The following is a 144,179-nucleotide window of genomic DNA, read 5'->3' on the forward strand; positions in this document are numbered from 1 at the left end:
AGCCCCCAACTCCAAAAAGAAAAGGAAACACTGAGAAAGTCGGGGAGGGCAGGGGGAAAGAAATTGCCTAAGTAAGGCTGTATCCTTTGAACTGGCAACTCCCTGCATCACAGACTACACCAGTTGTCCTCCAACAAAAGACAGCATCAAACTGACTCCAAAAAAGCCCAAGACACCCAACAATATTAAAAGCAGATGTGATATTCAGAGCCTCTGGACCATGTGAGGTGCCTTTTAAGTTCTGTTAAATCAAGGGTTTATAAAATTACAGAAACAAACATATTTTTTTTTCCTTTTGCAGAGGGTGTTTCTTAGAATCTTCATTCCTGGGATTTTCAGCCTCAGCTTCTCAAGCTGTGGAGAAACGAGTGGGAAGAGGACTCAGCTACCCAGCTCAAATCCAGATAGACTTGCCCCTCAGAGCCTGTCTTCATTCTGTGTCTTGTGTTCATAATCCAAAGCCCAAATGATTCAAATACTGAGATGAAGCCAGGAAAGGTCAAAATGCTGCCAGAAGGTCCAGGTGAAGTTCCTACGAGTTAGTGTAAAAATGGGAAATTAAAATTCAAAGGATTCAAATAAAGTGGGAGAGCCGCCTCGGGTCTCATGCAGGGAGGTGGGTTTGCCCGTTCCATTTCTTGGCCTCAGCGTCAGAGGCACACATTAATTAAATTACCAGCCTCCAGTCTGAAGTGGATCGTCTGCAGCTCAGAAATCCTGGGGTCCTTTCTGCACGTGATGGCCACAAACACCATATCTGACATCTTTCTAGTTCCCCGAGCGCAGCTGCTGTGCTAGTCCATTACAGACATCCAAATGTAATCTACCATAGGACTTTTGCATAGACTCATAGTTCATTTCAGATGTTTGCACGGGGAATTTTTATAAGTGGACTTAAAAAATATTCTAAGAGCATAAATTGTGAAAGGCCTGGGTCAGGAACCCAAGTCATAAAGGGCCCCTGGGCAGTCACTTCCCAGCAGTCGGCCATCATGGCCAAGGGGGCAGCTGATCTCCGTTTCTGAGAGCTCCATTATGAGTATTTACAAAATAAACAATGCAAGCAAGTTCATGATTGTCATCCTTAATAATATGCATTACAGCAAGCCTTTAAATAAATATACAAGCCATAGATGTTCACCAGGCCTATCGCGCCTTTTCTCCTACATCGGATCCAAGGCATTGTCTTTGTTGTGTTTGGGGAAAAAAAAAAAAACCTGACTCTTCATAGAACAGAAACAATAACAAAAAGCAATCATTATTTTAAATAACTCACCAATGTTCAGAAGCTCTGCTCGGGTTTCCAAGCAGGAAAGTCAGCAAGTTCACAGCTGGGGTGAGAACTTGGTCTCATTAGTCTCAGGTTTTCGAGGCACATTCGCAAAGCAGGAATACAAAATGTTCTCTCTCTCGGTGCTTCAGTAATTAACTGTCTTTGAGAAGGAAAGACAAACAAATAAATAAATAATATGATCGTTCAGAGTTCAAACCGATCGGGTTGCACAGTCTAAAATGCCTCTGCGTAACACTCCCGTCAGAGTTTATTTTGTGAGCACCCACACTCACAAAACAAAACAAAAAAAATTTTGAACCGCTCACTAATCTTTCACAGCAACATGTGTCAAAAACTGTGAGCAACTTTGAAGGATTTTAACTTGATAGGTCCAGACATCTGGGCACTACTGGACCGAGGTCTCACTAAGAATGTCTTCTGGAACCAAGTCTCCATTTTTTAAACCTTTATTTTTAGATATTTTATATAATTGCTTATTTTTCATATGTTCTCTATTATTGTAGCCTATTCTCATCAGGTAATAACTAATTAAAAATAGGAAGCAAGTAAAAGCATTATTCAAACTGGTAGAAATTTACATGCTATAAAACTTAAAGTTTGTCAGGAAAGAACTTCAACTCTTGATTTTTGTTTTGCTTTGCTTAAACTCTTAGCATATGCATACACTGCAGTGAGAAATGTGCAGTGTCATTTTATATCTACATGCCGTGGGAACCCATGGGTATATAGAAAACATCATTATTTGCTAACAGAGAGAAGGGTAAATAAAAGGCTTCCTAGGGAAAATGCATGAACAGCGACTAGCTGTGATTATTTTGCTAGCCAAAACCCCAAATGCTTGAAAGATTCTGAGCACCAGTGTGTTACTTTCACTTTGCATCAAGTCTTTTGTTAAGAGTCATAGCAGGGATTTTCAGGGAGATATTTGCTAACTTCTTTTTTTTTTTTAACTTTTGTCAGAAGGAAGGCTAAGACATAGACAGCAAATGAGACTCAGAAAGTGCAGATATTGACCAAGGCACCACACAGCTTCTAGCTTCCCTTAGAGAGAGAGAGAGAGAGAGAGAGAGAGAGAGAGAGAGAGAGAGAGAGAGAGAGAGTCTATCTGACTAGGACTCTGTCAGAGGTCTCTCCATACTTTGAAATTTGCTCTTTCACAATTCTAGAGAGCTCCAAAATGTTAGCAAATTTAACAATTTGTCTCCCTGGAAGCCTAGACACATTTCAGAGCTTAGAATAGAAAAGAGGTAAAGGGAGCCTGGTTGAGCTCTTTTGACTTAACTGTTCCCTTGCTCTCTGCATGCAACATTTAGGTAGAGAGGGGCCTAAATGTGCATGCTAGAAGCTGGAGTCACACCCCTGCCAGAGGCTTAGGGGAGAGAGGTGAGGGGTACTATCCTTGCCCATGTTGACCCCCAATGGCAGGACTGTCTTAGGATGCTTTTGAACAGCAAGAAGAGAGGACAGCAGCCCATACTATTCTTCTCCTGTTCCCAAATGCAATATTAACCGGCTGTGTTTTCCCCGTGGTTTGACATATACATCTCTCTGAAGAACATTTATTTAGGTTTTGCATTGCAAACTGCAGGTCTCTCTCTGTGGCCAAGCTCAGGGACCCGAAGGAGGGGCAACTGGACTCACTGACATCTCCCAGGGTGAGATGTCACTCCTAAAGGAATCTAACTGAAAAAAAGATGGAAGAAAGGAAGAATGAAAAAGAAAGACAATAAAGAAGCAGGTTCAACTCAGCACATTTACAGCGAGTGTGGACTTTGGTTTGAATTCACAAAATCTATGTGCAAATCCTGGGTGGCATAAGGAAGAAAGCATTTTTCAACAAATGGTTTCATAGAAGTATTTCCTGCTCAATTCAATAATATACTTTTTAAGTTTTACACAAATTAACATTCATTCAAATTTGGAATTATTTAAAAACACACCAGACCCTTCGTTTGCTTATACATACACACACACACATGCACACACACAAAGGCACACACATAGGCATACACACACACACACACACTGGCACACACACATACACACACACACACACACTGTACACCCTACTGCAAATTTTTAGAATTGGGACAAAATAAAAGTCTTTGATAATCACTTTGTCTATTTAATTAGGAAGTATTATTTCCTGTTTTTCAATTCAGCAATTTCTCTCTGAACAATAGATTAGGACCCACCTTCAAATAATAATTACAAGAAAAAAAAATCTAGCATTTTTTAGCAGTGAAAGCTCAGAAGCTCCTGCCAAAATCTGCGGTATCTTACTGCCATCTACTGGCTTAGGCTGTAACATTATAATTTAAAGGTACAGGGTTGCATTGCCAGAACTAAAACATTTGGAACCAAACACACTCTGGAGGATCTGCTCAAGGACATCGTTATTTTGTGTGTGGTCCTAAGTGTTTAAAAATATTTTTTAAATGTTACAGGAATTTCTGGGTCTGGCTTAGGCCTGAGTAGCTGAAAAGATAATGTCACTCCACTCTCTCAAACTTCAGAACTCCAAAGGCAATAGCCATAGTTCCTGTCTCTCATATGCAACACAATCCAACACTTACACATATGCACACACACACACACACACACACACACACACATAGAGACACACACACATGCGCAGACACACACACACTCACACACACAGAGACACAGACACAGACACACACACACACAGACACATGCGCATGCACCCCACATGGTCATTCTATAAGCAATACTGCCAGCCTTCGTTCCATGACCTGTTCACTTTGACTTGCTTTCATGGTGGCTGTTTCCTGTCACATTAAATGTCAAATGAGACAGAGAACAGTTCTCAGGATGAACTGCTCATGTCCCGTACCTGCCTGAATCACTTCTACTGGCGCAACCGACAGTCGGGTAACTTGGCAGCCCGAAACACCACACACTCATTTGCCCTCAAGCAGTTTCTCCATCATTCCTCTCTAATTTTGCAGGTGTTCCTTTTTTTAGTTGGTTTTTGGTTTTTCTTTATATCAATTCTTTTGAGCCCTTAGCGCCAGCCAGCATAAACATTTTTTTGTTTCAGAATGCTACTTTCTTTTCCGATTCGTTAATGACGATGCATTTGTCATTCATCAATATTATTATTTATTTATCATAACGCTCTCTAGTTAGATTGGGTACATTGTGGGCAGATATTATGGGCAGATTCTAGGATATCATTTAAGAGCTTCCCATACTGCCTAGCACATCATAAAACGCCAAGCAATGGCAGCTAAATCTTTTGATTTTCACAAGTTCATACAAATATGACTTGAATCTCTGACACAAGTTGCTGCACTATTAGTGTGGCTTCTAAAGACAGTTGACTAGAAGCCATCTTCTGCCTTATGTACTTGTCACAGTTGCTCACACATGGACAAAGAAGCTGCTTGCCCTCTGCATCTGATGTCCCAGCTGCCAGGGGAACGCCCTACTTTATTTATTAACCAAGAGTCCGTGCACTTTGGGCTTTTAAGCTTCTTGAAGCAGAACCTCTTCAGATACATTTTTCTTGCTGAAACAAGAGCAACCTTTCAAACCAATAAGAAGACAGAAGCAGGAGAGACAGGAATTAAGAAGCCTCCCCGATTCTGTTTTCTCTGTGAAGTGGCCTACAGCACACAGAGGCTCTGCCTGCTAGAGTTATCAACTCTGACACCAAGCTGCCTAGATCAGCCTTGCAAGGAAAGGATATCAAGTCTACCAGGACAGGCACAGACAGACATCCCAGGACTGGGATTTAAAGAGACCTCTCTGCTCTTTGGAATGATCTTTGCACTCTCTGTTCCTCTCTGTTCTAAAAAAAAAACAAAAAACAAAACAAAAAAAAAAAAAACGAAAAAACAAAAAACAAATGAATGTGTTTAAGCTGTCATTTGGTGTGGGAATGGAAGGTGCTATCTAATACATGCTTAGCAATGTTCTGCCATGGAGATCCAGGCTAATTTGCTTTTAATGGCAGCCTGTATGCAGGAGGGTCTGATAACTCTCATTTTATCTCTTGAATATTGGATTAAAATTCATAAAGTTCACTTAATACACAGAATTTCCTAAAGGATTTGTTGACAGAAAGCTTGGCATCACTCCTATCAGGAACACAGATCAGGAACACAGACAAAACAAAACATTCAGCAAACACTCAGTTCTGTCCATGAACAATAAATAAAGTCAGGTTTAAGTTTATCTCAGGGTGGTACTGTGGGATGAACCCAGAACTAGTCGAGTACTTCCTTGAGAGCTACCCTCTCAGCTCATTTTTTATTTTTCATTGTGAGCCTAGTCTTTATCAGCTGAGCCATCTCTCCACACACCCCACACCCTGCTTGTTTTTAAATACTAAAGAGAGGTCACTTTTTCTAAACATTCATTTATTTAAGAAAGCCTGGGAGATTATGTAACAAACAAAACTGGCCTTCCAGATAAATGCAGTGGGAAGCAGAGGTAACACTCAACTTCCTGTTACAGGTTCTATTCTGGATTTCTGAGGTTTTTAATGACAAGGTCCTGAAATATGGAAGAATCAATGTAAGCTAAGGGGCTCCATGCAGGCTAGCAAGAAGGTGGGCTCTGAGAAGGTGAGTGGAGGGCAAGCTGCTGACCAGCATGCTAGCTGGTCCTCAGACTTCCCGGAATTTCTTCAGGCCTTTAACCTTTACACCAGGGGTTAAAGGTTAAACTCCACTGTTGACCGACCCATCCTGACAGGCCCTCAGCAGAAGCTTAGAGACACACAAGAAACTAAGCAGGAGGAATCTGGGAGATGCCATGGAAGTGGCCCAGAAGGGAAGCACCACTTCATCTTATGGCCATCTTCCTTGTTCTGTTGTTAAACCGAAAGGCTCCTCATTGGCTTCTTTGCCATTCTACTTCCTCCTGGTCTAAGCTCCCACTGTAAGAACTAATTCTCCATCCTCAGACATGCCTTCCCTATCCCTCTCATCTCCCTCTCCCCCAGGATACTGTCGTTGACAGCATGGAGCTGTATTTTTGTCCCTTCATAAAGAATAGAGCTTATTTCACCAATGAGGTCTTTTTGGTCCTCTGCTGAGAGGGAAGTGCTCAGTGGGACCTAGTGGTATAGACCTATAATTCCAGCCAGTAGGAAGCATTAGGCTAGAAGATGGCATAGTCAAGGTCAAAATGGGTTACAGAGTGAGCTCAAAGCCATCTTGCCTAATTTACTGAGTCCTTGTCTCAAACAAACAAGCCAACGACCAACACCAAATTTTTAAAAAAATTACAAAAAACTGAAATAACAGTCATAGAGCTTTCAAGGGGCCATGCTAGGTGCTGTGCATACATGTTATGGGTGTGTACGTTGGTGTTCTTGTGGGACCCCTAAAACAGTGGGGGTGTGGGGTGTCTCTGACTCTTTCATCTGTTCTTAGGAGAGCCTTTTCCCCCCTACTAGGTTGCCTCACCCAGTCCTTGTATATGGGTTTGTGCCTAGTCTCATTGTAACTTGGTATGCTGTGTGATATCCCTGAGAGATCTGCTCTTTTCTGCAGGGAAAAGGAGGAGTATTAAATCTGGGATAGAGGGGAGAGGGGTTGGAAAAGTAGAGAGAAGTAAAGTGTAATGTATTTAAAACATAATTACATTAAGTGAGAATGCTTGCCTAGCAAGCACGAAGCCCTAGGTTCAATTTGCCCCATGCACAGGGAAAACATAAAGGAGAACACACTTGCTGTTGGGTGGTGTGTGTGTGTGTGTGTGTGTGTGTGTGTGTGTGTGTGTGTGTGTTTAGGAGGGTACTGTGAGCACCAGTTTTCACTTGTGTCTTTGGTAAGTACACAACACTACTAAACTTTGACTTATAAACATTTTTCAAAGTTATAAGCATGTATATGTATATATATATATATATATTTCATATATATACACATGCATATGTCTGTTTTTTGTTTTGTTTTGGTTGCCAACAAGTATTTTCCTAGGAAAAAAGATCAATGAAAGGAAAGTGAGCATGTTTTACAAAATGGTTATATGATAAGAATAAGTAAGTACTCATGCACAGTAAAGTCCACCATGAAATAAACGCCCCTGTGGTGGGGCCACCAAAGCCCCCATTGAGTCTGTATGCCTTATGTATGGAGGTTGAGAGCTATTCACTGAAGCATGATTACTGTAACAAAGACCAAGTCCCAGAAGGAAACTGATGGCCCTTCCCTCAGACATCATCAACTGCCAACGTAGCTCCTCAGCTGGGTGGGAGCAGGAAGAGGGTCTGTGCTTATCCACACTGGTATTTTGACTGGCTTGATCTTATGCCAGTCTTGTGTAGGCAACACCACTGCTTTGAGATCATGTGCAATGGTCATGTGGTATCCAGAAAACACTGTTGCATAGAAGTCTGCCCCAAACTCTGGCTCTTACAATCTTCCCACTCCCTCTTCCAAAGATGCTATCTGAGACTTGAAGGGAAATGTTATGGTGTGAATGCCCCATATAGAATTGAGCACTCAACAGTCATTTATGTGTCTCAGTTATAAATCTCTTTATTACCCACTCCCCATTGAAAAAGAAGCCTCTCTGGTGAGAGCTGAGAGCTCTAGTGTTCTTCCCTCACATCCACATAGGCCATTGTTCTGAAGGTTTAGTAAGAAAATGATCAGATTTGTACCCACTGATGGTTACTATGGAATTATTTACAGTGATTGAAAAAATGAAGTACAACATACACATCCAACAATAGAGGTACAGCACTCTTTTGATGAAACATTTCACAGTTAACAGTGACATTCTATCCTTTAATCATTATATGTTGTGGGCATATGTTGAATTATCCCACTACGTGCAACTCAAGAGCAATAACTGTAAGTGGCATTGTCAAGCTTTTCAGAGAAGTGCTAGGTCATTGTTAAGAGGGAAAGGGGATGTACAAAATAGTGTATCCCACAATGCAGTGGGAACATGATGCTGCAATTTGTCTCCTTGAACAATCTTCCCTATAGCATTTCTGCATAAGACAATGCTTTGTATGGTAGATTCAAAGGAAATTCTTGCATTTGTATAGGTTTGGGAACTTTTGCCGATGGAACTATATAAATTTTAATCTGAAGATTAAAATAGATACATGCAAAACAGGCTAATGAGGTCAAATGAAAGCTATTGTGAATGATGTGGGGGAAAGCCAGCACCATGGGAGAGCAGGGAGGAAGCTTCTTGAGATTTTTGGAACTCGAGTGTATGTATCTTGCATAGGTTTTCAATCCTGACACTCAGAAGCCCAAGGCAGGTATGATAGTTTGTATATTCTTGGACCAGGGAGTGGCACCATTTGGAGGTATGGCCTTGTTGGAATAGGTGTGACCTGGTTGGAGTAGGTGAGTCACTGTGGGTGTGGGCTTAATACTAGGTGCCTGGAAGTCAGTCTTCCACTAGCAGCCTTTGGATGAAGATGTAGAACTCTCAGCTATGCCTGCCTGGATGTTGCCATGCTCCCACCTTGATGATAATAGACTGAACTTCTGAACCTGTAACCCAGCCCCAATTAAATGTTGTTTCTTATAAATTTTGCCTTGGTCATGGTGTCTGTTCACAGTAGTAAAACCCTGACTAATACAGTAGAATAACTTTGAGTTTGAATACAGTCAGGATTGTACTATAAGACTTTGTCATTGCTGGAGAGTTGGCTCAGCAGGTCAGAGCGCTGGTTGCTCTTCTGAAGGTCCTGAGTTCAAATCCCAGCAACCACATGGTGACTCACAACCATCCATAATTGGATCTGATGCCCTCTTCTGGTGTCAAAAGTCAGCAACAGTATACTTCATATAATAATGAATAAATCTTTATATAAAAAAGACTTTGTCTAAAAACTTAATAAAAACAATATAGACCTTCAGTATCAAAAATGGCCAAGGTTTAAGAGTCTCCCATTCCCTACCACTTCTTTCCTTTGTAGATGTCCTCAGGTGCCCTATAAGCAATTAACCCATGACCTATAAACAGCTCTTGCATTTTGATAAATATATCATGACAAAAGGTAGGCAGAGAAATGAAATGTATGATGTCCTCTCCAAACATGCTGCATTGTTTCCCTATAACTAGGAATTGCTGATTTTCGGCTAATTCTGTGGAACAAGAACATTTATATCATGTCATATGTCATCCACTTGAAAGACAAACTCTGTGTATGTGTGTATGTGAGAGATAGACAGAGAGAGACAAAGAGAGACAGAGAGACAGAGAGACAGAGAGAGATATGACAACAAAATGCTATAATACATGTAGAAATCTCAGCTTCAATGTACTGTGAATTACATGCCTTGCTCTACAGTACTGGGCTAGAGCAGCTGACCCGAAACATTGAGGAAAACAGTGGTTTCTGGTAGTCTGAGACTGCCACATGTCCAGACAAAATCTCAAATTTAGCTTAAGCATTGCTTGTGAAACATCCATCTCTGTGTGTAACACCATGCCTAAGTGTGATGCCACAGCTAGGCATAAACTGACCAAATATACCCTAAATATATCGGTGCCAGGAAGCTAGTAACAGTGGGATGCAAAGGATAGTGTGCATAAAGCAAAGGAAGAAGGAAGGAAGGAAGGAAGGAAGGAAGGAAGGAAGGAAGGAAGGAAAGAAGGGAGGGAGGGAGAGAGGGAGGGAGAGAGGGAGGGAGGGAGGGAGGGAGGGAGGGAGGGAGAGAGGGAGGAAGAGAGGGAGGGAAAGAAGATGGAGAGAGAAGAGGAGGAGGGGGAGGGGAGGAGAAAAAAGAGGAGGAGGGGAAGAGGAGGAAGAGGAGGAGGAGGAGGAGGAGGAGGAGGAAGAAGAAGAAGAAGAAGAAGAAGAAGAAGAAGAAGAAGAAGAAGAAGAAGAAGAAGAAGAAGAAGAAGAAGAAGAAGAAGAAGAAGAAGAAGAAGAAGAAGAAGAAAAAAGGGAAAATGATTCTTAAGTGCACTTACTTGTCCAGTGTGGCACCAAAATGATGGGGATCACTTCCAAAGTGTTAACTCTTGGGTGCTTAATTTGCAGACAGGTACCCAAAACATTGGTCACAATACTATGTAGTACTTTTCCTTGAATGAGGACAAAAGGACTTGGAATGCTCAAGTCTTTGACCATCACAGGATGCCAGGTAGAGCCCAGAATGCCTAATTAACTTTGGATTTTGAGTAAATATCATCTTCTTTTAGTATCAGTTTGTCTTAAAGATGACGTGGGACATGTTAGCACCAACTTGTCCTCTTGTTTATCTAAAACTCAAAGTTGATTCACATCATCCTCCCCAACCCCAAATCCATCCTTCATTATCATTACCTGGGGAAGGGACTTCAACAATGCAACGCATACAGCTTAAATGTGTGTCTGGAGAGTTTAACTGTGAAGCCATATTTGGGGGGCACCAAACCTAGACTTATGGATGGTTGCTGATGCTACATTGATCTCAGATTTATGTGACTAACAGTTTCCAGGAGAATAAAACACTTGAAAAAAATAGTGGCTAGGATTGTAAAAGGTGAACCTGTGGCCTTCTTAGACAGGGAGATCTTTGCTCCAAGTATGAGATGCTGGTTGCTGATGCTACATTGATCTCAGATTTATGTGACTAACAGTTTCCAGGAGAATAAAACACTTGAAAAAAATAGTGGCTAGGATTGTAAAAGGTGAACCTGTGGCCTTCTTAGACAGGGAGATCTTTGCTCCAAGTATGAGATGCTGAGAAATCTGTTGGGAGAGGGAAGAAGACAAGAAGAGACAGGAAAAAAAAACCCAACAAAACAAACAAACAAAAACCAGTGAGTTTAAGTCCAAGCTAAAGTCAGAGAGTTCTGAGTGAGCTGAGCACAACAGCAGTCCTGTACAGAAGATTCTGTTCCTGGAGCAGCTTAAACTCTCACTGAGTTTCAGCTCTTGACAAGAAAGTGTGGCTGCATAGTAGGGGATAAACAAAGCCCGGGCCTCCTAATTATCTGACAGGAAGCCATCTTAAATTGGGACAGCTTAGAGAGGACAACAATTTTGAAGAGAGAACTTTTCTTAATGTGTGTGGGACTGCACATTCAAATTCTCAAGTAATGGTTACATTTTTGCCTTGAGTTCTGTGGCCAGGCAACCATGAATGCTCCCAGTCTCCTGTGGTCTCAAAGGTAAAGAGAAGACACAAAACCAAAGGTGCCTTAGAACAGCATCCTTGCTGAAAGTAGTGACCTTTGTTTGAGGTACCATGGATCACAAGTCTGATTATTTAATGTCTATAATGTCTATCTTTTATGTTTATGTATGTGTGTTGAGTGTGTGTGTGTGTGTGTGTGTGTGTGTGTGTGTGTGTGTGTATATGTGTATGTGTATATGTGTTGACAAGCAAGCCCAAAGCCTCATGTATAGTGAATATGCTCTCCATCACTGCCATATTATCTCATGTCTGTTGCATGGGTGTTTTCTTGTTGCTGTTGTTGTCTTTGTTGTTGTCTTTGTTGTTGTTGTTGTTGTCTTTGTTGTTATTTTGATGTCTGAGGCAGAGTCTTGGTGCATAGTTCTAGCTGGTGTGGTACGTTCTACATTGATGAAGTTGACCTCTATCTAACAAAGATTCACCTACTTCTGCCTGCTGAGTGCTAGGATTAAGGACTATGTCAGTCTTACTTTAAAGTTCTAAGGTTGCCAGTCATTTCCTTTAAATTCCATGGATTTAAATGACACAGGTAACATACAATGGTTCTGTTTGCACACATTTGATGACTGTTTTGCAGGATAAAATCCACTTTAATTTATAAAGGCATCCACATAAACCTACTCCTGTGTGGCTAAGGGAGAAAGAACCAACTATTCTTTGTCCCCACCTCACATATACTTTATCTCAATTTAACCTACTACAGCCCATTCAGGTTGCAGTTGTTTTCAATGCAAGGGTGTGGAGTTAAGGCTTAGGTCAGCTTATGTGGCTAGACTCCAGGCCAGATGTGACCTTGATGAGTTCTGTCCCCACATCCTGCCAGTCATCATCTTTGGTAAGATGGAATTCTGTGGGAACAAACATGGCAGGCTCATCAGCATAAGTCAGTCTTTCTACACAGCTCTCAACTGTGGTCAGAGATGCCAAATGCCACAGATGCTATTATCTTCCATGAAGTCTGCACAGAATACCGAGTCTGTCTAGCCTGAGCTCCAGAGCCTGAATCTTTGAAAAGCAAAATGGAGCCAAGGACTACCAATCTCCAGCTTCCCTACTACACGCCCCACCCCCACCCCACCCCACCCCCCAAAAACAATTTAGTTATGGCCAAGGTCCAAATGAATGTGAGTCCTTTTTCCTGTGAAGTGTTTATGCTCTGCACCCTCCAAGCCTTCTCATTACACAGCCTCCCCCCAAGCCCCAGCACCCCTGCTCAGGGAACTATAAAGGTAAACTGAGATCTCAACGGAAAGAGCCCAAATCCAACATCTAAGCCTAGTCATTTTTCTGACAGAGGCCAGGCCAAGAGCCAGAAGATAGTGATAGATCTACTCCTTAACACTTCCAACAGATCAGGGGAGAGCTAAGACATAAGTCATTTTAGGTTTATAATTCATTTAACTGAAGAAAACCAAAATAAGATAGTACACAGTATAGTGTACTATACTATAAAATGTATTCAATCTTTTACACCTTTAAGTAAAATAACAAGTGTTGTTTTCTATAATCCCTACCCAAATTCCTGTCACTAAAGGCACCATTTACTTACAAATGACCCATAATTCTCTTGGCACTTAAGTCTTTTCCTAATATGCACCAAAAGCCTAAATATTAGAATGTCTTTTCTAAGAATCTGCCTAAGTAATTTTCTAAGAATTACTTGCGGGTACTAATACTGCCATACTTTCATCAAGTTGTCTGTATAGCCAGCAAACAGTCTGGCCATCCATAGACCATTCCAAAGAGGTACACTAGGGTGGCTCTGCCTTGCTGCTAGTGCTGATAGCTTCTTGCTTCAATTCATTTACAATGATCTTGCCCTCCAAGTCCCAGATCTTGATACTGGGACCAGTGGCAGCACAGAGCCAATAGCAGTTGGGGCTGAAGCACAAGGCATTGATGATGTCCATACCATTCAAAGTGTAAAGGCCATCCTTGCCTCCAGAAGCACAGAGGGATCCATCTGGAGAGACAGTCACTGTGTTCAGATAACAGTGTGGCCAATGTTGGTCTTTAGCTTGCAGTTAGCCAGATTCCACACCTAGACCAGCTTGTCCCAGGAGACAATGATAGTGTTGCTGCTGTTTGGGAAGAAGGGGGTACAAGACACCCATTCTGAATGACTCTCATCCTGGACAGTGTATTGCAGACATCTAGAGTATACCATAACTTTATGGTCTTGTCTCGGGACCCAAAGATAATTTGCCAGTTGTCAGAGGAGAAGGCCATGCTCAGCACATTCTTGGTATGGCTGACAAATTGTCTCATGATAGTGCCCGTTGTGAGACCCCAGAGGAACAGTTCCATCCCAGGATCCTGAGAGGGCAAACTGACCTTCAGAGGAGATAACAACATCATTAAAAAAACTGGAGTGACCTCACAGAGCACTCTTAGAAGAGCACTTTTTAGAAGGGGGATCAAAATACTACCTATGGGAGGAGACACAAAGTGTGGAACAGAAACTGAAGGAAAGGCCATCCAGTGACTGTCCCATCCGGGGATCCAACCCATATACAGTGACCAAACCCAGACACTATTATGGATGCCAACAGCTGCTTGCTAACATGAGTATGATATAGCTGTCTCCTGAGAGGCTCTGCCAGAGTCTGACAAATACAGAAGTGATGCTCACAGCCATCCATTAGACTGAGCACAGGGTCACCAATGGAGATGCTAGAGAAAGGCCTCAAGGAGCTGAAGGGGTTTGCAGCCCCATAGGAAGAACAACAATATGAACCAACCAGTACCCCCAGAGCTCCAAGGAACTAAACCACCAACCAAGGAGTAGATGTGGAGGGACTCAAGGCTCCAGCCACATATGAAGCAGAGGATGGCCTTGTGGGACATCAATGAAAGAAGAGTCCCTTCATCTTGTGAAGGCTTGAAGCCCCAGTGTAGAGGAATGCCAGGACAGGTAAGCAGGAGTGGGTGAGTTAGTGAGCATGGGGAGGGGCAATGGGATTGGGGATTTTTTGGAGGGGAAACAAGAGAAGAGGAAAAATTGAAATGTAAATAAAGAAAATACCTAATAAAAAAGAAAATTTTTTCACTTTCCAATATGTTAGTAGCTATTGAAAACTTTCTCAATATCTCAATTGTTATATTCTGGAGTTAAAACACCTATATTGTCAATGAATTCATTTTCTTCTCTCCTTGTACAGGATCTATAACTGTTGATGAGCCACCAAAGATGCAGCTTTGATTTCCAGTCTCTGGAACTATTTAATAAGGGCAAATGTTCCTCTATACAGTATAAAATAAAAATGACTGGTCAGAATCCATCCATGATGGTCAAACCTGAGGTCTCTAGTAAACAAAATTTGTAATTCACAGGGAGAGATGCTTAGGGGAGCACCACTGCAGGCTAGGTGTGGTGCTGCTGACTAACACATGGACTCTGGAGTCAGAGAGACACATGCTCATTTCTCCCTATGAGTATGTGTTCATACTCCCAATCCAGTAATGATACCCTGTTAACCAGAGTCATCAATGGGAATAAAGCTAATCTAGCTTGGTGCCGGCTGCACTGAAAGTATCACAAACATTACTCACTATGCTTTTGCTATTAGCACTATTACCCATGTAAACAGTAGTATTCTTAACAATAAGCGATGAGAAAATAGGAGAAAAGTGAGTGTGTTCTCCATTAGTCTATGTCCAAGGGTTTGCACAAGACTCACAAGCGTAGTCATCAGGGATTGAAGAAACTGAGCACGTTTTTAGGAGGGGTGATAAGGTTGAGAGGAAGAACGTAAATTACACAAACAGAAGAGAAACTGAGTATAGAAAACCTAGGAGATGGATGGCATGAGAGGATGCCTGAAGGCAGGAGGGAGCCAGGATGTCCAGGGAGGCAGCATCATGAGAAATAGGTGCATAAGCCACTTCTCCTCAGTACCCACTCAGAATCATACACATGGTAAGAATTCAGGAAGGATCCCTAACTGGCCAGGACAGACTGGTACTAAGTCATTTATTGGTTCATTAAGTTCATAGGGTTTCCAGAATGTGGTAGGCATAGAAAGAAAGGCTCCTATATTTGGGCTTAAATCAAAAGTATCCACCTCATTCCTAGAATCTTGTTTTTTAGCTTCTCCAGTGTCACAATGATCCAAAGCCCTTTGGCACTGTGCTTGAGAATCTCCTCCACTTTCTAGCAGTGGTGTAGGTTGAGCAGTGTCCCCTCCAAACCTATGCTACACTCAACTCCAGTATGTCAGACCCAGATCATATGTCAAAAGAGACTAGGCAGAGGTCCCTAAGCAAAACTGAGGTTATTAGCCTGACCTCCATTCACTTTGGCTGTGTCGCTTGACATTAAGTTTAGACACACAGGCACATAAATAAGGAGAAGAACCCAAGGACATGGGGAAGAAGACAGAGTCCAAGGCAAGGGGAGAAGTCACAATCATATCCTCCCTTTGCCAGTTCTCATACTTGTAGCCTTCATGCCTCTAAAACCAGGAGACCCATTTACATTGTGAACATCACTGAGTGTGTGCTAGTTAGGAGTGGTCATTGTAGAAAATCAGTTCACACAGAGTTTCCAACCAACAGTGACCACTCCTAAGTTAGTTCTCCAGAGGTGCCATAGTCTCTTAAAGAACTACTACTGAAATGATTGAACATTCATTTGCTTTTCATTATTTGTTCTGGGGACTCAACTTAGGTCCTTTCATAACCTGGGTAAATGCTCTCTATCTCTGAGCTATATATCCCCAGTTGGATATCCATTCAGGAAATAATCACTTTGTTCTATACTGTGTACCACACACAATTACACTGGCATGGATTAAAAATGAACTTAACTATCTAATGTTGAGAGGAAGAGAACCATATGTGTGTCTTTAGGTCAAACAAAATTTGACAGTAAAAGGCTGATCCAAACTTTTGGTAATTTTAATTTCAAAATTAATATCCCATTCTCTTTCAAGGATTTTATTTCTAGAATGTACCTCATTATAAGTACACAGAGACACCTTAGAGCCTGTGCCCAGGCTGGGAGCAGGAGACCATCTCAGAGCACTAAGTGCTACACTGTCTATACCTAACCTAGATCAGAGATGAGTTCTGGATGTTCCTGCTCTAAGCACCATACAGCATCTTGGCCCAGATGATGTGACTTTCAAGGGTTTCATGAGCTCCATGTTCTGCAGCTACCTAGGGCAAGCTGATCCTGCAGGCTATATTGATCCCAATTTCTGTCATCAATGTCCCTGGGATTCATTGGGATTCTCCTTGGCTTCTGCTTGCAACACCTTCACCCTCCAAACAAATTGGAGGGAATGTTACAGGAAGATGCATGCTGTCATTCTGTGCCTCTGCTATTTTCCTAACTTATCCCTTACTGGCAATACACAAAACATTCCGCTTCTCTCTAGGCAGGGACTATCCCTCTTCAAGATCCTCCGACCTGAGTCACGAACTTCTTTCCAGCTCTTCCTTGAATCCTTTCTTTATGTAGCATGAACTAACTATCTGATCAACCAGAAAACCTCAGTGAAGATTCTGTGGTCAGGGATCATTGTTTATGCAGCCATTAAGCTCTGCATTTTCTAGTCATTATTGCCTATCTAAATAGGAAGGAGGCCATCAATGGGTTCAGACATTTACATTGACACAAGCCAATATAAAAATCAGTATAACCAAGAATAGGAATTCTATGTCTTGGGATCCACTCTACACTTGATGATGAGGATGATGAAGAAGATGATTATGAGGATGGTGGTGGTGGTGATGATGATGATGATGATAGTAAATATTAACAAATAATGAAGGAATGTAAATGAGAAATCTTTGAGAGTGTTAAGGTAGCTGAGTCAGGGCAGACTAGTGGGCACACAAAGAACAACATTTGCTTGTCCAAAAGACAGCATTATTTTACTCAAGAAACAGCTCTAGCTACAGAGAGGGCTTCTATTGCTAGGGTAGTCTCAGTCATGGTGATATTTTGGTAAAAGAAAAAATTAGAAACAAAAAATCTGAACGTTACAAGAGAACATAATATAATCTAGATGATCATTAAGTAATACTTTGAAAACTTGTACCCATAAACTAGAAAATCTAGAACAAATGACTGAATTCCTAGACACGTGTGATTTACAAAATTGAAATTAATAGGATATGAACAACATAAGCATAATAGACAGTAAGATAGAATTGGTAATAAAACATCTCTCAATAAAGAAAAGCCCAGGATTAAGTTCCACCAAACTTTGTTATAAGAGTTAACACAAGTGCTCCTCAAAGTTTTCCATAAACTATAAAAGGAAGGAAGGAAGGAAGGAAGGAAGGAAGGAAGGAAGGAAGGAAGGAAGGGAGGGAGGGAGGGAGGGAGGGAGGGAGGGAGGGAGGGAGGGAGGGAGGGAGGGAGGGAAGAAGGAAGCAGGCTACCAAACACATTCTGCAAAGCCAGCACTACCCTGATGTAAATGGAAAAATCTCAATAAAATTTTTGAATCCAAGAGGACATAAAGAAAACTATACCAAGTTAGTTTAATTCCAAAAATGTAAAAAAGTTTAACACAGACAAATAAATGAATATTCTATGGCTTATACATTGACTTAAAGATAAAAATCACAGGGTTATTTCTATATTTGAAGAAAGTGGCTTTAAAAAACTTCAAAATATCTTCATAATAAAATCTGTGATGTAGCCAGGACTATTCCACAATAAAGATCATACACCACAAACCAAAATTAAATAACAAGACAAACTTGCTCACTCCACCTGCTTTCATTTGACAATGATGAAATTCATAAATACATTCATGGGTCAAGAGGGGGGAAAAGAGATATAAATAGGAAAGGAAGAAGTCAAATTATCCCTACTTGACAACAAGTACATGGTTCTCTACTTGAAATCCTTTAAAGGCTCCACCAGAAAACAGAAAACTTAAAGTAGGAAGATGAAAAATCAAGATATAAAAAACAGAAGCTTAAAAAATTAACTTTCCTATATGTCAATAATATACTGTGCAAAAGGAAACTGGAAAAAAAATTCTCATTCACAATTGGTTGAAAAATCATGAATTCCCAGGAATAAATTTAACCAAAGAGTTGAAAAACCTCTACAAAGAAAGACACAAAATTGAAGAAAACCCTAGAAGTTTTTTTTTTTTTAAGACTTCTTATATTCACGGGGTTGGTAACTATCAGTGAGGAAAACATTACACTATCAAAATCAATTTATATATTAAACAGAATCCTAACAACACTCCAAACACATTCCTGACAGGTATAGAAAGATATATTTTAAAAAATATTGAAACACACAAATTCTTGAAAATCAAAGCAGAAAACAACATTAGAGTATCCACAGCCATATTTGGAGACTGGCTCAAAACAAATATATAAACTCATAAGAGAGATGGTGACTCAGTCACCTATTCTTTATCAGAATTATAAAAAGTGTATACTATAAAACAGACATGGTCTCCAACAAACGGGCCTGCAGAACCTAGATATAATTTGACAAGTAGGAGAATGGCACTAAATCAATATCTTTTACCCTGGACAACATCAATACAAAAGTAACTGAAGACCTATGTGAGGTCCAAAACTCTGAAGCCTCTAGAGTTTAAAAAAAAAACAATTCAAAATAAAGATTATTATTGCATAAGAAACAATTCCCAAGATAGACAAATAGGATCACATAAACTTAAAAGCTTTCGTTCAGCAAGGGAAACAATCAACACAACCAAGACATAAGCTACTGAACAAGAGAAGATAGTTGATAGTTAAAAGTCAGAAAGATTAATATCTAGAATCTATGAAGAGTTACAGAAATTGAACACAAATAGAAAAAACAAATACCCTATAAAATAAAGCACTTAGAAACAAATTAACAAATCTGAAAGAAAATACAAATGGCCAGTAAATATTTGAAAGTATATTGAGCTTCCTCAGCCAACAGAGAAATGCAAATTATAATTCTCTGAAACTCCTTCGTATCACAATCAAATTGACAATTATCAAAACCACCAAGGATATCAACTGCTGTCAAGGATGGAGGGAAAGGAGAGCCCTATATAGTGCTGTTGGGAGTGGAAACTGGTACAGTCACTATGGAAATTAGTGTGAAGGTTTCTCAAAAACATAATAGCCACATAATTCAGCAATACCCAAATATTCCAAATCAGAATAGTACAGAGACTTGCGCGTTCATGTTGAGACTTGTGCTATTCACACTAGCCAAGATATAGAACCAGTCTGGATGCCCATCAACAGAGAAATGAATAAAGAAAATGTTCATACATACAATAGAATTTTATTCGGTTATAAAGAATAATTTAAACTATGATATTTGCAGGAAAATGACGGAACTGGATACATTGTGTTAAGAGAAGTAAAACGGGTTCGGAAATCCTAATGCTGTGTTGTAGCTCACATGAAGAATCTACGTTTAGAATGTGTATGTTTATATAAGAAAGTATAAAGGATGAGGTCACACAACAGGGGACGAGGTCAAAGAGCAGGGGATAATGGATGTATGTGGCCTCAAAGCAAAATAATGACTATTTGGGAGGAAGGAGGGAACCAGCAAGAGATTCAAAAGGGGTATGAGGTTGACTGTGGAAAGGCAAAATCAATTATGCATAATAAATTATGTCATAATATTCATGACAGTGACACAATATATGTATCACTCCCTCCAAGGCTTTAAGTTTCATGAAAGAAGGGTAAGAAAAATAGAAGAATCAGAAGAAGGTGTGAGAGGAGGTGCAGATTGCAGCTTCAGAGCATGCCAATACCCTGGCATTCTTGATATCACAGTATTCATATTTATGGGTACATGACTGGTCCTGTCAACATCATAGACTGGGTCTTGGAGGGTCCTGGAATGAGCTATAGACAGATAATGGTAGTTAGCACAAAACCATAATGCTCCCTGGTGGCTGCAGTAAAGACAAACCTGTTCCTGAGTAGTATAGTCACTGAGAGTAAGCCCATACTCCTGTAAATAATCCCTCTCCCAAGTTCCTATAAAAACCCCTAATAAAATGCAATACGTCATCACGAAAGGAAGGCAAACATAAAATAACTAGTGGGGAAGAGTGTGGCAATCAGCAGGAATGGGAGCAGAACAAGAAAGGGTAGCAGGGGGTAAATATGAAAAAAACATATTGTGAAAATGTCAATTAAATCAACAATTATTCATAATTAATATTTGAAAATACATAGTAATATAGTAAAATATCATAATGAAACAAAATATGTTTATGCTAACTGAAAGTTTAATCCATTGGAAAGAAAGCATCCATGTCATCACACTCCTTCCTATTCTACAGCTCTTCCATTCTTTCTCCCCTCTCCTCCATGATGTTTCTGGAGTCTTGAAGGGATGACAGAGATGCTGCCACTTATGCCTGAGGGCTCAACAGTCAAAGGGTTATTCTAAACCCTTTGACCAGATACAGTCTTGTCATTAACTATCACCCTCAGCAAAAAGGAGTTTTGCTACCTCAGGTTAAGAGCAACACTAGTCTATGCCATGTATTCTCTGCTCTTTCCTCTAGCAGGTGGAGCAGACAGTCTCACTGAGAGAAGCGCCTGTCCATTTCTAAGACCTCATAAGAACCAAAGTGTGTCTCTTGTTGGTAATAATCTGTCTTTTTCTTCCATTTCTTTGTAGCCTGAAGCAAAATGATATTAATAAAACCATTTGCAATTGAGTTGTTATTACATAAACAATAAGCAAGCAAACAAACAAATAGATTGTTTCCAAAATATTAAAAAGCAGCTGGTATCCCAGGCATGGGCAAACTAAGCTAACTCACGGTTAGCTGGTATTTCTGGTAATGAGTTGTCATTAGCAGCAATAGCTAATATTTATTGGGAGTTGGCATAACCCTAAATGCTTTTTCAGCTTTTCATTTCATCAGGCACTCTGATGACATGGAAATTGTGTCTTCTACCCTATCCTCCCAATGGAGAAATGACAGCAGGAAGACATTTATCTCCCCCTATGACGATGTAGGAGGCAAAACAGGAACACCCTGAAGTTTACCACCATCCACACTTCCTATTCTTTTTTTTTAATTTATTTTTTAATTAGGTATTTTCTTCATTTACATTTCAAATGCTATCCCAAAATTCCCCCAGCAACCCCCCCCGACTCCCCTACACACCCACTCCCACTTCTTGGCCCTGGCGTTCCGCTGTACTGAGGCATATAAAGTTTGCAAGACCAAGGGGCCTCTCTTTCCACTGATGGCTGACTAGGCCATCTTTTGATACATATGCAGCTAGAGACACGAGCTCTGGGGTACTGGTTAGTTCATACTTTTGTTCCACCTAGAGGGTTGCAGACCCCTTTAGCTCCTTGGGCACTTTCTCTAGCTCCTCCATTGGGGGCCCTGTGCTCCATCCAATAGCTGACTGTGAGCATCCACTTCTGTGTTTGTCAGGCCCCGGCATAGCCTCACAAGAGACAGCTATATCAGGGTCCTTTCAGCAAAATCTTGCTGGTGTATGCAATGGTGTCAGTGTTTGGAGGCTGATTATGGGATGGACCCCCGGGTATGGCAGTCTCTAGATGGTCCATCCTTTCGTCTTAGCTCCAAACTTTGTCTCTGTAACTCCTTCCATGGGTGTTTTGTTCACACTTCCTATTCTTAATACAGCCTTCTGCCTGAGAGATAATTGTTTTGGACAATTCCTTGAAAATTGTGGAAGGAAGAGAGAAATGATGTTCCCTGACTCACAATGAGGTTACTTACTACTTAACGAACTCATTGGAGGTTGAGAACACTATGGGGCAGTGGATCATGCCACCAGACAGAAAACCTGGTCCAATAGATTCAGGGACCCCAGAGATTCCCATAAATGAGAATTTCAGGCATTTAGATCTATTCCCGACCAGGTTCCTCTCCTGGGGTACATGACCATGACACCCTATTGAGAGGACTGTGACAATCAGTCAAGTGGGGACAACACCTGAAATTCTTTCACATGCAGATGAGGGATTCCTTCTATCTCAGACCAAAGCATCTGCTTTCTATAGAAAGATCCCAACCCACCCCCAAATGTTTATAAGTCCTATCCACAAGGAATAAAGTACAGGAGTTATTTCACCAAAGATCGTCTGACAGTTTCTGTCTTACTGAGCTGTAGCACTCCAGGGAAGAATTTTCTCTTCCCAAGCTTTTGTAGACAGACCTTAGACCCAGCCACTTCCTGCTTAGTGGCCTCTACCTTGGCCCTTAGCTGCCCTCTGCATCTCAATGCCTGCCACCTACTCCTAGGCAGCATTGTCCCAGGAAGAGGCTAGGTAGGCATCCTGCCTTAGAGAGCTTCCACTCGGAGAACTGTAATTCTGGCTGCTCTGGCTGGCCAGAGCCCCATGGATCCCCACCGACAGTGGTCCAGCACAAAGACCAGCAAACACCATTAAGATGGCAATGGGTTTAATGCACCTGGCCTATGAAACCTAACAGCTTAGTGACTCCCCTTATGATTTTAGATAACTGGAATCTATAGATCCCTACTACTACATACCATCAAGAAAGAATGGTATTGTGTCTTATTGGCCTAGAAACAGATCCAAATTCCAAGTTCCTATTTGATGTCCTTTCAAAGTGTTTTCTTTCACAATACAGTGAGGCGAGGCCATCCTATCTCCAATTGGGGGAAAGTTCTGGAATCCTGGTACTTTTAGGACTAGAAGCAAACAGCTGGTAGGGTCCTCAATTGTCCCTTGATTCTCAAGTGATTCAGCTGTGCCTGCAGACTTTAATTACTGAAAATTTACAGGTGTGTTTGGCTTCCTGGTGGGGAAATGAGTAAGAAAACTAATTTTCTGGCCAGAGACGATGTCTGAGAAATGACTGTGGAATGACTCACCTGCTACTGTTTCAGCCAAAGATCTCATGTCATCACAGCCTGCAACTGTAGTTGCAATATTCCCCACACTTTCTGCTTTGCTGTTATTTTTATATACACTGCCTCCCAGAATTATCTGGAACTTGGTATGTAGACAGGACTACCCTCCAACTCATCCACTTCTGCCTCTAGGGTGCTAGAATTACCAACATGGACCAATATGCCTAACCTTCAACTCATAGTTTTTAATACCCAAACCCATTCTTTAGGATACTTACTATACTAATTGCTTAAGATACACATGTATAATGACTTAAAGGCAAATAAGACAATGAAAATACAGCAACAAATAGAAAGAGATTGCTTACTTATAAATCCTACACACTAACTGATAGTCCCTCCTGGAATTCCTGGAGAGGAAGTATTTACAAATCTCATCTGGTAATCAGCTTTCACCTTTCATACAAACACCTTTCAGAACATGATAATATAAGAAAAGATTTTTGGTATGCATAATAGTTGGTGTGTGTGCCTGTGTGTGTGTGTGTGTGTGTGTGTGTGTGTGTGTGTGTGATACATGCACGTTTGTAGTATTGGGGATCAAAGTCACAATCTTAGGGATCCCAACAAATAATCTGTACTACTGAGATACCTCCACAAATGCAGATATTTGAAAAAAATATTTCACCAAAAGTCTAATAAATGACGATTAAGATGAGAAAAGTTGTCTGACTTTAATAGTCATCAAAGATGTGCATCTTTATATTACACCTAAAAGGTATCCATGCATCTTGTCCACTGGATATGTTTAAAGGCTGACTACTCCAAGTACAGGCCCAACTGTGGGTCTTCCATACCTCTGATGGGAAGGTGAGAGGGTAGAAATACTTTGAAGAAGAAATGATTTGTCAATCAGTATGTTGAAAAGGAAAACATCAAACCATAGTATGATCTAGTAATTCTACTCTTTGGTGATTCCTTAAGATAGATGACAAAAATATCCATTCATAGACCTAAGTGAAGTGTAAGGTTGGAAACAACTCAAATACTTTCAGATAAAGGGAATACTACACAGCAATGCAAAAGAATACTGCCTTGTAGTACAAAGTAATTCTACCCAGTATTACAAAGGAATACTACCTTGTAGTACAAAGGAATTCTACCCAGTAGTACAAAGGAATAACGGTTATATGATGCTGATTAAAGAAAAATTATTATGCTGAGCAAATTAAACATAAAAGAGTTCTTAATGTAGGATTCAATTTACATAATATTCTAGAAAATATAAAATAATATGTAATAATAGAAAATGAGTTACATAAGGAATAGAGGTGTGGGAAGGCAGCAAAAGAGAAATCTGAAAGGCATGAGCAATCTTTTCATAGCACAATGTGTTCATTGTCTTAATTTTACAGATGGCTTTATTTATTGTACATAAATTATTCATCCACAAACTGCATAAATATCTTAAGAATTGGAAATCAATGTACAAAAACATTCCTCCTTTAAAAATGGTTGTTATTTTATAAGGTGACCAACTACGTAAATATTATGAATATAGGCTAAAAGCCAAATCAAGTATGGATTCAATAACAAATTTGGTTTGGGATAAATAATTTTACTGTTCTAAATATTTAGAACAATATCAATTACTTGATGAGTTTAAAAAACAATAAAAGCCAAAATATATGCTAATCATATTGTGGGTATTATACTCAAGGGGTATACCATTCTTTTGTTGTGTTATAGAGCTTGAGATGGAACCCAGAGCCTTGTGTATTATAAGTGAACTCAGGAACCACTCCACCAATCCGACCCAGCCCAGCCCAAGAATTTCATTTTTAATGATTCAATCTCTTCTGTGCTGAAGAACCTTCCCCCAGAATTGAAGTTTAGTTTTAAAATATGTATAATGTGCTTAATACCCATAATTAAGAGATATTTTGGTACACTGTGCCTAATTGCTTGGACTTGAAGCATTTGCCCTAATCTTGACCCTACCAAATCTGTCTTATTTGCATATTTAGAGAGAGAACCAACTTAACTTGACCCAATGAGTCATCTGGAGCTATTTTTTAAATCCTTCTTTCCCCAAATTATACATGACGGTAGTGTAAGCGGAAAACTGATGTGGATGGGCACAAAGGACAGCTCTCTTCCCCTCTAACCCTATGATGTACTGCAAGACACATCTTAGACACACACTTGGGGGTAAAATCTAGCTTACAAGGTAACTATGACTAGTTGGTCACAGGACCCTGGGGACATTGGGTCACATTGCCTATATGACAGAAAGAGACACCAGCTACTTTGTTGTAAGATCAAATTATATAATGTCCTAGAGTTGCCACAGGGAGGTCCAGTTCAAAGCTAGTTCATCACACTGCCAATGGACCCAACAGTCACAAGCTGAGCTTTCCCTCCATGAAGTAGAGTTCAGATAGACCCAGAACTCAAGCCCAGAGTTATAGTCTGCTTTCAGCCCCCCCCCCCCGACCCCCACGCCTCAGTATCCCTGAAGTTCTTCCTGTCTGTCCACTCCTCTAAACCCACAAACATGAGTTTGGTATGTTTTCTTCATGTTGCAATGATTCCAGTCACTTCTAGAATAGAATTCCAGCTCTGTGTTTCTATTGCCCACAGAAGCTCTGATTTCCTTCAACCTCCTCTTAGAGTAAATAGTGGGATATTAGCACAGGGAACAATGTTATGCACAGTGAGTACCCTCAGAAGTAAGAACGTTTCCCTCCAGTGTTTAAATCCTATTCTTTCCCTTTGCTCTTGGTGTACTATAAGTAAAGAGATTACAGTGAGTAAGTGGCCTGCACCTTACAAAACCTTCTACTGCCAATATGTGGATGGTAGGTTTATACAACCATCAGAATTTCTCCATCGAGTTTAATCAACCCATCACAGAGATAGCCATGGGACTGAACAGAAAATCAATTGCTCTATTTAAAAACAAAATTTTCTCCTCATTTTTTTAGAGTGAGAGTCACCTATTTCCACACCACCAAAGCCTTGCACCTCTCTTTCCCAAAGCTTGTCACTTAGCCATAAAACTTAATATATACCATAGAGGAGCCCCTCATGTGGGAAGGAAATGGACATGGAATGGGCTTACTTTTGCAACTTCAGATATACCATCTTTACTTAAATCAACCCTACCAAGGAAGCAAAACTACCCTTGCTCAGAATATTCTCTTTCCCTCTTTCTCAATCACTATTCACAGAAAAATTTGCATTGAGCTATTTGTTTGGAGGTATTTATAAACATCAAAACAACTTCTAAATAGGAAGACAAACCAAAAATAATAGCATCAGACTTTCACACATGTGCTTTTTTTTCTTTCTTCCGTGAACATAAAATCTGCCACATGTAGCACCAAAAACTGATAATATATTTTGAGCATATGCTGCACATAAAAAAAACTATGTCCTAAATTTCTCATGTTTCCTTCTGGGCTTCTGGTGATGTTTCCAAGTGAAATATGCATATAGACTGAGGATGGGCAGTAATAGCATCATCCGGCTATGCTTTAATCCCTAATGAGTGTTCAAGGGGCCCTTTGCTCCAGACCTATACTAAGACCACCACCATCAGGAGAAAAGAATCCACCTCAGCATGCAACTACCAAGGTTTCTGAAAGCTTATTCTCGTTGGCCTGGACATGACAAGTGTATACCAAGGCTACTCACAACCCCCAAGATTCACGGTTTCTTATTGTCATCTCTATGGAAGAAACTTTTAGGGCAAAAACAGAGAAAAAGGGATCTCTGATTTAACAGATATATAAATAAATCAATGCCGTTTTAATTGGCATCATTTAGAGTCTTAGCTCAGAGAAAACATACGGCTTTCTGGGACACTGCTATAGTTAACTTTCCTATTGAATAGACTGACTCTTGAAAACTATAGAAAAAGCCAAGGTCCCCCTACATAAACAAAGTCACCCCTAATCCAGAGATCCTTGGGTAAAGGTATTAGCTGTCCACTCAGTACTAAGCCTTCAATATAAAATCATGTCATTTTGGATGTACTAGTTAAGAACTAAGGTAATTCAAAGCTAAACAAAGTATAACTCTACAGTATGAATCACAATTATATTGAAATGAAGTGCATCTCAGGGAGTCATGTGGAAGAGTGGGGGATACAAATGATGGAGCTGAAGGGGTCAAGGAAACTTACAGAGTCAACTAACCTGGGCCCATGGGAACTCACAGAGACTGAACCAGCAACCAAAGAGCATGCAAGGGCTGAACTTAGACCCCTACTTGTTTGTAGCAGATGTGCAGCTTGGTCTTTGTGTGTTTTCCCTAACAACTAGAGCAGGGGTTGTCTCTGACTCTGTTGCCTGCCACTGGAGTCCCTTCTTGTACTGGACAGTCTGGATGGGCTCAGTGGGAAAGGAAGGGCTTCATCCTACTGGGACTAGATGTCCCAGGGTGGGCCTGCACCCAAGGGGTCTTCCCCTTCTCTGAAGAGAAAAGGAAGGTGTAAGGTGGTAGGGATTCATAAGAGTGAAACCAGGAGGTGAGGAGGGAGGGGGGACTTCAATTGGGATGTAAAGTGAATAAAAAAATTAGATCATTTAAAGAATTTTCAAGATAAAATAAAATAGGCAAACGGATGTAATTTTTAAAAGTCCACCAAGGCAAATACTGGGTGCAAGTTTCTATTCCTATAAATTCCTAAGGAACATTGAGCACAGGTCATGCTATTCTGAAAGAAATAGCCCTACTCTATTCATTCCACTTTGAAACGTCTAGAAGAAGACAGGAGTGATGATTTGTTGTTGGTAAACCCAGGGATCTGCAGGAAATAAGTCCCTTTCAACTTAATCCTGGTATTACTTCTGTTCTTCTGTCTTAGTTTACACTGGTTTTTGTCCATTTAGGCCACTATAACAGGATACTCTAAGTTGAGTGGTATATAAAGAACCAAAATTTATACTCCTACTTCTGCAGACTTGAAAGGGAAAAGTGAAGTTACAAGCAGATTTGGAAATTGGCATCTGATATAAAGCCTTCTTGCATGGTCTCTTCTTTCTTCACATAGTTAACAGAGCCATGTAACTCCCTAGAATTTTACTCTATTTTATTATTTTTAATTTGCAGAATTTTAAATTAATTATTGTATTCCAGAAGTTGTCCCTCTCCCAGTCTCTCACCCTGAGAGTTTTCCACCTCATCATGCCTCCCCTGTGCCTCTGAGAGGGTGCTCCTCTCCACTTCCACCTTTTTCCCCTACACCAATCCCCAAATATCCCTCTTCCCTGGGGCATCAGGTCTCTACAGAATTAGGTGCATTCTCTCCCACTAAGGTCAGACAAGGAGTCCTCTGCTACATAGGCGCTGTGGTCCTTAGACCAGCCTGTGTATGCTCTTTGGTTGGTAGCTTAGTCTCTAGAGCTTCCAGGTGTCTGGATTATTTGACAATGCTGGTCTTCCTATGGGATTGCCATCCCCTTCAGCTCCATCAGTCCTTCTCCTAACTCTTCCAAAGAGGTCCCTGGCCTCAGTCTAATGGTTGGCTATAAGTATCTGCATATGACTCAGTCAACTGCTGGTAGAGCCTCTCTGAGGACATCCATGCTAGACTCCTGTCTGCAAGAATAACATAGTATCAGTAATAGTATCAGAGTTTTTTTTTTGCCTGCTCATGGGATTTTTTTTAGGAGACTTACCCATTCATGAGAGTCCAATTCCCCTGGCCTATCCATCTCTTAAAGGGGTCCTCTCATATAACACCAGTGATTAGACTTTTAGGGTACAGATTTTAAGGGAACACAAACTTTAGGACCATAGCAGTGAAAGTCTGAACACATAAGGTAACATCCGGTGAGATGCAAGAACAAGAAAGTCTTTATTCCTGCCAGAAGGCAAGCAGAAGAGGCTAGAAAATCAACCTCTCCATGTATCATAATCCTTACAAAAATGGACAGTGTGGTTTTATGGACCTGATTCTTGAGATTCTGTGCGTTGCTTTCATGACAAAAAAAAAAAAAAAAAAAAAAAAGGGAAAAGATAAGTAGTTAAAAGACAATATTTGGGAAAACATATAGTACAGATCATAAAGCCTGCCAAGTTAGGCAATGTTTTATAACAACCATTCATACTATGCTCTCCCCACTCATCATGGAGCTATAACATTTCTGCTTCAGAGAGATTAGACTTTCACTGAAAAGGGAGGAAGGATTCTCCAGTGCAAGTTCATGGGAGAAAAGTTAAAAGCCTGTGGCTTCTATTCAAGCCAAGAAGAACACACCCATTGGCCTTTTTCATTGCAATTTATTTTGCCCCAAATTGTGTGTGTGTATGCTTTCTGTTAGTATAACAAAAAAAATACTCAAAAAGAGCAAAACTCAGATATTTCCATTCATAGTCATGTGGCCTTGTTACTTTAGGACTGTGGCAGTACAAACATGATGGTGCGGGTGGGTGGCAAAGGGTCTCCTCAGTACATGGTAGCCAGGAAGGAGAGAGATCGGAAACAGCTGGGCTCCAATATCTGCTTCAAGTCCACACCAAGCTTTCTTACCATCAGAATGGTAGAAGCCATTCTTTATTATAGTTGGAAATCAGGTGGTTTTTGTTTCCCAGAAGACTGGTTAGTTATGGATGATAAAAGAGAAATCTGGGGCTTTATAATGAAGGGGACATTTTCTGCATTTTTTAAAGTATGTGAGACTGTAAGGAGACAAAGAGGAAAGCATATACTTTTGATTTCAGGTATTGCTACAATAGAGAATATTATTGGGATTTTTTTCAAAGTCCTGGAATTTGAGGACCTTTTATTATTTTCATTATGGAGATCATGTAAAATCTGTGATTGATTGAAGACAGGTAAAGTGAATGTTCTGTTTTGAAGAGAACATGGGGCAAAGTGCCATGTCCTTTTTAACCTGAGTGCAGCCAAGAGGAAGCAGGATCTTAGAACCTGGAGAGTGTCAAGGACAAGACAGGCAAGAATGATGCATTACTTACCTCTCTTACTATGTGTGCCAAAAACTTGTTTAAAAAAACCAGCTTGAAATTGGAAGAGTTTGTTCTGGCTCTTGGTATGAGAAGGCAGTCCGTTATGGAGGAAAGGCACAGCAGACATGTCACCATGAGGAAACAGAGACAAAAAAGTGCTCAGATCACTTTTTCTCTTTTTATTCAATCTGAAGCCCCAGCCCATGTGATGGTACCACTCACATTTAAGGTGAGTCTTTCTCCTTCATTTAAAATCTCTGAAAATACCAACATATATATATATATATATATATATATATATATATATATATATATGTTGGATATATATATATATATCCAAACGGGTATCTCCTCACCAAGCTGACAGTGAAGACCAGTCATCACACATGATTGTGGCTTTGATGCTGTCACCTAGGACTAAATGGATTTGTGAAAAGCAGGAAATTATTTTCATCCTTCTACCCTAAGAAAGCAATTAAGTCATCCTCAGGAATAGTCACATGGGGTATAAGTCAACACCAGCTTCATTATTAACAGATTTGTCTGAAATAAAAAATATCAAGGGTGATTTTGCAGTGTTCCCAGTGAGTATATCTGCCTACAATATGAGAAATGAAATTCTGGATAAGTTTCTCTACTCTTCACAAGCATCTTCACTGTAGTACACAGCCATCTCCAAGATCTAAGTCAAGGAGTTCTTCATCAAAACTTTGCTATTGTCAACACTCTTAAAACAAGACCTATTATTTGGGGAAAACAGATGCCCTTAATTGTCTTAGCAACTAGGTTAATACCATAAGCTTCCCTCTCTCCAGCCAATAGCAATCCATCATGGAGCTTTGGAGACCAGAAGGGAAACAAGCAGAAAAACAATTTGCTAGGATGATTTAAGACTTGGCATTTAGAAGCTCCTAACGCAATCGCTCTTTTGATGTGGCTCTTGGTCCTTCCTCTTCTTGAAGAGAGGTCTTATATATTCACTGCACAACTGCCTTTGTTGGTGGGGATGTGCAAAATCAAAGGAAAGGGCCATTCTGCTCAAGGTGGTAATTGCTTAAGTATGTCCGACCAGACGTACACCGTGGTCCTGGCAAAGATGACACTGAGTGGCCAAATTATGCTATCTCATCCATCTGAGCCTTTCTCCTGCCTTGATGATACTAAGTGTTTAAACAGGAAGAATAAATACTACACATCCAGACATCTAGACCACAGGCTGACTAAGCAGCTTGTAAAACCGATATTTTACTTCTTAGTTTAATCTCAAGTGCATATATAAAATCCAATCTTAAAATTGAGGCTGATGGGCAAAATGCTAATTTTACAGAAGACATATTAGGAGAGAAAAGTCAATGCACATGAGCAGACCTGGTGCCTTACCTAGGAGAATAACCACAGAGAAGAAACTGCTAGGGTTACACATCCCAGAAGGACAAAAGGAGAGAAATCTTTCACTCTGACAGAACCTAAGACATTGCTCATAGTTATCTAAACTGATCTATGCTTTTATTCTTTGACTTAATCCTTGAAGGATAAGCAATTAGTTAAGACTAGAATCCATGTGTGGATGTTATGGGGATTAAACTGCATAACCATTATGGATATCTTATTGCAAACCCTGGCATAAAACAGTGACTATTAATAGACAAGAATGTTGGAGACATTCATGAAAAGGAGCAGAAATATTGCTAGAACTTAAAATGATCACAGGTTCCTTCCCCTCCCTGACATCTAATTGTAAGTAAGGAGTGGCATCCTAGTGACTCTTAGTATCTGTGAAATATCCTTGCTCTCTACTTCTTGGGGCCCCTAGGATATTGTATTATTCAGGATTCTTCACATGGAGGTCCAGGGGAGAGAATTCTTATGTTACAGAGCAAGCATCTCAGTTTGGGTCTTACCATGAGTTGTAGGAAAGGCCCCAGCAACCATGGTGCCCCAGGTAGAGCTCTGAGATGAGGCTTGAGTGGGATAGAGGATGTGCAGGCTCTGGAGCTCAGAGTGCTTTAAACTCCCTGCAGTATCCCTGCTATGTAGGGGACGAAACACTAGGCTGGATTCTGAGGCCTCAGCCCTAGTGATGTACTTGTGATTGTCACAGTCTATCCTGGGTTGATGCACCTTCACAATTAAAGGAAAAACAGAGTAAAAATAAAGTTAAATTAAAAACCAAAACGAAAGAAGGACAAGGCGTCATTGCTTCCCATATTCCTAGGCTGTTAGTAGCTCCCACATTACCTGGACTCCGTGTTAGTAGAGTGGGAAGCGGCAGTAATTCTATTCCTTATACTTGGCCAGTGTGATTTGTATTCCACAGTGTAAGCCCTTCACGAAAAGGGCTGATGTCTGTTTGGACTGCAATAACCAGGTGATTTTATATTTTGTAAAGAGCAAATTAATGATGAAGGCTCACTAGTGGTATTTTCTTTCTCTTCATTTCAAAGAAAATTGGATTCTTCATGTGTGTCAGAGTTGGTAGCTGCTCCCTGCCATTAAAACGAAAGAAGTTATGTGGAAGTCTAGAGAAGGAGATGTGTGATGTGCTGGGAAATTTTTAGTAAAAATGAGAAGAGCAGTGACAAAGCTTACTGAATCCACCAACTTGGTACCTGTGGCGTTCTCCAAAGGGGGCCTCCCAATGTGAAAAGTGGATGTTCAAGGTCACATAATAAGAAGTAGTCCTTCCCCTTTTAAAAGCACTCAGTGAGCTTTTTGCTAGTGACCCACTGAGCCGTCAAGAAGAGGCAGAGTCAAAAACACCACTTTTGGGTGAAGTGACAACGTGTTGTATTGTTTAACTTCAATCTGTGTTGTAACAAGATAGGAGAAGAAGAAGAAGAAGAAGAAGAAGAAGAAGAAGAAGAAGAAGAAGAAGAAGAAGAAGAAGAAGAAGAAGAAGAAGAAGAAGAAGAAGAAGAAGAAGAAGAAAAAGAAGAAGAAGAAGAAGACCACCACAGGAGGCCCTGTGTTTGAGAGATCTCAGGGGTCCAGATTAATTGAGACTGCTGGTCCTCCTACAGGGTTGCCCTGCTCCTCAGCTTCTTTCAGCCTTCCCTGATTCAACAAGAGAGATCAGCAGCTTCCATCCATTGGCTGGATGCAAATATCTGCATCTGACTCTTTCAGCTGCTTGTTGGGTCTTTCAGAGGGCAGTCATGATAGATCCCTTTTTGTGAGCTCTCCATAGCCTCAGTAATAGTGTCAGGCCTTGGGACCTCCCCTTGAACTGGACCCCACTTTGGGCCTATTGCTAGACCTTTTCCACAGGCTCCTCTCCTTTTCCATCCCTGTAATTCTTTCAGACAGGAACAATTATGGGTCAGAGTTATGGCTGTGGGATGGTCCCCCTCTTCCTCATTTGATGCACTGTCTTCCTGCTGGAGGTGGGCTCTATAAGTTCCCTCTCCTTACTGTTGGGCATTTCATCTAAGGTACTTCCCTTTGAGTCCTGAGAGTCTCTCACCTCCAAGGTCTCTGGTGCATTCTAGAGGGTACCCCCAACCTCCTATCTCCTGAGGGTTCCTGTTTCCATTCTTTCTGCTTGCTCTCAGGGCTTCAGTCCTTTTCTCTCACCCAATACTAGATCAGGTTCCCCTCTGCCCCTCTCTCTTTTGCAGACCCCTCTCTCCCTCCCCACTTGTGATTGCTTTCTTCTCCCTCCCAAGTGGAGCCACCAAACAAGCAGCATATACCAGCTGACATGAGGTCCCCAACACACATACAGTAGAAGACATCCAGGTCTGTGTTCATTCAGAGATGATGCACCTAACCCTCAAGAGACTGAGGCCCCAAGAAGTTTAGAAGTCAGGTGGGGTGGGGGTGGGGACATCCACTTGGAGACAGGGGTGGGGGTAGTGAGGAGGTATGGGATGTGGAACAGTTGGAGGGTGGACTGGATCGGGGATAAATACAGAATCTAAAATGATTAATTATTTAATTAATTATTGTTAATTAAAAAGAAGTAGACCACAAGAGACAACAAGCTCACTAGGAAACACTGTGTTCTCAACACAGAGTCCACACTATAATACCACAACAATGGGATAAACTATAACATAATACATTGCTTCTATTAGGGAAAAGTGGCTCTCCTTAGCCAAGTGAATGCAACTCCCACTCATGCTGGGAATACACTCATGGAATGGACTGAGACACACTGAGTTAGTGACATAGTCACACTGCATGGACCGATGCTTACCAAGCTGGGAAGGTGGGAGAGGGGGCTGCTGGTGCTGGTGCTGCTAGGGATGCTGCTGCTTGCTGGTGCTGCTGCTGCTGCTGCTGCTGGTGCTGCTGCTGCTGGTGGTGGTGGTGGTAGTGGTGCTGCTGCTGCTGGCACTGCGGCTGCTGGTGCTGGTGCTGGTGCTGCTGCTGCTGCTGGTACTCGTGGTGGTGGTGGTGCTGGTACTGGTGGTGGTGGTGGTGCTGGTACTGGTGGTGGTGGTGGTGGTGGTGGTGGTGGTGGTGGTGGTGGTAAGGAGTTAAGTATCCAAAACCCACAACTAAGACCACAGGAAACTAACCATTCCCTGAAGGAACAATCCATCACACAACTCCCCAGGAAACATTTCCTGGGAAGGAAAAGAGGACTCTACACAACCTCAGTCATTTGATCCTATATTCATTGCTTTTATCTGCCGGTCTCACTGCATACTGAGACACACGGCCACATAAATGTCTGAATTAGTCTGTCTGTCTGTCTATTTGTCAATTCTTGATGCATAAGCACCAACATGTAATCATGCCTGTCTTGAATAGTGAACTCGTGCATCCCTTTCTCCTTTAGTGAGCTAATGGCTCTGTCCTCTCAGTTTTAGAGAAACAGAAATAAGCCAAAGGAACAACTTTCTGGTCTCTAGGCAGCTTTCATACAAGCAAATTTTAAAATGAGTTTATTTCTCGTCCAAGCTTCTAAATTTTGTATAATGAAATGCACTGTCTTATGATCAATCAAATATTTTTCTCAAGAGTTAAATCAAGAAGACTAACTGCAAGATATCTCTACTTGTAATTATTATGTTTTTCTTGTCTTTGTGACCCAAAATTTATTTATTTTTCTATCTTTCATTCCCCAAAATAGTAGCAAAATTTAAGTTAAACTTATCTAAAGTCCACTTCCTACCTTGCCTCTGTGCAGGCTACTTCATCCTTAAACCTAGGTGAGAAATTAGATTCCTCAGAAGACTAGGATGTAGTGTGATCACTCCTTAGGGGACATGAAGGGACAGGAACATATAAACAATGCTCATGATTACTGTGCCTGTGCCTCTAAAGCACCATGGTTTTCTGGAGAACAGATCTATCTTTTCAAGAGAGCAGGGCCACATGTGGAAATCATGAGCCTTTGAAATTAAGGTCTTGATTTCTATCCTAACTCTTTCATCTTGGAGTCCAAGAGTCTTCAACAAGTCCCTGGCTCCCCTGAGTCATTTATAAAGAGGTGGGAGAATGGCTTCCAGGGAAATGGTAAAGAAGATCACATAACACGACAAAAGGGTGTCAAGCACATAGCCAATCAAGCCTGTCCCACACCACAGAAGAGTTCCAACCACAGTATCCCAAAAGGAAAAGACAAGAGGGGCTTGTGTTAGCAGAATCCTCTTGCCTTGCCCATACCCTGAGAAAAATTGATTTTTTTTCCTTGATGTTTGAGCCTTCAGACACTGGTTCTCCTACTGATGTGGGCTAGATAAGGATAAAATATGTTCATTGCAAAATATGAAGCTAGGACTAACATGCCCATGTGTCTATCTCTTTAGTAGAAAAGTCACTATCCATGTGATGATTTTTTTTTTCCATCACACCAATGCTTACATGTTCTGTCTCACCAATTGGCTACATTCATGATTTAAAATTGCCTCAGTCATAGTCTTTGAGTACCCAAGGAGCTGAAGGGGTCTGAGGCCCCATAGGAAGAACATGAATATGAACTAACCAGTTCCCCCAGAGTTCCTTGGAACTAAACCACCAATCAAAGAAAACACATGGTGGGACATATGGCTCTTGATGTATATGTAGCTGAGGATGGCCTAGTAAGTCATCAATGGAAGGAGAAGCCCAAGGTCTTGTGAAGGTTCTATGCCCCAGTATAGGGGAATGACAGGATTGGGAATAGGAGTGGGTGGGTTGGGGAGCAGGGGAAGGGGAGAGGGGATAGGGGTTTTTTGGAGGGGAAACTAGGAAAGGGGATAACATTTGAAATGTAAATAAAGAAACTATCTAATAATAATAAAAAAAGAATCTCTACTCAAGTCACCCATCAGGTCCACACCTCCTAGCTTCAAGATCTGAAAGCATCTTTTCCCAGCCCCCTGCCACAGCAGCAGGACAGAATATCTTCTATCTTTCCTGGATGAGCACAGCACCCTAACTATCCCACCAGTTCCAACAGAAATCTATCCAATGCATTTAGAACAGCAGTTCTCAATCTATAGAGCATGACCCATCCGAGGTCAAATGTCACTCTCACAAGAGTTGTATATTCTGCATATCAAATATTTACTTTATGGTACATAACAGTAGCAAAATTAAAGTTATGAAGTGGCAATGTAAATAGTTTTCTGGTTGAGGGTCACCACAACCCGAGGAACTCTATGAAAGGGTCACAATATTAGGAAGGTTGAGAACCACTGCTTTAGAAAGCCATCTCTTATCATTGTTTATCAATTCCCAAATGCGTTTTCTCCCCATCCCACTTGTGCATGTGTTGGAGTGTGGGTGAGGAGAGAGAGTCTCCCTTGGCATTTCATGGCTGCTGTTACTACTTTCCGAAGATCTATTTGCTGAGTACTGACTTTCCCAAAATTGTTTAATGGTCTCTGCCTCTAGCTAGCCCTTGAATGTGCTTGCCACCTAATCCTAATTTTTACTCTTGTTGAAATCATTATTGTCACATTGTGACATTCTTTCCTCTGCCTTCTGGCACATCACAGTCCTGAAAGCCACCACCATGCTTGCCCCATTAAGAAGCTGACATTTTCTAAGTGTCTGTTGAATAAAGGACTGCCTGTAGTCAAGAATCTGTGCCATGAACGATTGGCACCTCTTTGTTTCTCTTCCAATTTTATGGCTCAGGAAGCTTGTTTTCAGAATGGAGTCTCCTGTCTATGGCCAGTAAGCTGCCAGGCCTTTCAGGGCTGTTTCAGGGATGACATTTAGCCTCCGATGGGAAAAAGGTGAAGAAATAACAGCAGTTTCAATCCTGGAAAGCATCAGTGACAACTCGTGTTCAAAGTTTATAACTGTGCTGAGGTGCTGTTCGGTTGCCAAGACTTGGAAAAGAAATGAGAAAACAAAGGCACCAAATGAGGTGTGGTGTGAAGAGACACATGTCATTCCCCAGAAGCAACCCCAGAGACTGCCAAGAAGGAGAATGAGAAACTCAGCTCCTCCCAGAGGGAGGCCCTTCTGACCTGGGAGCAACAGCTTGGCCCTAAATCAAAAAAGACATCCACAGGAGGTGGGGTGAGGTCAGCAGATGGGGCACGGCTATTAGGGGGTAAAAAAAAGAAGCATCTAGACCAAGGGAGATGGAGAGTGTCTGAAAGATAGAACACAGCAGCATAGAGGTCTGGGAAAAGGGACTTGTGAGCACTTGGAAAGGCAGACAGGACAGAACAGTGACTCCAGGGAAGCCCTGTAGAACACACATGTCATAAGCATGTAAGTCTCATATGTAAGTAAAGCTTAACCTACCGTAAGAAGCTCAGTACAGAGATCTGAAGCACTTATTTCTCCCTCGACATACTGTGGGGGAAATAGTAACTAAGGTCACGTGACATTTGCCTTTCTGATATCACTTGACAGTCATGGCTGGCTGTTGCACCAGGCCCACCACGTACTAGCTATGAATCCTGGGTAAATTGTTCAATAATGCTGGTCTCAATTTTCTCATCTATAAAATGATACATCCTGTCCACTTCTCAGGATCCCAGAAACATGTAAATACTCTTTCTAGACTGGACCTAATGTGTATGGATGTTGTTGTTAAAGTTGTGCTGAAAAGACAAATGTATGCTTATAATTTGGGTAAAAAAATCTCCAAGTAATCTGAAAGTAACACTTATTTAAATGCATAAGAGAGAAAGAATGAGAGAAATATTACAGTAGAGCACAGCTGAATGATGGGACAGGGAACTCTGGGACCTAGGAAGGGGAAATAAAGAGTAAGTCTAAATGTTTTTGATGCAGGCTCACTACAGCCACCAGGTCCTGAGGCCATGACTGTTGGAAATCATGGCAGACCCCAGGTTCATGCCAACCCAACATGGTAGTATTATCTGCCAGTACTATTAAACAGAGATCTCCTATCTCAACAGCAACACTGAAGACCAGCTTCAGAATGGTTGCTATTTGGAGTAAATCAAAAAGGCCTTCCAGGGCCCTGAGTGCTGGTGCATATCCTTCTAAGCAAATGTCAAGGTAATGCCTGATGGAAAGTTGGAAATCCTAAGCCTGCTCTCAGTCTCTTCTCCCTTGTGAAGCTAGGTTCTAACCCAGAGGGTCATTAACAGCCAGCCCCTTGGCAAGTCTTATAAGAGTAAAGACATTAACCCAAGCTCTTGGCTTTGCTTCAGCTCAGATAATTGTACTCTGCTTCCCAAAGTTGGTAGGAAGAGGTAATCATTACAACTCGGATACTTCCTCCCACCAATTCCTTTCTCCTGATAGGGTGAAAAAAAAAAACCCATTCCCTCTAGGATCTTAGCTAGATGGAAGTTGTGGTCAATCTGATTCTACCTGTCAAGACAAAATCTTTTCCATAAACTTGGGCAGGAATGCCACTTCATGTTGACCGTGTCAATGGTCCAAATCTCATTGCACTGGTGTTTTTAGCAAGACCTCTGTTAACATTCAGGGTGTGAGTGATGACTGGGAAGCTCCATTCTGTTTCTTTGCTACAACTGACCCACTCGGCATGGCTATGGGTAAAGTTCACTCTTATTTCCTGTTAGAACATGAGCTTTGCACTTCCCATTCTAATATGAGCTTTGTGTCCAAAGCCAAACTGACCCTAGGTATCCTGTAAGGTACCACATATTACTCCTGAGATGCCGTGGAATCACTCTCTCGGCTGCCAGGAAAGAATAGACCTCCATTTCCTATTCAGAGTTATGATTTATGAAACAGTATAAATTATTGCTGATTCAACCAAGTACAGTTGTGTGACAAGTGCCTTAAATTCAGGTGCTCAATATAGAAAATATGAAAAACATATGATCAACCTTTTTTTTTTTTTTGATGTGTTAGGCCAATGCTTCTAAGCCATTGTCACACGTAGGCAGTTGTGTGCCTGCTCAGAGAACCAAGAATGTCTAAGCCACAGGGAAAAAATAAAACATGTGCCAGCAGCTGCTCAAATCAAAGTACTAGACCTCAGGATGGGTTCCCCATGTCGATCTCTAAAGCTAGCCATGATGACCCAGGAGATATGTGAGTAAACAATGCAGGGACACTCGTCCACTAAAAAGCCCAACCTAAAGTGACTCTCCAAACATACAGGGTCACATCCTATGCCCAGTGTACTGCATAATTTATTTCTGCTAAAATACATATGTTAATGACTACACACCAGTGGACAGGTTTTATTTTCTTATTTACACTACTTAGACTTGTCCACATCCTCTATAATGAATCCATATATTACCATGGATAATTGGGAAAACTTGATACAATTTTTAGTTCTCCCCTTTTCATGTCTTCTTAGACATTTTGGAAAAAATTGAAAAACTAAGAGAACTCTCATTATCAAGAAGCCCTTTAGATAATGTTTCTTTAGAAGTTTCCAGGTCCAGAGAAAATTGTTAGAGTAAGGCAGTCTGGCAAGCTTCCCCATAAAGATGCTCTGTCTTTCAGTTTTATTTAAGCACCATGTCTCCTTTCCCTGCCCCAGATAATAAAAGTCTTTGCACTGAGAAAGGAACAAGAAATTAAGGGGTGAAAATCAGATTTAAATACCAAATCCTGCCATGCTCCACAAGGATGAACTTGGCCTCTGGAACAGTGGATGTAAGGGCTTCGGTAACTTAGTGGCATTTTAATGGCGTGAGATAATTTCCGATCTAAACAGTAAGAAATATGGACTTGAGATCAATACAGACTGAATTAATAGTCTACAGCAATCAAGTCTGACAGAGAAAATATGATTCATTTCTTAGAAGGGTTAAGATATCAAGCCATTTACTGAGGTACTTTTGAGGGTAGGGAACCCTAGCAAGAGGAATGCTTAATTTAATCCACAAGTGGATTGGTGGCAGAAGCACAGACCCTCCAACACTACTGAGACATTTTGTTTCCTCTTTGCCAGTGGCTGCAATCATCTTAGGGCTAAGGATCTTCCTACAGCTGCTTCCAAGGCCCCAAGATCAGCCCCTAGCAAGCAGAGGAACTGACCTCACCCCTAAGTGTGCAAAAATAAAGTTTTCAGCTCAGCTTACCAGACAGTAATTAATCTAATTAACAATTACTGAGTGGAGAAGAAGTTAAGAATGTCACATCTCATGGTGTTCTTTTAATTTCAGAGGAGCTTTTGAATGTGTAATTTTCTGACATTTCACTGGCTTGCCAAATGTCTCTCCTCTTACAGGAAAATAGAACTTACTAATCAAGGATGCAGCTTCATTTTCACTGGTTGCAGTGGATATGCACAGATATGGATTGCCTTAATATAAGAAATGCTGGCCCTTGACACCAGCCTGAGTATGATTATCCAAAGAAATGGAGAGGTTGCCTTCCTTAGTGTAATTTATTGTTAAGTCTAAAAGGCCTGAGAATTAAAGCCTCAATGATGCTACACAGCGTTTACAAAAAGAAGTACTCCCTTTAAAATAGTTGAAACTATCTTTCGCAAAGAAATCTCCCACTTAATTTGCATTCCTGTGTACACACAGAAGTCACATTTCAAATCAGAATTGCGAAATCTCAATTTTCGATTTGTCGCCATTTTGGCAATGACAAATGGGTGATGTCACTGCGAGAGGCTTCCATGGAGGCTTTTACAAAGTCCATAAAGGAACAAGATAACCTATGTGACACTCTGACCCTAGTGGAATATTTAATCTAGTGTCTTTTACATCAGTGCCTGGTAGGGATGACTAAGTCTAAGACTGAATATCAGCTCCTTTACACACAGCATCTTCTGGTCTCCACCAAACCATATGCTTCTTGGAGATAGTGTGTTGCCTTCGAAAGGAAGAAACAGGTCTTGGAGTCTGGGTAAAGAATTCTGAGCTCACTTGGGGAACACAAGGAGAAGAATAACTGATCCCATATTAGTTAGAGAAGAGCTTCTAAAATCTCTGCTACATAATCCAGAGAGGCTCCAACCTGTCATTTTAAGAGAGCCCATCTTTTTATCCAGTCCAAACCTTAGTTCTTTCTGAGTCTACAAAAAGACTATGTAGTCACAGGTAATTCCTGTGTTAGCATTTGACTCTGTATGAAAGTATCAGAAAGCCAGGAGATTCATCCATTCTCCACAATTCCCTTGAACTAACAATGTTCTTTGTATACACATGCAGACTGTGTCGTGCACAAAGCTTGGGGCATGTACACATGCTAATTGTATGAAAGAATCATTTCCCTCTTGTAGCAATAGCCACTTAGTATTAACATGTTTCATGGCACAATTGAAAGCAAAGAAAGAATTGGCATTCAGCAGAGCCTGACAGACACATAGGCTCTTTCTACTTGACCAAGATGTGTGTAGTCAGCACAATCTGCCATCAGCAATACCCTGGACGTTCTTGGTTTGAGATGTTACTCAGTTATCCAAAATACATAGGAAATTAAGAATTCCAGTAAGTTGAAATTCTGCCTTAGCTAATGGAGTCTAATGGAAAAACTAGGTTTCCTACATTGATTCAGTCTGCAGCAAGAGAAGGCTTGACTCTTGCTAGGAAGCATATCCCTCCCAGATTAAAACATCCCGTCCTACAGGGAAGCTCCTGAAACCAGAAAGTCAACAACTCAAAACAGAAGGAAGTTGCTGAAACTAACCAGACTCATCAGGACCTTCCCTCTGTAAGAGTGGACAGTAAAGAGGGCTCAGAGTCACTCTCAGACAAGCCCAGCTATCTGAAGGAAGCAGAGAGGAACCAAGCAGCAAAGAAGACGTTTATATAAACCCTGCCTCCTAAGCAGACCACTCAAGTAGCCTGGAGGGAGCAAAAATCAGCCCAGCTTCTTGGAAAAGGTTCAAACTAACTGAGTCAGCTAGAAAAGACACTTGCTACCTGTTGAGCTGCCTGAATGTTGTGCAGTTTGCTCCATGGTCCCATCTTTTGTGAGCTGTCAATCATGCTAGGGTGATGCAACTGTCTTTGAGTCATCTCTGTTCCTATAAGTAACTCCTTCACACATATCCCTGTAAGAAACCCTAATCAAACTCACTGTTCACAAAGCTGGATTTTGATAGTGTCTTTCCTTTGGCCTGTCATTGGTTCCATATCTGGGGTAAGTAGATGTGGCTTCTAATCTCCCCAGGAAAAAAAATGTTGCACAACGACTCTTGTACCATTGTTTGACTTAGGTCCAACATGTATCCCTGTTGACCAGAGAAAGTCAACACAGTTTACTGTTACTATTGACATGTCTTTCCTCACTTCTATAAGTGGAGTCAGATGACAGGCTATTTCTTGTTACATGCAATCCCCAATGCATGGCCTAAATAAAGTAAGTCTATGTCTATGTTAGCATACAGTCACATTCATAATATATATGAATCATATGTAACATAGTATGATTAGAAAATTAGATGGTCACTATATTGTACAGAGTTCTTCCTTGAGTTACAATGGTACTTGTCACAAGAAATCCAACATAAGTTGGATAATAATCTAAAAGGTATTTAACACATCTAGCCTACCAAACATCTTAACTTATCCTACTCTCTTTTAAACATGATCAAAGTACATTTACACTAACAAAAAAAATTGGGCAAAAGCATCTAATACTAATCTTGTTTTGTAATAAAATTGTTGAATAGCTCATGTAATTTAATGACTACCCAATCATAAAGGCCTTGGCAACACTCTCTACTGCAGGGTGTCAGCTGTTTCACTTTGGAATAGCTTGGCTGAGTGAGTGGTGATAAATGCTGCTGTGCAGCATCCCAAGAGAGGATCAAACCAAATTCTGCTACCCCAGGCAAAGGTTAAATCCCCAAATCCTAAGTACAGTTTCTGCTTTTGTACTATCATAAGGTTGAAAATCATATATTGAACTATCATCTGTTAGGACTTGTCTATAATATGTATTCTATATTGTATACAATATAATTCAAAATGGCTAATAAAAACTTTTAGTTGGTCATCCAATTTACTAGATTACATGTTTTATACTCTAGAGATATAACACACACACAGCATGACAGGATGGATGAATGATAGCACAGTCTGAGGTGGAAGTAATAAGGTGCATGACTGTAAATGAGCACAGATGTGGGCATATTTGCAAACATACCTGGCATGTAGAGTTTGACTTTATCAACAACCAACTACATACTTGTAAGCATTCTCAGTCTCTGGGCCCTAGTATGAACAGTGATTCTGTTCTGAGTTAGCATCTCTTGTCAGTTTCTGTAGACCCAACACACTGCCAAGCATTCTTAACATCCAAAATCAATTAACCTTCCAATAGTCTATCAGCCAGGTATTAATATTGGTCTCAATTATAATTTAAGAAACTGAGGCATGGAAAGGTATATTTGCTCAATGTCACACAGCTAGCCTGCAGCAAGAACTCTTCGTCCAGGGCCTGTGAGTTTAATTTCTTGACACAGCAAAATAAGGTAAGGGTTTTCCATGAAGCTCTACAAAGTCCAGTACATCATGAGTGATCTTTGAATACTGTCCCCATGGCCACTGCCTCCCTTCTAAATGAGAACATTCTCCAGCTAACCATGTGGGCTATTAAAACTTGACAATACAATTTCCTTATAAAGAATGGAAGAAGAAGTCAGTTTGCATAGATTTTATTTCCAAACGATCTATAAATAATAAGTTAAGGGGACTCGCCTTTCTTATTTAAAGATCTAATTTAGATTCTTTATCAAAATGATTTAACATGCCTTTCACTAGGAAACCATATTTCAAAGGGTTTATTTATTAGACTTCTTGAAAGTGTGTTTTTAATGCACATTCTGACTTTTTGCCAAACCTCTTCTCTGAAACAGTAAAATTAGAGCAGTCCCCTCTTTAAAGATGGATATTTATTAGATTTTTACATGTTGATACAGTACACTGTATCAAAATAAATCTTGCTGAGAATTGTCACATAAATCTTCTCATATTCTCACATCCATTGTCTCTACTGTAACTCCCTCCAAAAAGCATGCAGGGAAGTCTCATGATGAAGAACTTTTTTTTTTAAAGGATCAAAGTTGTATCTCTGAGTCTAACTTTTCATGGCCAACTTCTCTTTTCCCATCACTATGGCTCTACTTGGGCCAACATGGCTGTGTGTGTTTTATCTGACACTGATAATGAAATGTAATTACATCTTAAGTCCAAACAGCTGTGAACTCTGCAAAAAATGTGAGGGCCTCTCATGCCAAGTTAAAAAAAAAAAAAGGTGCTTAAACCTCCAGGGAACATGCCAGGACAGTGTCACTATTTTGTGTCTCTTTCCATGTGGTAACCATTAAAAAGATTCTTCTTTTTATGTAGATTAAGAAGCTTGCTTCTAAAAAACCCTAGTGGTCAGATTATGAATGGGTTCAAATAAAACAATGTGTTTTGAATGTGAGCCTGTCATTGACTTTTGCTTTTCTCAAATACCCTTGTAGATATGGGGTGTACCCATGTAGATGTGGGGTGTCAAACCAATGCCGATATTTAGAGGTGTTCAAGGTTTTGGGTTACGTGTTTGACATTGTAGAGGTAAGAACTTCTAGGATAAATTAAGAATGCATGCATGTTCCCAGGGTTATACTTTTAATCATTATAATATTCAAAACCTTGGAGATTCTCTGTATATACATCTCATTTCTTCTTTTCACAAATTCATTAAATACTCTATGTAGTGCTGTGCACCAGACACAGAATATGCAAAGAATACAAGTAAAGACTCAAAGACTCACCTGATCATTTTGGTGTCCCCTTTAGAGCCGCCATATCAGAAGATGAAGACAGAGAATAGATCAATAATTGTGGGACCTTCGGGAACAAAGCTCCTTGACAGATGAAAAGTGATGTAGATGTCTATGTGTTTCTCTCTCTCTCTCTCTCTCTCTCTCTCTCTCTCTCTCTCTCTCTCTCCCTCGTGTGTGTGTGTGTGTGTGTGTGTGTGTGTAGGGATGAGGCTACTGAGGAGCTGGCTCAAAAGTTAAGACCTGGGTCCTATTTTCAGCATCTACATGGCAGCTCATAACCATCTGGTAACTCTAGTTCCAGGGGATCAGATGCCCTCTTTGTGGCCCCGTCGGCACCAGGCACACCCGTGACACACAGCCATACCCAAACAAATAAAAATAAAACACAATTGCAAAGAATACAAGTGAAGACTCGAAGACTCACTTGATCGTTTTGGTATCTGTCCCCTTTAGAGCCACCATATCAAAAGATGAATATAGAGCATAAGTCAATAATTGTAGGACCTTTGGGAACAAAGCTTCTTGACAGATGAAAAGTGAAAACAGAGAAGCCACAGCACCCTTGCTTTGCTGAGTGCTCAGTGCCTCTGGGTTTTTTCCTTTTTTTTATTAGATATTTTCTTTATTTACATTTCAAATATTATCCCCTTCCTGGTTTCCTCTTTGGAGTCCCCCATCCACATCCCCCCTCTTCCTGCTTCTATGAGGGTGTTTCCTCCACCCACTTACCCATTACCACTTCCCTATCCTGGCATTTCCCTACATTGGGGCATCAAGACTTCACAGGACTAAGGACCTCCCCTTTCATTGATGCCAGACAAGGCCATCCTCTGCTACATATGTGACTGGGGCCATGGGTCATTCTATGTGTATTCTTTGGTTGGTGGTTTAGTCCCTGGGAGCTCTGGGGGGTAGGTATCTGGTTGGTTGATATTGTTGTTCCTTCTTTGGGGTTGCAAACCACTTCAGCTCTTTCAGCTCTTTCTCTAACCTGTCCATTGGGGACCCCCTGCTCAGTCCAATGGTTCTACTCTCACAACAGAATCAGCCTACCCACTAAGCTTTCCAACCTAGTGTTCAGTAAAATTAAAATTCCCCTAAACAGCCTCCCAAACTCATTCTCTTTCTGTCAGTCTCTCTTTCATCTCTTGAAGATTATGCAGTTGGACCATCATATGAACATCTATGCCTACAACTGACCTCTGAGTAGCAGTATTAGTGCCAAAATAACTGCACCTATACTTAAGAAACCTGAGCTGTTTTTCTCATTATTGTTATTTCTGAAACAGCACATTAACAATATAACAATGCTTTATGATCATCTACATCCTATAAGGCAATTAGGGCACAAACATATGAAGAAATATATAGGAAGATGTGCATAGTTCCTATGAAAATGCTATGCCACTTTATAGATGAAATCTTGGATGTTCATAGGGACGTGCTGGAAGCAAATTTCCCATAGGTACTAAGAAAAGACTGTATCTCCAATGAAGAACTATATTGGGTAAAACCCGTCCATTTCTCCTTCTTAAATAGAAACTATCTTGTTTTTCTACTACTACTAAAGGCACACATACAAACGTGCATGCATGCACACAGAGACACACACTAATGTTTTCTCAATCAGTGTTTATGAATGCAGGCTTTGTTAAGCCTAGACCAAATATGCCATGCCCCTCAGGCTACAGAACTAGTGAATGCCATCAAATCCCCTGAGCACATGTTCAGTTTAGGGGAAACTTTGGAAACATCTAAGGACCAATAAAAAGACACGTTGATAATTTAGGACCAATAAAAAGACACGTTGATAATTTAGGACCAATAAAAAGACACGTTGATAATTTGATCACTCCTACTCAATGAAAGGAAATTTCTTTTGGAGGATGAGGAACATACTGTGTTTACCCTGATTTGATGAAGTCACAGACAAAGCCCTTGATGCTTTGAATAAAGCAAAGAAACTTTGAAGGACAAAAGCTAATCCTGAACAAACTGCCCCTAATTTTCCTAGGCTAGAGTCTCCCTGAACTTTCTGCTCTGTTACCTAGGAAATTACCTATGAGCCCAAGCAGAATTGAATTGAATTGAATTAGTTGTGATTATCAACAAGAGCCTTGATGAACATTGCATTCGATGCACCAAGTGACTTGGAACTATCTCCCACACATCTAGCTTTGTGTGTCTGTTAATATCAGCAAAGGCATACAGATGGGTAGCCTTCTCATGGTGGAGAAAACAGGAAAAAAGCCATACAGGTGAGTGAGAATTTCACAAATGGAGATAGTGGAGCAGTGCCAGTGGCAGGGGACACTATATGTGTGGTCATTACTCTTGAGCAATGTACAAAGTATAAACTTTGTGATGGCTATTCTTGGTTATCAACTTGATTACATCTGGAATTAACTAAAATCCAAGAGGCTGTGTAAGCCCTGTGATGGATTTTCTTAATTCAATCATATGAATGCAAGACTAGCCTTTAATCTGGTTGTTTGAGGTGGGAAGGTCCACCTTTAATCTGGGCCACACCTTCTGGTTTTGCCTTGTGTAAAGGACATTGAAACAAAAGAAAGCTTTTGCTCTTTGTCTGCTTGCTATCACTAGCAAGTCCATTCCTTCACTGGCATTAGCACCTACTTATTTGAGATTCCAGCATATAGTGAAGACCAGATGATACATCCAGCTTCATGGACTGAACATCTACTGGATTCTGGAATGTTTCATTGGCAGTTCATTGTTGGACTAGGTGAACCATAGCCTGCAAGTCATTTTAATAAATTCCCTCTCTAGATAGATGATAGATAGATAGATAGATAGATAGATAGATAGATAGATAGATAGATAGATAGATATTTGTTATATCAGTTCTATTTCTCTAGAAAATGCTGACTAACATAAAACCCAAGTGGGCATGAGTGTAGCTTTCCTACTACAAATACTAAGCTGTTGTTAATTCCTTATTCAGTTATAGCTCAATCTTATTTTTTTCTCCATAAGTAATTTCTTAAGGCTCCATAGACTCAAACACCATCAGTGTGACTGATGCCACTGAGGCCTATGTCCAGACATATGCTCCCAAGACTTTGTTTCTCTGGGCCCTGGGTCCTTTTTCAGTCCAGCAAGCTCTAGATCACTTCCCTCTTTTCCAATGAATGAGCTAACCTACTGAAACTATAGCCACATGACCTTTCTCCAAGAAATTTTTCTCAACTTCATCAGGGTTCTATGCCAAACATGGCTCTAGGGTAATATCCAAAATCAAAGCCATATTCAAAGCAATTGGCCTCCTTAATATAAGAAGAAATATTTCCTATTGGTCAATTCTTATGACTTTCTATCATAGACACAATATTATTGATGAGGTAATTAGGAATTACTTCAGGAAAAAAAAGCATCTCTTCTATTTATTTTATTTTAAGTTTTTGAGACGGAGAACTCCTATGTAGGCTACACTATCCTGAAGCTCACCATGTAGCCCAGGCTTGCCTTGAGTTTGTGATCCCCCTGCCTCTGCTTTATGAGAACTACAGAGTGTGTACTACTCCTAGCTAGTGTGTTTTACATTCATATAACCAAAGTCAGAAAACTCCATTCATTTCTGTTACTCATGCCACAGAGGGACTGAAAACATTCAAATTTCTGGTAGAGTAATGGAGAAATAGAGACTGAAGTAAACGATTGTAGGCTTATACATGGATGGTATCTTATTCCGCAAAGGACTTCTCAACTGAGCACTTGTTTCTCAGAGGTTTTCTATAACGCTCTTTGGTCCTGTCAGTAAACGCCAGATTTAGGGGAAAGCCTGGCTGCCATTAGGGAAAAAAAAAAAAAAGGATAAGTCAAATACATGAGCAGTAGACCCTAGAGCCAAGCCAGAGTTCTCAGCCACAGTGTGAGCAACAATGCTGCTGTCCAAGCCACAGCCACTTCCATCACCTCAGTGTTCTATATGCTAGATAAGACAATCCATGATGACCAGTCTATAAAGTATTATATCAAAAGGACTTAAAGAAAACCAAAAATAATACATGGAACAGAAAATTTGGTACATTTACACAATGGAGTACGATTCAGCTATTAAAAACTATGGATTTATGAAATTCTTGGACAAATGGATGTATCTGGAGGATATCATCCTTAGTGAAGTAACCCAGACACAAAAGAAGTCATTAGATATGCACTCACTGATAAGTGGATATTAGCCCAGAAACATAGAACACCCAAGATACAATTTGTAAAACAAGAAAATCAAGAAGAGGGAAGACCAATGGGTGGATACTTCATTTCTCCTTTGAATAGGGAACAAAATACCCATGGAAGGAGGTGTGGAGCTAAGACAAAAGGATGGACTGTCCAGAGACTACCCCACCGGGGGATCCATCCCATAATCAGCCACCAAACCCAGACACTATTGCATATGCCAGCAAGATTTTGCTGAAGGGACCCTGTTATAGCTGTCTCATATGAGGCTATGCCAGTGCCTGGCAAATACAGAAGTGGATGCTCACAGTCATCTATAAGATGGAACACAGGGCTCACAATGGAGAAGCTTGAGAAAGCACCCAAGGACCTGAAGGGGTCTGCAACTTGTATGTGGAACAACAAGATGAACTAACCAGTAACCCCAGAGCTCGCATCTCTAGCTGCATTGGTAGCAGAAGATGGCCTAGTCCGCCATCACTAGGAAGAGAAGCCCTTTGGTACTGCAAGCTTTATATGCCCCAATACTGGGGAATGCCAGAGCCAAGAAGTGGGAGTGGGTGGGGAGGAGAGCATGGCGGAGGGGGGGTATAGGGAACTTTTGGGATTGCATTTGAAATGTATATAAAGAAAATATCTAATAAAAAATAAATAAATATTAAAAAAGAAGAAAAAAATAGTACAACAACATAGTGTCTGGTTTACAATAACTTCAAAGCCAAGAAGCTGTCAATAAAAACATAGAGAAACAGGATCACCGGAAACTCTACTTCCATATTTTTTCTGAGACAAGCTTTTGTGAGGTAGCCAGGCTGGTCTCAAACTCAAGATCCTCCTGCCTCAGCATTCCCAATGCAGGCTGATATCCCTGCCCTAGCTGGACCCAGCTCCACTTCCATGTTCTTTTCTACTCTAGCTACTAAAACACTAACTTTTTTAAAATGTTCACCATTAGGTTTTTTGACCAATCCATCCATTTGCTCATTCTGCAAAATTGACAGAGTAATAAAAAATTTCGAAGAGAAGATAAACACATGCAAGTCATGTTCTCTTGTATCTAAGGACAAATAAAGAGGAGCAGAAGCCTGAAAGCATCACTACCCTACAGTTAAGTACTCTGAGCTGACGCTTACCTTCTGAAACACAGCTCCCAAACCTGACTGTACTATAGCTTCAACAAGGCCCCTGTAGATTAAGCACAAAGGCATAGGAGATTTATGGTAGGCAGAAAACAGTGAGGGTCTACAGGCATTTCTTCATTAGGAGAGCTATATGCCAAGATGTTCCATGAAATCTCTGGTTTTCTGAGCAGAAAATGATGCCCACACAAATGTCAACAGCTTAGCACTGTTAACAGTGATGTTCTTGGCACATAGGGCAAAAGGAGACTCTCATGGGAAAGAAGAGAAACTCGGACTCAGAGGACAGAACCATCTATCAAGGTAGCAAGGCATCTATCAAGTTTGTGAGGATCTGGAAAGCTGGTGAGCTGGGACTTGCATACAATGTACTTAGTCCAGTGGCTGCTTTGAAATCCTGAACTGAATTTGTATGTATGTCTGCATACACAGGCCACTATCCTTTAAGTCAACATATTTCTCCTGTCTTGTAAGAAAATGGGGGGAGACAAGATTATTTAAGGAATAAGGTACTGGCCACCAAGTTTGATGACCTAAATTATTGATCTCAATGAGGACATATCTGGGAAAATAAGACACTTGGCTCTTGCAAGTTGTCCTCTGACCTTATCACAGGCCATGGCATACATGTGTTTTTGCATATTCTCATTCTCTCTCTCTCTCTCTCTCTCTCTCTCTCTCTCACACACACACACACACACACACAAACATACACACACACACACACACACACACACACACTAATTATTTTATTGTGTACAGAACTTACACAACGTTAGATGTCTGTTTGTGTTTCCATGATTGTCACTTAGTCATGCACATGTAATTTTGTGTGCGCACATTTGTGCAAGTGTGTGTGGAAGCAAGAGGACTTGGATGTGGTTCCTTAGGAGGTAACTGTAGCCCTTTCATCTACTAATTTAATTATACTATAGCAATTCCAATTGCCTTGAAACTTGTTATGTAGGTTATCCTGACTGGACCAGTGAGCCAAGAGAACAGCAATATCCTTCTCCCAACACTGGAAATATAAGTGCATACTATCATACTTGATTTTTGTTGTAGTGCTTGTTTTGTTTTGTTCTGACTTGTTTTTTGTTTTTTTGTTTTTTTAATGTGGGCTCTGCGCATTGAACACCAGTCATTATGCCAGCAAGGCAAACACTCTACAAACTAAGCTATCTTTCCCAGCCTTCTACTAGGTCTTTTCTTATAGACTTTGCTACAGTGGCTAATGTGTTTCCTAATATGGCTAGCTAGGTAGATGCCTTAGAGACTAGAAATGAAGAAACTATAAGAAGGAAGTGGGAATGTCGAGAGAGATGGATTCCTATGATGTTGACTTCTCTACATGCCCATCCCTCCCATAAACTCTTCTAGTCCATTATTCCTTGGGACTTAGGACTATGAATGAAAGATGTCATGAGAGTCATGTGGGATAAGAACACTACTAAGAGATTGCCATCCCAAGTATAACGAGAAAGAAAAGAAAATGTATTAGGAATGTATTATGTGTCTGGAAGCATGCTGAGCTTTTCAATGGAGTCATTGCCACTAGCCATGAAGAATTTCTAAAAGTATCTCTGTACAAGTGAGAAAGAAAGGAGACCCATAAACATTAAACATCTTGTCCACAGAGGAATTCAGACCAGAATCTGGGTCATCTTTCATTTAACCATTTAACCACGCAGTTAGTTAGTTGTGGTTTGAGTAGTTACTCTTATAAATACACTTCCAACCACTGTTTTCCAGTAGTCTGAGAGCAAGGAGCATACCTGCAAAAGAAAAAAAAATATATTGTAAGTCGTATTCTCTAAAGAAGTCTACACTGCCCGAGAGGCAAACATTTGTTGAGCGTTTAAAAAAAAAAAAAAAAAGTGCCAAGGGCTGCCTGGCTACTTTCCTGTGTTTGTACTATTATACCCTACAGAATCCTGGGGGATCATGATTGCCAGAATCACTTGCATTGTGTAGAAGGGAATTTAATTAGCATGCGCCTGTTTATTCAGCTGGTATGAAGGGGAAGGCTTCTACACAGGCCATCCAAGGCTAAATAACATGCTCTCCACCACACATCAGCACCTTATTAAAGCACTGACATGATGTTAAAGTGCTTGTGTCACAGATATGTCTCCTTGTAATTTCTATTCTTTCACTGAAATGGTAAATCGTTCAGCACTCATGTTTTGAGAACTCATGGGTCAGTGAACTAACATAAATTTTATATCAACAAGACATGCCACCTGTCCTCAAGGAGCTTCGTGACTGTGGAGTCCTGCAATGGTGCAAATCTGGAAGGAGTGCCATCACATGACCTTGCCATGGCAACTGGGCTAAACGCAACCCTGATGAAAGGCCTGGGGGAGCGGTGGCTCCACAGAGCATCACACACCTGCTGCACACACTCATTCGTTGATCAGCAACATACTGAGAGGTTCCTATTAAACGCAGTGGCAGGCTTGCTCACAACACCAGGTAGCAGAAGATAAAGAGATAGAAAATTAGACAGACATGAACTCTAGCAGTCCAAATAGCATTCTCAAAGTAAGGTCTAGAAAGCAGAGACCCTTAAGGAATCCCTCTCAGTAGTAGGGAAGAGAGCAAGGGGGGACACAATTCAACAGAGAGTGCTCAATTACTTGGCAAGGTGCTGCCAGGAGATGTATAGCACAATATGAATGGCAGGCCTCACGGGAAGAAAACCAACCCTGGCTCCATACCCACCTCCATATGGTAGCTATAAAATCCTTTTGTTGTTTTTAAGGGCTGGTTACAGCAGAGCTCTAGTATCTCAATCAGATACACATTTATTGTTTTTTCTCTCTCTCCCTCCCTCCTTCCCTCTCTGCCTCCTCTCCCTCTTTCTTTCCCCCTCTCTCTACTTTCTCTTCCCCCTCCCCACCTCTCACTCTTACATGTACACACACACACACACAGTACTGCAAATAAGAAAACTATAAGTGTTCCACATTTATCACTTGGAAAGTCTACATCTATGACTGCCATTGAAGCAGCTTTTCTCTCTGTGGTCAGCTTCATCACAATAATCTGATCCTTCTGAAAGGGTTGAGAATCCTACCCTAACGGAAAATGTGGCAGGTGAGCATGGAGAATAGTTTAGCAAGCTGGCATCCCAGTTGCTGTGAGCTATGTTCACATACATCTTCCAATCATACACTTGGCAGTGCAGGGCCCTTACACTCAATTCCTATGTACACACCCTCTCTGACCAGTTAACCTAGGATCTCCACCTGCGTGAAACTATATGCGCACCCCAAATGTAAACAATACAGTAAGTTTCTCCTCTCTTTGATTTAGCTTCTAGTCGGTCACACCCTGCTTACGTCTGAGAATAACAAGGCTGACCTCACCTAACTAGTTGTAGGTACATTAAGGCAAAACAGTGCCCTCACGGTACATTTTTAGGGAAAAGTCTTCTGTCTTCTGTTCATGCAAAATTGGATGCACATATGATAAACCTTTGGCATATTGTGGTAAGGTGATTTGGGTGCTTTTCTATAGCTATGGAGAGATATCATAACCAAAACAACTTATAAAACAGAGAATTGGAGTCCATGATCGTGAACATAGCAGCAGGGGGCAGGGCATGGCCATAGAGCAGTAGCTGTGATCTTTCATCCTGACCCAAAAGCAGGAGGCAAAGTTGGGGAGCTAAGTAAAAATGGTGTGGGCTTTTAAAGCTTCCCTTCCCAGCCCCAAGAAGACACTTCCTACAACAAAAGCATACTTCCCAAACAGGACCTCCAACTAGGGACCAGGTCTACTAGAAGAAGGTCTACACAATAACTTTGGCTCTTGAGGACTCTCATGAGACCTGCTGTCAATCTTGACAGTATATTCCTGGCTCATCTGTATTACTGTTTTGCTTTGAGCAGAGTTTCCCTGGAGTTTTACACTCTCTGTGTGCCATTAATTAACTCTTAAATAATACCTGAGAACCTGGAAAGAGCCAGTCCCAACCATTGGTAACCAACCATAGGTAACATAAGGTACATTGCAGAACACGTGCTCTATGATGATTGTAGAATAAACATGAAGAGTCTAAATTCTACATCTGCTGCAGTGTTAAGAGATTCTAGCATGATTTGGAAAGGAACAGAGGAGTTTGCTTCCCAGAGTGCCACGTATACCACCAAGGAATTCACTTTAGCAAGAGACTTCTTCTTATAAAAGGTCAAATCTATAGAGCAATCACAAACCCTTATCCTAAAACTGAGTCTGAACACTAAAATGATCACCATCCTGGAAGCTTAATGTAATCCTTGATGGTCTCCTGTGATACGCACCTCTGTAAACATGTTCTATGAGTGGGAGGCGGACCTGGTGACTGACATCCAATGAACACAAGACAAAGATATCAGGGTCACACAAAGTTACAGCTCTTGTGGAGCTATGAAGGGAAACCGTTAGTATCTTGATGGCTGGAAACTTCTATTTGTATTCCCGCTGACTGATCCCACTTCCCAGATTGACTGGTCCCAAATCACTTTTGACTAAAGACCAAGGAGGAAGGGCTCTATGTTTTTAAAAAGGGTTTAAAGTATTTATTTCTTTTTCTTTTCTATGTATGAGAGTTTCAAGTGTACTTAAGTGCTGAGCAGCCCCATTTTAGCCCTTGTATAAGCTAACATTGCAAGAAACGGGCCAGAAAGAATAAACTGTTTCCACAAGGGCAGAAATAAAAAGAGTTCCTCTTTATGGAACACATTTCAAAGAATTTTTAGACTGCTTTTGAAAATGACATTCCTTCCCCATCATCTGACTGCCTTATCAGAGAGCGCCAGCATTATTTGGCTTATAATTTCTCTTAGAGATCCATGCATCCAAATGTCCACTGAACTCAGTCTATTTCATAGAAAAAAAAGAAAAAAAAGAAAAAGGTGTTTATTCTTTGAAACTATCTGTCTACAAGGTTCCTTGCAACCAAGTTTCGCCTTTCTTGTTGTGCCATGAAATGGGTACCAAGATAAGATTCCATTCTGCCCAGTTAAACTGCTTCATTCATCTCTGAACTCTGTCTTCCTTGGTGGGTGAAATGCTAAAGACTGCCGACAACTTTAGATGGATCTCCCCAAGTTACCACCTGCCTAGTGAGCTACCCTTTTACTTTACAGGGAATGGATGGCCATAGCTTTGTCAATACACTCTGTCTCTACACAACGGGACCACATACTGCCTAACTACCTGGGTGAAAGGAAGGTGAGTAAAAGAAACACTAGTGGATATCTCAAACCTTCTTCTGTGTTACTATGTCACTAAAATTTTTCAAGTACCATGAAGACCAGTAATATGGATGAAAATGTTTTGAAAGTTTTTACTTTCCTTTCACACTGTGGGGGCTATAGAAACATGCTTAGCATTACAGCTTTTTGGCATTTATGAAGCCAAAGTGAAGTTCATTGAAGCAGAAGTTATATTCAAATTTTACCAAGTCTCCCATTAATAATTAGGTCCTTGATGAAGATTTTATACCCTGGGTATGTGTTCTTTATTTCTTGATCTCCCCTGTTCAAAGATGCTATTGCCTCAATTCTACTGCACGTTGGTCCATAAAGTAGCCATTTGGATTGTTTTGCTTTGAAGTAAAAAGCCTATAAGACATACAGAGAGACAAGAGACATCAAAAGTTACCCAAGCACAACAATCACACATTATTGTCCCCTTGACTCAGAGACGTGAAGAGACCAAGCTATCTCTGAAACTATCTGTCGACAGATGTGTTCTATTGGAACCTTTCTCTGTTGTAAACGTAATCCACCTATTTATATATTAAGGATTTTTAGAGATGAGTGTTTGGGAGGTAATTGGGATTGGAAGAGGTTATGAGGGTGACATCGTCTTGATGGCATTTGGAATGAAAAGGAAGAGAGGCCTAGCCTAGTGCTTTTGCTCTGCTTCCTTATGTGAAGCTCCGTACAAGCAGCAAAAGGCCCTTGGCAATGAAACCAAATGCCAGGACCACATGCTTGGATGTACCAGACCCACCCATGAACAAAATGAATTTCTGGTTTGCATAAGTTACACAGTTTGGGGGTATCTTGATACAGCAACAGAAAACATTAACATCTTCCTTTCCCCTCAAGATTCTTTAACAAAACCAAAACTCACAAGACTATACTATTCCTGTTTCTATTTCTGTTTGTACTTCTTTAAGCTTCCCTGAAAAAAAAGATAAATTGTGTACACTCTTTCATCTGAAGTCTAAAGGCAACTCACCCAGTTATTGAAAGGCAGATTCTCTTCTGTACAAATACTAGTTTGTGTAAAATTTCTTCTGACAAAAGAAATAGAAAGATTTCTCCCCATCAACCTCAACCTTTTGAAATCATTGTTAAAATTAAAGTTAGATGTGTGGTTTCTGACTCAAATGTCACTAGCACTGGATTCTGTTGGTCCACGTGAGTGGAATGAACTTGTGGATGCTTGGGAGCATTTCATTTACTCAGACACAAACAAATCCAAGCCTCAGATACAGATGTTATAGTTAACTCCTCATACACTGCTTATAAATTAACCAAGAAAGCAAACTGAATTCAGAAACACAGGGTACACACTCTAAGCAGGACCTGGGGGCATGGGGGGTTGACTGTAAATTACATTGTTGCAAAGGACCACAAGTGGACTTGACATTTAACAGGCACAAAATTGTGCCAATTTCAATTATAAAAAAAGAGGCACTTTGGGTCACCATAATATCAATATAGTGCCCTAGCATCATCACCTGTCTCAAGCAACTGTGCACCCTGACACAGTGCATGCTTTCATCCTTGTTTTATTTTATTTTAGTAACTTGCAACTTACTTTGAGCTGGCTAAAAGGAGTTCAAAAATTCTATTATAAACAACCAGAGAAAATGTATTCGGGCTACCTAAAGCATACGAGGATAATACATTCCTAAGTACTTTGAAGAAAAACTGAAGCAAATGTACTAGACTTCCTACTTTGTCATAATGGAATGAACTAAATTACCCATTGTATGGGAACCACACATAAAAGCCTTTCTCTCCATAAGTGATAGATCAAAGGGAGGGAAGATGAGTGGTCCACGGGCACAGACCACGCCTCTGGAATTCAGAGACCACGGATCAGCAGTCTGCATTTTAACTACATCTCCTTGACATGAAACACTATTCATGTGTCTCCCACTGAGGAAAGTCAGGTAGGCTCAGCTACAAAGATTTTCTTCAGCTCGTCCCCCCCCTCCCTTCTCTTTTCCATTCCATCAGAAGGATGGCAGGTCCCTGACTGGGCTCAGGTGACTCTAATTTAAAATCTGGATTCCATGAGTCCTCCCATCTGAGCTTGCCAGGAGGGCATCTGTCAGCATCACAGTGTGGGTCCCTGGCATATTTACGGTTTCAGTGATGGCTCGCTCGTTCCCACAACAGCTGTACTGGCTCCCTCACCCCACTTTCCATCTGCATGGAAACCCAACAAGAGATTCAGAGTGCCTCTGACAGAAGAAAACATGGCACATCCTTGTGTTATCCCATGGCCCTTGTCCCTCTTCCAAAACAATGAGGGAGCATCGCATGTCTTTCAAATAATCATGTTGCTGCTGTGCTACGCATTTGTCAATATTCTAAAGAGGCCACACATTCACTCACCTCTCATTTAACAGATATTTTTCAAGGATCTCCTATGGGTCAGTCACTGACACACAACCATAAACACACCAGCCCAGTGTCGGACCCTCTGGAGCTCTCTTCTCTCTCACTTTCCTGGGTACCGGCTCCTGACTTATTACCAATCTTGTGTTTCTCTGATTTCCTAAAAGTGGAAGAGGAAATGACAGCCAAGTCTCAGCTGGGAATTTCTATACTGAGATATCTTGAAATAAAAACAGAATTAAAAATTTAAAACAAGCCAGGCATGGTGGCGAACGCCTTTAATCTCAGCACTCGGGAGGGAGGAAGAGGCAGGAAGATTTCTGAGTTTGAGGCCAGCCTGATCTACAAAGTGAGTTTCAGGACAGCCAAGGCTATACAGAGAAACACTGTCTCAAAAAAAAAAATTAAAACAATTAAAGAAAGAACAACTATCCAAGGGTTACATCGTCCCTGAATTGGAAAGAGGTAACTGAGGCAGCCAGGCCACTGGATTGCACATTACTGAAGCATTCCAGAGCACTGATCATCACCAATAGTGCCCACAGTTCTGGGCATATTGACCACCGAGACTCCTTCAGTTCTCTGGATGTTGAAAGAATGAGGCTAACAGACCAGAGAGTGGGTGACACCAACTCTATAAAAGAGGTCTCTGCAGTTGACCATGTTAGGATTAGGAGGGGAGGGGAGGGACTACAGGATTGGGGAACAGGCTTTAAACCTGTTCAACCCCTTGTTTGACCTCAGCATCCTCATCCATGAATGAGGCTCTAGATCAGTTTTATGGTCTTTTCACTTGCCCAGAAATCTTCCATCTTCTCCCGAAATGGACTTGCTCACTGTACCTGTGTTGTTGTTGTTGTTGTTGTTGTTGTTTGTTGTTATTTAGGATATTCTAGACACACCCAAGTGTCTGAGCACTCATGCCACTTGATGTGTGTGTGTGAGACCATTCATCTTTAGAGCGTGCCTTAATGACCACAAAGGGTTTCACAAGTCCTGTTTCCTTAAAAAACAAAAAAAAAAAAAAACAAAAAAAAAAAACACTATCATCTTTACGTGTGCATGGATCAAAGCAGGTTATACTCCTTCCATCTGACTTAAGAAAACACTGGAAGCTAAGGGAAGAGAAGGGACTGATGATCTAAGAGGAGATGGATATATTAGCTGAGTTTAAACCCAACACTCTTCTTATCTCTACTATAACACCCACACAAATGTGTCCAGAAAAGTAATTAAGGGAAACAAGGGGAAGAAAACCTGTGTGTTTGACCAATGGGAAGGCAATAAGCACAGTCAGCCCAACTCAAATCACAGCCAGAATAGCAACATCTAGGGCCAGGAGCTGTTTTCTGGCCTAGCATCCTATAGGAAGGCTAAGGCCACTCTGGCCCTGTCATCAGCATGTGGTCCCTTAGGCTTTATCAATTCCACAATCTGTGCGATCCTACAGATTATGTCTGTGGACCCACTAAGGACCCCAGCAGAAGGGCTTGTTTAGAGACTCCATTCCCTAACAAGTTTAGGGAATTTCTTGAGAGAACCTCATGAGACAGAAGTGAAATTAGATATGAAACTGAACCATTCTGGCCAGCTGCTTCTACTGTCACCAGAGACCCACCCCCAGGGACCACGTCCCCCTGCATCAAGCTATGTACAAGCACATATGTGTGTAGTGCCAAGAGCAGAACGTCTGTAGCTTGTCTGGATTCAACCTCCTTACGATCTTCCCTCCCTCACAGAATAACCCCATAGTCCACATGAGAATGTGAACCCAGGCCTTTTCTTACTCTTCAGCCAAGTTCATACATATGTTTTCCCCAAATTCTGCTAGAGTTTTCCCATATCAACCAGTGCTACATACTGAATATCTATTAGCTAATTAGAGAAAAGAAATAACTATTAACCAAAGAGCTAATGTAGCTGACATTTGACATGGCACCAAAGGCCTTATATTTTTTTTATCCTACTTGAGTCAAATTTACTTCTGTATCTCTTACCTGCCCACCAGCTGAGGCATCTTGATGCACCCTAGTACATATTTAATATGGTCATAGTTGCCAGCAATGCAGTCCTAACATGAATCTTAGGACCAGCTCATTGTTTTCCTAGGGAATTGTTCTTGTGGTTACTGTTGAGCTGAAGAATAGAGTTCTCTGCTCACAAAGCATACGCCCCTCAAAGGTGTTCCCAGGAATAGATTCTGTCCAGATATGGCCCACCCATAGCAAGCAAACACAACCCATTGTACTTGAGAAGACCTATAGCCATCTTGGTCCTCAACCGATTGAAAACTCCACTTGCTGGGTTGTGAAGAGAGTAAAGTTGAAGATGACTAAAATAGTTAACATGTGTGGGGGTTTAGCACATTACACTGTAGTTACCTCTCAGTTATCTTTTAAAAACTGTGTATGTGTATTCATATGCATTGGTATATGTGCATATGTGTCTGAAGGCCAGAGGCCAGCCTAATGACATATTTCAGGCACTGCCTACCTGTTTTTGAGATAGTATCTTTCCCTGGCCTGGAACTTACCAAGTAAGTTAGTCTGTTTGCCCAGGAAACTACAGGGATTCTCCATTATGGGGGTTCTATAGATTTAACAAGTCTCATGGTATAAAGTAAGGGATTTACCAACTGAGCCACTTACTTAATTTTCTGCTTGCCTTTTTATTCCAAGGGCCAAAGCATTCTCTCTCTCTCTCTCTCTCTCTCTCTCTCTCTCTCTCTCTCTCTCTCTCTCTCTCTCTCCTCACAACTTTAACCACTGAGACAGGATATAGGGTTTCAGGCACCCCTACCCCATTAAGAAGTTCCAAGTTGAAGTTAGGTCAGTAAACACTGCAGTTCATGGCCAACTATTATCCAAGAGCTGTACTTCTTGACTTAGGTGCTAGTGTTACATTCTCTTGAGAAAAAAAATGAATCTATGCTGAAGATTTTATGGTTAATAACCAAGAGCATGGGCCAAAGGTTGCCTCAAATCAGTCCTAGACCTAGAAGGCTTGAACTGGCTGCTTTGAAGAGCTTTAGTGAACTGAATGTGTCTTCCCAAAGGATGCAAACATGTCCAAAATACATAGTATATGACTGTGACATTGTTTGAGAAAGGGTTTTTACACAACTAATTTAGATCAGAATCCTAAGATGAGGTCATTTGGGATTATCTGGGGCCTTTAACCCGATGACTTTGTCTTATAAGAGAAAGTAGGGGAGATGCTTGCGGCACCTGGAAGGAGATAACAGACCACAGGGAAACTCAGTAGAGCTGTGATGTAACCATCTGAGGCCAGAAGAGATTAGGAGAAACTTCTACTAGATTCCAACAAGGAGTCTTTGGTGAAAGCATGGATTTACCAAAATCTTAGTTCCAACTTTGGGTCCACAATGATGAATATACATTTAAGTCACCAGATTTGTGGTCATTTGTTGTGGCCACCACAGGAAACAAATCCAGGCGTTCTGATATTGGATGTGAAGAGTGTACCTGTCCACCCAGAAAGAAAGAGTTCTGAAATGTACAATGAGCAAGACACAAGCCATTGTCCCCTAGAAACAGAAAAGAGAAAAACACTCTCTGGATGAATGTCAATACTGACATCTCTGAATTTGAATTAAATGACAAATGACTATGAAGTATAAACTACACATGGTCAGACACTAGGCATGAGAGCTTGCACAGATCCTGCTGTGGTGCCCCACTATGTGCTAGAGAGGAGTGGCACAGAAAGAAACATTTTCTTGAACTGGCATAGAATACAATCCTGTAAAATCAGAGTTCATTCATTATGAACAATTGCTGGTACTCTAGGGTTTTTGCTGCCTAGAACTGGCTCTTAAGGAGAAAAGGAGACTATCATTGACTATAAGTGGTTAAATAAAGGGGAATCGAGGCGAATAAGAAGCCAATCCAAGGAAAAGTGGGGAAAGGGAATTGTTTCTAAGTAGAAACACTGCCCGCAGTCAATTCAAATGGTCTAATGTGTCTTGGGAAGGGGATAGAAGTTATGCAGCTGCTTTGAGGATCGGTGTCATGGGGGAGCAGGTGTTTCCTCCTTAGATGGATCGTCACATGACATCAAATGAGGAACAGTGATGGGATAAAAGTATAGATCTATAGAGAACAACCTCAGAGGGGCATCTAGTGGAAAGGAGCTAAGTATTTATGTCTTTTCTCTGAAAGAACATGGGGGAGGAGAAATGTGGGTAGCTTCGTGGTAGCATTGTTCTGGGTTGGCTAGGCTACTCAGATCCAAGTCTTTCCTATTTTTACCTCTCGTTTTCCTTATTTGAATGTATAAGAAGCTGTCTTTCCATGGCTATGGAGCATCATATGTGAACCAAGCATTTTGCTTACTTAGCTCATACATTGCTGCCCCCCTGCTGACTATCAGCTGTGACCACTGAATCTGTGTCACTTCCTCTACCTTCCCCTAAGTTCCCTCAGTGTCTCCAGCTTCTGGGCCATAGCTGGTCAATTTTGCCCCATAATAAGGTGGTTCATTTTCCTCAGGCATTCTTTTTTTAATGTATTTATCTATTTATTTATTATATATAAGTACACTGTAGCTGTCTTCAGACACTCCAGAAGAGGGCATAAGATTTCGTTACGGATGGTTGTGAGCCACCATGTGGTTGCTGGGATTTGAACTCGGGACCTTCAGAAGAGCAGTCGGCGCTCTTAACCACTGAGCCATCTCGCCAGCCCTCCTCAGGCATTCTTATCATCACATTCACAAGCCAAAAGAGCTTATAAGCTATCACCTCATCCAGTTTTCTCTTGCTAACATGTACCTGACATCCACCTCTCATCCGGACCACACGCCACCTGCTTAAAAGACTTGAAGCCCAGCATTAGATCTGCAAACAAAGCGAGCAACCTTACAGCTCACTGTTGTAGCAGCTCTTACTGTTACATAGCACTCGACCCAATTGGATTCTAGGAGGCCCAGCACTGCCCAAGCTCAAATGTTTCCACCAAGTTCAACTCAGAACAGCATTATGCTCTAGTCAGCACTTTAACACAGCAGTAGGCGATTTTGCTCAACTCTAGGCTAATTAATGTCAATTGGGTAAGCGATGATGCTCAGCTGGTCGCAGGTCCTCAGTGCACTTTTTCACTTCAGATACTTTCAATTATGATAAGTTTATTTGGACACAACCCCACTCTAAGTGAAGGAATCTCTGTCCAGGTATTTATATGCATATGTTTACAGGCGCATGCAGATTTGTGTATACTGTATTTATATACACACATCCCCCCTTTTTTCACCTTGATCATACACACACAGAAGGGCAACCCAATGTCGCATTGGAGATTATTCAATGTAAATGCTCATGAAAATATAGCTGGTATTTATTGGGCACGTTTTCAAGTGATATGCAGGGCACTTGACACATTCTTACTTATCCCATCCGGAGCCATAGGGATGCAACAGTTACGTCTGGTTTGTAAGAGATGACCTTAGTACCTCACAAATTCAGACAAGTAGAAGCATTTGACTCAAAGCCGTGTCCCAGTGATGCTGGGTGGCTGGTCACTCGCACATTTGTCACTACCATAGAGATGGAAGGAAGATACCACATAGTTTAAAACCTGGTGACTGAAGGATCTTGGTGTCATGAGCAGAAATATGGTATAGCAAAAAGGGGACATACAGGTACTGAATTGCTGGGAGGAAAAGGACACTTGTCTGTGTGTGGGGGTTGGAGGAGGGTATTTGGGACAAACAGAAGTTGTTATCATGAGAAAAAAAATTAAGAGTTGGATATTCATAGTCAGGTAAGAAATTGCATATTCATTTCACTTCATAATTGATATTTGATTTGTCCTAAAATCATATGAAGGTGTTCTTGCCTTGTGAATGATCTGATTACGGATAGTAAATCATAAACAAGAATACCCAATGAGGTATTATTTTAAGTCCAATACTTTGGGGAAGAAAAAAAAAGTTCAGCTCTCCAGTAGGAAGGAAAACTGTCTTCATGAAGCAATGAAGGCCTTTAGACCACTGCTTCTAGGCCTGCTTGGAACAGTATGCCCAGAGGCAGGCAGTCCTCTCTGTAAACTCTGGGTAACCTGGAAGAAACCAGACACCAGACAGGATGCAGGAGCTGGGAGCCGCCTGATGGCCAGGTGATACGGCTTATAAAGACAGAGGCCAAGAGGCCAGAGCATGGGAAATGAAATGGGCTAGCAGCGGGTCACAGAGCGGCAGGGACAGTAAAAGTTGAGTGATTTCTTGCGTGATTACCGGTTTATTTGGTGTTATCTGGAGTTAGAGGGAAATCTAATAGGGGGGGGGGGGGGACGACCCAGTGTCTAGGCCTCTTCGCATGCCTACCCAAGTTTTATAGACTAAAGCAGCCCCAAACAGGTTGTAGGGGAAGATTATTATTTTAACCTGTTGACCCAACTCCACTAAAATAAATAAATGACTAAATGCCCCCTCTCTGTGATTGCTAACATATGGCAATGGGGAGAAGAGAGTTGTCTAAATCTTCTCACAGACGGGTGTCAATAACTGATGGATGCCACTGTCGTGACGGTGCAATTCACCAGTGTGCTCTCACACAGGGCTGTGTATGTCTACAAAGTTATCTTAGAATTTATGAGCCCTTTCCTTAAGTAGTCATTTCTTTTGGGTGACCACACCTATGCACATGCACACACACATCAACACATTTTTCTGCGGAGTATGTTTTGATTGGGAATTTCGCTAATGTGAGAAAGGTTCCTTGGTATTAAAAAATAGATGAATGTTGGAGAGAGGTTTCATGCAGGAGGCAGATTAACGTTAGCCGCTTACTCAAATCTTAGCAAGCATGACAAAAATATTCTCCTTGCTCCATTGAAAATGGGTAGATTTTGCACTTTTTCAGTAGATAACGTGTTTAAATGTTACTAGTTTCTAATGGAAAAAAAAAAGCCTGAACTCTTGTGCTTCAGACTTCACACATTGGTAAAGACACTAGGAAAAGTTTTGAGAAAGCTCCTGTTGGAGTTTAGTCAGTGTGCTTCTCAGCGCTGCCAAGCAGACATGTTCATTGTTTTTCTGACATCATAGAAAATATTCAGAAGTTGTATATTTTTAGAGAACCTTTTACACAGAGAGATCATTTAAAAGATTTAGACATTGTTTCCCACACTGTCTTTAAAAATCAATATTTGTAATTATGAATCCCAATTTTTTTTTTAATTTAGGAACCAATATAGCTTTGTGGCCAAGATGACAAAAAAAAAAAAAAAAAACACTTGAGTAAAGAAACCTAACCCTCTTAAATTCACAACGGAATAGCAGTGAGCATCCTCACTTCCTCCCATTCAAAGGATGGCCTCGAGGCTGAGCAAAGAAAACAAAACTGATACTTAGGGGTGGGGGGGGGGACCTTGAGTGGTTTTAATGCATTTGGGAGCAGGTGGTAGGGCAGCCAAATGGAACTTTAGGGTCACTGGGAAGGAATGTCAGAGCTGAGTTATTAAGTTTAAGCAGAAATTATGGCCTGAAAGTTTAGCTTCGAATGAATTAAGGATGTGGTGAGGAGTGGGTGAAATATTTTCTCTTGGAGTCACGGGGTTAGCCAGCAGGTTGGGGTCCTGCATCTGGGGCTGATTATGGGTGCTTTAGGTGGCAGGTGGCTTTAGGAAATGGAGCCTCACAGAGCTTTTAAAATATTTTCCTGGGAAGGGTAAATAATTCGATGCCTTGCTGGCTTCCCTTCTGCAGGCTGTTTGAAATACTCGAGCACGTCCTAAGCCACATCAAAGCAGTCCTGTGCTCCGCAAAGACAAACACCCTCTGCTCTGACACTTAGCCGCAGCCCTTTCACTTCCGGCATTTTGAAATCTGTTTGGTGCACAACCGGGAGAGATCAGTTACCGGACCCTGTTGTGATATTTACGCAACTAATATTTATCAGTTGTCTTTTTAATACCGATTTCCATAAGCCTGAAACATTTTATTGCCCAATTAGTTCCTTTGACTAGCCACAGATGTTGAGCCTGGAAAAATAACCTTAGCTTTGACGCCAAAAGTAACCTGGTGATGAGTCGTTTCAACTTCTGCAAATAAAACGGAATGCCCTGTTCAGTATTTCATAATGACCGGTCAGGGTTCATTACGATGAGATCAAACATGATGGGTAATTGATTTATTCATAGGTATTTCCCCTTGACTCGATCTTTAATTTTGGCTTTTTGTTGATGTTTGGTATTGTTTTTGGAGTTTTGAGGGGGAGGTTGCTTTTCAGGGTTTTGTTGTTGTTGTTGTTAGTTTGTTTTCCTTTGAATTTTACTTAAATGATGCTTACTTTGATGTAACAAACCTGCAGCCCGTCCACCCTGCCCGGGTTGGATGCATCTCAATTAGAAAAAGTTGCATCAAAAAGTTTTCCTGATGATCAGAGCCAGCTTAAGACTCTCTAGTGAACCCCCTGGCCTCTGCTTCGTAATGAGTTTCTAAGTCAGCACCCTGGACTTACAGCAAGTGGGCCAGTACCCTTGACAGGTTTCCTGTGCCTCTTTGTAATGCATTTGGAGTATACAAACATTTCTGATGTGAATTTTACTTTTATTTCTATTCTACTGGAATTCTTTTTCTGTTTTATAACTAATCTCTGCTTTGTTTTGTTTTGTTTTTTTAATTATGTCTACAAAGGGCTCCACGTTGAGTGGTTTCTTAGTAGATCTGGTACAGCAGATATCTGCTCTCCCCCTGCCCTGCCCTTCTCCCCCCAACCCCCATCTCAAATGGTGTTTTGGGAGCAAATGTCACCTTCATTTTTACACAGGATCGTTTGCACACATCTCTGCACACAGAGGGTAGTTTATAAAGTTCTGCCGAGCGTTTGGGATGATGAAACATCTCGGGGGCCTTGCAGGTCAACAAAAGCACAAAATTTCAAGCTCAGGACCTGTCACATCAAAGTCACCTGGGACTACTTTAAAATAAAGATTTCTGGGTCTTTTCACCAGAGTAATTTAGCAGGTGTGTCAGTCAGTTTGACGTCACAAGGAGAAATATCCGGGATAATCAATTCACAAAGAGAAAAAGATGTACTTTGGCTGAAGGTTTTGGAGGTTTCCATCTGTGGTTGGCACATTGCTTTGTAGCCTGTGGTGAGGCCACATGTCATGATGGGAGTAAGGAAGAAAAACCTGCTCACCGGGAAGCCAGGAAGCCAAAGAGGGGTGAAGGAAAGAGTCTGGAGCCCAAGGTCCTCTCCCAATGCCTCTCTGTAGGTTCCACCTTTCAGTGGTTCCAATGGTTCCCACCCGCATCACAAACGGGAACAATTTTTAACAGTGGGGCATTTATGTAAGTCACAGCAGTAGCGCTTATTCAAGAGCTGCCAGGTGAGGTTGCTTTGCCATTGATAAGGGCTCTAGTAGATTCGAGAACTGATCTGATTTGGTTTTCATCATGTAAACCCCTCAAAGTATCCCCAGAGAAGATTCTTTTAAGTCTGTGTAAATGTAAACTCAGAAAGTATGGCATGAATTCCTCTTGCTTTATACCTAGAGTGGAAATTTTATGTAAACTCTCAGAGTTATGAAACTGGTTAGAAGGACTGATTAGAGACCCCGGTATTCCTCCAATTGTCAGCATCCTCTAGGGACTCATGGGCACTCAGTGCATCTTTCTCAAATGTCCCTGGCTTCTCAGTTTCCCACACTGTGATTTTAGTCTGCTTTTCTAGCCTCAGAACACGCATCATCCTTACAATGACTAGGTAAACAGAAAAACGACAGATAATGCTGTTGTCATGAAGCATTCTCAAACTCAAAATATCACTTAGCAAAACATGTCACAGGCAAGTACAGCTTTAAATAATTGTTAAATAATATACTTCCAGTTATTGATCAACAGAGGAAATGTGTGTATTCATATATATTCATAAATTATTAAGAATACTGATGGGCTGCTTATCAAATTAGAAACTTCAGAGATTTCCACTGTACTGTAACATTACCCCAGGGAGAGGTTTGCCTTTTTTGAGGAGCCTGCAGAGATTATAATTAACGTGTTTCCCACTCTTGCCTCCTGCCCCACTTTTGTGAAGCCTTCATTAAGCAGAACCCACCGGCACTGAGTTTGCCTGTTTCCCTTACTCATTAATGGTGCACATGTCTCACATCAATCCAGGTGAGACCTCAGAGTCGATTTTTCAATATTTTAGAAAAATTTTAACTTCCTGAGGAAAATGCAAGAAGGAAAGCAAGCTTCCCTGTTCACCGCCTCAGCTGCTAGCTGCTGTGAGCATCTGCAACACAATCATACTTCCGTGACTCTACAGAGGATTCTACATCAAGACATCAGTATCCAAAAACTTTGCATCAAAGATTACTGTCATTCTCTGTTCTGCAAATTCTAGATTTAATAAATAGGTAATGACTTGTATCTACCATTATAATAGCATACAAAACAGATCTGCTGCCATAAAAGTCCTCTGTGTTCTGCCTGAATATGAGTCTCTCTTCTCTAAATTCGGCCAACTACTGACTTTCATCGCCTTCACAGTTTTGTGTTTCCCAGGATGCTCTATGGTAGCCTCCTCAGACTGGCCTCCTATACATAGCAATGAGCACTAGAGTTTCCTTCATATCTCCATTGCTTAATAGGTCACTTTTTTCTAGCACTAAATATTATCACTTGTCTAGATGCACTACAGTGTATTAATCCATTCATCCACTAATGGACATCTGGATTGCTTCCAGGATGTTGGACTGTCTGCCAACAATGAATGGAGCTACTGTAAACACCCACATGCAGACTTTTGAGCGAATATAGCTTCCAACTCCTTTGGGTAAGTACCAAGAATTGTCATCACTGAACCATATGGTAAGACTATGTTTAGTTTTTATCAGAAACTGTCCAACTGTCTTCCAACGTGGCTCACCATTCTTGCACTCCCATCAGCAGTGAATAAGACTTACTGCTGCTCAATGTCCTCCTGGCATGTAATATTGTCAGCATTCTGCACTTCAGACATGTAGCACTGCCTCTATCATGTTTTCATTAGTATTTCATTGATGGAATAAGAGATGGAATGTCTTGAGCTTATGTGCCTTCTGTTCCTGTCTTGGTGAGGATGATTGGATCATTTTTCTTGTTGAATGTGAGGTCTTTATATATCTTAGATACCAACTCTATCTCAGACATCTCTTTTGCAAATATCTTTTTATTCTCTCTAGACACTATCTTCAACAGAGGGAAAAAAATTAAATTTCACTGAAGACCAGTGTATCAAAGAAGTTCAGCCTTCAACAATATCTCTAAAATCATTGCCAAATCCCAGATTCTTGGATATTTCTTTTCTGTGTGATAATTTAGAAATTTGTAGCTTTAAATTTTTAAATGTAGGTCCCTACAACCATCTTAAATTAATTTTAAGAGTGTAAAGTCTGTGTCTAGACTCATATTAAGTGATGGATGCTCAACTATTCCACATTCCTTAGTGAAAAAATAAATGATTTATTCCTTATGTTGCCTTTACTCTTCTCTGCCAAAGACCATTTGATCAGTTGATTGTCTTTTTATGCTTTTTTTTAGAGATTTCTAGCCTACTGTTCTATCTATATATCCTGTTCACCAACACCCCACTGCATTGATTACTGTAACTTTACAATATGCTGTGAAGTCAATTAATATTAGCCCTCCAAAATATTGTATTGGGGTTTTGTTTAGCCTTTTGTTGTGTCATCCAAGTTTAAGGGTGGTTTCTTGATGCCCACTAAGTAACCTTCAGGGTCTTTGGCTGGAATAACATTGAACCTCTAGAATAAGATGAGGTAAAATGAATATACTATGCCCATCAAAGGCAGTCTTCATTTCTGCTGCAATGTGTTTTAATTCCAGAATTCTTTCTTTTCCTTCTTTTCCTTTCCTAGGACTTCCACCTCTTTCCTTATACCTTCCTCTGTTGTTTCATGCTGTCTGTCTACTGGATCTGTTGGAGCCCTTAGCATACAGACTGTAGACCCATGATTTTTTTAAACTTCAAGTAGGTATCCTAGTATACTTGAGTCTGTTCCTGCTCTACGCTTCATATATGTTTGTAGGGAATTGAATTAATTTGTCACTAGGCCTCCAAAAAGTGCTGATAAAGCAAAGGAGAAGTGTTCTGAACTGCAGCCCTGGGGCTAGTGACCCTGTGTGGCAGGCATATGCCTCCCTGTCTCAGGCACTACCTCCTACTTACACAGGATAAGATGAGACATCCATGATTTCTTTCAAGAGGCTAAGACAGAGAGAACTGAATGGATGCCTTCATCCCATTCAGCTTGACTGTAACCCCAACAGGTTAGGAACTGATTAAACCCTTTACCCTGAAGACAGTACTTTCTAGAAACAAAGAACTCAGGCATCGTTCAAAATTATTACTTTTTTTTTTTTATCCCTGCTAGAAGCATGTGAGGATCCTCCTTACTGCAAGAACCAGCCTGAACTTTGGAAAGTAAGACTTAGAAAACTATAGAAAAAAATCTCAACCAGTCCTTGTGAGAGTTTTGGTCCCAACACTTTTCTACACTAGCCCTTCAGCAAGTTATTCATTTTGTTCTGAGTCTGTCTACCCCTGCACGAGTTCCCTCAAATGCTTTTTTTTTAATTTTTTTTTTTAGCTATCGCCTCCAATTCATTATTGTGTGTGTGTGTTTTTTTTTTTTCTCTCTCTAACTTTAAATTCAACAGCTTATTTTCAATTCTCATACAGAGTGAAAAGGAGATGCTAATCTTCAATTTGGTTTTAGTTTTTCTAGTTGAGATAGAGAGAATGTACAAGCTCCTTATGTGCAAGACTGGAAAGTGGAAGACAACTTCAGAGTCGTTGTTAAGATGTCACAGCCTTCAGTTTGCAACTGATGACTCAGTAGTCTGAGTGTAGAGGATGAGTGGCCATGGCGGTTTTTCAGCCCTAAGTGAGACACCTAAACCACACTCCTGTCCCATGTCGCTCTGAGGAATTGCAGGGGAGTAGATGGAAAGATGGAAAATGCCAGAAGTTAAGAAATACTGTTGCAAACTATTGTCTTCTGTTCATGGCAGGGCCTGTGTACATATCAACTCACAGTGGCTGCAGAAGACAGGCACAACATCTAGCCAGTCACAATTCAAGCATGGACAGGAGAGGGGCTTGTCAAGCACAGGACCTAGCTGAGGAGCTTTGACAGGGGAAGGTGGCTGGGGTAGGGAGAGTCAGTTCTCCTCAAGGGAGAAGCCTCTGTAAATTGTCCATGCTCTGGTAGATGGCCCCAGCTCCATGCATATATGGACCACTCTGATTGGACTGAGTCAACTATGAAAAAATGGACATGAGGATGGGAAAAGAGTATGGTGGCTATGGGAGGAGTCTAAGGGGAATATAGGGTTGATAGTGTCAAAATACATCATATATATATATATATATGTATATACATACATATACATATATATACACACATATATATACATGAAATTCTGAATGAATGAAAAAAGACAGAGGGGAGGAACTGCTAGTCTTGGGCTTGGGCGACGGTTCAGTGGGTAAAGCACTTACTATGCAAATGTGAAGCCCTGAGAGCAGATCCCCAGAACACATGCAAAGTCACACTTCTTAGCTTGTGTTGATAATCCTAATGCTCCTGTAGACAGATGGGGGTGGGGTAAAGACAGAAAAGTACCTAGAAGCTCATGGGCCAGCTAGACTGGCATTTTCCTCAGGGAACAAGAGATGCTGTCTGAAACAAAGTGGAAGGTGAAGGTGTCTTTTCTCCTTTCCACGTGCTTTCTGATGTAGACAGCATAGGCACAGGCACATGCACATACACTCACACACAAAAACATGGGCACATATACTGATATTAAAAAAAAATCAGTCTCCTTCTCGGGCTACATGGAGGTAAACCATGTGTGTTCAAAGAGCTTGCCTTTGTGTTCTTTTCTGGGATGAACACAGGTCTAGATGTTCAACTGAATTCTTAATTTAATGAACAGCTTACCATGCACACCCACTGGGGAATTTGTTTTATTTTTCTGCAACTGGATACAATAAACTATTTTTAAATATATACCCAATTTGTTTTAAAGTTGGTGGAAGGGCAGAATTTTAACTCAATGCAGAGTTCTTGCTAGCATAGTAAAGATCTTAGTCCCATAGTCAAAAATAAAATAGGCACAATTTTATGACAATGAAGCCATAGACTAATAGAGACATGCAAATGAATAATTAAAATGATAAGCACTAATTTTTATCTGAAGAAATAATATTGGGCTGAAATTATAGGTTTCTGGTTCCTGGTAAAGGGAAGTAGATACATAGCTCACTGTTGCTCTGATAAAAAGGAGCTATGGACTCTGAAAGAATGAGGCGTAGTGACCACTGGGGACCATGGAAACTACTAACAGGTGTGTTGAATTAAAAAACAAAGTTTGTTTTTCCTTTCTTTCTTTGCCTTCACAACCCAGCCCCGGGAAACCCCACCTGCATAAGAGTAATAACCATAAAAACAATATTAGTCCAAAACCATGATATGAGGAGGCTTCTTCCCTCTCCAGAATGGTTTTGGTTCAACAAGATGAGTTGCTCACTTCAGCCCCTGGCTTCATGGTAGCTCGTTCTCTGCAACCATCTCTGACTGTTTTGGAGACTGTTGCAGACTTATTTGCCTTCCTGTATATTCAGGGTCTAATTGGTCCACCTTAGCTTCTCTTTCTGGTGCTGTAAAACAATAAGGCAAAGGCAACACAAAGGAGGGAAACCTTACTCTACAAACCCAGGTCAAGTTTCAGTCCACCGTGGTGGAGAGACATGGGGACAGGAATTTGAAGGAGTGGGTCAGTTTGTATACATTGTCAAGGAGCAGAGGGACAAAGGTGGGTCTGATATGGCTCAGCTCTTTTTCCCCATCTATGCAACTCAATATTCCACCCACAATTAAGAAGGGTGGAATCAATCATATCACTTAATGGAACAAGATAATCCCCCCACAGGGACACCCAGAGGTTCAATTCCCACATGAGAGCCTAGATGCTGTCAAGTTGATGAGATTAACCATCTAGGTACCCATCCCATCCATCAAGTAGGATCTGCCTTAAGCATCACTCATGGATCCTCAGAAGGGAGGAGCCATGGGAACATGGGAGAAGTTGATGAGATTAACCATCTAGGTACCCATCCCATCCATCAAGTAGGATCTGCCTTAAGCATCATTCATGGATCCTCAGAAGGGAGCCATGGGAACATGGGAGAAGTTGATGAGATTAACCATCTAGGTATCCATCCCATCCATCAAGTAGGATCTGCCTTCAGCATCACTCATGGATCCTCAGAAGGGCGGAGCCATGGGAACATGGGAGAAGTTGATGAGATTAACCATCTAGGTACCCATCCCACCCATCAAGTAGGATCTGCCTTAAGCATCACTCATGGATCCTCAGAAGGGTGGAGCCATGGGAACATGGGAGAAGTTGATGAGATTAACCATCTAGGTACCCATCCCATCCATCAAGTAGGATCTGCCTTCAGCATCACTCATGGATCCTCAGAAGGGTGGAGCCATGGGAACATGGGAGAAGTTGATGAGATTAACCATCTAGGTACCCATCCCATCCATCAAGTAGGATCTGCCTTCAGCATCACTCATGGATCCTCAGAAGGGAGGAGCCATGGGAACATGGGAGAAGTTGGCTTACTCTCTGCTATCGGTTTATAATTTTAACTTTATCATATGAAAGTAGAAACTAAGTGAATCACCACAGTGAGCCTGAATTTGAAAAGCATTTGGTTTCCAGGCAAAGCCAAACGCCTTGCTTGTCTGTGAGGCACAGAGTGAGATGGCAAAGAGAGGCGGGACCTTGACACAGCAGTAGAAAAGACAGAGCTCCTCTAAAAAGTCTTTCTTCGAGCCACTCACCTGAGACTTGCCTTCTCCCTAGCCCCTTAGTCTGGGACAGCTAGGGGGTAACTCAGCAGTTGTGAGGTGGAGTCAGCTGCAAAGCATCTTTACAAATGAATGCTGAAGTTAACAATGGCTGTTGACTAGGAATAAGCCAAGACATCCTTGAAGCATCTGCAGGATTTCCATGTAGCCTGTGTTTCCTCCCAGCGAGGTGGGGTGGGGGGCTCAGCAATCGGGATTGTAATATAGAGGTGCAAATCTCCAAACATGAATGTCCCTACAGGCAGAACAGAAACTGCATGGCCTTTCATGACATGCCGAGCATCACACTGTGTCATTCTTACTGTACCCTGATGGTTAAGGCTGCCATAATTCCTCCCAGATCCAAGAGAAAGAAGAGACTTGACTTCCCAAAAAGGAGGATGCTTGAGACTTTTTAAAAGGTCAATACACCACCATCTTATCAGTCTCATGTATGAAGAAACTGAGGCCACTGTGGATACAGAATTAAGTCATCTAACCCCAGAGCTAATATTTGTAACTTCAGAACAACTCGACCTCTGCTGTGTCCAAATCTTAGTAAATGTCTCTCTTGTGTCTTAAGATTTATTGAACTTGTCAATCTACCCATTCTCTGTAAGAAGCATATAACCTCACTTAACTGTCAACCCTGAGATCCCAGGATCAATCTTTGAGTCTCTCTCTCTCTCTCTCTCTCTCTCTCTCTCTCTCTCTCTCTCTCTCTCTCTCTCTCTCTCTCTCACCTTTACCTAAGAAGTGGATTGATCTGGTTCTCACAGGCATAAGCTGCCTGAAAGATGTGATATGTTCTCACAATTCCAGCTCTCCTGTTTCCATTGACATTAAAATAATCTTGAACGTCCATTCGTTCGCCCTGTGGATATTACCACCCCAAAAGCAAAGGGAGCCATGGAATGGTCAGTGTCCATTACACACAGGCCCCAGTGGTAATCAACTTACTGCTTTCCCTATTGTGTTCATGCCCTGTCGACACATGGTATAACTAGAGAGATTAGACACCTTCCAGGGTAATGCCCTTTCCTGTGACCCTAGAATATACCTGGCCTCTGAGTTCATCCCTCCTAGGGTCTCTCTGAGGTTCCCAGGCACAGCACCCCTGCTTTTGTGAAGACTGCATACTTCTGCTTCCATGTTCTAACCACAAGGTTTTATCAGCCCCTTCCTCACTCTACCCACAGGGGTGGGGTGAGCCCCTCTAACCAGATTCCAAACTCAGAAGCATTCAAATGTTTCTTCACAACTGGAAAGACACACAAAGTCTACAGCCTAGGATTAAGCTTGGGACTCTGTTTTCTGAAGTGTTGAAGTAATTGACTCGAATCTAGATCACCTTCACCAGGAACGGCCCCACCCCCACCCCCGACATCCATTAGTTTTCCTTCTAAGTATTTCTTGGCTCTCCCTTACACTCTGCATGAACTCTGGGTCTTTACCACTTCTTCCCTATAATTGCCCAAGCAGACATATGCAAAGATCCCAGATCTGCAGGGACAGGAACCTCAGCCTGTAGGGATCAAGCTCATAACCCAGTGACTCCTCACCAGGAAGGCCCAGTACTACTTGTGTCCTGGGATAGATCCCCTGCTAAGGTGGAACTTGTCAAACAAAAAAGAGACAAGATACCAAAACCTTCAATCTGAAACCAAAAGATTGACCAGAACCCATGAGACACCCCTGCTTAAACCCCTAGCATGGTCATCTGTGAGCTCCATTTTCTTCCAGTTCTGTAAAGACCTCTGTGATGACTGTGTAAACTATACAGCCTTCTCCTTGCTGCTGGTGCTATACTGCCTCTAAACTCTTGGAAGCTCCCAGCAGACATGAAAATGTGTGGTATCCCTCTATGTTTTGTTTATCCTCTGACGTCTGCCTAGAATTCTCTGTTCCTCTCAATTGCCCATTGGAAACTTTGGAATAAATGGAATCACTGTGTGCATCAAAAAGCCCCAAGCCCCACCTTTCACAAGCCTCTGCCAGTTTAGGTGCCTATGCTCTGTGAGCAAAACCAAGCTGTGACTCATCACCACTGTTTTATAACTCCAGGGGTCCTCCTCCGTACTAAGGGCCTATATACACTAACAGCTTGAGTTTAATCTATCTTTGTATCTGTGGTCCCTGGCAGATGTACATACTCTGAACATATGTGCTGCATACAGGCACAAATGATGGGTAAATACAAGTGAGAAAGCACTCTGCAGCTGAACAAGGGAATGCCTCTTTTTTTTTTCTTTCTTTTTTTTTTTCCTCACACTTCAGCTTGTCCTGGGCTAGACACTGCTGAGCCTCTCAAATGGCTGCTTTGTCTCAGATCCCTAGAGAACCCTTTACTCCACCCATACAAAATGCCATGTGATCCTGTGTGATGCCAAAGGCACCTGAATGGCTTCAGTGTCACAACAATAAGCATCCGTTATCCCAATAGTAGCAGAGAACAGATGCAAAAGTTAATAGAGTTTTCTGGATGACAGAATGCTAGGTAAATTAATCTATGCTTCATTATATACAGAGAGAGATTGCAAAACGTGGAGAGATGAAGAGAGGTCTGAGCTAAGCTGTGACAGTCAGAATCTGGGGAGCCGAGCCACACATCAGAACCATCCTCCCTGATCACTACCCTGATCACAGGAATAAGAATTCACTGCTCAGCAGTGACACTCATTCCAAATTGAAATACCAAGAGATGGCCATACAAATACGCAATTAGCATTCTAGAACACACTCAGGGAGTTTCAACGAGCTTGGCACTGTCGTACCATTACAAGGAGAGAAATCTTGTGCCAGCCAGCTTCTTTCATTATCTAGTGCTGGGTAATACCCTCCACGAGGTACTGCGAAGCACTCGACCTTCCTATGCACCGGAGTCTGTTTTCTGCTAGAGTCGCCCAGGACTCCTCTGCTTTCAGTTTTAAAACTCTCATTCTAGGAATCTTCCCCCTTTTCATGTACAAGGGGTAATTTTTATTATACAACTTATTTATATTTTTATGAAAAATGATTGCTAAGTCTGCACATAGCAGTATTAGACTTAAAAGAGTTAGGACCTGTCTGCAGGTTCTATGCAAATCTATGAATGACGTACTAGCCCAGCAATACAGCCTTACCATAATCCCAGGGAGCATCTGCTGTTACAGACAAAGAGAACCCACCTGCATGTTTCTCACTCTCCATGGCTGTTTGGATATGGATAACAGGTAGCCAGGCAGTCAATTTGCAGACAAAAATCACATAGCAAGACTACTGAACAGGACATCTTGTTCCTTTAAGTACATTTGAGCCTTTTGGAATTAAGTTTAAAATGGGAAGAAAAACTCTGTGTGTGTGTGTGTGTGTGTGTGTGTATGTGTGTGTGTGTTTTCATAAGTTTTCAAATACCAACAGAGAACCATGTTCCTACACATTGATAGTAGCCAGTATGAACAATGTCCTTCAGGTGGCTTTAATTTGCTTTGTAAATACAAATGTAATTGGTATTTAAGGGACTATTCTAAATCACCAACACCCTCCTCTGCCTGAGCGTGAGTAATTGAATTTCTACAGAGCACTTTGGGTTTTGACAGACAGATCTCCGAGGACTGTCTTGTGTGTCAGCATCGGTGAAAATGAGTTCTGAAGTAGAGTCACACCCCCACGCATGCGTGGAATCCCAATAAACCACATCTCATACATCCATTTGCCTGTGTCTTGCTGCTGATGGCTAATATATTCTTTTGCTTCTGGCTAAAAAAAAAAAAAATGGTGAGAAACCGCTGGTGCATACTGATAGCATGAGTCCTCAAGGAACCATAATTGGGAGAAGAGACACACAGTTCATGAACATACCAGGGGACCTCAAACTGCTGTCGTCCTTCAATCTGCAGCCAACTGGAAACAATGGATCCCCAAACTGTCAAGGGATTGAAACATTCTCTCATTTTTAGGGGTGGAAAATTAAAATTTAACTCCTTGACAAAAAGAGAATTTGCCTGCTAGTGCCACTAACTGTTTTAGCTGAGCACTAAATAGTATCTGATTAAAACTACTCCCTGAGGGAATGTGTGAACCTCTCTCTCTGTTCCTATTGTGTTGTGAATAATTTGTGATTCATGGATGTCTTTCTATATTTAAATATCTAACTGAGTGTGAAAAAGTAAAGTCATATGGTGAGACTACAATGTTTACTGGGTGGGATGAGTCTATTTGGGGAGGAGCAAGTCACCAGTAAGCCTACACTCTTGCAGAAGCATAGTGATTTCCCAGACTCATCTCATTCCCAGCTGGTGAATGATTTGAAACAAGGAAGATATTCCTGGGAACTTCAGTAGCTAATTGCCTTTCATCATTGATCCGCCCTTTCTTACTAAGACATGGTTGTGCATTTAATAGTGTGCTATGCATACTATAGTAAAAGACCAATTGCTGTAGTCACACAATACAAATTATGATGATAAAATGTTTTTACTTGAGTTCATTGATTTAGTTCTCTGCTATTTAGAAGTGTTTGTGTTGGTGACAGTTTTATTTATATGTACAAGGACGATTTTTGTGGACATTTCTAGTATCTGGACAATCTGGGAATGAATGTTCCTCTATATGAAATGCAGCCTGGTACCCATTTTCTCTGATCTCTCCACACCTTCTACTGTAAGATGCCCAATCACCTTTGCAAATGCTGAATGAATTGAGTTAGGCAAAGAACATGACTCAGTGCATAGGCTGCCTTAGAATAGCCTGAATCCACATGATGGCATTACAGTATGCTAGGCACTGACATTCAATTCTGTAAAGAAATCTCACACTCTGTTCCACACCCTCAAATGCCAAAGAGTGCGCCTGCCAACTGTCAAGTGCTTGCCAAAGGAGGAAAAGCATCTCGGGCCTTTGCTAGTTTTGATAGGGGTCAAACATGTCTGCTAGTCACATCACATGTCTGTTTTGGAGGGCCATGGCCAACACCTATGCATTTCATAGCCCTGTAAGAACAGGCTGGGGAGAAAAGAGCTTGCTGGAGAAACAGTTTGCACACGTGCACATGCACATACACACACACATACACACACACACACACACACATGCCTCAGTAAGATGGGAGCATATGCAAGTCCCATCCAGGACACAGAAGGACCAGAGGGTCTCAGAGTGGCTATGCTGCCATCTGTGACAATCTGCCTAGTCCACTCAATGCTTGGTGGTCCTCTCCTCTCCCTGTTCTTCAGATTCAACCCTGGAACGTGAAGCTATCATGCCATCAAAAACAGTGCATCATGGCTGTGACTCTATCGGGATGAGTGTAGCACTTTCCCTGCAGGGTCTACTCTCAGGATATTTCTATATTTCCATCTCAGTTTCCATCCTCATAATCTTTCACAAACCCCTGTCATCAACACCACCATCAAGTATACAAAGAGTCTGTGTATGCCTACAGTGAGCATGTATTTGCTTTAATTAGTCAGCTGTACTAGGGGCAATTACATAACTAATAACTTGTAACTACTTGCCATTTAGATAAAATGAATACAATTTTTTTTTGTACAAAACTTCCCTTTACTGATCATTTCCCATATGGAAAGCTCTTCCTGTTCTAATTCAAGGGTGAAGAGCTGCTACCCTGGTTCGCTTTTCTGTTGCTGTGGTAAAACACTGACCAAAACCAACTTAAGGAGGAAAGAATTTCTTTCCTCTTACAACTCCCAGATCACAGCTCATGGCTGAAGGAAGTTGGGGCAGAAACACAAAGCAGGAGCATGTACTCAGGACCTGAAGCAGAGACAATGGTGAAATTTTGCTTGCTGGCTTACTTCCCATAGCTAGCTCAACTTGCTTTCTTACGCATACTACATCACTAGCTGAGGGGCAGCACCACTCATAGTCATCTTGGCCCTCCCATATTAGTCACTAGACATGAAAATGCCCACAGATATACCCCAAAACCAACTTCCCATGTGGAAGAGAAAAATCACATGGATCTGAAGGAAGAAATTACTAAAGTGAAGTTCGTTCTTCCTAGGGACTCCTATTTGAGTCAATTTGATATAAGCTAATGAGCACAGATATATAAGGTCATTGATGTCTAAGAGTTCCCATTGGCATACATGCCAGTGCTATATTCTTGATTACCTTACAAAACTTGATAGCAAGACCATATTGTGAAAGACCTCAGGAACTTGAGCTGTAGAATATGGAAAAACCAAACTGACACTGGTCTCAAACTTCCATACTGGATAGCTTTCATGTATCTCAAAGATACTTGAAGGAGGAAAAAAAACCCCTCAATTTTACCCAGTTGTGAACCATGCCAGTTACAATAATGACCAACCTGTCAAGACATGCTTACTGATGCAGTGGGGGCATGGAAATCACAGACATAACCAATCACTTTATGCTCATATTTATGGCTTGCTTCACAAGATACACCTATATCTAGTACCTTCTCAGGGCAAACAACCTGTCATGGGCCACAGTGAAGAATATACCATTATGCTGCTGAATAGTCATAATATTAAACCATGGCCTAATGACTTGTAGTTATATTAATAAATTACCACATCTATCAGTCCTCCTCAATGAAGCTTTCTCTTGAAATAGGCATTGATTATACAGAAGCTGACAACTGGTCAAGGTGCACAGAGTAAGAGATTGTAGGGTTCTCAGCTCTAAGTGGGACATCCTCCTCCCAAGGCTTAGGGGTCATTGTTGAAGAGAATGGAGAAAAATTTGAAGACCCAGGGGCTGCAGGTGACATCAAGGAAACTGTCTGGACAGTTACACAAAACTCCTAGAGGTTGTGACAGCATGCACAACACCTATATTAGATGAAGCCAGACAATATCCAAGCATGGAGAAGGGAAGTCCTTAGGTTTCTAAGAAGCTGTTGGCAATTGGTAGCTCCTGGGAGTTGGAAAGACAGCTTTTTAATAAGGATGTGGTTCCTGTCTAGTGGATTGCCATAACACCCAAGATTACATGGGGAGCACAAAATGAATTTTGTGGACTAAAAGTACCCAAAATTGAGTGGTTAAGGAAGAGGCTATGGATCTGGGGCTGGAGAAAAGATGAATATGTCATTCGTGTAAAAAAAAATCTCTTTTTAAGTTAGAGTAACTTGAACATGAGAGCAAGTCAATAACTGGCATTCCTCTGTGGTCCCTGCTTTAGTTCCTGCCTCCAGGTTCCTTTATTGAATTCCTAACTCTGGCTTCCCTAGATGATTGACTAAACTTTAAGCAGAAATAAACATGTTTATTCCCTAAGATGCTTGTGGTAATGCTGTATATTACAGCAAGAGGAAGAATTGGACATCTACCATTATAGACCATATCCATGAAATCCTAAACCACAATAAAATAAACCCCTTACCCTTCTCACTCAGTTGCTTCTTGTCATGTAGTTGAACATGAACATAGTAATGAGGAATATATATATATATATATATATATATATATATATATTCCTCTTTTTATTTACCTGGGTGTTTTGCCTGCTCTTGGAGGCCAAAAGAGGGCATCAGATCACCTGCCACTAGAGTTACAGATCTTCATAAGCTGCCATGTGAATGCTGGAACTCAGACCCAGATCCTCTGGAAGAACAACCAGTGTTTTTAACTGATGCTGAGCCATCTTTCGAATCCAGAAATAGGAACTTATCATCTATTATCAAAACAGATCAGAGAATTTAAGAATAGTTAAATTTGTTCAGGAAGCTCTATGTAAAAAACCATGGGCAACTATAATAAATATGTCATCACCAGGCCACCATGGCACGAACTCGGTGAATGGTCCCACGGTCCCCAGAGGACTATCCACACCCAGGCACACTAGCACGCCAGGATCTTAGGATCACGGGTGAGTGGAATGCAACATCTGTACCAAAACAATCATGAAGAGTCTGTGCCAGCAGGACCAGGGACATAGGAACCCCACCTGATCAGCAGCTTGGGTCCCTTCTGGTCTGCACTGGTCTACCTTGGTTTGAACACAGCAGACAACCCCATGGTCCCCAGAGGAGGTACCACTTCCAGGCGCTCTAACACGCCCAGGATCTTAGGATTCCAGGATCCCAGGAGCTTGGTCACAGCAGGATCTCAGGGTCTTAGAGGAAGCTTGACTGCCAAGAACTCTGACCCACCCAGAATCTCAGGTTCACAGGAGCCTACAATCAAGGGATCACAGAGAAAGCTGGACTCTGAGGAGTTCTGACTGAACCAGGATTGCAGGAAGGACAAGCTCCAAACGGATATATTGAGGGAAGTGAGCACTTGAGATAATCAGATGGCAGGAGGCAAGCATAAGAACAGAAGCAACAAAAACTAAGGTTACTTGGCATCATCAGAACCAAACTCTCCCACCATAGCAAGTCCTGGATACACCATCACACCAGAAAAGCAAGATATGGATCTAAAGTCACTTCTCATGATGATGATAGAGGACTATAAGAAGGAAATAAATAACTCCTTAAAGAAATGCAGGAAAACACATCCAAACAGGTGAAAGAATTGAACAAAACCATCCAGGATCTAAAAATGGAAGTAGAAACAATAAAGAAATGATGAAGGGAGACCACTCTGGAAATAGAAAACCTACGAAAGCAGTCAGAAGCCATTGATACAAGCATAACCAACAGAATATAAGAGATAGAAGAGAGAATCTTAGGTGCAGAAGATACCATAAAAAAAATTGAAATAACAATCAAAGAAAATGTGAAATTCAAAAAGATCCTAACCCAAAACAACCAGGAAATCCAGAACACAATGAGAAGATCAAACCTAAGGATACAGGTATAGATGAGAAGGAAGATTTCCAACTTAAAGGGCCAGGAAATATCTTCAACAAAATTATAGAAGAAAACTTCCCCAGCCTAAAGAAAGAGATGCCCATGAACATACAAGAAGCATAGAGAACTCCAAAGAAACTTGACCAGAAAATAAATTCCTCCAGTCACGTAATAATCAAAACACCAAATGCACAAAACAAAGAAAGATTAAAAGCAGTAAGGGAAAAAGGTCGAGTAACATATAAAGGCTGACCTATCAGAATTATACCTGACTTCTCCCCAGAGATTATGAAATCCAGAAGATCCTGGGCAGATGTCATACAGACCCTAAGAACACACAGATGCTAGCCCAGGCTACTATACCCAACAAAACTCTCAATTACCATAGATGGAAAAACCAAGGTATTCCATGACAAAATGAAATTTACATGATATCTTTCCACACAACCAGCCCTTCAAAGGATAATAAAGGGAAAACTCCAACACAAAGAGGGAAACTAAACTCGAGAAAAAGCAAGAAAGTAATCTTTCAACAAATCTAAAAAAGATAGCCACATGAACAGAAAAAAAAACAAAAAACAACAACAACAAAAAAGACATAGACTGAACAAACTGGTTATGTAAACAGGGCCCAATGTTTTCCTGCATACAGTAAACCCACCTCAGGGACAAAGACAGACACTACCTTGGAGTAAAAGACTGTAAAACAATTTTCCAAGCAAATGGTCCCAAGAAACAAGCTGGAGTATCCATTCTAATATCGAATAAAATCAACTTTCAACCTAAAGTTATCAAAAAAGATAAAAAGGGACACTTCTTACTCATCAAAGGTAAAATTTACCAAGATGAACTCTCAATTCTGGACATCTATGATCCAAATGCAAGGGAATCCACATTCATTAAAGAAACTTTGCTAAAACTCAAAGCACACATTACATCTCACACAATAATAGTGGGAGAATTCAACACCCCACTCTCATCAATGGACAGATCCTGGAAACAGAAACTAAACAGAGATACACTGAAACTATCAGAAGTTATGAAACAAATGGATTTAACAGATATCTATAGAACATTTCATCCTAAAACAAAAGAATATACCTTCTTCTCAGCACCTCATGGTTGTATCTCCAAAATTGACCATATAATCGATCACCAAACAGGCCTCAACAGATGCAAAAATATTGAAATAATCCCAAACACCCTATCAAGTCATCACAGATGAAGGCTGATCTTCAATAACAACATAACAACAAAGAAATAACAACATAGAAAGCACACATCCAGGTGGGAGCCGAACACTACTCAATGATAACTTGATGGAGGAAGAAATAAAGAAATTAAAGACTTTTTAGAATTTAATGAAAATGAAGCCACAACATACCCAAAATTATGGGATACATTCAAAGCGGTACTAAGAGGAAAACTCATAGTTCTGAGTGCCTCCAAAAAGAAACTGGAGTGAGCATACACTAGCAGCTTGACAGAACACCTAAAAGCTCTAGAACAAAAGGAAGCAAATTCACCAAAGAGGAGTAGAAGGCAGGAAATAATCAAACTCAGGGCTGAAATCAACCAAGTGAAAACAAAAAGAACTATACATAAAATTAACCAAACCAGTGTCGCGTCTGCTCTCGACCAGCAAGAATGACACGATCACCAGTTCTTCTAACAGCAGTTTATTCAGCAATCTTTAGTCTTCATCTTTCTCCCTCTTCAACTTTTTTCTCCCCTGAACCCCGGGCCTCTCTCTTATATACTCTCAGCCCCCATCCACTCACGGCAGGCCACATCACCTCACCAGGCATGCAGCTTCAGCCAATCAGGGTGGCAGGGATGCATCTCCACCAAATATGGACTTGTTTACACCACCAGCATCATGGTGCACCTGCGCAGCTCTCACGATGGTCGTGGCTTATTTTCAGGTGTATGAGGAAGTCAGGTGCAAGTAATAAGACTTAGCTGCAGTCCTGGGCGCCATCCTGGGACTGTGCCACACCTGCTCCTCACAAACCAGGAGCTTGTTCTTTGAGAAAATCAACAAGATAGATAAACCCTTAGCCAGACTAACTAGAGGGCACAGGGACAGTATCCTAATTGACAAAATCAAAAATGAAAAGGGAGATATAACAACAGAACCTGAGGAAATCCAAAAAAATCATCAGATCCTACTACAAAAGGCTATACTCAACAAAACTGAAAAACCTGAATGAAATGAACAATTGTCTAGACAGATACCAGGTACCAAAGTTAAATCAGGAACAGATTAGTGATCTAAACAGTCCCATATCCCCTAAAGAAATAGAGTCATTAATAGTCTCCCAACCAAAAAAAGCCCAGGACCAGATGGGTTTAGTGCAGAGTTCTATGAGACCTTCAAAGAAGACCTAATTCCAATACTCCTCAAACTATTCCACAAAATAGAAACAGAAGGTACTCTACCCAATTTGTTCTATGAAGCCACAATTACTCTGATACCTAAACCACACAAAGATCCAACAAAGAAAGAGAACTTCAGACCAATTTCCCTTATGAATATCGATGCAAAAACACTCAATAAAATTCTCGCAAAACACAAGAAAATCAAGAAGGAAGACCAACTCATGGATACCTCATTCTTCCCTAGAATAGGGAATAAAATACCCATGGAAGGAATTACAGAGACAAAGTTTGGAGCTAAAGCATAAGGATGAACCATCGAGAGACTGCCCCTTCAGGGGTCCATCCCATAATCAGCCACCAAACGCAGACACTATTGCATACACCAGCTAGATTTTGCTGAAAGGACCCTGATATAGCTATCTCTTGTGAGGCTATAACAGTGCCTGGCAATTACAGAAGTGGATGCTCACAGTCATCTATAGGATGGAACACAGGGCCCCCAATGGATAAGCTAGACAAAGTACCCAAGGAGCTGAAGGGATCTGCAACCCTATAGGTGGAACAACAATATGAACTAACCAGTACCCCCAGAGCTTGTGTCTCTAGCTGCATATGTATCAGAAGATGGCCTAGTCGGCCATCATTGGGAAGAGAGGCCCCTTGGTCTTGCAAACTTTATATGCCCCAGTACAGGGGAACGCCAGGGCCAAGAAGTGGGAGTGGGTGAGTAGGGGAGCCAGGGCAGGGGGAAGGGTATAGGGGACTTTTGGGATAGCATTTGAAATGTAAATGAAGAAAATGTCTAATAATTTAAAATAAAATTTCTTGAAAACCAAATCCAAGAACACATCAAAAGGATCATCCATCATGATCAAGTAGGCTTCATCCCAGGGATGCAAGGATGGTTTAATATATGGAAATTCATCAATGTAATCCACTATATAAACAAATGCAATGACAAAAACCACATGATTATCTCATTAGCATTCGACAAATTCCAACACCCCTTCATGATAAAAGTCTTGGAAAGATCAGGAATTCAAGGCCCATACCTAAACATAATAAAAGTAATATACAGCAAATCAGTAGCCAACATTAAGCTAAATGGTGAGAAAATGGAAGCAATCCCACTAAAATCAGGGAATAGACAAGGCTGCCCACTCTCTCCCTACCTATTCAATATAGTACTTGAAGTCCTAGCCAGAGCAATTAGACAACAAAGGAAATCAAATTAATACAAATTGAAAAGGAAGAAGGCAAAATATCACTATTTGCAGATGATATGACTATATATAAGTGACCCTAAAAATTCCAGAAAACTCTTAAAGCTGATAAAAAAAAAAAACTTCAGTGAAGTAGCTGGATATAAAATTAACTGAAACAAATCAGTGGCCTTTCTCTACACAAATGATAAACAGGGTGAGAGAGAAATTAGGGAAACAACAACCTTCAAAATAGTCACAAATAATATAAAATATTTTGGAGTGACTCTAACTAAGGTAGTCAAAGATCTGTATGATAAAACTTCAAGTCTCTGAAGAAAGAAATCAAAAATCTCACAAGATGGAAAGATCTCCCCATGCTCATAGATTGTAGGATTAATATAGTCGAAATGGCTATATTGCCAAAAGCAATCTACAGATTCAATGCAATCCCCATCAAAATTCCAACTCAATTCTTCAGAGTTAGAAAGGGCAATTTGCAAATTCATCTGGAATAACAAAAATCCTAGGGTAGCAAAAACTATTCTCAACAATAAAAGAACCTCTGGTGGAATCACCATGCCTGACCTCAAGTTGTACTACAGAGCAATTGTAATAAATAAAAACTGCATGGTACTGGTACAGTGGCAGTCAGGTAGATCAATGGAACAGAATTGAAGACCCAGAAATGAACCCACACACTTGATCTCTTGATCTTTGATCACTTGATCTTTGACAAAGGAGCTAAAACCATCCAATGGAAAGAAGACACCATCTTCAACAAATGGTGCTGGCTCAACTGGAGGTTAGCATGTAGAAGAAAGCAAATTGATCCATTCTTATCTCCTTGTACAAAGCTCAAGTCTAAGTGGATCAAAGAACTCCACATAAAACCAGAGACATGAAATGTATAGAGGAGAAAGTGGGAAAAAGCCTCGAAGATATGGGCACAGGGGAAAGATTCCTGAATGGACAGCAATGGCTTGTGCTGTAAGATCAAGAATCGACAAATGGGACCTCATAAAATTGCAAAGCTTCTGTAAGACAAAGGATATTGTCAATAAGACCAAAAGGCAATCAACAGATTGGGAAAAGATCTTTACCGATCCTAAATCCAACAGGGGGCTAATATCCCATGTATATAAAAAACACAAGAAGTTAGACTCCAGAAAATCAAATAATCCTATTAAAAAATGGTTCAGAGCTAAACAAAGAATTCTCAACTGGCTGAGAAGCACCTAAAACAAATGTTCAGCATCCTTAATCATCAAGGAAATGCAAATCAAAACAACCCTGAGATGCCACCTCACACCAGTCTGAATGGATAAGATTAAAAACTCAGGTGACAGCAGATACTGGAGAGGATGTAGAAAAAGAGGAACACTCCTCCATTGCTGGTGGGATTGCAAGCTTGTACAACCAATCTGGAAATCAGTCTGGCAGTTCCTCAGAAAATTGGACATAGTACTACAGGAATATTCCAGCAATTCCTCTCCTGGGCATATACCCAGAAGATGTTCCAACTGGTAAGAAGGACACATGCTCCACTATGTTCATAGCAGCCTTATTTGTAATAGCCAGAAGCTTGAAATAACCCATATGTCCCTCAACAGAGGAATGGGTTCAGAAAATGTGATACATTTACACAATGAAGTACTATGCAGCTATTAAAACCAATGAATTTATGAAATTCTTAGACAAATGGATGTATCTGGAGGATATCATCCTAAGTGAGGTAACTCAATCACAAAAGGGCACACATGATATGCACTCACTGTTAAGTGGATATTAGCTCAGAAACTCAGAATCCTTCTTAGAAGGGGGAACAAAATACACAGGGAAGGAGTTACAGAGACAAAGTTTGGAGCAGAGACTAAAGACACAACCATTCAGAGACTGCCCCACTTGAGGATCCATCCCATAAACAACCACCAAATCCAGACACTATGGCAGATGCCAGCAAGAGCTTGCAGACAGAAGCCTGATATAGCTGTCTCCTGAGGTGCTCTGCCAGTGCCTGGAAAATACAGACGTGGATGCTCACAATCATACATTAGATGGAGCGCAAGGTCCCCAGTGAAGGAGCTAGAGAAAGTACCCAAGGAACTGAGGGGGTTTGAAGCCCCATAGGAGAAACATCAATGAACTAACCAGTACCACCAGAGCTCCTTGAAACTAAACCATCAATCAAACAAAACACATGGTGGAACTGGTGGCACTAGCTGTATATGTAGCAGAAGATGGCCTAGTTGGTCATCAATGGAAGGAGAGGCCCTAGGTCCTGTGAAGGTTCTATGCCCCAGTATAGGGAAATGTCAGGACCAGGAATGGGAGTGGGAGGGTTGAAGGAGATAGGGGATTTTCAGAGGGAAACTAGGAACGGGGATAACATTTGAAATGTAAATAAAGAAAACATCTAAAAAATTTAGTCAATAAAGAGTTAAAAATAAATATGTCATCATATCAGTTTCAATACAATTTGATGCTTGAACTATTGTAGTTGTTTGAATTATAAATACAAATGAGAATTGTTATCATTTTTAATATGATTATATTTTAGTTTTTAACAATTTAGGTCATTATTGTAGCACAACAAAATTCAATGACAGCTTCTATAAAAATCAGATCTTGCTGAAACTATGGCAAGGAAATATAAAATGATAAATGTTAATTTATTATTATGTCACCTCCAATCTATGCATAAAGACCATATTTAATATAGTATATGAAATGATAGATAGTACATACATAATGCATATATAAGACATTTTATTAAAACTAAGCATAAGTTAGAATTATAAACATTTAGTAATTCAGCATTATTTTGCAGGTTTAAAATTTTGGTTTAAAGGTATTATTACAATAGGTTTTTACAAATAGATTTTTTTCTACTCAAGTCATATTTTTTTCTGATTTTTTGCTAATTTATTTATGTATAATCACTTTACATCTTGATCATAGTCTCCCCTTCCTCCTCTCCTCCCTGTCCCACCTTTACAAATCCCTGTCTTACCCTTATAAATCCATTCTCCATTACCCCCATTACTTCCTCTGCTTCTTCTAAAATAAAAGGAAAGTCCCCCATTGGGTATCAGTCTGCCCTGGGGCATCCAGTATAAAAAGGACTAAGCCCATGCTCTCCCACTGAAGCCTAATCAGGCAGTCCAGCTAGGAGAAGGCAGTAGAGTCAGAAACAGCACCCACTCCAATTGTTAGGGGACCTACATGAAGACCAAGCTGCTACAAATATGGAGGAAACCCAAGTCCATCATCCTCTGAATGGTCTTTGGCTGGTGGTTCAGTCTTTGTGAGCCACCATGGGCCCAGTTAATTGACTCTGTAGATCTTCTTGTGGTATCCTTCAACCATCCGGCTTGCTCAATCCTATTCCTACTCATCTACAAGACTCTTGAGTTCTACCTAATGTTTGGCTGTGGGTCTCTGCATTTGTTTCCATCTTCTGCTGGATGAAGCTACTCAGAACACAAGTCTGCTAGGTTCCCATCTGCAAGCATAGCAGAGTATCATTAATAGTATCAGGAGCTGGCTCTCTCACATGGAATGGGTCTCAATTTGGGCCAGTCATTGGTTGGCTGTTCCCTCCATCTCTGTTCCCTTTTAACCCCTGCTCATCTGTAAGAGGTACAAATGTGGGGTCAAAGGTTTTGTAGGTGGGATGATGTCCCCCTCCCTCTCCTGCTAGTCTCACCTGGCTACAGGAGGTGGCCACTTCAATCTCCACATCCCTTGCTGGTAGGAGTCTCAGCTAGGTTCACCTCATAGAGACTCCCAGGAGCCTCCTAAATCATATCTTTGATTTTCACCAGTGTCCATGCACATCATACTCACTAATTTTAGCAGGTGTATTGTACTTATTTTATTTATGGATCACTTATCTACCAACTCCCCTGTTGTCAGTAATGAAAGCTGCTGTGGTTTTCATTGCATCTCTACTTTTACAAATGAGAGACTGTCTCTGCACTATGTGTATCTAGAAGTAGGAATATTGGGACCTGTGGAATATGGCCTTTCACTTGACTCATTATTATATTACACAACATGACGTCACATGTTTAAAGTTTGAATGTACACAGATCAATATTGCATTTTAATCTCAGATGTATATTTTATGCAATACAAATTGAAAGGAATGGAAAAATAACATAGCAATTTTGATTACCTTTTCCAAGAATAGTTTTGAAAAAAGCTGTACATGAAATTTGAGTTTATGGGAGATATAGGTATTTTCATATTTTAATCTATAGCATTTTGTATAGCTGAACTATTTCCTAGAAATGGATAAAATAATTGAAAAACTCAGAGAAGATTCAAAGAATTTAGAATCAAAATAGGGTCAGCCTTTAGGTAGTTAAGCAGCAATGTCAACAGGGTTGGCAAATGTGAAAATATAATAATTTGGAGAGTTTTAAATTGATACAATCGAGATTATTATATACCTCTCACTAGATAGCATCCGAAGAGGAAGAAGTCACTTTCAAGCAAAGAGCCCTCATGCTTTTTGCAGCCATCTGTGTCGCCAACGCCTTCTTTGAACTTCAAAGCAATAGCCATTAGGATCTAGTACAATAGGAAGAAAAAAAAGGCAACTACATTCTGCATTTATCTCAAGGCAAAGGATCAATCGGGAGAAGGCTAGGGCACACTGAGTGCCTTAGTTCACAGAACACTGTTAGCAAAAGAGGCTGAATGTAGACACCAGCATCTGATCCTCTACACTTGGAAACCACTAGAGACTAAATAAATCCTTAAGGCAAAGCCTAAACATAGGCTGAACAATGACAACAATGTCCATGCTAACATGGACAGGAGTACTCCATGAGGCCTTAACTGTGCACATAGAACGACAGGCAACTAAGGAATGCCGAGAGGGGGAGAACTGGCTCTCCTCTGGAAGGAACACACCAATTGGTTACCCAATACCATGTGAGCCCTGAAAACATATATACAAATAACATTATACAGATAGAACATGCTATATTTATGTATTTGGGAATACATATGAATATACATATACATCTATGTAGGTAACAGCAGCTAATGAACAAGAGTCCATCCATGAATATGAATAAGAGCAATGAAGAGTCTATGAGAGGTTCTGGGAAAAGGGAAGGGGGGGAATGATGTAATTGTTATAATCTCAAAAATAAAGGAAATCATCTTTTAAAACTAAGTAACCTGAGCTGGTGACATAGCTTACTTATAGAAAGCTTACTTAGCATTAGCAGGTCCCTGAAGTCAATTCCCAGCATGATGAATAAAGGTAACCTATTATATGTTAAGCAGTTAGAGTGGGTTATAACATCCATATGTAGAAGAACAAACTAAGAACTACTCTTGACTTCCACACTCCCCAGTTATGTAGCCATGTTGTCATCGGTGACTGTCTGATCACTCCAGAAACAGGTGGAATACTTCTTGTTACATCTCCACGGTAAACTCAGGAAGGAGTCAAGAAGTCACTGTCTTCCAAAGAAGAGTTGCATATGAAATCTGTTTAAAACAGTGATTGTCAACCTTCCTGATACTGCAATACTTTACTACAGATCCTCATGTTGTGGTGACCCCTGACTATAAAATTATTTCACTGCTACTTTATAGCTCTAACTTCACTACTGTTATAAATTATAATGTAAATATCTGACATGTAGGATATCTGATATGTGACACCCAAAGAGGTTGCACCTCACAGATTGAGAAACACTGGTTTAAAACGATATTAATCAAATCTCATGGGTTCTTCTTAGAGGACTAGACTGATTCTGAAGAAGAAGAAGACAAAAAGAATTCGGTGGCAATCCATAAGATGGATCAGCTACACATCTTTCTAATAGACACATGGGACTGGATCCAGAACGGGAATATGTTCTAAACCCACTCCTGCCCTATCAGGAGCAAGAAAATGATCAATAAAGCCTGAGCCTGAATTCTGAGCTGCTGACATTTTTAACCTCTGAGGGAGGCTGGGTACTTAAAACTGTCCTCTGAGAAGTGTCAGAGCCTGCAAGAGAGCAAGAGAATCGTCAGCTCGTGCGCTGTGCAGACCCTCCATCAACAGAGATGGGACACAGAGAACGCAGACACCAGAGAGTCATGACCAGGCAGACACATAGATGGAGGAAGATGTTCACTGACTTACATTTCACTACAGATTGACAGCACCCCAAAATTCCAAGTGTGTGACATCTTCTCCTCCACCCGACCTGGCACAAGACCATTAAGTCCACACTGGTTTCTATTCTTCAATGCTTTCATCCTAGCTGTCTCTCTTGCAAGAGATCAGCCTGGTGAAGTCTCCTCAAAGAGAGAGTCACCCCATTTGGTCTATCCAGCCTTTGCCAGGTACTAGATCAAAAGAAAAGGAACAATAAGAGATCCCACAAAGTAAGACCTTAATTTTCCAAGACCCATCTTTTCCCTCCAGCTGTGGGTATGAGGAGCACCCCTGCCAATAGACAGGAGCAACCACACGGCATACCCAGGTGACACGCCCCATTCCTTGGGCTCAGGATGCACTGAACACGAAACTAAACTATAGTGCATGACCATTCCCTCATGCCACCCTGGCTGCTTCTAAGCATGGAAACCTCAAGCGTAGTTCAAACGATTCAGTCTAACCAGACATAGAAACCAACTTTTCCAGACCCCGTATTTAATTCAGGGTAAAGTACATGGTATATTTACTACAATTCTGGTTCTAAACACAGAATACTTAGTCACATTGTGTCTTGCATGGCCATTGTTGGTGCAAGTCAATAATGAGAAGAGATGTTGAGTTTCTTTAAGAGAAACTAGAGATTGTCAAACGCTAAAGAACTAAAGGAACTCGGAGCATTATAAACACTGTTTGGTTTTTTTCTTCTCAATTCATCCTGATTTGATTTTCATGAGAATACTGTCTCAAGGAAATCCTACTGCACTAATTGTAGATCAATGCTACAAAAATCAAACAGTCATGATCAAAGAGGGTCACGAAGGGAGGGGGTGTTAGGTGGGAGCAACTTGAGCTGAAGGGTATCTGTGAGATGATGCTTTGCTGTGCCTCTGGTTTAATATCTGTCCTCGTGAAAAAAAGACAAACTATTTATTCTTCCAGGGCAACAGGAACACAAAAGTGTGGATCACAACATACTTAGTTGTTTCTGCATACACTGACGGTATGATTGCACTTTTGACAATGGCATTGTTCCTCATTCTCAGAAGCAGGGTGAAGAGACAGCAGGGGAGGATTTACATGGAGGTATTGCTGAAGTGCAGAGTCACTCCAGGGCCTCTTTAAAGTGTAACAGATGAGGGGCAAAGTAAAGATTAGCAAAGGCTAGGAGGCAAGGCCTTTGCCCTGAAGAGCTACAGCATCTCTATGGGGTATCTCAGTGGATTTTAGAGTCACCCACATCACCCCATAGAAAATTTGCACTGAGAAGAGAAATGATAAAAAAAAACAAACAAAAAAAAAAAACAAAAACAAAAACAAAAAAACAAATAGAAAAGTAGATACACAGTAGTGGGGATGTAGTTCACCAGACTTTGAGTGTGGTATAGAAATTTAAAGAGGTGTCCATTTAGCATGCTTCTTACATGTAAGGCACTTCAAGACTAGTTTATCAAAGCTAGACTTCGGTGCCAGACTGCAATGTGTAAGCTGAAATAAACCATGTTGTTCCCTAAAGTGTTTTGGTCAATGCTTTATCACATGTCCCTTTAAGACTACTTTATTAAAAATTGAGACTAAGGAGTTAGCTGCTGGAGGACTTCACAGGTTCTGGAGAGAAGGCCAGGACCACACAACCATAGGAAAACCCCAGGCACCCGGTAACTCTGATATGTGTGCCCATCCCAAAAGCCAGTAGAAATTATTGAGATTTCACACTCTGGTCTCTATTCTAGTTTTCCATGCATTTGAAAATTAATGTTCCCATAAATTGATATGTGTATTAAACCCCAGTAAAGTTATAACCTATGTTTATCATAAAGATTTTTAGGGCAGTCTCTGAAGAAATACATCGCACATTGTCCTGTGTATCTACTCTCTACATGCCTGAAAACAAAATATTTCTCAAAATTCAACAAAAGATCTATAACCTACAAATACCTCACTTATATTCAAAATCATTTCACTGTTGCTTATAGTTTTGTTGGCTTGACACTAATGAGAGTCACCTGGGTAGACAGAACTTCAGCTGAGGAATTTCCTCGATTAGACTGTGTCTGCAGTGTGGGTGTTTCTGTGGGCCAGCAGGGGCTGGGGGCAGCTAGTGCACTGTGGGCTGTACACCATCCCCTAGGTGTGTGGTCCTGGGATGTCTGAGAGAAGCAGCTGAACAAGCTAAAGGATGCACATGAGTGAACAGCATCCTCTGCTGATCCTGCCTCTGTTCTTACCTCCAGATCCCTCAGTGCTAGACTTCAACGTATAAGCTGAAATAAAGCATCTGCCCCCGAAAGTGGCTTTGGTCAGTGCTTTATTACAGCAACAGAAACCAAACTAGGACACCAGGCATCCCTTACAAACTTTATTTGGACAAAGGAATTATCTGAGAAACCTTGTTTTCAGCTTCAACGTCTTTTCAGGGTAGGGAGTTTTTTGTTGCCATTTGACAAAGCAATACTTGTCTTCCTTCCCCAGGTTCACCCTAACCCCGAATGATTTGCGCAGGATTTCCTGCTGTTCAAGAGATGTTTGATGTGTCCCCTTGTCAAGATGACCAGCTTGACTTTCCACATAACTAGCAGTTACCAGAGAAAATCCCATCGGTGAGTAAGAGTGACAGTACTTTCACATGATGTACCCTGCTCCTCAATGCCACCGGTCACATCAGCCTACCTTCAGCAGTCTCCTCCAACATCCTCTCTAACAAATCCATAAAAAGTTTCAGAGCATGTGCCCAGTGAAGTACTGATACCCAGAACTGACATGAAAAACACACAGCTCAACAAAAGGCAGAGATGAACAATCGATCCCAAGTGACATTTTCCTTATATGGGCAATAGCATAATCATGATCCCACTATAATCCCTTTGTGAGCATCCAACCCCCATGGTGCTAACTAAACCAGGCTATCTTCAAAGTCTCCACCTCCAAGGAGTAGCAACATACTCATTTTATAAGGGAAAATATTCAGTTAATAGCACTCTGCTCTTGCCCCTGCCCAAGCCATGACCTTCTATTATGTCCCCTGCAAGTCTTCTGCCACTGTAGCATCAAGTCTAAAGCTTATGGTCCAAAGTCTCCTTAAATCTCACCTAATCAAACATCTCACCTCTTGGTAGTCTTACAAACAGAACCTATGCATTCTGGGTCTGTACTTGTGACAGCCCTGATGACCTCTGAGATGCTCCACATTTTTGTAGGGTACCAGATGTCAAAACCAAAATGTCTGTGTTTCTGTTTACTCCATTTCTGTCTTTCTGTTTCTCTGTGCTAGCAAGCAATAGTTTTATGGCACAACGCCACCTCTGCTCTTTGCTGATTAAGTTCACATGAGCCCCTCAGGACAGCTTTATGAACAGGAATGCTCAGGGATGCCCTTAGAGTGATCCTCGAAATAAACTTTGTCACTGTTTACATGTCAAGGCTGAGAGTCTTTCAAATCTCCAAGTTTGCTCAGCATTCCATTTTCAATTATGTTTTAGTATAAACATTCATGGGGACCAAGCAAACCTCCCCTCAAGGTTTGGTTCAGACATCTTGGCTGATGAGTCAACGGCTGAAGCACCTGCTGTCCAAGTGTGATGCCTTGAGTTGGGGCCCACAGAACCTATGTAAAAAAGCAGGCATGGGTTTTCCATGGCTGGAGCAGCCAGCGCACCTGCAGAGAGATGGAAAGGGGAAACAAGAGCATCTTCAAAAGTTCACGGGGCAGCTGGCCTGGTATACGTGGCTGTGTACAGCAAAGGAGAGAGCCTGTCTCAAACATGGTAAAAGGTAATGAACAACATCCCAGGTTATCCTTTGACTGTCACAGAGAACCCATGCCACATGCACACTCCCACACATGCATAGCAATGTACATATATTATCCACATATGAAAAAATAATCTCCTCAAGTCTTATAATCCAATTGCTTGTTAGTGTTACCCTCCATCAACAATATTGAACAAAAATTCGATCAAGTTCTTCTATCTGAGACTTGCCCAATGATCTTACCATCCCTAAGTCTATACACATTTTATTTATAACGAACTCTATAGTTTTTCAAGGATGTAATGCTTTCTTGAAACCATCCCTAATTTTCTCTGAGACTTTGCCAAAAACACCTTTTAACACCTCCATGGCATTTTGATGTTTTTCTTGAATGCACCTCAAAATGCTTATAGTCTCTACCCAATTCCCAGTTCCTTCTCTGACTTCACGAATTGAGCACTGGTTGCAGCTGCATCCTACTCTGTATCATTTGCTTCCATCATGGGATAGAAACATTTTATTCTTAAAATACACAGTGACTCTGGGCTGATATTTCCTCACTTTGCATATAATACATCTATTCCAACTACCATCTGTGAACTTGCTACCTGATCTGTCATCATCAAATTTCAATGTAGGATTATTCTAATCAAGAAGATCACTTCCTAGCAAAAGCAATGCTAGGAAGCATTTCACACCACCCCCAAGTCACTTACTTGATGCAGTGTTAGAGCGGCCATTGAAGACTCAGTTACAGTACCATCTGGGTAGCAGTAACAAGCACACCTAGGGCCATGTTCTCAGAAGTTTCTTCTGCAGCACCACCTAAAAGACAGCAGATTGTGGGTCTTCTTGGCCCCCATTGATTACATAAAGTAATTCTCTCTATCTGTCTTGCTGTCTCTTTCATCTCTGTTCTCCCTCTCCTCTCCTCCTCTCCTCCCCTCCCCTCCCCTCCCCTCCCCCCCCCTCCTCCTCCTCCTCCTTCTTCCTCTCTCTCTCTCTCTCTCTCTCTCTCTCTCTCTCTCTCTCTCTCTCTCTCTCTCTCTCCCTCTCTCCACATGCATGCATGTGCACAAGCATCCTCCCTATCTCTTTGTAAAATCCTGTTTGAGCTTTTCCTTTGATGCGATAGTTATTTTTAATTATGAATTTGATACATTGTAGAATCACCTGGGAAGATAGTCTCAGCAATGAATAATCTATATCAGGTTGCTTCATGTCTGTGGGGTATTTCTTGATTATGTTAAATGAGGTGAAGAGAATAATCCACTGTGGGTGGTACCATTCCCTAGGCAGTGACTCCTGTATTGCAGAAGAGTAGAGAAACTGAGTTTAACACAATCGTGCATGCATTCATTCTCTCTGCTTCTAACTATGGATGCAATTAGCTGTTTTAATGACTTTCCACTTTCAGTTTCCCCATAATGATGAACAACAACTTGGATTGAGAGCTAAATTGACCTTTTCCCCCTTAACTTTCTTTTGTCAGTATATTTTATCAAAGAAATGAGAAACAGATCTAAGACATTGGGGAAACTTTGCTTACTACAGACAATACAATTATTATTCTCCACTAAGAAGATATTTCAGTAATTATGTTGTTAATAGAGCCTTTTAAAAATGTACTCATTCAGCACAGTTAACTAAATTGCAAATCCTTAACAAAAACAGAATCTTTCTTCTTTGTCATCTGTTTTTCCTAAAGGCAGATGGCCAGTGTCCTCATCTGTATGTACTGTACCAACAGCACTGTGTGAAGAGAAAGGGTCCTACCAAATAACTGACTGACCAATGAGGAATGTAAGTTCCACCATCATGTTCAGTATAAATGCTCAAGCCTATCAAATTCTGGAGCAGAAAGTGAATGGTGCCTATAAGTGTTTGTGTTGATCAGTGTGGTGGGCCACCGAGCCAGACTCAAGTCACTTAGTGATATATTGATTTATTTATAAATGTGATATGTGTTTATCTCATGTATGAGTATGTTCTGTATGCATGTGTTATGTAAGTGTTAGTATATTCATTCCCTATTGCCCAGGTGGAGGTCATACTGTAACTTCAGGTGTTGATCCTTGTCTTCCACCTTGGTTGAAGCAAGGCCACCTACTTGTATGCTCCAGGCCCAAGAGCTTCTGAGATTCTTCTGTCTCCATCTCCTATATCATTGTAGAAGCTCTGTAATTACAGATGTGTGCTACTGCATCCGGTTTTATATGAGTTCTGGGAACTTGAACCCAAGTCTTCATACTTGCACACGAAGTGCTTTATCCACCAAGCCATCTTAGTGATATTTTAAAATGGGAGCAGCCATTGAGTATCTACCAATTTGAGACTGGATTTTGTAAGAGGCATTACTGGTTTTCTACAACAATTGGTTTACTCTATGACACTGTCACATGACTAAATTAAAACAGGGTTAATTATAGTAAGACAACATGAAGTGAATTATGATCTATAATGTAATTGCTAGGTAAAAGGGATAAATCCAAAAATGTGAGCCTGGGTGTAAAACAAAAATACAAAAACCAAACAAACAGAAAACATAAGATGGTCCAGTCAAGAATCTAAGGCCAATACAAATATTTCAGATACAAGTCAACTCCCAAGAAGGTAATAATAGGTCATATTGTACTGTAGAGATTGTATTGTAGAGGCTGTACAGGCAAACTATAGCAAGCAAAGAGTCAGTCTATCAAGAAGTATCTGAGTATTACGCTAGGAAGAGTTCCCAGAAATGTATGTGCTCACATATAAACGGATAGGGTTAATAGTAGCAGGAGTATAAGAAGAAAGTCCCACTCAAAAGAACAAACCCAACTTTGTTCTTGCAAATATTTTGCAGGCAAAAAAAAAAAAAAAATCAGAAAGAACAAGGCCAGAGTTCACAAAGTTAATGAATAATCATGAGTCTAAAAGCAAATTCTACTCCCATAATCCAGAAAAACATAGTTCCAAGTACACAGGTAGAACAGAACAGTAGCATCCATCCATCCAGTCATTGTCCTCAGGTAGTTGCTAGCAGAAGTCAGATTTGGCAGGGAGGTGCAAACTATTATGCTGTCTGACAAGTCTTATTCCAACTGGTCCAGTGCCTCTGAGTTAAGATAGTGAGAGAGAATCCCTTTATCAGCTGAAAGTGGTCAGTCCCAAGTTTCCTTGCTGCATTTAGTCCTTGACTGGGCTTTGGCCTAGAGAACATGATCTTGTCCAAGGCCACATCTGATAAGTTGCAGATGGCAACTAGCTCACTCCTTGCAGCTGAAAAGCAAATTCTTTCTTGAAGAAAGAGGTAAGCAACCCTGGTCCCTAACATGATAAAGAAACATATGATGTTCAGAAAAGCTATCTAGTCTGCAAGCAATGTTTTACCTTTCTATACACACAGATCATATCTAATGGCATAACATAGCCTGAAGTCACATACTAAAGTTACTTTAGACCAAGAAAGGGGCCAAGAGCTGAGCTTCATAGAGCAAAAGCAGGATGTTCGAGTAAAGAAGAGCCACTCAAATGGGTTACTCAGTTTTCCTTTACTATGACAAAGAATAGCAGTGGGACTGGGGAGATGGTTCAGGAGGGAGTGGCCTCAAGTCTTACTACACAAGCATTAGGATCTGAATTCAGAAATCCAGCACCCACATTAAAGCTCTATCTGTAATCTCAGTGTTTGATGGAAAGGGTTGAACCAGGCACATCTCAGGGGCTCCCTGGCCAGCCAGTCTAGTTCAAATACTAAGCTAGCTCCAGGTTTAGGGAGAGGCTCTGTCTTAAAAAAACAATGTGGAGCAATTTTAGGGCTGACATAACAGTGTCAACTATATAGCAAATATGGGCAAGGTCACCTAAACATGCATGTATACACATGCAAATCACACACACACACACACACACACACACACACACACATACATAGACAGACACATACACAGTGGGGGAAGATAAAAACAGAGAAAGAGGAGAACAGGAGGAGGAGAAGGAAGAAGAGGAGAAGGAAGAGGAAGAAGAGGAGGGGGAGGATAAGGAAGTACATGAAGGGAGATAAAAGAAGAGAATGAAGGAAGAGGAGGAAAAGAAAAGCAACTTTTTGGCTTATAGCTGTTTGGCTTTCTTGGTTTTGGCCTGTGGTGATACATCACACCCTGGCAGGGAGTTCATAACATGGCAATATTACCTCATGGCTTCCAGTAACCTAGAGAGAGGAGTAGGAGACCCTAGGCTCCCAATATCTTCTATTCCCTTCTATTTCTCCCTATCTCCTAAAGTTTCTATCACATGTCAGTAGCACCTCAAGCTGGGGATCGTGCCTTCAACTCATGGTCCTTTAGAGAACATCCAGGATGCTCTATAGCATCTATAGCAGATATGGAAGAAGCGTGATTTGTGACCTAGACGGTGGGGAAAAACAAGAGATGTTTTGAATAGATGTGAGCACAGTGTAACAACTGATCCTTATGGTCAACTGAGATAAGAACTGAGCCCAACTACGGGAGGCAGCAACAGGAAGTGACCTCAATAAAAGACATTTAAGTGGAGAGCGTAGCAAGCACAGCTGTAGAGAAGATGAGAGACCGGAAGTTGAAGACAGACCACAAGACAGCTGTCTGGAGGAATTCTCCCTCAACTTTCATCAGGGAAGAGTGAGTCAGTTAAATGAGGAAATGGGCTGAGAGAAGCGGATCAGGTTTTGTTGCCTTCAAGGTGTGTTTTGCTGGTGAAACTTTTGGTATTTCCTGTTCAGTGAATAGATACTGATTTTAGTTAACAAAAGCGGCTTGTGCGTGTGAGCACTGGGCTTAAGCCTCTGGAGAAAAGCTCAGGACTTGTGTCATGTATATTTAATAAGAACTATTAGAACCAGGTTTTATAACCACATCCAGGCTAGTCATGCAATCAGACACACTCTAGGGGTAACTGCACATTTAGCACACTATGTTTGGCCTCTTGGCTTCTCCATTCTGAGAATGACACTAGGAACCAGGGAACACTGTAACACTCCCTACTGTACAATTCCGATCAGATCTGAGTGATACCACATACTAGTTTAAGCACCACTTGGCACTGTGAATGTCTGGTAAATGAAAGTCAGAGGAGGATTACACCTGGTGGTATGGAAAATGAAAGAAAAAAAAAAAAACTCCCTTGATTAAAATTCAGCACCTTTAACCTTCCACTGAGCTGTTAAATACCAGCAGGTTTTAGCCCATTATGGAAATGAAGCCCCCTTCAAACAGAGTCATTTTAACTGGGTGTTAGAAAGAATATTATCCATTCAAGAAGCTGAGCATGGGTTGCCAGGAATAAAATATGAACAGTGGGATGACTTCAGAGGGCTCTGGGACACATGGAGATGACTGCAGATGTTGGTCAGTGAGGCAGTATAGAAGCTAGCAGGGGTGATAACATAACCCCAGAGGCTTTGCACATCTTTAATGAACAAAATGTATTATACCCAGGAGTCCCAAATCAGTTACTTATCTATCCACTTCTCAAGCTGACTCTTCCAAATATTTTCCTGTTGCAGAAATACCTGAATCTGTTAAAGCCTGCTTAGCACCTGTGAACAGCTCGGGGAGTGGGGACAGGGGGCACTGATTCAAGCCAATCTGAGAAGGAAAAACATTATCTATTTCTTTTCTCCTCTAAGCATGGTCCTTTATATAGTTCCATGTTCTAACCTTGAGAAAGAAAGATCATGTGCATTTCTCCCCCTCTTCCTCTCTGCACTCCATAAATCTAAGTATTAATATACACTATCCTTCCCAAGTCAGAAATGACAAAATCTGACACTTATGCCATCTCTCTATTCCTGATTCCTGCACCACCAGCACTTGCAAACACAGACCTCAGATTATTAGCCAATATTAGTACTCATATTCTTGGAAATTTTCTTGCCTAGGAAATTACAAAGTCTGTAATATCGTCCTTCCTTCCTATCCCTGCATAGGTCAACAAAAACCCCTACACAGACACACACATGCACATACACACAGACACACACTCACACACACACACAGACAGACAGACACATGCACTCTCACAAACACTTACACAAGCACTCATAAACAGATACACACACATATATGCACACATACACTCCCTCTTACACACATACCCACACATATACTCACACATAGAGACTTAAACCCATACACATACATTATACACATATACACCACACTCCCATACACACTCACACATACTCTCACACTCACACATTACACACACATATGTGCACACACTCTCACATATACTTACAAAAACTCATACACACATACATGCACACACACAGATACACGCTCATGCACACACTTATGCACACATACACACATGCAGACACCCATGCACACAGATACATACATACATACATACATACACATACATACATACATACATACACGCATATACACACACACTCCCACAGAGACAGACACAAACCCGCACATACATGCACACATACAGATACACACTAACACACATACTTGCACATACACACAGATATACACAAACTCAAATTCACACAAATACACACACATTAAACACACACACATATTGAGATGCTTCACTTTGACTTCAGTTTCTACCTTATGACCTTGACAGCATTTAATTTAAAACTAAATGCCACTCGATCACTTTCCTATGTGGTATCTTCCTTCCTACTGTTCCATAGTATCAGATTGAAGGTCCTCAGATGTGGCCTACAGAGTCCTGCATGTCAGACACCAGTAACTACAGCTGCACTACCTGCAGGAAGTTGCCCCTTGTCTCTGCCCTCACGTACTGTTCTCACCCCCACGCTATTGCCAGTGACTCACTTCCCCTTCCTCCTGCTTTCATCTCCTCTCTATGTAGGTCATCTTGATTGAAGCTTCCTCACCTCAGAGATACAATGACACTGAAACCCTGAACTTCTCCTAACATCACATCCACCAGAGTGTATCCCCATTTCACTCATGTCTGCCTCTCCCTTAGTGTATGGTGCCCATGCTTACTCCTTATACTTATCATTTAAGTTTCTATGTCAGCACTTGATACATTGTAGAAAATTAATAATAATAACAATAATAATAATAAATAATAGCAGGAGTTTAAGGCTTACAACATCCCTACAAAATATATACTCTTCTGCTTACTATTCTTACAAAAGGAGTTCCTAAGGACCTAATGATTAGTTTGGCATGGGGATATATGCATACAATCCTGGTAGGTAAGGAGATTTTCAGTTTGAGGCCAGTGAGGCTACATAGCAAGAACTGTATCAAAGCAAATAGAAAAGAAGTTAGTATTTTGCACATAGTCAAAACAACTATTAGAACTATCAAAGTTTGACTCCAGAAAACAAATATTAAAATGTTTCAAAGTAATTATAATAGGGTCGGTGTGGTTGGGAGAAATATTCATGCATATAATCCTAGAAATTGATTGGGGGAGGGAGGATTTTCAGTTTGAGGCCAGTCTGGGCTACATACTGAATTCTAGGTCAATATGGTCTACATGAGACCCTGTAAAAAAATCATCTATAAAAATAGGTCATATAAATGACAAAGCAAGAACTAAAATAAACTTCAGAGGCCCTCAAAAGATACTTCGCACCATACTTTCTGCCTTCAACAAGTCCTAATGTAATGTCTCTCCAAACCTGGGAAAGCTGGAGCACCACAGGCTTTCCTTATCCCTTTCTTGTGCTTGAGATCATAGCCTGCTGTTGTACTTAAGTCAAGGTTTCTGAGCATCAACTTCCTTGCTTTCCTGTTTGGGAAAGGTGGATTTAGATGATCAATTCTTATATAACTTGCTAATGAGTGTTTACTGTAGTAAGGGTCTAGAATGTCCCCAAAGGTCCATATTAATGCATAATGACCCCATTGGGAGGTGGTAGAGCTTCTAGGGGTGAAACCCTAGTGAGTCCTTGGTCATTGGAGATATTCCTGCAAAAGGGATTATGGGAACCTATCCTTTGGCTTTATCTGTCTTGTTCACCCACCCTGAGTTAACAGTTTTGATCTTCCAAATGCATCAGCCATGATGAGATGCTTCTCCAAAGGCTCCATATCAATTACCCATGAGTTAGAACCTCTAAAACTATGCCCCCAGATATATCTTTTCTCATTATAAGTTGGTTATATAAAGCATTTAGCTGCAGTTTGAATATGAAATGTTGTTTCTAGGGTCACATATTTGTTGCCTTCAGTTGATGATGCTGTTTGGGAAGGGAATCAGACCTTTATGACTTGATGGAATAAGGATGACTCTGAAAGTGAGTTATGAGGCTTTATAACCTGGTCTTTACTTCCTATTCTTTGTTGGCTTCCTGGATGCTGATGCAATGTGATCAGCCAGCTTCCTGATCTGCTGCTCTGTCTTCCTCATCTGTCTCCATGACTTCCCTACCATAGTGACCTATAGCCCACTGGAAACATCAGCCAAAATAAACCTTTGCCCTTCACATTGTTTGTGTGAGGACCTTTCTCAGAGACAAGGATATGAACACTAACACAATGTTGGACAGTGCATCCCCAAGTCTCCTTAGCATCTTAGATCTCAGATGACCACCAGCCTCAGAGGAGCAGGTAAATTTGAGCATATTTCACAGAAATCACTTTAATTCCCAAGGGCCTTGGAGCTCACATCATAAGGACATAGCTTCACTGTCTCTTTTGCTCTAAGCTTTATTTGTTAAACAATGAGACTTTGTGCTAGGGGTTGCAACTAAACTGAAAGGGAGCTGATGGTAAAAGGTGATATAGAAAAATCTCACGAGAACTTCTGAAATATCCTTAGCTAGTATCTTAAGGACCTTACACAGTGCTCCAAAAATACCAGCTGACATAATGGATCAAATGACCAAGTGTCCTACTTTCATTTCTGTTGCTGTGACAAATGCCCTGATAAAAATTAATGTAAATGACGGCAATGTGATTTATTCAGCATACAATTTCAGATTACAGTCCATTATTTCAAGAAAATCAAGACAAGAATTCAAAGTGTCACAGAGAAAACATGAGTACCTGAATCCTTGCCTGCTTGCTGCTTAGCTAATTTTCTTCCCTCTTATACAGCTCAGGGTCCAGCCTAGGGAACAGTGCCACCCTTAGTGGTCTAGGTCAATTAAGAAAATGATACCCTACAGACATACCCTCACGCCAACCTGATCTAGCTAATTCTTCATTAAGACTCTCTTTTCAGGTGATTATAGACTGTGTCAAGTTGAGAGTTTAATATAACCAACAACACATGGTTATCCTGTTTATTATTAACATTCATAAGTATAGATGATTCTCATCATTTGTACTAAAATTAAACTAGCAATAGAGTACTCCTCAATGAGGAATTATTGGAAGTTGATGGATGCTGGAGGCAGGTACTCATGTTCAAACAGTGTTGTAGCCATGCGAAAGTTTCCCAAGATTCAGGAAACACCATAAACATGTTCACACAAACAACTCTCATTAATCTCTGTGGATCATTAAAAAATATATACATGAAAGTAGGAAGAGGACTTATTGAAAGAATTTAGAGGAACTGGGAAGAAAATATGAAAAGGTAATATGAGTAACTGATGAAAATACATTATGTACAAAGATGAAATTATTAAAGAATAAATGCCTTTTAAATAATAAAGCAGAAAAAAAACTATATGACAGATTTACCACTAACGGGGGACTCTGGACTCCTGTATCAGCACTCCATGACCACCAGATGAATTGTTGAAAGGTTGCTAGCCTCAACAATCATCTGCAGATTACCTGTGTTCATAATCATATTCGTTGATGGTTCAGCTTTTGTCACACTAATCTCATTTCAATTCAATGAGCACTCACAGTTCTAGTCTCCTAAGTTCTTATAAAGTTTTGAGATTCTTTGTGCACTCTATCATCTTAACAACTGAAGCCAAATTAGGAGTTTCCACCCACTTTCCTCCTGAATTACTTCATATTTTAAAGTCAAATACTTCAGAATTCTAATATATAGGATTAGATAAAATGCAGAAACATCACAGATAACAATAATGTATTTCAGAGGGTAAAATGTTTAAGAATAGCTCAATTAAAAAAAATACACCAAGGAGCTGTAGAGAGAGCTTATTGTGTAAAATGCTTACTCTGCAATTGTAAGGACATAAATTCATATCCCCAGATCCAGATCAAAGCCTGTATCCATGGAGAAACTACCTCCAGCAGCCTCTATATCCTAACCACCCAAACAGTGACACCAACGGGAGACCAAGTATTCAAATACATGAGTTTGCGGGGGCCATTAAACCACCCAAAATGCATTAGAATTGATAAATATCTTCTTAGCAATTTAAACTTGGAATGTCTTCATAAGTGTGAAACATCATCAACTCTTCCACTGCTGACCCAGTGTCCACCTGGCCTGTCACTATAACAATAAAGAGGGACCTTGTGCTAATTCCAGCTCATCAACAGTCACTCATATTTATACCAATACCAATGTGATTTTTCCTGCACAGGATGTATCTTATCCAGTGGAACTTTCTGTTGTAAATATTTTAGCAACCAATTGGCCAATTTTAATTTTAATACCGGATATGCACAGTGATACATCACAGAGTACATATATGTCAATCACCAGACATCATGCAATATAAGGACTCCTGTATTAAAACATAAATCAGAAGTTTTTTTTTTTTTGGAAGAAGTATGTTTTGAATACCTGGAAACCTTAAACTCAAGAACAAAAATTACAAAATTCAGATGGCTTCATCAACCAGCAAAACTGGATAGCTGCCCATATTAAAGACAATATATTATATAAAGGAAATGGGAAAAACAATAGAAATACATCTCTTTTTCTCTATATATCCTTGAAAACATGAAACTCTTAGCATCTATGTAAAGATTTCTTCAAATGCTTGATTAATAATAATATGCTATTCCCAGGAGCTTCATAAAGATAAAGAAAAGTCATGGACTCGAAAGAATGTAAGTCAGTACTTTAAAAGAAGGTTTATAATGTTTTAAAAATTTCAAGTAAAAACCTCAGGAATGTAGAGAAGGCCCTGTGGGTAAAGTGATGGCACACAAGCATGATGATCTGAGTATGGACCCCAGTACTCATACAGAAGCAGGTGGATCAGTGTATGCCTCGTCCTCAGCACTAGGGTGGGAGACAAACAAATGCGTGCTGGGGAACCGCTGACTTGAAAGGACAAGTTCCAAGTTCTATGAGAAACAGTCTCAAACAGTGATGTGGAGGACTACAAAGTCTGTGATGGCGTTTCTGAGACTTCCATTGTCAATGCAATTAATCTGAGTCTCTTCACCTTAGCCTCAAGCAGATTCTTCAGACAAGGGCAAAAAGTAGCCACATTCTTCACCAAAATACCACAAAAGCAGTCTTTCTGCCACAAAGTGTAATTCCTCTCCCCTGAAACCCCTTGGACCAGGTCAGCACAGTTCAAATCACTCTCTACAACAATGTCTTCCATATTCCTAATAGGATGGCCCACTAAACCCCCATTTAAACCATTCCACTGCTTTACAAATCCAAAAACCTAAAATCCACATTATTCCAAACAAAAGCATGGTCAGGCCTATCACAGAAATACCCCACTCCAGGTACCAATTTCTTTCTTAGGGTTTTACCTCTATCAACAGATAATATGACCAAGGCAACTTTTATAAGGACAACATTTAATTGGGGAGGCTTACAGGTTCAGAGATTCAGTCCATAATCATCAAGGCAGGCATGGTTCACAAGGAGCTGAGAGTTCTACATTTTCACCTAAAGGCTGCTAGCAGAATATTTGCTTTCAGGCAGCTAGGATGAGGGTCTTATAGCCCACACCCACAGTGACACACCTACTCCAATAGGGTCACACCTTCTAATCGTGCCACTCCCTGGGCTGAACATATACAAACTATCACATTGTTCCAACCTACCATGAGGACATTAGCTCAGCTTTGCTTATTGTGAATTTGCTCATAATCTAGAGTCTCAAAACAACTGAGTTATCCCTCAGCAATAAAATGGATAAAGAAAATGTGGCACATTTACACAATGGAATATTAATCAGCTGTTAAAAACAATGACACCATTAATTTTGTAAGAAAATGAATATAACTAGAAAAAAACATGCTGAGTGATGTCACCCAGAACCAGAAAGAAAAATATGTTAAGTATTCACTTAAAATTTGATATTAACCATTAACTAAATAGTAACCAATCTACAATCTATAGACAGAAAGACATCAAGTAAAGAGAAGGGGTAGGGATGGAACAAGATGCAGGGATCTCTCTGTAAAGGAAAATGAGAATAAAATAGGTGAGCTGGGGATCAAGTAGAAATGGGAGCAGCAGGCACCAGTTCGTGAGGGGTGGAGGGACAGAGTGCACAAAAAGACTGCTAAAATTAAGAGGGTACTATGGGATGGTGTAGAAACCTCATAGACAGGAAACTTCCTGGAATCTATGAAGCTGATCCTAATGAGGACTTCTATAGTAATGAGGAATTCAGTTGACTTCCGTGGAAATCCCCGAAAAATTCAGGGTGATGCTAAGACAAATGGTTGTTCTCTGCAAACTGACAGCTTGCCCCTATTGCTGAGGACAACGTCCACACAATTCATTGAACATGGGGAAGTCAAGCTGGTGCCAACATAGAACCTTCACCCCTACGTACTCTACAAGCTACCAAAACGAAAATATGGACACCAACCCAGCCACAAAACCTTTGACCTACAATCTGTCATGCCTGCAACATATGGTAAGGGAATATGTTATATAGGCTACAGAATGTGTGGGAGTAGCCAACCAATGTCTAATTTGACTTAAGGCTCACTCCATGAGCGTGGACTAAAGCAAACCTAACACTGTGTAGGTAGCCATGAACCAGAGACTACATAGCCCCACCCCCCACTTCAGATAAAACCTAACATGACTGACCTAAAAACAAAGTCAGTAAAATGATTCCTAGTGATAGTCTGCTATATTTATACTTTAAATCAGTGCCTTATCCAGTCTGTGTCATTGAGGCTTTCTTCAACAGCTGATGGAAACAGATGCAAATGTCCCACAGCCAGACTTTATGTGGAGAGAGAATCTAAATTGTAGGTCTCCATCAAATTCTTCTCCTCAAAACTCAGGAAATCCTATGAGAGAGGAGGCAGCAGATTGTAAGCATCAGAAGGATTGGAGGACACCAGGAGAGCATGGCCTTCTGTATCAAGGAAAGTTGTATTCTATCTCACAGACACTGAAGCTGCACGCACAGACCCTTCGTGACTCTGTACCAGGTCCACTGTGTGTGTGTGTGTGTGTGTGTGTGTGTGTGTGTGTGTGTGTGTGTGTGTGGCGCGCGCACACCCGCGCACATCTGTGTGTGTTAGGTTAGCATTTTTGTGGGGCTCTTGATTACGAGATCAAGTGTGTCTCTGATGATTTTGCCTGATCTTGGACTCTCCCCCCTGTTGGGTTGCCTTATCCAACTTCAATATAAAAGTTTTTGTTTCATCCTATTACATTTCATTTTGTCATTTGATGTTCTCTCTTAAGACCCTGTTCTTTTCTAATGAGAGACAGAAAGTGGATTTGGAGGGGAGAGGAGGGGAGAAGGGGAGAAACTGGAGGAATAGAGGGAGGGAAAATTACAGTTGGGATATATTAGATGAGAAAAGAATCGATTTTCAATAAAAGAAAATGATAACAAAATACAAAGTGTAACTTGAAAAAAAGATAGCCAAGCTAACCATAGACGTATGTTCAATTTTGATAACTTTATACATTATACTGTGGAAAGTTTCTTCTTAGCTATCTCATGCATCTATACAATCTGGGTTTTTTTTTTCTATTTTAAAGATGTACAAAGTGTACTTTGGTAATTTCATCTTCCACATCACTCTGCCTTAGCCTCATCTCACTCTTCGTGAATTGTTCTCTCCAAAAAATTCCTCACCTTTTTTTCAATGCCTTGTACTGTGTGTGTGGAACCAATTGAATGTAGTTAGGGTTGCTAAGCTAATCTCAGTCGGATGTATAGAAGTTTGGGCAAGTGAGGAATGGCTATCTTACCAAGGAATATGACTCTATTCTAACCCACAACCTATTAACTGCTAATGACTCCTTGGAGACAAGTGGACCCTCTAGAGCATCTCCTCGATCTGTGATAGACTGCTAAAGGACCAATTTTGTGAGGGACTAGTGCAGGTAACCACAGCGTGTTTCAGTTCATGACTGCAACAATCATGAGAGCACTTTATGACACTCCCATTCACCTCAAGTTATTACGGTCTTTCTGACCCTGGTTCTGCAAGGTTCACCGGGCCTTAGAGGGGATGATATAGGTTTCCTGTTTATGGTACTAAATGATCACTTAGCGTGTTTACCAGTTATAAATAAATGTTTGTTGTTAACAAACACCCACTATCAAAAGAAGATGTTTTGACAAAGACTGAGGATAGAAGTAATCTGTGAATAGGAAATAAATATTCACAAAACATTTTGGGGGGAAATGTACTTTACCAAAAGCAAGCAATAACAATGACTTATGAGCTCTTAATCATGGGCTTTGAATAGGTTTACACTAAAAAGCCATGAATTTCCTCCTATGAAATGGCCTAAGTGGGACGGAAGAAGTAGTTGGCTGTCCCTAAATAGTGGGAAAGCAGCAAGATGTTAGTGTCCCTAATAACTTGATTGTCCCAGGGGGCCTGTCCTGTTTGGCAGGTCAGTAGTTTAGAATGCAGGAAGCATATCTGGGTTGGCCCTTTAACTTTTTATCCCCTGGTTACCTGAGTATCACCTTGTACTGTGAACACTCGCCAAGAGAAGAGACATTTTCATTCAGTTCCAGCCTGATTCCCCTGCGTTCCATAGATAAACCGTAGTGTGTCTTCAGTAAGAAGTCTTCCTATCTAGTTCTGTATGATACCCAAAAGCAACAGAGGTGCTTCTTATACAGTGCTTTGTTTTCCGTTTGAAACCTATGGCTTCTAGGCGCAGTGTTACACATGCACACAGAGTTCCTTCATTCCAGCTTTCTGAGGGTTTTTTTTTTTTAAGTATTAATCATTTTCGACAGTTTTAAAGCAAGTGCATTTTCATTTTTTTCATGTACCATTTTGGCTAGCCCTCCCTCCATCTCTCCTTCATCCTTTCCCCAGTTGCTTTTTAACCACCAGTACTTCTGACCCCACTTTCAGAGCCCATACACTTTACTCCCTATCTTCCTTAAGGCTTCCACTACCTCTCCAGCTCCCTAACAACTATTATTAAATGTGTCCAATATCCTAAATTTCTACGGAAATTTAAATTAAAAACACTTTTGAGATTCTATCTCATCTCATTTCAGAATGGCTGTGATCAAGAAAACAAATGGCAACGAATGCTGGCGAGGCTGTGGAGAAAGATAAACTGGTCCAAGCACTATGGAAATCAGTGTGGGGCTTTCTCAGAACACTAAAGCTAGAATAGCCACATCACCTAGGTAAAGCACTCCTGATAGACTGCATCCTAAGACAAAGGTCCCCGTACATCCCTGCCCATTGCTGATTTAGTCAAAATAGCTAGGAAATGGAATCAGCCTAGCTATCCATCAGTGGCTGAATGGACTTTGAAAACGTGGTACATGTGTACAACAGGATTCTACCCCACTAAACAGAAAAGAGAAATTATGAAATTTGCATTAAAATGAATGGAATTGGAAAATATTATACTGAGCAAGGGAGGCCAGGCCCAGAAAGACAAACACCATATGTTTGTTCTCATGTGTAGATGCTAGCTTTGAATTTTTAGATTTATGTGTTTGAGTAAGAGTGTGAGTCTGTAAAGGCCAGGAAGCAAGAAAGGAACAGATGTACTTTCAAAGAGCATATTCCCTTGGCTACCCTCTTCTTCCTGACCTCCCCCTCCCCCCCCCCCTTCGCTTCGTGTTTCCTCTCAACCTTGCTCTCTTCTGCGAGAATCCACACAACTGTTCTCTACAGTGCTATTTTAAATTGCAACGTGTGCTGTGTGTCTTCTAATTACACCACATCCTCACCGACACTTGGCGTACCTAGTTGTGATGGGTACTCCTTCTATTCTATGTTTGATATTAGCTTGCATTTTAACTTGTATCTTCTAAGAATTGGTGGTGTGGAGAAGCCTTAGAGCTGTTTACTTTCCTTCCTATATCTGCTTTGGTGAAGAATCTGCCTGAATGTTTAATTCTTTTAATGTTTTTTTGGTTTTCATATTGGATTTTGAAGATTCTTTAGCTATTCTGGATGCTAGTCTTTTATGATATTTGTTCTTTTTAAATATCTTCCTCAGTCTGTGACTCATCTTCTCACCATCTTAGCAGTGACACTTAAAGATAAGAACCTTATCATTGTTGTTGTTGTTGTTGTTATTGTTGTTGTTGTTTTAATGATGTCCAATATATCTTTTTTTTCCGGATCATGTATTTGTGATCTTTTAAAAGAAAATGATGTCTAATTCAAAGCCTGCAAATATTCACCCTTTTATTTTAGAAATGTTATTGTTGTTTTCACTTTATATGTGATGGTGATATTCAGTTTGAGGTCATGATGGTTAAACTCCATTGTTAGTTCGACTAGATTGGGAATCATCTAGAATACACACCTTAGTGTTTCACAAACGTTTAATTCAGCAGGGAAGACCTACTCTGAAGATGGTGGGTAATACAGCAAGAAGAGGAAGCTATCTACGCTCCAACATTCATCTCTCTCTGCTTCCTAATTTTGGATACACTATGAACACACTTCCTCATCCTTCCCCACCATGATAGACAGTATCACCCCAAATCCTGAGCCAAATGAACCCATCTTTCTATGCTGATTGTTATTTACTTTGCACAGCAATGGGAAAACAAACAATACATCAGTATTCTGTATTTTTCTGCTAATGTGAAAGAAGTGCCTTGGAAGTCTCCATGTTCATTAGTTTGGTGCTTGTTTTTAGAAATGCAATTATTATTTGGGTAATGAATTATTATTTCATATCCATTAACTGTATACCCTCACTAAGTTCATTTATTACTGTGAATAGGTTTTTTTGTTTTGTTTTGTTTTGCTTTGTTTTGCTTTGCTTTGCTTTGCTTTGTTTTGCTTTGCTTTGTTTTGTTTTGTTTTGTTTTGTTTTGTTTTGTTTTGTTTTGTTTTGTTTTGTTGAGATTCCATGGTTTCACATAGACAGTTGTTTGGCTTACATATTAAACATCCCCAGCTAGTAACACTCTTTGGGAATGTTCTTGAAGCTTTAGGAGGCAGGGCCTAATTGAAGGAAGTAGGTCACTAGGCACCAAGAAGTCTCAACAGAGGAAAATCAAATGGCTGAGAAGTGCTTAATGAAACGTTCAACATTCTTAGCCATCAGGGAAATGCAAATCAAAACAACTTTGAGGTTTCTTTTTAAACCAGCCAGGATGGCAAGATCAACAATGCAAGTGGCAGACAGCACATGGTGAGAAAGATGTGGAACAAGGAGAATGCACCTTTGTCGCCGGAGGAGTCTCAAATGTGTACTGCCACTCTTGAAATCCGTGCAGTGGTTCCTCAGGAATCTGGGAATAGATCTACCTCAAGATGTAGCTGTACCACTCTTGACCATGTACCCCAAGGACTCTACATCCTACTGCAAAGACATTGGCTCAAACATATTCACTGCTGCTTTGTTTATAATAGCTGGAAATTAGAAACAACCTACATATCCACCAATGGACAAGTAATAAAGAAAATATTTAGCTGTTGAGTCTTCAATAATCAGGATACAATCCATATAACCACAGAGGTTAGGTATAGGGTAAGAGACTGGGGACGGGGGTATGGAGGTATTGGATCTCCCTCAGAAGGGAAATAAAAATAGGTATTTACAGATGGTGGGGGTAAGTGGACTGGAATAGGAGGATCTAATGTAAGCTTTTGCCTGACTGTTAGACAAGAGCTTTGATGCAATAAGGAATGAAAATTTCTTGACAGCAATATTTCCATCCTGCTTTCACCTTAGTGTGGGGGCACTTAGCCTCTCACCTTTAATATTATGTTCATTGGAAGTTTTCATAAGAAGCCTTTGACAAATTAAGGAGCTTCTTGTCTTTTTCTCGTATGACCAAAAATAGAGCTGGATTTTCTTCAAACATGTTCTTACATGTATTTACTGAGGTAAGATTTTCTGTTGTTGTTGTTTGTTGTTGTTGTTGTTGCTTATGTAAGAAACCCATAAATTGATACTGAGCTCCTGAGATCAACATCACTTTATCATGTGTACTGTAGTCTTTGTGAATTATTGTATTTTTAAAAAAAGTTTGCTTATTATTTCCCCATGCATTTCAATGATATATAGTAGGTTTTCTTTTGTGGTGATATATATGTTTGATTTGGGTAGAAGTCTTAGTCTCAGAAATTCACTGCCCCTTTAATTTTCTTATATAGTGTTACTATAATAGATCTTTTTCTTAAGTACTTAATTGCATTTGTTGAGCCACCTGAGAGTTTTTCTGTTTAAAATTGCAAGTTACATCTATTTATCAAGCAGATATAGAACTATTCTGGAGTGACAAGTATTAGTTTAGAATTTTCAAAAACATTCATCTGAAGGCAGAACATTGAGCATGGTGATGAAAGTTCATAGTGTTGTGTTGTACAATTGAAATATGCTAAGAGGACTACTCTAAATGTTCTCGCCACGCACAGGAGACAACATGGAAGGTGATGGATGTCTCTATTAGTTTATTGTAGTAACTATCCCAACATCTAGCTATATAAAATGATAGAAGATAGATATATAATAGATAGATAATAGATAGATAGATAGATAGATAGATAATAGATAGATAATAGATAGATAGATAGATAGATAGATAGATAGATAGATAGATAGATAGATAGATGAGAGAGATGATTTATAGATGATAGATGGAAAATATATAGTAGATAGATAATATAGATAGATGATAGGTATTAGAGACTGATGATGATATATAAGATAGATAGTAGATAAGTAGTAAATAGATGATTGATAGATAAATAGATGATAGATGAAAGATAGATGGTAGATAGATAATAAACATAGATGATAGATTAATAGATGATTGATATATAGATGATAAAAAGATAGTAAATTAGTAGATAGACAGATAATATACATAGATGATTGATAGATAAATAGATGATAGATGAAAGATAGATGGTAGATAGATAATAAACATAGATGATAGACTAATAGATGATTGATATATAGATGATAAAAAGATAGTAAATTAGTAGATAGACAGATAATATACATAGATGATTGATAGATATATAGATGGTAGATGATAAAGGATAGATAGATGATTGATAGATAGATAGATAGATAGATAGATAGATAGATAGATAGATAGATAGATAGACAGATAGATAGATAGAAAGATAGATACTCACCCACTCACTGGACATGTTTGTCAATGAGTAATTATTTTTTTTAATTTCCTGTATCTGAAAACATGCCTTCAGTTTGAAGAATAGTTTTACTAAATAGAATTCTAACTTAACAGTTTTTTCTATCAGGAGCTGCAAAAAAATTCTCTCAGTGCCTTCTCACTTGCATGGTTTGAGTCTAATATCTGCCTCATCCATGTTCCTTGTACACAACACGAATCTGGTTTCTCTTGACAGCATTCAGATGTTTTTCTTCTCCTCACTGGTTGTGAACTAGCTGGTACGTGTATATCTTGTTTTGTTCATTTCTTATGGTTAGAATCACTTGCTATTTAATAGTTTTACTATCAAATTTAGAGTATATTTGGTATCCTCATCTTCTGTCCCCTCACCACACACCACCATGTCATATCCCATTACATATCTTTAGGCACATTAAAGTGGTTCTGCTCTTACCTTTTCCTTCTTTTCCTTGCAGCCTCTCAATGTTTCCTCACAGGTGGCTTCCACTGCTCTGTTCTCAAGTTCACTGTTCCTTCCTTCTATACGTTTTTGGATCATTGGGTCATTACTCGTCTCTGTATGCATTTCAGGATTTGTCTATGTTCTTGATTTGGGGTATATATACATATAAATATTTGTATATTTATGTATATACATATACAGAATATGTACATATGTAGAAATATATGTATACATATATTTCTGTATCTACTTATTTTAAACACATGGAAAAGGTGTTTTAGTATTTTGAGATGATTTTAAGGTGCATCAGGTCTGAGTATCATTTGATTGGTTAATTGTTTACCATGCAGTTCTCTTTCATATTAATTTGAATATCTAATGATATTTTTATGAAATTTTTCTTTTGCTGAGAAATAGATGTTTATTTTCATAAATATTCTTAGGTTTTGTTTTGTGTATTATTACTTAGAAATTATTTTATCCTTCCAGTTTTATGTTTATGATATAGTACATGGCCCTGCACATTGCTCAGTCTAGGGTGAATTAAAGTTCACTGATGACTCCAGAGATTCCTAGGTTTTCTTTTGATTTGTGGGTTTTTGCAGTGTGAATAATGGAGACAGCCAACATCTTAAGCCCTTAGTACACACAAGCACTACCACTTCATCCTTTCAAATATCCTTCCTTGCCCAGAAAATCCCCTCACAAACTGATGCTGATTTCTAATTTCTAAATACAAGCACAGCCTAGTTGATCTTGTGCATCTCTGCTACTCAATCTGACCGTCAAGGAGACAGTCGGCTTTTCTCAAGATTCCCCTTCCTGCTGCCACAGCTGAGTTACTCTTACGCACTAGTGTGGGAATGTCATGCAGGTTTTCTGCATGTTCTGTTCCCTGTACCTCAGTGGCAACTGCCCTTCATTGTATGATGCACATTGTCTTCAGAAGAGTTTTCCAAATATGTCACAGGTTTTGCTTTTCATCTTTGAAGAAGGTAAGATCCTCTTGTTACTCCATCTTGGGTCGAAGCTGAGATTCCCTCCCCCCCCCCTTTTTAATCTATTTAATTCATGTCCAAACAGGATTACCTGAGTTCAAATCCCTAGAACCAACATATAAAAACTGGGTAGTGGCACACAAGTGACTGTAATCCTAGTTCTAGAGATGCAGGACAGGGGGATCTTTGAAGTTTGCAAGTCAGACAGTCTAGTGGATCAGTGGCCTCTCGAGCTTGACTGCACAGAAAAATGTTCTGTTGTATAAAGTCTGAGATTTGAAATCCTATTGAGGACTGCCTTAGTTAGGCTTTTACTGCTGTGAACAGACACCATGACCAAGGCAGATCTCATAAAGGACAACATTTAATTGGGGCTGGCTTACAGGTTCAGAGGTTCAGTCCAGTATCATCAAGGTGAGAACATGGCAGCATCCAGGCAGGCATGGTGGAACAAGAGAAGCTGAGAGTTCTACATCTTCCTATGAAAGCAGCTAGGACAAAGTTATTAAAATCCACACCCACAAGACCACACCTACTCTAACAAGGCCACACCTCCCAACAATGCCACTTCCTGAGCCAAGGATATATAAACTATCACAAGGACCCTTTTGAAATCATTGTACCCCAGCTTAATAGCTCATGTAAACAGACACAGACACACACACACACTCCCCCCTTCACACTGAAGGCCCCTCACACTGGATGGTTTTATACCCTAGAAGTCATTTTCTGTCTTCTTTGGTTTCTGTGGCTTATGACTAGTTAATCTGTTCAAACTATATCACTGCATCCCATCTTGTATCTATGAGAAAAACAAGACCCTGGAAGTTTAACGCTCAGCACTCCAAGGCTGGGAGCTCCGTAGACCACCCAGGCTACTGCTGCCTCCACCTGTGGGTTTTCTTCTGAGCTACTCTCTATCCACTACTTCTATTGCCTCCTAAATGAAAGCTGCTACAAAATGGCAAGTGCACCCAACCATTAGGTTGTAAACAGGAGACTGCTTTCCTCTTTAACAAGCAGTAACTGGAGATGAAAACCCTTTTGTCTGTTTGTATAAAGACCTAAGATTGCACGTTAATGAGCAATAAAATGCCACTGTTTTAGCTTACTGTAAACTAGCTGTGCAGTAAATATGGAATTCAATTTATATCAGCAAAACTGTATTAGCAGCTAAGAGCCTGGAGGACCTAGGAGACAGCTAGAAGGGTAAGTGTTGAGTGTGAGCATGTGTCCAGTATTACCCAGGAGCGCCACTCCTACCAGATTTGTCACTGTCTGAAAAACTAGAAAACTTACAAGTCATTAGGGAAATTTATCTGGTTGTTTTTAAAGTGGACAGTGTCTATGACTACAGGGCAGATTTTTAGTGATGCAGGGGACTTCATGATATCTGGGGACAAATGAGCTTCTTTTGGACCTCACAACATCAACACCTCTAAAACCTCACAATGTGAACAGCAAGGTCTCTTCGATCAGTCAGAGCTGCAGTGTTTGGATGTGTTGTTAACTGTTCATACATTTTGCTTAATAGATCCTCATGAGGTCCGGTAAAGGATGGGGGGAGCAGAATTCTACTTACAGTGAAGTTAGACTAAATTTCTGTCAATAAATCCTGTTTTCCTATGGACCAGTTACAGACAATGCAAATTTTACTGTATAAAGGTGAGTGAGGTGTTTTAGGCACAGTCACCTGCTTTTGTATCACTTGATGACAAATGCAATTATGCTCATTGTCATGTTTAGAACGTACCCTGCAGGGAAGTCACATGATGCCACACAGGTCGACAAATATCTCAGATTCATTGTGCATTTAATTCTGAGCCAGTCTCTGGTCATTGCAGGTCCAAGAGCCTCTACTGTTGCCATATTTAGTTTACCACACAACTAGTTACACAACCCCATGTAGAGTCAGGACCATGGTTTTAAAAGCTGTTGCAGATATAGTCTTACTATCAGGCATGTTGTGTGATTTGACACAATCATGAGGGTATGATGGCAAGACCATGCTTGGTATGTGTGCCTCTGTGTATGCATGGGGCAATAAACTTACCTGTGTGGAAACATACAGAGGCCAGATCTTGTCATCTGAATGCCTTCTATAGTCACTTCTCTACCTTCTTACCTGAGACAAGGTCCCTCAGAGAGCCTGAGTTCACCCATGTGCTCAGATTGCCTGTCTACCCCCACACTGGCATCAATTATAGCCATGCCTTGATTTGCACATGGGTTCTAGTGATCCAAATTTATGTTCTCCTGCCTGGACACTAAGCACTTTCCCAACTAAGCCAATGACCAAATTGAAATAGAATGATTAGCCAAAGAATCTCAGGTGTTAATCTCCAGTGAATGTCCACAAATGCCTTCCAGTCAAGGAGCTAAACCTGAATCACTGGGGTTATATTGGGGTTGCTCTTAAACACTTTATATCCAGATGCTGAGTTCTGCACCTCAAGACCAGGTTGCAGTCTGGACGTGGGCATTGTATTGACCAATGCGTGACAATGAAAGTTCCCCCCAAATCTCTGACTGAGTAATAAAAAGCTAAGCTTGTGACTGGGCAGGGGAGATAGAAAGGTAGAACTTTGGAGGGAGTGGGGGGGGGATATCAGGAGTAACTACAAGGAGAAAGAAAGGGGAGAAAAAAGGAGGAGGTCACCATGAAGCATGATAGACCATGGGGTCAGACTACTATGAGCATGTAGCCAAGAGAAGCTAGCCCTGAGAACATACATGGAACAGAGCAAGACTCAGATGACAAGTAAGGGGACATTTGTCTGCTTATTAATAGCCTACTCAAGTTAGAATAGCTCAGAAAGTATTTAATATAAAATGTGATGTGATAGCATCTTAAGCAGGTAAGGACATATTGTATTAAAGTGTTTGAACATCACACTCCCTCATTTGAAAGTGAAAATGGAACATTAAAAAAAAAATTCCAATTCTGCTACATTTTCTTTGCCCCCTTTGCTCAATGTCCCACCTGCTGCTACTGCAGCCGCCACCACCACCGATGACAATGATGATGGTGACAGTGATGATGATTGATGGTGGTGGTGGTGGTGATGATGATGTCAGCTTTGACCTTCATGCCATAGTAACCATAGAGGAACACCACCCAGAGACCAAGACCATCTACAGATCAGTAAGGAATTCATGTTTGCTAATTTACCTATTTCATCTCCGGGAATATTTTATATGTTGTTCATTGTCTGAAAACAAGGTGACTTTCAAATAATAAAACATAATAACTAACAACAGAAGAGACTCTTGTTGCATAAAGATCCAAAAAGAAGAGTTAAAAGGGAAAAAAAAGGCCAGTGTATAGCAGGACTCTTACTCAGGGAATGAGGTCTTCCTCTGGCCACTCCAAACTTGCAGCAGAGCATATCCAGGCATCTAGACCACTCCTTGCCTTGTCCTAAGCATTAGGAATTCTGAAATGGTTCTTCCTACTTCACAGGGGGTTTATCACAGAAAACTAATTGTTGATCTTCAGATGCCTGCAGGCCAGCAATCTGTGCTACAAGTTTATCCCTCCTAGAGAAAAGAAAAAAATCAGAAAAGGAGAGAGAGGCAGAAAGAGACAAGGAGATGGACGCCACATGAGCATCTGTAACAAGCTAATTGGACCCTTGTGGGCCTCCTAGCAGACACAAAATTAAAACAAACAGAGCTTCGTCTTGCTCACTTTCAGGACAGTTGCCATGCTGGGCCTATCAGCAGTTCCCCTGCCTCCCCCCCTTGACCTTCATTTTTAAAGGACCTAATTTATGGGCCTTTCTGAAAGATCACAAGCCAGTGTCCCTCTCAAAAGAATAAGGTATTTTGCCTCGGAACCAGAGACACTGTTAGAAGTTGGTAATTAGTATGACTTGTTAATGGAGTTTGGCTGTGATTAAGCAGTGATTGAGTGTGAGTTTGGTACCTGTCAGTGGGGAAGCCTGGGAGGGTGAGAGTCGTTTAATGAGACACCTGTTGTTGGGGCCCACTGGGGTTTGTTGCAGCTGATTGGCACTTGGATGTGGTGTGTAATAAGATGGGGGTGGGGTGGGCCTTGCAGGTGGCTGGCAACACAGTGAAACCCATCCGTTCCCTTGTGTTCATATCTGGCTACATTTCTAAAGCTATCCCTCCTTGGCTACAGTCTTCTGTGTGATTACTGTCAAGCCTTTTCTCCCAGTGGGTACTTCAGCTATCCTGTAGGAAAAAGTCCCTAAGGCTTCCCTGACCCATGCTCCTTACTTAAGCCCTAGGCTAGGCAGTGGGCTTATCCAGCCTACCTTTTCCACAGGGTACAGTTAGGGAAACTAAGACAAGATGGGTGCAGTTATGTAGCGACTATGTTCACATAGCTACTCCCAGGGCCAGATGCACTAGACTCACAGGAAGCACTTCTGAAAACTTCAGAAGGGATCCAGAAGTGTTTTACAGTGGCTGATTCTGAAAAAGCCCTGGAGCAGGACAGGACACAGCGAAGGCTTCCCACCAGCTCTAAGCAGTAGTCAGCTGCAGGCCAGAAATTGGGCATACGTTAAGTCAAATGTGTAGGACATATTCTTGTATTCAAGTCACACTGAATTTCTAAAAGAAACATCATAATTGTGGCTTGCTTTATGATCAATACCATCTTGTACATTTTAAGGGAAAGAAAGAAGCGAAATGCATAGAACACATTACCTAAAAGCAGAGCCTGAAGCTAGAGACATTCTGGAACACACACACACTCACAGACACACACGCATAGACACACACACACGCGCGCGCATGGAAACTGGAATTTTGCCAGAAGCCCACTCTCCATACTTACATACCACCAGAACATGTTCAGAGTTTGGCTACAAGACCATGCTCTAATCGTAGTTCTGGGAACCCAGCAGCAAATGTGTATTTCCTCTCCTCTGACCATATTTCAGCCTGCTGGTGCCTGATTCACACTCAAGTGTCCAATAGTACCCTTCTCGTGTCAGGGCTCAGGATGCTAAGGGAAGCTGTTGTTTGTCCTTTCAGGCTGGATGTTGAGTCAACACACACACACACACACACACACACACACACACACACACACGAGAACATCACAAGAGCACTGCAGCCACCTGAGACAGGACTACAGCCACCAAGAGGCCTCTACTCGGTCTTCAGTGCACTCCCTCAGGGTTCCGACCACATTGTTTCTTGGAGAACAAGCATTTCCAGCATTGAAAAGAACAATACTGTCTCTAGGCTAAACCTCCCAGGGAACAAAATACCTGAAGAGCAGGACAGTTTCAGATGTCATCAGTATTTGATACTGATAGTAAAACTATTTGGATATAAAACAATTTGAATATAAATCTATTTGAATAATTCATAGTAGCATAAAAACAATTTATTTTTAAAAAAATCAACTATGTCTGAACTGTCTACAGCTCACTGAGGTTCTGTTCAGAGTTTCCACAGGACTTCCTTGTTTCTTGATTTCCTTAGATGGAGAAGTCTGTATTGAAGAAAATATGATTCTAAGATAATCATTTATCAAGTATGGTCTCCTTGGGTGAATTATCATCATGTCCAGTTTACTTTTCTTTTTAACTGCTATTTTTTTTTTTACATTTCTTGATTGATTGACTGACTGATTGATTGATTGATTGATTGACAGGTGTGCACATGCCATGGCAGACCTGTAGAAGACAGAATGATTTGGGGAAATTGGTTCTTCCCTTTCATTTTGTGGATCTCAGAGGGTGGACCTCCCCAGGCTATCAGGTGTAGGCTATACCTGATGGGCCATCTCATTGCCAATCAGTTTATTTTTACAGAAAATAAAATAGTTGGATGATGTGGGCAATGCTCTTTTGAATGTTACTGAAAAGTAATTGTCATACTTCAAGGACAACAAAAGACAAGTTTCAAAGAGTGAGTTCTTTAAATGGTTTCAGTGTATCTGCTTTGTTAATACCTGTGGCCTAACACAGTATGAGCTCTCGAGGTGGTCATTCACATCACCTGGCGTTTCCAATGGAAACTATGTTTTCAGCTACTGGAAGGATATCAGAATTTTAGATTGGTCTCTCCATGGGGATTTGGTGTATTTTTTAGGGAACAAGAGAACAAGGGATGGCCATATGATGGAAGCTTTTTGGAGAGGCAGATAAGACTTACCAGGATTTGGGTTTTGAACTGTTAAAAATTTCAAGTCCCAAAGGTGCCACATCTGAAGGATCTGCACAAGAAAGGGCTATGCAGGTGCTTTCCAGTGGAGCAAACAGCCGAAGTAACAGCAGGCACTCTGGGGAGGGAATTCCCTTCCTGCTGAGTGTTAGGCATGCAGCTAGAGAACAGTGGCTTCCCTTTGGGGTTCTCAGTCCCTTGGTGCATGTTCTACTCTGCTTTCCGTTGCTCTGATAAAGACCATGATCAAAGGCAACTTAGGGAGGAAAGGGTTTATTTGGCTTACATGTTCATGGTCACAGGCCATCACTGAGGGAACTCAGGGAAGCAACTCAAACAGGAATCTGAAAGCAGTGACCATGGGGGAAAGCTATTTAACTGGCTTATTCTCCAAGGCTTGCTCAGCCTTCTTGATTATACACCCAGGGGTCACCTGCTCAGTAATGAAACTATCCACAGTAGACAGGGCCGTCCCTCATCAATGATTAATCAGGAAAATGCATTTGGTATTGGTGTTCTCTTCCCAGAAGAAGACTTTCTTCCACTCTCAGCATCCCTTACTTGTTTGCTCTTCTGTGTAGGATTGAGTCCTTCTAGGCTCCTCACACCTACCCCAGCCATCCACCTTAACCTACCTATTGCTGTTTTCCTCATTCAACTCATTTTTAAGCAGTTATGTTAGTAGATTTTATGGATGTAGCTTCTGACATTTTTAGGAGACACAATGTCACAGCAAACTCCCTGTTCTCTGGCACTCGAAATCATTCTGCCTCCCTCTTCCAAAATTATCCCTAAGCCTTAGCCTGTATCCTAGATATTTCCACTGGGAGTGGGCTCCATGACTGCATTTTGATTGGTTGTGGTCTTCTGTAAGGTCTCCATCTGTTGAAAAGAGAAGTTTCCTTGATTAGGGATCTGACCGATATCACTGCATAAACAGGAGAAGAACAAGCACAGTAGACATACTGAAGTAGATTGAAAAGCCCACAAGGCCTCAATCCTATAAAGAACTTTAGATAAACTAAGGAATGCTGGGAGTGAAAGAAATAGACTTCCCCATGTATGCTAAAAATAAAGAAATAAAAATAAAAAGTCTCTCTAAAGAAATAAATCAGTGTGCTAAAGTGCCTTTGACTACATTATGTTATCGGAAACCATCAAAAAGAAAGTAATTGGGGGATAAGAGAAACTTGAACCTAGGGCCCATGGTTTGTCCTTTTTGCCCCTAATGGTAGACATGATACTTCCAATGACTCCTGGACAAAGTATGACTTAAAAAGTATTCGCTATGGAACTGCCCAAAGAAAGGCAACTTCTGTGGTTGTCACAGGTTTTTTTACACATCCCATAAGGAAGAGGCAGTGACCTATTTCTTACACTGAAAGAGTAGCAGCTCAAGGCCCTGGAACAGCTCTCAGGAAAGCATCCTGTAAGTGAGGGCCAGCATGCACTGGGCGCCTGCTGTTCTCTGAGCTTTACACAGAGCAGCTATGGAAATTTCCCTTTCCTAGGTCCCCAGTGAGAGGGACTTTCAGGTACATGGGCTGCCTTTTCCAGGGTTTATTCCATTTCAGTTCCATGCAGACACAAATCCCTGAGCACCGAGGTGAGAGGGTGCCGATGCATAGGATCTAAATGAATAGGAAGATCACTCCTCCCAACTGGATAAAGTATGCCCATCACTGATAACACCCACAGAGGCAGAGTTCATCAGAGGAAGAGCTGTTCGAGACACGCTGGAGAGAGTCCTACAGAATGCAGGCAAACCAAGGGAAACAACACAGATGGGCCCCAAACCAAAGACAATGCCATCCACACAGCCTCGTGAGCTGTTGACCTGGCAAGCCCATTTGTCTGCGTGTGTCCAAGGGCTCACCCTTATAGTTAGCCATATCAAATTACGTTCTATCACATGCTTCCTGTTCCAGAGTTTGCATATAGCTAGTCATTTTTCTTCCTAAAGTTCCATAGCTAAAATGTCCTTAAAGGCATCATTCTCAGTATGCATGGGACTGACGGTGACTTACAGTTTGTATTATTAAGTTCTCAGTGTTTTGGAATTGGACTACTAGGAACTCTCAAGATGTAGCCTGAACTAGGCTCATCAAGGTGTCTATCGAGGTGTATACACAGTTATGTCACAGGACAGCATACGTAGTAAACATCCTATATAAATCAGTCAAGAAGAGTGGGCATGGCTCTCTTAATTTTCACAGATAAGGAGTGCTCAGGAGAATAGATGACTGTATCAGTCCACTAGGAATGCAATGGCAAAGCATCTCAGACTGGGTCGGCTAAACAGCAGAAATTGATCTCTCACAGTTCGGGAGGTTTGACGTCCAAGATGAAGTGCTGGGGTTGAGTAAATGGATCCTTTCTCCTTGACTTGAAGATGGCCACCTTCTCATCCTCATATCCTCTGTTCTCCATGCACAAAACCCTGGTGTCTCTCTCTATCTGTCCAAACTTACTCCTTCTCCGGGGACACTATTCAAATTGGATTAGAGCCCACCTTAATGGCCTCATTGGAATTCAAGTATCTTTTTAAAGATCCTGCCTCCAAATATAATCTTATTCTTAAGTACCAGGGCTTGCAGCTGCAATTTGTAAACTTGGAGGGTGAGGGACACAATTTAGTCCTTTACTAGGGGGCATCTACCCTGATTTGTCCGGGACAAAAAAGCTCACCGTCTCTATGCCATTCTATTCAAAGTTTCTCTCAAAACCTGACGTGGTTTGATGGCTCATTTCTGTGCTCACTGTGAGAGCTGCCGTATTATTAAACTATCTCAAGGTCAGGGGCAGTTTAAACCTTTGCCTACTCACCAAATCCTTCTGCCTGTGGAGAGCTACACTTCACAGTTATGTTGCAGGTATGGTGACTTTGTGGCAGAATGCAAGGCTAGGCAGAGATGCGTATGGCTTCTCTTTGGTTTCAGAATGAGAGGTGGACCGGTTTGGATAAATGAGGGCAAAATGAACTTAATCTTCTCATCACCCCTCATTCTAGGGTTCACCGATCATATTTTGTTGTCAATATTTGGCTCCCAAATCACAAACAGATGTAAGCGCCTTGGTGGAGGAAGGTACCTAGGATGCCAATCATGGAGGGCACTCCAGTGTGAGTGAGCAGGGGCTCCCTGTCATTATTTGTTCTCACTCCCTCTGGAAGGCACATCAGGATACAGCTTCCTTCACCTGTCAGGGTTTCCCGTGTCACACACAGTGAGGTTCCTGTCCTCCTGGAGACCACATGTCAGGGCCTCACTGGGACTACTGCTGTATCATCTGACAGATCACAGCCCATAGATTGCTGGGCTCTGCCTCTGCCAGAAGCTATCTCAGACACTTTGCAGTTCATTAGGTGAAGAGGTGGAGATGGTACCAAGCATATCAACTGATGGATTTTTGTCTGGGATAGGAGGGAGGACAAGCTTAAGGAAATCTAAAAATCCCATGGGTGGGCCAAACTTTGATGGTTTGACTTAGTCTGCCCCCATTTATCATAATGAAATGAAAATATTATAATGGCTTCCATAAGCAAATGCTTACCATGTGCTGGGCTCTGTGCCAGAACTATAAAGTCATTTTAATCAAACCATGCAAACTCATGGGTTGCCTCCCATGCAGTGAGCAGCAAAGTTGAGTCAGTCCTGCTTATCCCTCTGCAGCAATGGCTGTCACTGTGCCTACTTCAATCTGTTCCACAACCATTGTTGGAGGAAGCTTCCTAGCATACATATTAATGTGAGGAACATGAATATTAATGTGATGCCTGTGGTAAATTAAATCTGCAAGTATGACTCACTCTTGTCTATAGTAAAGTATTACAGTGTGCTTCCCAGTGATTCCTCCTCCTAGTTTGCTAGTTAGTTAGTTGTTAGTTAGTTAGTTAGCTAGTTAGTTAAACTTCTTAAGGCAAGGTCTCACCATGGCACAGTCTAGTCATCAATTCTCTGTCTTCCTGCCTCAGTCTTTTGAGTTCTGGGATTACATGTTGATGTGACCACACCCCAAGCTGGAAAACTCTTCATATAAAATGTTAATATGTATTTTTCCCTGACCACTCTCCAAATGGCAGCTGTGCCCACTTGTATTGGGAGGGCCAGGTTGTCAGGCTCTTCATGTAGAACTTCTTCAAGACTGTAAGATATCTATGTTATGTCTGAATTTCACGAGAATACTTAAGATTGTTATATCCCTCTACAAAACTCTCAAATTCTCTTTTTGAAGAGTTTGTGGGGGCTGGTCACCTTTTAAAAACTTCTAAAATATACTGAGTTCTGGCCACTTCAAGCTTCCTTTGGGATTGCCATGATCTTCTTAACCATTTGTCCCTTCTTATTTAGCTAAAACCTTCTTTCTTCAAACAAGACATGAGAACTCATCTACATATACCCTGTCTCTGGATCAAACTCAAAATCTCCATCAATGTAACCTTCCTGCTCTATCTAATTCTGGTCCTGCATGAAACCCTGCCCTGGTCCTCAGTTGCCATGTATCCCCTGCTGGGGGTGCAGGCTACTGAAGCTGCACAGTTGGCACCTGACTCACACTCTACTTCTGTGTAGAGCATAAGTTAGCAGCAAAAACCCTGCTTCATGGCATTTCTTTTAAAGATCGAGTAGTTCTGTGTCCTCTACTTACTTCATAGACAGGATTTCAAGCTGAACACTGGTTTTTATTCCCATTTTAATGCCTCTTTTATCATTTTGACCTTGTTATTGTCTAAGAGCCCACATAGTACCCAAGGAAACCAAGACTATTGGTCATTCTCCATTGTGCACAGCCCAAACACTGCTGAAAGTTCTATAGTTGAAGTCTTTATCCTCTGCCTGAAATGTCCTCATCTAATGGGGGGCTTCTCGAGGCAAAATTCAAGTGTGGATTTCCTCAGTAGACACTCCCCATTCACATTCCTGATGAAATATCTCCTAATGAAGATAGTGAAGTGGTATGGCCTAATATCATAGCAAATAACCTACTGACCCACAATGTATTTAGCATAACTGCCTCTTCTCTGGGACTCCTAAAAAATCCACAATCTCATGCAAGATAGAGTGTACTTGTCTGCATATCCCTATCTAGTTTCCTTATTCCTATCTAGTTATCATATTCCCCTGCCACTACCAACAACCCAGAAGTAAATCTGATCCTTACTTTCCTGCCTTTTTGTGGGTGAGCCACTGTCCTTCATTAGAGTTGCTTGTCTGAACACAAGTGGGGAATCTTTACATGAGCAAGGATAGTTAACCAATTGCTACACTACTCAAAAATATGACTCCCTTTCCTTAAGATTGGGCAACCATCAAATGTCTATAGTTCTTTACAGAGGAATAGATTCTCATGAATCCATACCCCATGCATAGTGTAATATTAGCATAGCCAGTTTAATAGAGGCTTCGTGTAGGTAAAGAGGGCTATTGGTGCAATAGCCATATCTTGTGTTGAAGACAGTTTTTCACTCCTTCCCATCATATAACTCTTACATCCTTTCTTCCATGATGTTTCCTGATGGGCAAAAATGATGCAGTTGTCCCATTGAGGACTGGAAATTCAGTCGCTTCTTATAAGAAGTTTGACTATGAGCCCCTGCATTCTCCACTTCCCACTGCAAAGACACTTCTCTGACTGAGGATGAAAGTGGAAGTAATCTAAGGACATAAGCATACATTTTCAGATGTCTGTTTGGTAGAATGTCCTACGGGGGTTATGGCCTCCCCACCAATGGGGTTTTTACCAGATTTACAAAGCCAAACATAATTTCTGTCCAATGAAACGGGTCTCAGATACAGTCAGGATGTGGATTATTTGCCCTTAAGAGCCATCCCACTACTTCACAACCAAGGCCTCTGTTACCGGAAAGTTAGTATTGTATACAAGATTGACACCAAGATTATCTTTGAGAGCAATCCCCTCCCACAGCCTGCATAGCACCACCATAGTGAAAACTTTCAGGGCAGCTCCAGCCTAATTTCTCTGTGCCCTGAAACCAAAGCATATAGCATTTTCAATAGTAGAGTTTTTATCTTCTACTTCCAGTGAGCAATGGAGAGAGATAGGAATAAGCTATATTATTTGTGTGGTTCCTTATAAAATCCTGCTAAAAAACTCATATGGAGGTATCAGACACCCAGCATGGGGACTGTAGTTTAAGGACTTAGAGCTTCTGGAAACAGAGCCCCTCTCACACCTGCAGGCCCAGCATAGGTCCCTCCACAATGGATTCATCAATTAATCTGACATTCATCAGTGTCTGATGACTAATTGTAGTCCTGGTCCTCAGGTCCAGTGAAAGAAAGCCAAAGCCCTTCCAGGAACATAGTGAACTACCTGGAACTGGCTGCATGTATTCCACTGTAACTAAACAGTCCCATTTGGTAACGCTGAGTGTTCAGCCACCAGAAGACGGGACTTCTCTGCACAATGCTTTGGAGATTCTAGGAGTCATTTCTTACCTACTTACCTCAGACTCTGCTGATTTATGCAGCTGGGCATTTATAACAGTACAGAATACCTCCCCCGACAGTTATCAAGCAACCCTGCTAGGTCATTCAGAATAGTGATCATTATATACCCTTTTCGGGAAATTGCAGAGGCTCTATTTTTCAAATGAATATAAAGTCAAAAAAGGAATTTTGACAAATCAGATTCACCAAAGTAGGCCACCCTGACTTGAGCTGTCAATAAGGTGTGAGGGAAGATACTAGGAGATTAACACCCTTTCAGGGTGACCCAGATGTTCTCTTGAAGGTGATAACATGCAATCAGACCCAGGATGGGAACAAAGCTGTGGTTGGGGGGATGGTGAGGAGATTCTAAACTGAGACATTCCTACCTACTTAAAAAAATTATATTTAAAAAAAAAATCTCAGTTACATTACTTTTGACCTATAGCAGCTACGAAGAAGGAAAACGTCCAGTGAGCACTTTCTCTCTGTTACTTGCTGATGTTGATTTTCAGGAATCTGCTGGAGTCAGGGACGCACTGTAGTCAATAAGAGAATGTTGTTATATGTAGTTACTGCCATTGCTTTTAATAGCATTCAATCAGTATACATTTACTTACTTGATAAGTTTATTACTTTAATACATGGTATACAAATTCATGCAAATTTAGTTGAGATTTATAGACACATCATTTATCACTGCAGTAGATATATTCATGCATATATATGCTATATAGTTGGTAGAGCCTAATCAAATACATTGTATAATTCCTGAGAAAAACACATATCACATTTGAAAAAAGGGTGGTAACTACATCATCCACCCTAGCCTTATAATGATCAAATTCCCCGAAGGTCACAGGAGATTTGAACTAGAATCCAATGCTCAAAGGCCTGGCTTCACACGAACCAGATAAGCAGTGCATTAGTAGGAAGGACTGGCATTTCCAGCCTCTTTATATGCTCTGGTTACAAGAGGATCTGCTAACTACAACAGAAGCTATGTCACACTTACAGTGTAATGAAGGCAGAGTCTAGTGTGGGACATGTACCTTCCAAATGCTCTTTAATATCTCTATTAAAACACTTCACTTTGAAAGCCTCACCTAAGTAGAGGCACTTGTTAAATATTAGATGTGCCCTGATTGATTCCTTTGGGGGAACTGATATCACACACACACACACACACACACACACACACCACTCACATATGCAAAGGTGTGCAGTATTCATCAAGTAGTCTCTGGACCGAAAGACAATTCTCTGTGGTTTAAAATTACTTTGCCAAATGGACAATGTGGAAGCTAGTAACAAGTGACAAATTAAAAAGTGAATAAGATAAGGAATGGACTTTTATTATAGGGAGAAGAGCGATTTCAAGGTGCTAGCATGGAGTGGGGATGACACCCACTGGATTCCAGACACACTAGCTCCCTAAACGCATGTGGTTCAGGCTGTCTTCCAGAGACCCAGTGTCTCTGGACATTGACAGGTTAGACCATGTTAATCATAAGAAGCCTTAAACCATCTTAGTCTATCACTCTAGAAAGAAGACAGTACATGAATAGAGGAACTGGGGTTCACTGGAGTATTGTTTGTCCATATAGACACTTGTAGCTAAAGAATTAAAATGTTAATTACAATTAGAAATTATGCTGGAATAGTAAAACAATGATAAAAAGTTAACTCTAGGGTCCAAGATCACATTAGTCCCCAACTCTGGTTAGGTCTTCAGCATCAGCCATGATTTCCCTCTTCTTGAGCAGGTCTAAAGTTCAAAATAGAAAGCTGTTGGTTACCACCAAGATATGTGTGCCATTACGGAATCCTTAGGGGTATCACGCCATGCTGGTCATTGCTACGGTTCATAGACATCACAGCTGGGTAGGATTATTGGTTATTTCCCTTTGTTGGCAGCTTTTATAATCACCATGAAAGCCAATCCTCAGAGACTGAGATTTCAGTTCAGGTCCAGCTCAGCTCTTGAATCCTGGGTTTATACTGCATGCTGTCCTCAGTAATTGGGACTTATCGTCAACCTTGAGAGGTGAACAAAGGCAACAGCAGTAGCTTACTTTACTTGGGGTGTCTCTTATGCTTATATATGTATTTATATATAACATATAAAATAATTAGATTATAGTATATAAAATAAGAGACTAGGAACTTGAGAGAAATGGGGTATTTATGGAAGGTGTGGGAGGAAGGAGAAGGAAGGTGTGGGAGGAAGGAGAAGGAAGAAGGGAATAATGTAAGCACATTTTAAATTATTTTTAAGAATGTAATTTTACACATATTAAGTATATATCAGAAAGATAGAAAATAATGTCAATCATTTTTTCCTAAATAAAATTTCAATAACCAGTACATTGTAGTATCTATTTTTTGGAACATAACCCATATAAACATATAAGCACATATAGCTATCTATATTCATCCATATAAAATTATATACTAAAACAGGGTGTTGCCAAGTGATCTAAAATTTAGGTAATATATCTCAGTTCTATAGTGTGTCGCACAGTGGGTAATTAATTAACAGTCATGTACCAGTAGGCCAGTACATATAAGTGCATGTTACTCTCGCCTGTAAACATTCTGTTTCTAAGGTAGTGGTGTCCAGTGTACAGGATATGTTAATGATGCTGCCATGGTAAATATTGACTATGAACTTCCCTGTAGCTGAGATCAACTCCAAAACACGCTTCTGGGACAGTTTCCGCAGGCATTTTCAGGAAGGGTCAACTGATAGTGAAACCCTACTCCGGAGTGGGAAGAACCTTCCAACGTAGCCCAGCGATGAACCCCAAGGAAAACAGCCTGCTGCCTTTTCCCACTAGTTCTTTGCTAATAAATGCATTACTTTGTTGCTGCTCCAACAAACCCAGTCCTTTTTATCTTTCAAACACTCAACTGAATACCAGCAACCCTCTAGGCCTCCAGGAGCTCAGGACTGAAGTGGGGCTATTGCAGCATGAGAGGCTATCATCTTCTGAGCCCCTCCAGTCACCCTCCAGTCAGGCAGTGGTCACCATTAGATTGACTAGCTCACATCATGTAGCACCATCAAATGTTTTTTACTATAAATATATATGTATATATATATACATGCTGTTGGCTCTATACCACTAGAGAACCCTGACAACTGTAGATTCACACTATAGCAGTCTTGATCATCATATCATCACATGACAACAAACCAAACACTCAGAAGTTCAAAGCCCTGATAGGTACATGTTAAGATGAGCTCACCCAATGACTAGAGATGCTGTCTCTCATAGGACATCCTGGAATTCACTGGGGACTAGGGAAGACTGTAGTCTCATAGGTGAGGCACCTGCTTTGAACCGCCACAGGTAAGGCAGTTCGTTATAATGCTTTCTTTAGAGAGCACAGTAAAGCAGCTGGGATGGCACAGCCTACTCTGGGCAGCTGATAACAATCTCAGGCTCTCCATATGCTCCCCAGCATCTAGAAATGGCAGGCTAGCATTTCCCTCCTGCTGGTGCTGGTGAGCTCCCTGCAATTGTCACGGTTCCTATGTGCTCTCTGCTCCATCTCTCAAAGCCTTTGTCCCTCTCTTACCAAAGGCTGAGACATATTCTCAAGGCTCAAAGGATTAGCAACCTGTTTGGTGGCCTTCAGGCACTCTGAAGTGTCAGCAGCTGTCCTTGCTCTGGGGACTGGATGGGATCCTGGCAGCAGGAGGGGCAGAAGGCAGAGGCAGCAGGCAGAGGGAGGCTAGGCGTAGGAGTGTGCAGGCACACTCAGCAGAGAGAAGAGGGTCACAGAAAGAAAGCAAACTACGAGAAGGGGCTGGGCACTAAGAAAGAAAAAGCAACCAAGCCTGAAGAAATCATTGCAGAGAGCTGAAGAGGAGATCTGTGCGTGTTGTGGTACGTGCGCGCGTGCGTGTGTATGGTAAATGTGTGTTTGCGCATGTGCGTGCCCTTTAATCCTTTGATATGAAAAGTGAAAGAAGAGTAAAGGGAGGCTAGGGAGTTACCAGAAGCTGAACTGTTCACTGTTAACAGAGAAAGGAAAACTGTCTTTCCTTTTATTTTCTTTCCCTATCACCTATTTCTCTCTGCTTCTCCTGAGCCAGAGATGCAGAAACCCAAGGGAAACAAGCCACTGCCTTTTCCTGCCTTGGGTCTTTGCTAGTAAGTGCATCCTTGCTGTTGCTGTTGCCACAGCTGCTGCCATCTTTCCCTACCATCAAAATCCAGTCCTTTCTTTTCTCTTCTTCCTTTCTGCCCAGTCTGGATGACCCTGCCAAAAGCTAGGAGGGTAGGAGGATGGTTTTCAGGACAGGAAACTAGATGAAAAGGGGAACGATCCCAACTTGGACTGAAAATACAAACAGTGCCTCATGAGTCCTCATGCTGGTCTTCAAATGGATGGCTGCAGACTGAAAGTTGGACTGAACTGTAAATCCACCATCTTCTTCTGCCATCCTAGTCTTTGTGACTCTTCTGTGTCCACCATCTTTGGGTGGTGTGGGACATCTTTTATAACTGTCCTCCTCTGGTGTCCACCTCACTCACTGCATCTACTGATTAATTTTGGACCCTCATCAATTCTCTTTCTCTCTGATTGGCATCCATCTTCAAAAGTCTGGTAAGCTCATTCATTTACAACAGTCACAGGTAAACCCATTCATTCACAACAGTCAGGTAAACCCATTCATTCATTCATTTCTTCAGGAGGAAGCAGACCTTCCTGACATCTCTCCAGTGCCTTCCTTCTCCCCATTCCTGTGCTCTCTTAAAGGTCCTTTCAGTTTTTGTACTATTATTAGGGGGTGGGGCCAAGCTTATACCATGAACAATATAAGAACATTATTATTATTATTATTATGTTTTTACACTCCATATTTTATTCTACCCAACCCCATCCACCCTCCTACTGCTCCACATCCCATGAGATTCCCCACCAGGCCACAGAGCCACCTGTTCCACTATGTTCATAGTGGCCTTATTTGTGATAGCCAGAAGCTGGAAACGACCTAGATGTCCCAAGACAGAAGAATGGATACAGAAAATGTGGTCCATTTCCACAATGAAATACTACTCAGCTATTAAGAAAGAGGACATCCTGAGTTTTGCAGGCTAGAAGATATCATCCTGAGTGAGGTAACTCAGACCCAATAAGAACAATCTTAAAAATTCCCATGATAAGCTTTGCATCTCAAAGATGGTGGAGCACGGGGCTACAACTTTCTTTTCAGGATGATTATTTTAGCATTGAGTAAATTGTTAAGAGACTTCATCTTCTTTTTTTTTTTTTCATTAGGTGTATGTATGTGTAGCGGTGTGTGGGTATGTACATGTGAGTACCAGAAGAGGCCATAAAAGGGAGGTCAGTCCCTTGGAGCTATATTTAGGTAGGAGTGAGTTACCTTGTAAGGGTGCTGGGGACTGAACTCTGGTCCTCTAACAACTGAGAAATGTTCCAGTCCCCTTAAGGAAAAGTATAAGTTCTAAGACCTGTGTAATTCAGTGAGATTCCACAAGTGAAGATGCAACATCCAAAGGAGGGTGGGGGAAGGGTCCTGGGGCTTGGATTGAAACAGGAGAAAATAATTTAAAAGTAAGGATATTCCCCTTTTTAAATTCTGCAACACTAATAAAAGATTGAAGATTTATCAAAATGGTCCAGATTCAAGAGGAGACTGCTGCCTATCCCCCTGTGTACGTGAAGTTAAATTAAAGCAAGCTAGCCTTGGGCCAAAATAAAAGCCTTGCTTCTATCAGGCACAGAGAAGAGATCTTTGAAACAAAAGTTGTTGTAGTCTGAGATAATCTCAGAAACTGTAAGAGTTCTCTCGTTCTCCAACATGAAAGCTCCCTGAAATTTCCAGTATTCTACCTAGATATCTGTGCCTCTGGTTCCCTAAACAAGCCTATCTGCTTCCCTGTACATTTCAACTCTGTCAAGTAGTTGGGTTGAGACATTCTGAGTTGGCCACACTGAAATCCCAACCGCTAAGTAATTATCATTTTGCAAAGCCTGAGTTAGAGTCATGGCATTTGTTGCCCTCACAGCCCTGCCTTGCTTTCAGTAGACAGTTTGGGACATCCCACTTAGAATTCACTCTTCTTCTGGATTTCTTGCCATAGAAACCACAAATTTTGTAGAGTAGGAACTATTCCTTTAGCTCCAAAGAATGTTTGAGTGTATTTTATTTATGTATAAGTTCCCAAAAATTTGAACACAATAATTAATGAATGTAAAATGAAGGATCCAGAAGTTCCCCTTCTTTGAGAAATCGCCTTGCAAACATGCTGGTATTTATTGTATATTCCTTTCACCATTAGAAGTTAAGATCCACATAAATGCCCATCAAGAGAGGAATGGTGAAATAAATATGTGCTTCTGATTGTACGGAACTGCAGTTATAGACAGTTGCCAGCTGTTAAAAGGATGCTGGGAATTGAACCCAGGATCTCTGGAAGAGCAGCCAGTGATCTTAACCACTGAGCTGTGCATATGCAGCATGCTCACATTTTTAAAAACAAATACATTGACACTTCATTGAATACTTTAATACATCTTTGTCTATGGATTAGGATGTCTGAAAGTTAATATGGTACATTCTCAGTGTTCCCATGGGCGATTGTAGGAAGGGTTGGAGCAGATACAAGGGGAGATTTTACGTTATTCTCTGTTTCTCCGTATCATTATTCTTTACATGGGTGTGTATATTTTTATAGTTAACCATTAGGGAAAATAACTATTTCCTGAATGAATGAATAAAATTTCAATGAATGAAGTCAACATAGTTAACTTTCTAGTCTTACATGCCTAGTCTAGTTATGAAGACATGCTGATAAAATCACTTATACCTTAAGGAAAAGAAGGACTCATTACAAAGGAGGGTATTTGCTGAGAATCCATTCAGGGGCAAGCGAATTACCCCATCCTATGAGTCTGCAGACCAAACTCCTCATTTATTTACTAACTTAACTAGATGTGTGACTAAACTTCCCTCTAGATTAGGCAAACCAAAGGGTTCTCAAGGTTACTCTGTATTTTATGATGTGGGAGAAAAATAGAAAATGTTGGGGTGTGTGTGTGTGTGTGTGTGTGTGTGTGTGAGAGAGAGAGAGAGAGAGAGAGAGAGAGAGAGAGAGAGAGAGAGAAAGAGAATATGAGCATGAGGGTCAGCAAATGGCCAAAGCATTAAAGACATCCATAGTACTGACATTGGAAGACAGGCTGTTAACAGAATCCGACAGCAAATAAAAGGAGCACTTACGAGGTTTGCGTTCACTTCAGGCTTTGCCGTGTGATAGAAATTTTGGCTTTTATCTACATTCAACCTTAGAGAACATCCCATAAGACAGGAGAACATTGTTTATAGCATGGCATTTCAAATATCCATATGATAGGCCGTTTGGAATCGATTAAAACTCTGCTCTCTGTCAGCAAGCCTTCTCCGAGCCATATTGCATCCATATGCAACCAGGGACCATTTGATTGTCCAGTTGTTTTCCAATGGAGGTAAAAAGAAAAAAAGATGCTCAATTTAGTACAAAGATCCTCCCTAGTAATCTTTTTGCAATGAATTTTCTAGATTGAAAAACAAATAAGATACATAGTCATATGTCCATCATCCATGTTGTAAGTCAACCTCCATTAATGCCACAATAGAATAAGCCAGAATCTCAACACGAAATGAATGAATCCCTGTGTCAGGACCCCATTAGTCTAAGAATGTTCCTTCAGCTCTGCTACAGGTCTATGACCATCAGAGATGCTTAGGTTGTCAGTGAGTAGAACTTCATTTTTATTTTCTACCTTCAATTTTAAAAATAATGATACAGCCAATTTCTCAGTATCTCAACCTCCCATTAAATGCAAAAGAAAGAAAGAAAGAAAGAAAGAAAGAAAGAAAGAAAGAAAGAAAGAAAGAAAGATTTCTTTTGTCTCTTTGACTTTGGTTGGAGTTATTATTGATCCTGATACAGGATCCTAATTAAGTCTTGAAAGAGATGAGTTCATTTATCAGCCATCTTCAAGACCTAGAAGTGGAAAATGAACAGAAGCAGTGCTCCCCGGCACCTGCCTGTAGCACTTTGTCCTATGTGTTTAGGTTTTGAGATAAGATGTAACTGAGGCTGGCCTCAAACTTGCTACTTAAAAGCTAAGTTTGGCTTTGAACTAGTACCAATCCTCCTACCTTACCCTCTGGAGTACTGGGATTCTAAGCATGCACGACTGTGGCCAGTTCCCACTCTTGGATTTCCGGTGCTCTTTACAACCTACAAAAGAAAGTGCTGTGTGCTGGGGTCCACATTGGGAACAAGGAGGAAAGAAAGGGGTTGGGTGGGCAGTATGAGGATGAGGGCTGACCACCAGACTAAGAATCCAGTGTCAGACATGAGAGAGAATGACTGGAGCTGAGCCAAACAAAACTGAAGGTGGGAACTCTTGCATCCCATAGACTCTGCCCTCTTCCACTCTGATATTTCCCAGACACTTTCCTTCTTCCCCTCAACTGACCAGGAGCTCCGCTTTCCCACTCACAGAGCTTAAACTGAACAGGTAAGCTTCACCACAGCATCACTTGGCAACCAAGTCTCCTCTTCCTGCTCTCTGTGAATCCACCTACCCTATACAGGCCCCTCTCATCTGAGGGCACTAAAAGAGCTAACTAAGGTGCATTTACTGAACATCAGCTCCAGGAGAGAATGCTACAGGTATACACAACTCTCCACATTCTTGCCTGGAACAGGCCTTATCGACCAAATCTCTCATTCTCTGGAACTCTGACAATATTGAAATCCCTGACACTAAATTCCAGACAAGCATTTCCAGTAGATAACAGAGAACTTGACAGTTCCAAACTTGACAATTCTAAACTGTTATCAGCACCTTATTCCCTAAATACAAACATTCATAGATAGATAAATAGAGAATATATTATATTCTATAATATTTTATATGTGTTACATATGTACATGAATATATACTATTTTACATATACAACATTATATATAAAGATATATATTTGTGTGTGTGTGTATATATATATATATATATATATACATATATATCAAATTTTATCTTATTTTGTTTTATTCATTTTAAACTTTAGGAAACTCTTGATTTCCATATCCAGTAAATTTACACTCTTCTCATATAGGACCATGGTTCTACGATACATAAAGTACAGAACTGATTAAATCACACCCACATACACCCACACAGAGAGAGAGAGAGAGAGAGAGAGAGAGAGAGAGAGATGACCTGTACTATGTGACCTTTGATAAGCAAGCCAATTAACCCGGCTACTATAAATGTATCATCTGGTTATAATAAGTTACATTGTAACTACTTCGCCCATCACTGCAGCAACAACACTGACTCAAAGAACATCAACTCTGAATCAAAGTGCCCTCATAGTACTCAGCTCAATGTAATTCACTGCTGAGGTTTTTTGAAAACTTGCTACAAAGTCACAACTACTCTGTCTCTCACGTGTGATTTCAGCACATTTTTCAAAAAATTTCCGCATCCTTCCCATCCAAATTTCTGAACTTTCTCTCAAAAAAGAACTCTGAAATTTGAAGTTTCTCTATTAATTACAAACCTACAGGATATAATTTAAACAGCAGAACCATTAGTTGGACTGCTTTCAGCCAGTGGAACCCTGCTCAGGTTCAAACCCTTTGCCGCTCTGACATTATAATATTGTATTTATTTTCTAGAAACTAAATTTATTGCCAGAATGCCAAGGTTATGGGATTTACAAAAAAAATGGCTATCTCTGGACCCTATGGATCCACTAATAAAATCTAATTCCTGGTAGCATTTATTAGGAAAACATAATACGATAAAACTTCAAGTTTAATAGTTGTTCTATTCAGTAACAGTTGAACCTAGTGTCTCTGAAACATTTTGAGCAAATGGAACTTAATGCTTAAGATTTAAAATTATGGGTCTCTTTTTTCCTTCTTCCTTCCCCCTTCCACCCCTCTGCAACACCCCTCCCTCCCTCCCTGGAAATTTTTTTGGAAGAGGGACTAGGGAATTTACTCAGTGGGTAAGAACATTTGTTCTTTTGAGTACAGGGATCTGAGTCCTCTGAACTCACAAAGAAGGGAATAACTGAGCATGCTTGTAACCCCAGTATCGATGAGAAGAACCTAGCAGAACCATGGGGTTCACTGACCAACTGCAGACTCAGTGAGAACAACATCTATGGATAAGGCAGGAAGCAAAAAAGAGAGAGAAAGTTCTCCTCTGACATCCATAAGCATATTGTCACACAAGCGTACTGTGCGCGCGCGTGTGTGCGCGCACACACACACACATCCCACGTACACACATACAAGAAAATAATTTTGGACCAGTGCAGAATTGGATTCTTAACACACCCGAAATGGTACTAATTTTTAAGTACACATCATTTCTCCAAAGAGCCAATTTTGTGGGTTGATAGACAAAGACCACCCCTCCCTCCCAATGAAACCAAGTAGTGAGCCAGCAGTGTTCAGAGCTCATTACCACAGCACAAGCTCTAGCACCTGGATCTGGCAGAGATCAAAAGCAAGCAGAGAAGGAGAATCACTTTCATGTCAGAGCAGTGGTAGAGGTTTCCGGGGTACCCTGATTGCAGGCGGGTGACTTGGGGGGAACTGCAGGCAGTAAACCTGCAGAGATGGAATTGTAAGGGCATATTTGATTTTCTCCACTAGTCTTCAACTGGAAAGCAGAGATAAACATCCGGGAACCTCTCACTTATTGATCAAAGCTGGGTCAGTCAGGCCACACCGCCAGGTTTCCTGGTCCATGCTTCAGGGGAGAGTTCTGCGTTTATGTATGATCTGACTCTCCTCCGTATACACTCGTAACTCATATTCCCTGGAAAGTCTCACTTAAATCTGGCAGCGTTAAAATGTCCAAGCTGTTCTAAAAATAGCAGCACCACCCAATCTGCTAGTACAGCATTTCTTCCTCGTGATAACAAAGTAAAATCGTCTCTGTGTATGTTATTTTAAAGAAGAAAATACTCAAAAAAAAAAAAAAGGACAATATCTAAATGTCCCATCGTGTTTAATAGTAGCCGTGGGCACAATTTGAAACATATGTGTATATTTGTACCGTTCTTCTTAGACAGAAAGTTTACAGAACCACAGCTGAGCTGAGCATGACAATTTGCATACCACTCAGAAACCAACACTCATGCATCGTCTCTGCCTGCCCCAGCACTTCAATGGACGTATTATTCTAATAAGCAAATGCTACTCTGTTTTCACTTTGTTAAAAATTATGGCTGTGAGTGTTCTTGCATGTAGCCCTTGAGTCACGAGAGCCTCCAGAAAGCAAAGAGGAGGAGGAACCACAAGAGGAAGTAGACAAGTGGGTGAGAGCCAAGGTTGGTGGCTGGGTTCTTTGCTGGCTTCTCTTCATTAGACAGCTTTTTGGTGCTCAGAAACATGCCTACGAAGGTTGATTTATAAGAAAACACAAGGTGGGACTCATGGCTGCAGCTGCATATGTAGCAGAGAATGGCCTAGTCAGTCATCAATGGGAGGAGAGGCCCTTGACCCTGTAAAGGCTCTATGCCCCAGTGTAGGGGAATGCCAGGGCCAGGAAGCAGGAGTGGGTGGGTTGGGGAGCAGGGGGAGTGGGGAGGGAATAAGGGATTTTTGGAGGGAAAACTAGGAAAGGCGATAACATTTGAAATGTAAATAAAGAAAATATCTAATAAATCTATATAAGTATGGAAAAAATAAAATAAAAATTGAATAATTTTTTTAAAAAAGGGTGGGGGGGTGAGAACTCACTTGGCTCATGGTTTCAGACTTAAGTTCATTCTTGGTTGGCCTCATGGCTTGTGGAACTATAGTGAGGGGAGCAGCCTAAGACAAAGGATGATGTTATGGTAGGGAGCATAAGTAGAATAAAGCTGCTTGATTTGTGCTGGACAGGAACAAGGAGGAAGAATGAGAAGAGGAGGAACAGGAGAAGGAACAGGAGCAGGAGGAAGAGTTGCAGGCAGCAACATCACCTGCTAGGGCATGTCGACAAGAACCCAACTTCCATCCAAAGAAATTGCACTTTTTATAAGTTCCATCCCCTCCCCGTGGCGCCACCTACTGGCAAGCAAAGAACTGGAGGTTCTAAGACCTTTTGGAGATGTTCCAGAAACAAACTGAAACTATTCCTCCATGAACCCCTTGACTTTCTGTTTCCTCCTCTGCCCGAGGCTGTCAACAATGGTCTGCAATTCTGCCTAACCCACTCTTCCTGTGATCTTGCCAGGTAAGAAACTCAAGAACCCTCTTCGATAATAACATCACTGGAGCCAGCAGGGCCCTTCTGCCCAGGAGGCCTAGACATTCTGGCAGAGGGTGTGTTGACTGCATGCACGCTGTCTGGCTTCAGTTGACAGTGCCCAGATGTTCAGTTTCCGGACCTCTCGAAGGTCTTCTTCATCTTCTTCCTGAAGATGCAGGGATGCAGCCTTCCTGTGACCTCAGGGTGATACCAGTCACTCTAGAAAAGAAGGATCAAAGAAATAGATGAAATCCTACCTCATATATAAATATCTGTCTGGGAATGATGCTGTAAGTTTGTGTTATTTCTTGTAAATCCAAACACTTTAGCCAAATCATAAAAATCTGTGTGAAACACAAAGTTACACAAACAGAAAGGAATTCTACTAAAATGGTAGGAAAGAAAGAACAGTTAAAAAGTGGAGACCTGGGGCCATAACTCAATGAGTAAGGTGATTGCCAAACACACATAATGGCCCAAGTCCAGTCCTCAGAACCAATGTTAAAAGTCCTGGCATGATGGAGTGTGCTTGTAATCCCAGCACTGTAGAGGTAGAAACAGGAGGGTCCCTGGGAATATCTTGATACCTTGCCAGCTGAGCTAATCAAAGTAGCAAGCTCCAGGAAAATGGAAGACCCTGTTGAGAAATACAAGATGCATGGCATCCTGAGTGACAACTCCCAAAGTTGACCCCTGTGCATCCTCACATAAGTGTGCACATACCCCCCTCCCAAACACAAGTGTATACAAATGCACACATGCAAAAGAAAATAAACACGTGGACGTAGACGCAGATGGAGGTTCTAAGATTTATGTAATTTGAGGGTGGCTTTCTAAGGGAGCGAATGCATATACTGTAGGACCCCCGAAGGGAGCCCCTCACTCAAGTCTCAGGGATCTCGAGCCCAGAAAGCCACAACAGTCAAGCTTGCTGCAAACACACGAGGTTTTAATGACACACAAACCAGCATGCTGAGGTTGAAACCCATACACCACACTGGGGTAGAGGAGTCTGACCCCAACCCTATTTTCCAGCAGGCTTATTATAAGGCAAAAACCAGAACCTAGTGGGAAGATCAGAGAGGAAATAGGGGAAGTCTAGGGGCGGATATTTACTTCAAGGTACCTGGGACATTGAAACATTTTGTGGTTGTTTTTTCCCAAAAGTTCCGGGGAATTAGGCCATCTGGCTGGGGGCCGGGGCCCATGTTATCAGGGCAGTCATTATTTTTTTTTTTACTCTTCAATACTATTAGTGCACTCCATACTGTTTGCAAGATGGATCCTTGCATAGCAGAGTGGCTTGATCAATCTAGCTGTTCAGTCTCCCATGTGGCTTTATACAGCCCCGTTTTTAGGGTGGCTCCCAGAGCTGCTGTTGGCAGTGAGGAGTGGGATTTACACTTAAACAAGTTCTTATGCTACTTAGATGCTGGTCCACAATGACCACAGGGATACTTTGAGAACCGCTGACGTACATAATTGATACAGGGGAGTCTTTAAGGCAAAGCACACTAGATACTTTTCCACATTAAAATAAGTAATAAACTTATTTACTAACTAATATTTTCCAAAAGACACAGGCCAAGTCAAGGACCCCTCACAGGACCAGAGAGGACCTGGGAAGTGAAGGACTCTGGGATCCAAGCTCTCTTGACCCATACCAGAGGGCACCACCTTCCTTACTGCGGGCCAGTTCCTAAGGAGGTACAATTTATAAAAGAGGAGATTTTACCAACTTTTTGCCAACTAATACACCTTTTTCTAGTAAATCCCTGAAGCCAGAGGATTGTACATTTGAGTCACACTTAGACTCATAAGATCTTCTCTCAAAAGAAATCTTCTTCACCTAGCATTTTAACTGTTTTCATTGCTCCCAGAAGAAAGTAAGCAAGGTTCATGACTGGTTCCTAGGAAGCTAAATTAAAGAATTCGAATTGGCTTTGGCAGGTCCTATACAATCTTTGTCAAATTACTACTTTC

The 144,179-nt window shown here is 40.9% G+C and overlaps 1 non-coding gene and 1 pseudogene across 1 annotated transcript; one reads left to right on the plus strand and one right to left on the minus strand.

Moving 5' to 3' along the window:
- Positions 1-13,099: 13,099 nt before the first annotated feature.
- LOC110297960 (small ribosomal subunit protein RACK1 pseudogene) lies at positions 13,100-116,431 on the minus strand (annotated as a pseudogene).
- Positions 32,916-33,052, plus strand: LOC115031623 (small nucleolar RNA SNORA21). Its single transcript, XR_003837296.1, has one exon. It is a non-coding gene; the product is annotated as a small nucleolar RNA SNORA21 (small nucleolar RNA).
- Positions 116,432-144,179: the final 27,748 nt, after the last annotated feature.

Source organism: Mus caroli, unplaced genomic scaffold (assembly GCF_978045245.1).
Source record: "Mus caroli unplaced genomic scaffold, Mus_caroli_1 scaffold_8, whole genome shotgun sequence".
Taxonomy (NCBI): domain Eukaryota; kingdom Metazoa; phylum Chordata; class Mammalia; order Rodentia; family Muridae; genus Mus; species Mus caroli.